Below are 101,280 nucleotides of genomic sequence, written 5' to 3' on the forward strand. Positions count from 1 at the left end.
GGCCCCTTCTGAGACCCTTTTACATCAAGCAAAGGGCTAGAAACTTTAAAATACCTAGGTAATAACCAATGGGAAAAAAAGGATGTGGGGTGGGGGGGTGGGTGCGGGTGGTGATAAAAACATAATGCTTGTCAAAAAAATGCACTGGACGAGTGGACAAAGAAACTCTAGCTGCAGCTCTGAAAATGGAAAATAATCTGATTAATGATCAAAGACCAGACTGGAATTTACTCAGCATTCATTGTACAAGTTGAAATGGCTCTGCTGAAGCAAGTAGCCTCAGATTATCTTTAAATTAGCCATCGGCGAGTCATGTTTTAAAATCTTACATGTTGGTGCTAATGCATCATTCTCATGGGTACAACCAACCTGATGGCAGAAGTGCAATATACTTATAACTATTGATGCACTAATGAACAGAAATTCAGTGAATAAAATAGCTAATGAAAAACCCAAATTGGCAATTTCTTGTACTACTGCTAAATGTGAATTTAAACATTCTTGCTTTGGTAATGATAGACTAGCAATTAATACTCCATGCATTCTTTCAGGTTTTAGCAGTTATTTGTGAAGGGAGCTTGCAGTGGAAATTGCTCTCTGCTAACATATTAGAATGATGCTTTAGTGGAGCAAAAAAAGAAAAATGGCAGTTTTAGAATATACTTAAGGTCCAAAGTGAAGAAAAAAATGCTAGGATACAACAGCAAATATGGCAGTAACTCCAAGGATTGCATGTTAACCTTCATTCTTGGAAAATGATTCCAAATTTTGCTAGTTAGCTATTTTATGATTTCACCCCCTCTTTCCCCCCCCCCCCCCCCCCGCCCCCCCCCCCACTCCCCCCAAACTTACCTAATGCTCAAATTGATCTTAAGACTGGGAAAATCTACTGCAAATACAGGAAACTTGTCACGTACACCACTCCATGGGATGAGAGCTGGCTTCCCCCAGTGCTCAGCATTGTTTTACCATTCACCATTAGGCATAAATAACTCTAACCAGCAATTAAACTAAAAAAGATTGTAGAATAAAGCATTTGGAACACGAGGGATGGGCAGTTTAAACCTCTCACACTAATATTCGTAGGCCTAAAGCCATATGTCAACAATACAACCTCCACTGTGAATACACAGCTTGTGGAACCAATATTTTACTTAATGAAATGTTCAATATTTTTAACTATGCATTTTAAAATGTTGATTTTGTTTTAATGGGACCCTTTAGAATTGAGCTATAGCTAACCTGTGAATAGTTTCAGTATGCTAAATGCTTAAAAGCAATGGTCACAAACCAAATGTCATTTTAATCAGATGAGTTTTATAACTATCTAATGTTTTAGTTAAAAAAGTAAACTGGTTACTTTGTTCAACTTTCAATATTGAATTAGCCTCCTCAAATTTACTGCTTTGTTTAGATTGTGTTTACAACCAAATAGATGAAGGTTAAAAAAAGTTGTGTTGTTACTTGACTTGAAAGATTTATATTTTCAAAAGACGACTTTGAAATCTACAAATGAATCATACCTGTACAGTTAGTTTATATTGAGAATCAACACAATTGTAGAAATTTGGCAGTGAAAAGGTGGGTTTTATGTATAAATAAAACAATTTCTCCTTACTCAAATAAAACAATTGATGAAAATGTGATGCTGCTTCCTTAATTGTTTCTTTCCCCTCACTGCAAATGACAAGTTTCACCCATTCTCCTACAGATTGTGAATCACAAAGTATATTAGCCTTGAGGCTGGTATACATCATGTGGATCCCCAGCTTTGTCCATTACATGGGACTTTGGATCTTACAATCAATTAATAGGAGTTCACCTTATACAGTTTATAGTTTGTTTACTTTTAATCACTAGTGTACTTCCTACACACAACACTGGAGTAGCTGACAATGTTGGGCTGGATCAGGCTAAGAAAAAACAAATCTGATACAAAACTTTATATTTAATAACATTTCTCATCTGGGCAAGTACATGCCTCCATTTAAAAAAAAATCTAATATAAAAATGTGTTGCACTGAAATATTAGAATTGTTACAAGGAGATTTACATCTTCAAATCAAGAGGCCTGCCTGACAGCCACTCCAATTTGATGAAAAGCTAGGTAGCTAGGTGAGCAGGTTTCACATTACAACCACCAAATTTGCTATCGAGAATGTATTGCTGTTGGAGTTAACTCTTTTATCCCACCATACCAGAGTTGTCAAAAATAACAGCAATTTTGGTCTACAAAATCCCTTGTAAAGCAGAGTTGTTTTGAAGCTATAGCTAAATATTTAAAGTTAGAGCAGCCAAGAGGAGTCTTAAATTTGTAATCCCTCCCACCTCAAGATTCATAAGAGCCCAAAAGTATGTTCCTCCTTCAAATTATCACAATCAAATCTATCAATTGTTTCCAGTTAGAGAAAGCAGTCTTCAGACATTTTAATTGGTGAATGGGCATTTGGATGGTCAGGGAAGAACATGGTGGAGGACAAGCATTTAGTTTCAAAATGCTAGACTTTTTATTAATGTATAATCATCTCAACTTGATGGATATTGTAAACATAGCTATAAAATAAAGGTTTCTAACTAGAAGAAGAAATCCAACTGGAAAGTTGATATACACACAAAAGCAGGTGATCAAGAAACTGCATCCAAATCAAAGTTCCCACATATCAAATCTTACCATTTTCAGATCAGTGATCTGTTCGCGGATTTTTGACAAGATTTTGCAAGGGCAGTTTAAAGAGTCCATCCTTTGTTACACAAGTAAAATAACAGGAGTGTTACAGAAGTTAACATGGCATTTGTAAAACCCATGACAGCAATTAACTAAGCTTAATTTACATACAGTCTGAGGGACTGACTGAATTCTGACCAGGTGCAAGGGAACCAATTTGTACAGTTGGTAAGGTTGTAATTTCTGAACCACTGCAAGTTAACTGCACGTAGCAGGAACACAGATGTCCTTCTCACCTCTACAGTAACTAATCCAAGCTAGATCCATGACATAAGCATTAATATTTTTAAATAGAGAAAAAAGTTAAAATTCAACTGGGCCATTAACATTCAAACCTGAAGAGGCTCTCATAGCTAATTCTTTATTTACAGCAACTTTGTTTTTGCAGTTGCAAAATTCAGTTGAGAGTCACAACTTTTCCTTTTCATTTCATTCACTAGTGAAAACATTACAGTAAACATACACAGATTTAATTTTCAAGAGAAAATTAGTGAATTCCACCATGAGCAGTGGAAACTGATTAAGGGGAATCTAGACAGTCCCAGAATTTAATACAGTACAATTTAAACAGAGGTAAATTAAGAAATTCACCAATTCTCTATTAGCCTGAGTTGTCTGCTGAGAAGATTCCTACACTCAGAATCAGACAAAATAGTGGCTGCAGGCAGTCAGAAAATGGTTATTGCACTGCAAAGTCTCAAAACCAGCATTTCCTATACTTCCCTGGTTTACATGTTGGGGTCAGATGGTGTCATGGGCTCCTTCTTCTGGGTGGCTGATTTAACAGCATGTTTAACCACCCATAAATGTTCAAGTACATCTTTCAAAGGTAGCCGTTGGTTGGGGTTGTGCTTCAGCAACCTAGTAATTAGATCCTTTGCACCCTCTGTTATGAAGGATGGAAATTTAAGGTCAACCTGAAAAGATACAGCACAAGGTATGTTTATTATACTGAACAAGCAATACCTAAAAGACACCACTTTTTAGTAGCATATTAAACTGCACTGTCTCACATTTTCTCCAGTGAGCACTCATTTCATCTATTTTGTCACTGAATTCTTCCTTTATCCACACCTCCCAAAATTCTTAATAGGGTGGGTGAAATTACAGACTGCAGCTTATCAGTAACTCAGCACAAATGAGCATATCACATGTGCAAACTTTATCAGCTGACTCAGAATCCAGGAAAGCCCAACACTGACCTCAGGCACCCACATGCAGCATTGGAATCTGGATACAGAGCAAATAACTTAACTAATTTTCTCCTGCCTAGGCCAGGGAAACAAGTAAATTTCTTCGCCCTAGCTATCACCTTGGCTAAGAGAAGGACTGAACCAGAAACTTCCTTGTCAAGCACAAAAAAAGCATCTTCAGTTACCACTAAGCAAGTGAAGTGAATATTGCCAAATAGGTTGAGGTGATCTGTAACACTGGAGATATAAATCTGAAGCATAATCAAAGCAACATGGTTTAACAATGCATCGATTTGTTATGAATCCCACAAATTATTAAAAACAACTTGGAATTGTTAGTTCCACCCTTTAAATCACTGACCCTTACATACATGCTAAGCTGGATACAGAAGTGCCCAGCTGAAAAAGGAATGGACCATTCAACACTTTCAGGACATTTGGCCCAGTGTAAAAGATACACAATTACCCTACAGGGTAGTTGCAGATAACTTACTTTAGAAATTCTCCTAAAGGTTTCTTGACGATCTGCTGCTTCAAATGGAGGGTGACCCACTAAAAATTCATAGCAAAGAACACCAAGACTCCAAAGGTCAACCTTTTCATCATGCATTTTTCCTTCAATCATCTCTGGTGGCAGATAGTCCAGGGTACCACACAATGTTGCTCTTCTACAAGAAATACAACATGAAATACTTCTTAGCATACATTCTATCACACATTAACCCAATGTTTCTAGCCACAGTTTTGTATGCTACAGCATTAAACCATTAAAACATGATTGCCAAAGGAGAATCCCAAAATCTTTGAGTCTATCAACTTGAGGATTTGCAGAGCATTTAGTGTTCCTCCCTAAACTCAAAGCTGGAAGACATCAAGAAGATAATCCCCCAAACGAATTTTTTCTTCCAAGATATGGCTCAGGAAACCTTTCAGAATTGGTATGGCCTGAGAATTAGATGATGTGCCCACTCTTTACGGGATTCAAGCCATCTTTAGTTCCTGTAGCATATGCTTAAGGCAAATTCAGGTTCAAAAGCACCACAGTATGACATGGAAGTCATACTGATCAGAGCTTGATGCAATGATACAAAAAGGCATGAACAAAGCAATGGCAGCAGTTGTCACGAGATCCTTTGATACGAATTGCAATGTTTACAGTGAGTAGACATCACTACAGTAACACTGATCATAGGATGTAGGAGCAGAAGTAGGCTATTCAGTCCACCAAGTCTACTCTGCCATTCAATGAGATCATGGCTGATCTGATAATCCTCAACTCCACTTTCCTGCCTTTTCCCCATAACCCTTGATTCCCTTACTGATTAAGAGTCTGTCTATCTCAGCCTTGAATATACAGAATGACCCAGCCTCTATAGTCCTCTGTGGTAAAGAATCACAGATTCTTTAGAATAAATTCCTCAGAATAAATTCCTCCTCATCTGTTTTAAATGGGCAACCCTTTACTCAGATTATGCCCACTGGTCCTAGACTCTCCCACATCCTCTCAGCATCTACCCTGTCAAGCCCCTTAAGAATCTTTTATGTTTCAATAAGGGTACTTCTCTTCTAAATGCCAATGAGTACAGGCCCAACCTACTCAGCCTCTCCTCATAAGAAAATCCCTCCATACCTAAGATCAACCTAGTGAACCTTCTGGGGACTGCCTCCATTGCCAGTATATCTTTCCTTAGATAATGGGACCAACTGTTCACAGTATTCTAGGTGTGGTCTAACTAGTGCCTTGTATAGTTTTAGCAAGACTTCCCTATTTTTATACTCCAATCCCTTTGAAATAAAGGTCAACATTCTATTTACCTTGCCTGTTACCAGCTGAACTTGTGCTAACTTTTTGTGATTCATGCATGAGGACCCACAAATCCCTCTGTGTTGGAGCTTTCTGCAGTCTTTTTCTATTTAAATAATATTCAGCTCCCCTATTCTTCCTGCCAAAGTGCATAAACTCTCATTTTCCCCACATTATATTCCATCTGCCAAGTTTTTGCCCACTGATTTAATCAGTCTAAATCCCTCTGTAGACTATTTGTATCATCTTCACCACTTGCCTTCCCACCTATTTTTGTGTCATCCACAAACTTGGCAATAGTACATTCCCTTCCCTCATCTAAGACATTAACATATATTGTAAATAATTGTGGCTTCCAGCAGTGATCCCTGTGGCACTCCACTAGTTACAGATTGCCAACTCTTGTCTTCTTTTAGCTAGCCAATCCTCTATCCATGATAATATGCTACCCCCAACACCATGGGCTCTTTTCTTAAGTAGTCTTATGTGCAGTAGCTCATCAAACACCTTTTGGAAATCCAAATATATTGCATCTACTGGATTCCCCTTTATCTATCCTCCTTTTTATCTCCTCAAAGAATTTAATAAAATTTGTCAGGCATGATTTCCCCTCATGAAGCCATGCTGACTCTGCTTGATTAGATTATGTATTTCTAAATGCTCTGCTATTACATCCTTTATAATAGACTTAACATTTTCCCAATGGCAGATATTAAGCTAACTGGCCTATGGTTACCCATTTATCGTCACCCTCCCTTTTTGAATAAGGGTGATCAGTTTTCAGTTTAACGATACAGTCCTCAGTTAAAAATCCTCAGATTAAAAGAACAAAGTAACACTGGTTCAATTTCCAAGTACTGAGGCACCACAGGCTAAGAAACATTTTAGTTTTTAGAAAGGATTACATTGAAAAATTGGAGGAAAAGGACAATCAATTGAACCCTGTAGAATCAGAGTGCATGGAACAATCAAACTGCAAAGTTACAATACATAGTAGAGAAGTTCTGTGCAGCAGGCTGTTTGAAGCTCCATATCATTCCTTTCCATAGTTTCAAACCACTGGATGTGTTAGCCAAGTCAAATCTTCTGTATTGTTTAGGTTCTGAGTAATCTAATCACTTTGAGCCAAACAAACAGTGTCATGCTTTGAATTTCCACAATGGAATGAAAGGATGAAAAGGTTTGTTTTAAATGTTTTAATGTAAAATCAGCTAGCCTTCGATGTCATTTCCGTTTTAGATTAGATAACCAATTTGTGAAGATTTGGGTTCCTTCTAGTTATGAATAAGAGTTTTGAGGGAAAAAACTTAGTCTATTTGCCCAAAGGCTGCAGGATAGGGTTTTTGAAATCAGATTCTGCTAGTTAAGCTTTGTCAAGCTTAGAGAATGAAGGAAGTCCGTTATTATTTTGTTTCACTCTAGAGGACCCACATATACAGGGAAGAATTATATGCTTGCTCTTTTGCATTACCCAGAGACAAGTTGTACTGACCAAAATAAGTACATCTGATCATAACTGTTGCTTTGAAATAAAAACAGTTTAATCAATTTGTACTTGGCATTTTTAATTGTCTACCTGCAAAGATCAAACTAGACATCCAACATCTAGTACCAATCACAAAGGTATTTTGTTATGCTACATAGATTTGGACTATGAGCACACCCCTAAATATAAACACTCAAGCCACTCAAGGGAGTGGCTACCACTGCAGTATTATGAGGCAAGATCCAAAATTTGTAACATCTTCTTTGCACAGCCAAAGGGAGCCAATATAGGATAAGTTCCCAAAATAAAAAGCAATCACTTATTGGATGCCTTGAAGATGATTATCAGAATTGCTCCACCCCTCCTCAAATAGAGAGGCAAAAGTCCAAATTCTCCTATGGTTACACCCATTTAATGGCAAATGAAGGGGATAGTATCGATTATATACATCAATACCCATTAGTAATTCTCTGCTTAAGATGTGGATTGCCCAAAGTGATCAACACACATGTGCAAGTGTCTCGTCATCAAGCACCAGCCATTATGGTGTAGGGTAAGCTCAGTGGATCAGCTGTTTTTTTCCCTGGTCAGTCATCAGCCAGTATGGTCCCCTTTGTCAACTACCTCAACTCACTCATTTGCATGTGGCTCTCCTCCATAATAATCATGGTTCTCATTTGGAAGCAGCTCTGCTACTCACTGGTCTACCTACCTGATTCTTAAGATGTCTAGTCAGTGATAAAAACATTAACGGAAATAACGTCTGCCTTAATGTTTACCACCATCTCCCTTTAGTGTCTACATTTGGCTTCTTAACTCCTGACCGACTTCTCAACGGACTTGTGTGCCACTCTATTGTTTTTGGTTCTGGACTATTTGCCCTTTAGAGTTGCTCTTCTAATCATTTGGAATGCAACCCAGAGGTCCAGAAGCATTCAAGCCTGGCAATAGGTTCAGGAAATAAGTAAATATTGTCACAAGGCTATGTCCCTTTATTTTTTGAAAATGATTTTTCAACTCACTGGAATTTTTGCAATTTGAACTGAGACAGAGCAAACTGATTAAAAATGCAAGGCCACAAGGTGAAGGTGAGAAACAAAAATCACCCTCGGGGGACTGTGAAGAGATTTTTTTTAATATGATGGAGACACATATCAAAGCTCAACAGTCTAAGGAGAAGGCATTAAAAATGCAAAGTACTGGATATTGAAAACATGGCTGCCACAGACATGCACACCCAAACCTCTTGGAAACACATGGGTGAAGTATTAAGGCAAGGTTGTCCAGCCACTAAAGAGATTGCAGGTGACACGTGTCAAGAAATTTTTCAATGGAGGAAACAGGCTGAAGGCTGCTCTCTTCTCCCTCCCACTCCCCACCCTCCCCTTTTGGACTAAGTGGCTCATCCAGTTCGAGAAGCCAACACTACCAGAAACCTAACAGCAAACAGCGATCTCGTAATCATTACCACATCAAAGAAAGCAGTTAACCCAAATCAGCCACAACATTAAAATCTATGCCTCACGGACAAAGGACACTTAACGGTATATTCGTTTACTCTTTTTATTGGACTCTTGATTCCGCTTTATTTCATCTGTGTCCAAATGATTACATAAGGGCAGAAAACTTAATGCTGTGTTATTTTTCTTCAGGTTTAATGGTTAATAAATTTGCTCTTTGACCCAAGGAAACCTTTTGGATTGGCTTATTGTCATGTAGTGGTATTGTCATTTGACTAGTAATCCAGAGACTCAGGGTAATGCTCTGGGTTCCTGGGTTCAATTTGAATTCAATAAAAAAAAATGTGGAATTAAGTCTAATGATGACCATGAAACCATTGTCAATTGTCATAAAAACCCATCTGGTTCACTAATGTCCTTTAGGGAAATAAATCTACTGTCCTTACCTGGTTTGATCCACATGTGACTCCAGACCCAGCAATGTGGTTTACTCTTAAATGCCTCCTGAACAAGGGCAATTAGGGATGGGCAATAAATGCTAGCCGAGTCAGTGACACCCACATGAACGAATAAAAAAGACACAGCTAAATAGTTTCTTTCAAAATCAAAGTTATGCATCCAAATTTGCTATGGAACCATTAGGCTGATGGGAAATATTCATTCTAGTGTCATTCAATAAAATGAAACAATTGGAATTTACATAGCTATATGCCTATGGAATTAGTACCTGGAAGCTGGAGCATGCACAGACCATCCAAAATCTGCAATCTTCAGCTCTCCATTTGCCCCAAGTAATAGATTCTCTGGCTTAATGTCTCTATGAATCACCTTCTTTGAATGACAGTATACGAGTGCATCAGCCAGCTCAGACATATACTGAAAAAAGGATAAAGTTATAAATTATTAATCAGTAGTACCTATAGAATCAAGTCTAATAACCACATTTTGATTTGATATCATTGATATTATTCCAAATATTTACTCAAATCTAAAAAAATAATTATGTATATAAATTAGAAATAGCCCCTGTGGATCTCCCTCCCTACACTCCATTTCTTTTCCTCCCCGCAACTGCCGTTACATCATTCATGTATTCCCTGCTGCTCACATTAAGAACCAACTTAACCAGCCCCATTTCCTATTCTGTATTGCCTGGCTTTTAGCTGAATATATTTCATGTGGAAGTATCATTTTTTGAAATGCCAATAAGACCACAAATGCTTCCATGTGCATTAATAGAATAAAGCACTCAGCTCCTGCAAAGCAAAGATTTTGTTGGCAAGGCCCCACTATAAACGTTATTGGCTTTTCATAACCATGCAAGTCTTAAAGTTTATGTACTACAGTTGCTGCGACTTGAATGATGTTCCATATAGTAAACTATATATTTTAACTGTATTCTACATTTGCCAGAGTAGTTTTCCCAGTAGCAGAGACTTAAAGTATATGCTGCAAGTACTCAAGTTTGGCATTATCTGTGGAGAGAGAAGCAGTTAACATTTCTCCCTCCATAGATGCTGCCTGACCTAAGTATTTACAGTATTTCTTTTTCCTCCAGATTTCTAGCATTGACAGCATTTTGCTTTTGTCTAGTTGTTTAGTAGCCATGTCCCCTATAAGAGCTAGTGTTGTTTAATTAGGTGGTTGAGCTCCATGCAAGTTCATAAACCTAGCTTTATGGGCCACGCAAAAATTGATTTGTGACCTGTGCCAAGCTAATTGATCAGAATAGGAGGGAAGGAATTAAGGATATTAGGTTTAGTGAATGAACAAAGTAATGGGAATAGTTGAAGAAAGTTAAAATTTTAGTCCCAGTTGCAATCCAGTCATGCTTGTTGAGGGGTGGGGTTGGTGGAGCCTTTGGAAGTGATGCTCCTTTAATAGCTGTTTGGGTTCACATATGCCCATGATGATTGAATGCCTAACAAAAAAAAATTAAAAATCAAACAGCATAACTGCAACTTGGGTTTGCTTTGCTTGATTAATATTGGGCACTAACTGGAGCTCTAATACAAAGTTGCACCACACGAACAAATTGTTGTCTCATACCGTAGCACTTCTCCCATCATCAAATTTCCCACATCGCTGCAGTTCTTTATAAAGTTCACCACGAGGAGCATACTCCAAGATCAAATAAACTCTAGAAGCATCATGGAAGTAGCCAAATAGTCGTAAAATATTCGGGTGCCTGCAGAAAGAAAGCGTTCACCAACATGATTGAGAATGTTTAGTCATATAGCTTCTGCATACTAAATTGTCACTTCTGGAGCAAAGACTTCACGTAATAGCTAGTTGAAGTAAGCATAGGATGGCTCATGTATGGCTCATCTTAGAAACTCTAGCCTCAGTTGGTTGCCATTTGACAACTTCAAATTTGAGACAACCCTTTAGTCCATTAAACGTTGTTTACCTGTCAAGAATCCAATAAACTTTGTTTACTTGCCAAGAATTGGAACCAGTGGGCAAGTTTGAAGGTTTCATAAGTTTTAACTAACACAGTTGCAAAATTAAAAAAGACACAAGGATGTTCGGGTTTCTAGGCATTCATCTCCATCTAACTGCCAGGTCAGAGAGACAGCTACTTATTTGCTCTCCACTACAAATGCTTAAAAAAAAGGATTTGTTCTGGCACGGCAACAACTACATATATTTAATTAATTGGAAGTCAAATGATAATGTCAGAGGAACTGGGGTATACCACGTACATAAAATGCAGTGGCATGTCAAAATGGATTGAAAGTTTGGCCTCTTGTCTGTAACTAGTGACAAAGACAACAAATCTATTGAAAACAAGGACAACCTACCAGACATGCAAGTTCTCTCCTCCATACACAGGAGAGGTCAAGTAGCAACAGCATGCATTTTTTTTAAAAAAACATTAGAAACAGAGACACTCGCTACATGCCATGTATGCTCATTTCCATTTATTAGTACTGTAGACCTAAGCCTGGCTGAAAGAATAGCAAAGAAAGCTGCAAGTTATACATGCAGCCAAGCAATTAACTTCTAGTTCAGTTGAAGGAAGAAGCACAATTCTTTTAAATGCAAGAGGGCCAATCTGAGCAGATATGACAGTATAAATGGAATTAGTTTCCAAATTTCAATGCAATTTGAATTGGTTCAAACCTTAATTATGTTATCTAAAGTAGCAACTTGCATTATATTGCACCTTTTAAATGGCCAAAAGTGCTTAGAATGTTCAAGTGAAATATTACCAAAAAAAAAAGGGTAGGGACTCAACTTTCAAAAAGGAAAAGGCTCAAACCTCTGAATTTTTCTTCCAGAATGCTATTGTGGGGCTGCTGGTCTAGCATTTGCTGAGAACACTAGGTCCAGGATGCAAATAAAAAAGCCATTAGATTGGTCTCTTTCCTTCCACCCACTCTCCACTTAATAGATTAAGGGTAAACTTCTGGCTTTCACTTTAGTCAACATGAAAATGCTCCCACCGCTAACCAATGCTGCCAAACCCTATTTCCTGTCTGTATATTGCAATAACCATTAGTTATAACTATGCTTCTGATTAGTGCCACCCGGTGGCTGGTACTATGACAAAAGCATCAGAAGTTTACAAACTGAAGCATCAGCCTGACAGAACAGAAGCTCGAGCACAGTTGGCTGTTACTTTCTCAACCAGCAGCAGGTAATACCACGTCTGCTGCATTTAGCTCTGGATATTAACTAGCTGATCGTTTAATTAAAAGTCTGGGAAGGAATGGGCAGCAGCAAAGGGCTGTCAAATCAAGATAGGCTAAACCAATGGCAGGAAGGGAGAACTACACAAGTTAGTTATAATGAAACTTCCGACTAGCAAAAATCCACAAGAATTTACTGAAATTGATCTCTTTCTGGTTAAGGGAGACAGGGCCAGGTATTTTAGCTACTAATAAAAGACAACCCACAACAACAGGTAAAATGTTGCTGGAGCAAGGAATCACTCAGCATGTGCTATCAAGGCTTTGCTCCAAATCCTCCAGTTCAAAATATTTTTGTGCCGTAACTTGCTGTTATCAGCTTGCACTTGCAACTAAGGCACCTGGGACCCACATGAACAGCAGAACCAAGCTTATTTCCTTAAACAATGACATTTAAGGATCGAGAAATGAAAGGAAAAGATTTGGTTAAGGAGCAAGTCAAAAGGAAAAGAACACAAAATTAAACAATTGACTGCTTGCAGGGATTGAAACATTAGTTCCTTTTAGAGCCAGATGGATAATTGTTCATGCAATGCTATAGTTGTTTATGCACTTAGGCTCTTAAATATCAGAACATAATTAATGTACTTGACTCTTTGCTGACAATTAAATGTCCAAATTCAGTAAGCTGAAACTGAGGCTAAGGGAAAAGATGCCATCTGTGCAAAGGGAGCAGCATGAAATGACCAGCAAGGTCTAGAGATTTGCATCTCATGGGAGCATCTCAATCTGATTGTTGTTGATTTTCACATTAATTACTGCATGTGTTAACACTTATTTTTCTAGCTAGATCTGGCCCAATCTTACAGAATGGGTCATGAAAATGTCTAAACTGTATATGGCAGGCAATTTTATTTGCAGGAAGGCATTCTATAAATATGGATCACTGCACAAAAAGCAGTGAACAGGAACCATAAGCGTAACTAGTTAGTGCACACTAATTTCTTTACAGCTTACAACACTCCCCAACCCCAAAATAGAACCATACCTGAGATGTGACTGGATTTCAACTTCTCTTCTGAGTTGGTGTTCCACCCCAGCTTTCTCAAGTTGAGATTTAAAAAGCACTTTCAATGCCAGAATAAATCTGGATTGTCGTTCCCGGGCCAAATACACATTTCCAAATTTGCCTTTTCCAAGTGGGCGGCCAATTTCAAAGTCATCCAAACACCATTGCTTTCTAAAATAAAATAAATCAAATTGGATTGTACAGCATTGAGTGATTTTATAATTTCAGAAATAATCATGTGCAAAGAAAACTTCCTAAAGGCAATAGAACCACAGAAGACCAGAGACTAAAGGATGTAATGCCTAGAACTCCCATGTCCTCAACAACCCAGAAAACATGCCGTTTTGGTCACTTGTACAAATACAACCATATTACCACATGCTTCAAGTTCTGATTGAAGTAATCAATTTTAACTTTCATCTAATTGGATCTACAAACAAAAACAATTTCTCCAGATATTAGGAGAAAGTCACGGAGAAAAACAGCTGTGCTCTGCACAAGTTGTAAATGATGTGGCTTGTAATTTCTCAAGTCATCTTTCCAGTAAGTCATTAAAAAAGGGCAAAAGGGCCACTATTCATTCATTCTCTTCCTAATATATCCTGCTAAAATTTAGCAGTCAGACTACATTCATAGCATATTTGGTTATCAAAACTACTTGCTATAATATTCAGTTTGGCAAGTGATTCCTTAGTCCAAGGTTTTAAAATAATCAGCCAGTTAGCTAGTTTAGTCTGCTCTAAATACTTTAAAGATTGGTCTACATGAATCAAAAGCATTATAAACATTTTCCAGTAATACTAACAAATTGCATAAACATTCTACAGTAGCATTCAATTAGTTTAACTTGCAGGCTGAATGCACTAGATTTGCACAGTACACCCATAACCTGCATGTGTACAGTATAGCACCTTTAACATAGTAAACATTCGTTGTTTATTGGCGCTATCAAATAAGGTTCAACACTGAGCTGCAGTAGGAATCATTAGGACAGATGGTTAAAAGCCTGACCAATAGGTAAACTTTAAGGAGCAACTTAAAAAGAGGACAGTGGTAAAGGCTCAGGGAGGGATTTCTAGAGTTTACGGCCTTGGCAGCTAAAGATGCAGTTGCTAATGGTGGATGCACAAAATACCAAAATTGGACAAGCAGTGATCTTAGAGGAACATAGGGCTAGAAGAAGTTAGGAAGACAGGGAATGGGAAAGGCTGTAGAGACTTGATTTTAAGACATAAAAATAAGGTATTGTCAGTCCAAAAGCCAGTATAAAAGTCAGCAAGCCCAGATGAGAAGGGTGAACTGGATTTGGTGAGTTTGTGGAGAGTGAAAAATGGGAACCTGGCCAGGAGAGCCAAGAAATAGCCTAGTCTGAAGATAATAAAGGCATGGGTGAAGGTTTCAGCAGTGAAGCCTGAGGCAGAGGTGAAGACAGAATGCTAGGAGGTGGAACTAGTGGCTACATGGTTAGAAGTTTCTCTTGGAGCAGTAAGCTAACAAACAGTCTGCTTCAGGCTCAATTGAACAAGGAGAGGGATACAGTCTATGGCTAAGGGTTGGAGTTTATTTGGGGGATTGAAGACAATGGCTTAGACCTTCCCAATATTTAACTGAAGGAAATTTGTCCTCAGAGGACTGGATGTTAAGCAGGAGATGACAAATCACAGGCAGTGGAGGGATCAAGAGAGGTGATGGCAAAGTAGAGCTGTGAAATATACATTGTAGTTTCAGATGATATTGCCAGGAACAGCATATAGATTAAAAAAGGGAAAGTGGTAAAGGATAAATTCTCAAGTGACTAATGATTTGTTATCTGGGCAGGAAGAGGAGCCAATGCAGATTGTAGCCAGGAAATTAAGAAGGAACCAGGAGGCAGTTCCACCCAGCTGGATGAGAGAAGAGCCAATGGGAAGGATGAGCTAATGGGAAGGATGGTGTGGTCAATCACATCAGAAGCTGTAGCCAGATCAAGGAGGATCAGGGAAAATTTCTTTCATGGGATGTGGGCATCACTGGCTAGGCCAGCATTTGTTGCCCATCCCTAAATCCCTAATTCTCCTTGAACCGAGTGGTTTGCTACACCATTTCAGAGAGTAGTTAAGAGTCAACAACATTGCTGTGGGTCTGGACCCACATAAAGGCATTAAGGGCTATGGCAAGGGAAACATTAGGGAAATTTTGGCTTGGTGGACTTAGGGTAGGGAGGGAAAATAACAGTATAGGCAGTTAAATAAATGTCCACAATCTTAGTGTTAAAATCCATGAGCCCCTTGTACTTGATGGTGAAGGTGGTGGTGGTCGAGAAGACAGGCTGTAATTTAAAAGTAATAGGTTGTCTTTGCACTCCAGGATGATCCTGAAATAATGTGCAGTTTTGGTTCAGTAGGGGACCCAATTAGTACTTTTGCAGTTCAACAGTATCTGGTGATAAATAACAAAGCTAGTTATTTACCATAAGCATTTAAGTCTGCATCTCTTGGACTTAGAGGGGATACAAGGGCTGTCCCAGGGGAATGACCAAAACTTCAAAGATGGGGGATGAGGGTGAGATTGAGCAGATTGGTAGTTGCAGAAATATCAAGGTGAACAAAGGGCCACAGACTAGGCAACTTGGAATTTAAAAGTGCCCTTTAGGTAACTTTGGGGGAAAAATAAGTGTTTCTCCTCCACTCCTGCATGTTCACAGAAGGAACAGGTTCAGTCGGGGAATGCAAGTTGATTCAAGGAAATTATCAGAGATCACCTTATTTATGATTGACACAAAAGGAGTAGAGGGCATATGAAATGGTATGGCTGAGGGGTTGGCTATGAATAGTAATGGACAGTTTGTATGGAGGGAGAAATTCAGAGGATAAGAGGATAGTGAATTCAGGAGAGAGGAAGAGTTGAAACAGAAGTTGAAACTCACTTCTTTTTCTTCTCACTTGCATTATGACAATCCATTGATGTACTCTCAGCAGGTTTTCCTATTTAATAGAATAAAATGAATCCATGAACTAGTCTACAGTACTAACCCACAGCTAGAAATTTCCATTGGGAAATGAGTACTTGCTCCGACTCCTTCCCCAGCTTTTTGGTCTTAAAATAGCACAATGGAACATTTATTTTGTAGGAACAACTTAATACTTTGTTAGAACTGTCCCACCATTTATCCTGCCCACATACTCTTCAAACACATTTCAGCAAATAATCCACCCTTCGCATGTGCCCAAGGATCCTTTATCTAGGCATCAGAGCTCAGACCCAATATTTCATGGCAAGACTCAAATTTCCAATTCTGTTCAAAACAGACATTTGGGGACAGAGCTTCCACTTTGGGTGCAGAGATGTGTACAAATTGCACCCATTTTGAGAAGTGTGTTTTTTTTTGTTGAAAAACTAGAGTAAAAGATTGCAAAAGCTTGATTCATATTGAACACAACTTGCTCGTAAAACTCCATCTTTCTTGCTGGTCGTGCCAGTTTTGGGCGAATGAGAAAATTTTCTTATCTCTTGGTGAATTGATGGATTCTACCATACAGAATGCATTTGTTGGCAGCTTTTTAATCAAAGCCAAGTTTTTAAATATTTTATATTAGTTATTTTATGTTACTTTTTATATTTTATATTAGTTACATCACTGAGAAAACATTGTCAGCAGATTCACCAATGGTGGCTGAAGTCATGTCAGCAAATGACCCATCATGGGTTACATCAAAAAAGGCTTTTGTACACCCAAGCATGGCAGGAAAGTGTTGGCTGAGCTTATAAATGTATACAGCCTGCAACATAGGAACAGCTAACTTGAAAGTGGTCATTGACATTTTGATAAAAAAGGAGCAATGAGAAATAGTCAAATTTCACTGAACACTATTTTGCTTATTCATGTTTCATGTAAAAAAAAGTTGTTTCCAGTAAAATTTGAGACTGATCTCCAATGCACCTCCCAAAAGGCAGGAAAACAGTGGCATGCGAGATTATAAGTCACTAGTACATAACATGCATTCCTCTTATATAATCAAGGTCAAATCCTAGCATCTTCCAGGTGAAAATGCAAAGACCAGTTTATGACAGTGACCAGTAATTCTGAACTAGAGAGAAACAAAACCTCAAAACATTAAGTTATCAGGCAACAATGGATCATGGCACTGCCTGAGAAGGGAATTATTTTGTACCTCGACTGATGTTTTACCATTAACCACCACTAATCAGTTTGACATTCATTCACTGTGACCATACTAGCTACTGTACTAACCCATAACAGACCATACAACTTAAAAAAGTGACCCACTCTTTGTAAAACTTTGGGATGCTGAGGTGAAACACAATATAAAAGCATATTCTTTTATAATAACACCTGACTTGAGTCAAAATTTCAAGACAATCAGACTAAAACCCTTTAGGGCATTGCTTCCCAAACTTTTTCCTGGTGTGACCCCATTTTAATGCCTCAAATTTTGTGTTACTTCAGCTGTTGAGCTGGGGTGGGGCTTGGGGGGTGGGAGGGGGGAACGAAGAGAAAGGGATGGTTTAACTACAGAACAGGGAGGGGTTGGCTCCTGAGTGACAGGGGCCACAAGTAGTTCAGTGGGAATTGTTAAGCTACACGCTTTTTTTTAAAAAAATGAACGCCTATCTTTTCACAGGGTTTTTTTTTTTGCAGGCCTCAAAGATCTGTTAGGTCACGCCCACCAATAGAGAGAAAAAAGAGGATTTAAAAGGAGGCTCACAGCTGTTAACATCCAGTCTGAGCTCCATGGCAGCTCATCTCACAAACTAGAGTTTGAGAAGACCTGCTTTAGGGAGGTTTCTGTAGTCAGCCAACCTGTTCAGTAAAACATGGCATTTGTCTTCATACCTACATTGGAGTGCGATTGCCTGGTAAAAGTACAATAAATGCCGAATTTAAAATGTTGTTCATTCTTACTAACCAATTGCAATACATTTTTGCCCAGCTCAGGTGCTGAAATGCAGATAATTTGGCAGCACAAGAACAAATTGATGGTATAAGATAGAGGGTGTTTGAGTTTTGAAATGCAACAGTATTACATGTCCCATCTGGCTTTCTGTAGTCAGGTGGCCTCTGTCACAAGGTAGTTTGCCAGCAGACATATTGAGATTGGTTCAATAAAGACCTACAATGAGAAAACACGAAGCTCTGCTATCTTTAAACATGAAAAAGAGGGCCCTTCATGCCCAGTGAAGGCTATTCATAACTTAAAACATGGAATGTTTTTCTGTGGAAAAATCTTTTATATTTTTGAATAGACACTCAAAAGTGCCCAAGATGACTGCCAAAAGGTTAGGAGACTTTTGCTTATCTCGGGCTTCTGGAAAGGTGACGGTTCAATTGCCCTGGCTGGTGGTGAGTGAGCGAGTGGATAGGTGGGGGAACTCCCTACGGAATGGACATATCCAGACAGCACCCTCAGTAGCATTCACACCTTGTTTGAATCTTACTCCAAACACTGAGTCAATGGACTCCTAGGCTCTTGTGACTCAGTTTGCAATTTAACAAAAGAAAGCTGACAAAACTAGTTATCCACGAGTTGAGCATGAAAGACCACCTCCTATTGTGAATGATGGCCTTGCACCTCCAAACCAATCTGGTTGGATAGTGCCAGTATTGGGCATGTTATCTCACGCTGGACTGGGTCACAAGTTTTATCTAAAGACTTGGAGACGAGGGCAGTCTGCAGAAGAATTCTGCAAACTGCAAAAGGCTTTGCCTCAAAAAAAGGCTGTAAATTCTTAAAAGCTTCCCAGTCTGATCCAAAACTCCTAAGTCCATTTGTAATGGAATTTGACCTCCTAAAAGTGCCTAACTTCATGACCTCTGCTGAACATTCATCTCTGAGGGAATTCTGTAACAATCCAGATATCTGACTTCAGCTATTTTGGACCCAATGGAACTATAATTCAAGAGTGGAAAAAGGCTTCACTTTACCAGGCCCCACTGACTGATATTCTACAAAAAGGCAAACGTGTGAACTGTTAACTATTATTTTGGTTTAACACTTGCAGAAGTGCACTATCTTCTCAAATTACATCTTTGAGTGTGGTGTGAATGACAGTGTTTAGACTTTTTCAGGTCAAATGTGTGAATAAGTAAACTTTATTTTTAAACCCATGAAAGGCTGCTGCTGTTTCCTTAAATTGATCACACGCAAAGGGGGTTTACAAACACACATGTACCTTTCCAAAAGTAAGGAGGGGAAAGGAGGGTGGTTTCAGTTTATCTCTCCTTCCCTGTTCATAACAGGCCATTCAGCCCATCAGGTCTGTGTTAAGTCTTAGCTAGATTAATTCCATCCCATTCTCCATCTTTGTGCCCTGCTTTCATAACATGCAAAGCAAAAAATTTTTATTCAAAAATACAATCTAAGAATTACATTCTTTATTCACCCTTACTCTAACCAAGAACTAATAAAACGTCTGTAGTGTACTCATTGCCTAACTTTAAGTTCTCAAATTTGCCAAATGCCTAAGCAGATTGAAGCTATGATTTTTCTTATGCGATATTTACTACAACATTATAGAACTACTTCTAATTGTCCAAGAGCACAGAATGTGATGAAGAAAATGTTAAACCATGCAAGGTAGTGGATCAACTAACAGTGCAAAGACTAGTTATACAAAACTACAAAGCCAGCACACAATTATTGTAGCACAATTGAATCTTACAATGTTGTTAGTATTCTGTGCAATATCAGTGTTATAAAATATACATACCATCATTCAGTGCCTCAGCAGGTTGTGCATTGATTTGACTTCTGGGTGGTTCAGAAATTTGATGAACTTCTGCTTTTTGGCAAACCTGCTTCAGCTGTGGGGGCGCTTGCACTGTCTGTTTTACTTGATTTGTTAACACCGGACGTTTGATTGGAGCTGAATTGGCAGACAGAACCCGTGTTTGAAAGGATGCACTTTGCTGGCCTGCATTACAAGCCATATGTTGTGCTGACAAGCTCCCTGTAGGTGGTCGATTCTGAGAGTTTTGTTTCGATTCTACAGAACGTTTTGGACCATCCAAGGCTGGCATCTTCAAAAAAAAAAAGTATTTTCAGACAATTTTCCCTTCACTGTACCAAATACTCTTTCCTGTCTCTGTTTGAGTGACTCCACAAGTTTATTGCTTCAATTATTTTCAATTATAATGTCAATTTAGAAATATTTCAAGTAGACATCATTCACAGATGTACTTTCACACTAATGGATGAAATACACGGGGACTTAAAATATCAGTTTTTTTGGATTTTGATGCAGATTTCGTAGTGTGCGCGCAAATGGCCATTTCTGCATCTTGGGTAAAGTAGCTCTAGGGACATGCACACCAATATTATATTGATGTGCATTTCAAAACACAAAACAAATTGTACTTGATATCCAAGTATTTTTCCCCCCACCTAGAATAAGAGAACCTTCAGCAGATGGTTCCCCAGTCTAATCTCTCAACTGAGCAATGCTTTAGACACCAAACCATATTACCACCACAGTATTCTCCTCTATTGCAGGACTGCCCACTTGGGTACATATTTAAAAATGCAAAGTTAGTGTACATCAACCTGCAGGAGCTAGTACACAGCAAAGCATTAAACAATTGATTCAAAGGACTTAGCATATTGTGAATTACATAGAATATACTGTACAGAAATTCAACCCAACCAGTCCATGCCAGTGTTTATGCTCCAGCCAAGCCACCTTCCATCTTTTCTTATCTAAATCTGTTGTAAACATCCATTCCTTTCTTCCTCACACTTGTTGAAGCTCCCTTTCAATGCATCTAAACTATTTGCTTCTCCCTTGCATTTCTCCGTTGAATTTTATTTGACTGTTCTGCAAGTTTAATGACGTTCTCCTATAATTTGTTGCAGGCCACCTCAGTATTAGCTATCCTCCCCAATTTGGTGTCATCCACAAATTTAGAAGTTATGTTTTTGATTCCAAAAGTCCAAATCATTAACGCAAATTGAGAACAGAAGTAGTCCTAGCACAGATCCTTGTGGAACACCACTTCCTGCCACTCTGCTTTTTACTTTAATTCCCCATCTGCTTTCTATCATGGAGCCAGGTTGCAATCCACTTTGTCACTTAACCCCAAACACCACATTCTCTGACCTTATTATTCTATTATGGGGCACCTTAATTGAAGGCCTTTTGAAACTACAGATAACTTAAACATCTAATTCATTCCCCTTGCTCACTCTTTCTGCTACAGCAAAAATTAAAAAAAAGCTTGGTCAAGCATGAATTTCCCATTTGAAATCGATGCTGACTATTTCTCAAATGTTCTTCCTTTCGCTTCTTTAGTAAGGGTCCCACTATTTTTCTTACTACTGATATTAAGTTGACTGGGCTATGATTCCCTGGTCATGTTGCCTCAAATATAGAAATTAGATTACTATCCACCAGTTCTCTGGCACACGTATCTAACAAATTATTAAATGTGTAACAATGCCTCTGCTATCTCTTCTCTAGATTCTTTTAAAATGTGGAGATTTAATCCAGCCAGACCAGGGATTTCATCCTGAGTTTGTTTAGTTTATTCCAGACATCCCTCCTTTATTTTAAATGCAGTTATCTCATAATTCAACGTATCTCCTAACAGCAAATGCTGAAATATTTAAATTTACATCCATCCATCAATCCCAGTTGTTAGCACTACATATCAACTTTAACAGATGGCAAAAATACCTTTCCAGCACGTCCACCTTGGCTCGCAAGCTTTTTCTCCATTTGTAATCAGAAATCCTGCAAGTAATAATTAAAAGTTGTCACACTGTACTAGAACATTCATTAGAAAACAAATTTATTTGGAGAATGGAAAGATGGAACAGTCAAATATCCACAAGTTTTTTGCAATATTCCAGAACATTCAGAGCTACCAGAATCTAAGCCACAAGATGCTAACTTCATGTTCCCCAATTATCATGTTCCCCAATTATCACAAACTCAGTCAATGCTTTATATTTTTAAAAGCCACAAGAAGATGGCTGCCCAAGGATTACCAGACTTCTCTTTTGTATTGAAAAACTTCCGTCTCAAGAGGAAACAAAAGGAACTTCCAAACTGATAGGATAATTTCAAATTGAATGGGTAATTCAGGTACAAAGACACTAACTGTCTCAAACTAAAGGTACAAAATTCATCACAGGATATACAATCAACCTAGCCACCTGCCTTCTTTGGACTTGTAACAGGTCACACGGTGAAACAGCTGTTTGTTGCCTGCTTTTACAACAGCAAAAAGCTTTTCTGCAGACAGATTCCATGGAAAGCCGTCAACCAGCTGCAAGGTTTCTAAGCAGCAAGGTAATAAACAGCAATACCTTGCTAGTGGGAGACTCTTAAAGACTTTCTTCAATCTGTTCCAGTTTCTCATGGAGCTCCAGAGCAAAAATACCTTTCTGCTCAGGGACCTACGCCACACTAGAATTGGAAACAGAATTAGGAGGTCTTCCTTCTCAGCGTGCTCTCCCTCCCTCACATTCATGAAAAGACCACCAAGCCCATAGAACTGGATTTATTGGGTGGAGATGGCACCAAATGGAAAAAGCTAGAAAGGCAAATTCTTCAAAGCTCTTCAAAGTCATATCATCTGCATTTTATTGGGAGGGGTTGGGGAGAAAAAAGATGTATATTGAAATCATCTCTTACTGGGAAGTGCCACTTTGCACAAGTGAAAAGTTGTGTTACTGGTCCATTAGTAGATACTTCACATTATGCTGACAAGACCCCCGCCACCACTACCTCCCTCCCCTGACAGCTGGTCTATACTGTGCTATCAGAGCATATTTTAGATCATCCAGATTTAGTATCTCCAAAGATCAAATACCCAGTCATTTCACATGCCAATTTCCTCAGTGTAAAAAGAGACCATGTTTGATTTATCTCACCAGCTTATAGCTGACAATCCTTCCAAGTGATCATAAACAAGAACATACCTGACCACAATTGGGTCTGTATGTCAAGAAAACTCAGGATGACATGACCTTCCTGCATCATGGCAAGTAGTTAAGCAAACAGTCTACCAGCCATTTATCTGAAGGGAAAGGCAGCAGAGGGCCGTTAAAATGCCATCTAGTGTCCTCAGCAGTCTCCAGTTTCTTGTGTGAAGGTAGATTATAATTGTGAAAGGCTACAAATGCCACAATGGGGATAAAGGTTAGCAAGTTTCTCAATATTCTGTAATTACAATTATATTGCCAATCATTGTCTTGGCTCATCTGGGCTGGTGCAAATGAATGACAAAAAACTTCAACCGGTGGGGGCATTTTTAAGGTCCAGAGAAAGCATTGCTCTAAAATGCTTCCAATCAACAGGAGTGGCTAACTTGCTTCTTGAAAGGAGATTCAAGAATACATTGCCCAGCTAATGCCAGGTCAAAAGGGGTGTTATATCAGTGGTAACAGGCCAAGTTTCATGGAATGACTGTATTGTGGTCTAAAAAAGGCTGTAGAATATCAAGGCTCTGGGAGTAATTACAATCATCAATTGAGTAATGGGCATGTAAGGGGACAACTGACTACACTGGAGAGACAGACAGACTGAGCAGCAAATTAGGTTCACATGAGAATTCGAAGCATGGGAAAAAGAATAATTCCTATGTATGACAGGCCTCAAGTTAATTAAGTGAGTAATCAAATTAAGTTGACTAAATAAAAGGAGTAACAATGGCAGGACAGGTGTTATGTTGCAGCTGTGGATTTGGGAGCTTTTAGACAGCAAGGCAATGTGGCATGACAAACACGTCTGCAGAAAGTGTAAGCAGCTAGAGGAATTCCAGAGCAGGATTATTGATCTGGAAGCCAAACTGCAGACACTGTGCAACAGAAGGGTGGGGGAGATATGCTTGGGCACTTTGTTCCAGGAGACGGTCACACCTCCTAGAATAGGGTAGTCTGTTTTAGTCAGCAGTGAGGGACAGGAAGGCGTGACCATGAGTGAGGCAGGTAATGGGACTGATCAGACAGTAGTGGATGAGCCAGAGATGTTGCAATTGTCAAACACATTGGAGGTGCGGACAAAAGCGAGGTCTACAAGGTGATGAGCAGGCTGACCATGGTACAGGAAGCAAAGGGAGAAAACAGGAATGTATTGGTAGTATGGCACAGTTTGGTGAAGAGGATTGACACTGTGCTTTGCAGCAAAGAGCAAGAGTCCAGAAGGCTATGTAGGCCTGTCCAGTGGCAGAGTTCAGGCCTTCTGCTCAGGACTGGAGAGAAACTTGCAGTGGGAGGGGAAGGATCCAATCATCATGGTCCATGTAGGTACCAACAACATAGGCAAGATGTGGAACGAGGTACTGCATAGTCAGTACAAGAAGCTAGGTGCCAAATTAAGAATCAGAACCTCAAGATAATAACTTCTGGATTGTTACCTGAGGCACATGCAAATTGGCATGAGGCAAATAAGATTAGAGAGATGAATGCATGGCTCAGACTGGCATGGAAGTAGTGGGTTCTGGTTCATAGGGCACCAGCACCAGTACTGGGGAAAACTGGGGCTGTATCATTTGGGCGGTCTACACCAGAACCATGCTGGGACGTATGTTCTTTCAAATCGCATAACTGGGGAAGAAGAGAGGGCCCTAAACTAAACAAGAGGTTGGGGGTGGGGGGGGGGAAGGTGATGTGTGAGAGATCAAGCTTGGGTAGATGTGGCAAATCAAGCAGTTGATTCAAAGCAGGAGACCATAATAGTAATATGGGAAAAGAGGGCCATAGAATAGCGGGAAGGGACAGAAATAAGACCTAAGAATACCCGAACAGTCAAGACCAGATATTACAAAGATAATAAAAAAACTAAACTAAAGGCTCTGTATCTGAAAGCACACATTCATAAAGTAAATGAATTGATAGCACACGCTGAAGTAAATAAATATGATCTGATAGCCATTATAGAGATATGGCTGCAGGATGACAAGGATTGGGTCCTGAATATTGAGGGGTATATGATATTTAAGAATAAGAAGCTAGGTAAAGGGATAGCACTATTGATGAAGGATAGTATTGATGTAATAGAGATTACCTTGATTCAGGAGATCAGAATGTAAAATCAGTTTGGGTGAGATAAGGAATAGTAGGGGAAAGAAGTCATCAGTGGAAGTGCCCCCTAACAGTAACCACAATGTAAGACAAAGTATACAAGAAGAAATATTGGGTGCTTGTGATCAGGGACAGCAATAATCATGGGGTGATTTTAATCTACATATAAACTGGAAAAATCAGACTGGCAGTAGCAGCCTAGGTGAAAAGTTCATAGAAAGCTTTCTAAAAAATTTTTTAGAGCAGCATGTTCTGGAACCAGAGAGAGAAGATTATATTAAACTTGGCATTGTGCAAGTGACAGAACTAATTAAATACCTCAAAGTGAAGTCACCCCTAGGTAGCAGCAAACACAACATGATTGAATTTTACATCCAGTTTGAAAGGGAGAAGGGTGGGTCTAAGACTAGTTTTTAAACTTAAATAAGGGCAACGATGCAGGCATGAAAGCTGAGCCAGCTGAAGCAAACTGAGATACTAGGCTAGGGGATAGATCAACAGAGAAGCAGTGGCAGACAGTTAAGGGGATATTTCAGAATACTCAGACTAAGTATATTCCTACTATAAAGAAAAATTATAAGGGGAGGACCCACCATCCGTCGTTAACTAAATGTGTTAAGGAAAGCATCAAACTTAAGGAAAAAGCATACAACTCCACAAAGATGAGTGGCAGATCAGATCATTTGCCAGGACATAAAGGACAGCAGAGAATGACTAAATTTCTTTCTCCTGAATGACCTTTAAGAGTATGAGAGGGAGCTAACTAGAAATGTAAAACTGGATAGCAAGAGTTTCTTCAGGTACTCAAACAGGAAAAGAGTAAGTAAAGTGATTGTTGGTCTCTAGGGAGTGACAGTGGGAGTTAATAGTAGATAAGGAAATGGTGGTTGAAACAAAGAAATATTTTGCTTCTGTCCTCACTATAGAGGATACAAAAAGTATTCCAATAATAAATCAGGAGGTGGAAGGGAGAGGGGAACTTAGTAAAATTAATCATGAGGGAAGCAGTACTGAGCAAACTGATGGAGCTGTGGGCCAACATGTCTCAAGGTTGACAAGTCTCTGGGACCTGATGGACTTCATCCTAGTGTCTTCAGAGATGGCTAATGAGGTAGTGGATGCATTGGTGTTAATTTTCCAAAATTCCCTAGATTCTGGAAAGGTTCCATCAAGCTGGAAAGTAGCAAATATAACCCTTCTATTCAAGAAAGGAGGGAGATGGAAAACAGGAAACTATAGGCCAGTTAGCTTGACATTTGTTCTGTTGAAAAGTCATACGGATTCGAAACGTTAACTGTATTCCTCTCCGCAGATGCTATCAGACCTGCTGAGTTTTTCCAGGTATTTTTATTTTTGTTTTGGATTTCCAGCATCCGCAGTTTTTTGCTTTTAGCTTGACATCTGTCATGGGGAATGTATTAGAGTCAGTCATTGAAGAGGATATGGCTGGGTATTTAGAAAAAAAAACAAGGTAATCAGGAAGAGTCAGTATAGTTTTGTAAAAGGGAAATCATGTTTAACCAATTTATTGGAGCTCTTCGAAGGAGCAACATGCACTGTGGATGAAGGGGAGCCTGTAGACATATTGTACTTGGACTTCCAGGAGGCATTTGATAAGGTGCCACAACAAAGGTTATTACAGAAAATAAAAGCTCATGGTGTGAGGGTGGGGTAACATATTGGCATGGATACAAGATTGGCTGGCTGACAGAAAACAGTATGCATAAATGGGTCTTTTTCTGATTGACAGGATGTGACAAGTGGAGTCCCGCAGGGGTCTGTGCTGGGACCGCAACTTTTTACAATTTATATCAATGACTTAGATGAGGGGAGTGAAAGCATGGTAGCTACATTTGCAGATGACAAAGATAGGTAGGAAGGTATATTGTGAAGAGGGCATAAGGAGGTTGCAGACAGATATAGATAGGTTGAGCGAGTGTGCAAAAATCTGGTAGATGGAATGGAATGTGGGAAAATGTGAAGTTGTTCACTTTGGCAAGAAGAATAAAATAGCAGAACATTACTTAAACAGAGAACAGCTACAGAATTCTGAGATGCAGAGTTCTATTCCATGAGCCACAAAAATGTTTGTATGCAGGTGCAGCAAGCAATTGAGAAGGCTAATGGAATGCTATCCTTTAATACAAGAGGAATTGGACATCAAAGTAAGGATGTCATGCTTCAGTTATACAGAGCATTAGTGAGGCCACATCTTGAACAGAGTGCAGTTTCAGTCTCATTTACAGAAGGATGTAAATGAATTGGAGGCAGTTCACAGGAGGTTTACTAGATTGATACCTGGAATAAGCAGGTTGTCTTACAAGGAAAATTTAGATACGACTAGGCTTGTTTACACTGGAGTTTAGAAGAACAAGGGGCGACTTGTTTGAAGTATAAAAGATCCTAAATAGTATTGACAAGGAAATGATTTTTCCTCTTATTGAACGGTGGAGTAGGCTCAAAGGTACGTATCACGTACTTCTGCTTATATTTCATATGTATGTCCTCGTGAGACACAGTAGCCTGAAAAAGCTAGGGAGCTACATGACCAAATCTCACATGGTACCTACACCATGAACAAAGAACACAGAAGCAAAATTGTCTTATGGTCCTCCATTGTATGCTATTAAAAGAACATCTCCCATGAGTTGCTGTCATTTCCAGAGGGCCAGTATATATTTTTTTTGTTTATTTTTTTTTAAAACACACAGGCGACAGGATACTGACTCTTATGCCATCATCAATTTAGGCTACCAAAAATAAGAACATTTTATTTTTTAAAAAATTAAAACCCAAACATACCTGCAATCTTCACCTGATATCTACTAAACTACAAGAACTGTGGCAAATAAATTGGTAAACCAGAGGCTATTGCAGAACATCCCAGAGAAGGAGATTGGCGCTATACTGAGAGACCAGAAAGAACCCTTTCCGTCGTTAGACCATGAAACGGAAAAGACAGCCCATGGAGAAGAGGTTCTGTACAGCTACTCTGGAGTGGACATAATACCATCCCCACCTGAGCAAAAAAAAACAGAGAGTGACACCAGCTGCAGCCCTGGGCAGAGAGGCCAGTCTCTGGGTGAGACGCGTCCCCAGGGCTCCACCGATACCCCCATCCCAAACTCCTCGGAGTCCTCAGATATCAAACAAAGCCGGATCCTTTCCCCGCTAAACCCCAGGTCTACTTAATCCTCACCTGAGAAGACCGTTGCCGTTGCCGGACACACTCTCTCTCTCTCTCTCTCTCTAACGAGCCACTCTAACCCCGCTGCCGTTTAAATTCAAATCCACCGCACTTTAAACCATTTAACAAATCCCACACTTTAATTGGACGGCGACTCCGCTCTGCTCGTACGCCATTGGCTGTTTTACAACGGACAGACGCACGCAGACCGATTCCGTCATCGCGTATTATAGCCAATACGCGTCTCATGACGTGTTCCATCCCAGAGATTTGGAGGAAGAGGAAGCCGGAAGTTGTAATACAACTACCGCACAAGCAGAATAGCCTATCCTGTCTGGCGCTGTTTTGGAAAGATATATCTACTTAGTTTTATTATTTGTTTTTTTTCTCTCACCTTTCAAATAATTATTTTACCTGTTTCGCTTTTAAAAGCTATTATGAATTCTGCTTCAACAATTGTTTTTGAACTCATACGTTTACAACACCGAAGGAGGCCGCCAATCGTGTCTGCGCCAGTCAAGAAAGATCTGATTACGCTAATCCCATTTTCAAGTGCTTAGCCCATAGCCCTGGAGGCTATGGCAATGCAAGTGAATATCTAAATATTTAAATGTTACAAGAGTTTCTGACTCACCCTTTCAGGCAGAGTTCCAGACTCCCACCACCCACTAGGTGAAGAAATTTCTCCTCAACTTCCTTCTTAGCCTTCTACCTCCTACCTTAAATCTATGTCCCCTGGTTATTGACCCCTCTACTAATGGAAAAAGTGCCTACTTATCCACCCTATATATGTCCCTCGTAATCTTATAAATCTCTATCAGGTCCCCTCTCAACCTTCGCTGCTCTAAGGAAAACACCCCAGCCTATCCAATCTTTCTTCATAGATCAGATACTCCATCCAAGGCAGCAACCTGGTAAATCTCCTCTGCACCCTCTCCAGTGCATTCACATCCTTCCTGTAATGTGAGCTGAGCTGCACGCAGTACTCCAGCTGTGGCCTAACCAGAGCTTTATAGAATTCCAGCTCTTCTATTCTATGCCTTGGCTAATAAAGGCAAGTATCCCATATGCCTTCTTAACCACCTTATCTACCTGCCCTACCACCTTCAGGGATCTGTGGACATTCACACCAATGTCCCTCTGCATCTTCAGTACTTTCCAGGGTTCTACCATTCATAGTGTAATCCCTTGCATTGTTAGACCTCCCCAAGTGCATTACCTCATCCCTTCCTGGATTGAATGCAATGGCATTCATTTGCCACTGCTCTGCCCACCTGACCAGTCCATTGATATCCTCCTGCAGTTTACGGCTATCCTCCTCACTATTTACCATCATACCAATTTTTGTGTCATCCGCGAACTTCTTGATCATACCCTCTGCATTTAAGTCCAAATCATTTACGTACACCACAAACAGCAAGGGCCCCAGCACTGAGCCTTGCGGAACTCCACTGGAAACAGTCTTCCAGTCACAGAAACATCCCTCTACCATCACCCTCTGCTTCCTGCCTTTCAGCCAATTTTGGATACAACATGCCACTTTGCCTTGGATCCCATGGGCTTTTACTTTATTGACCAGTGTGCCATGAGGGACCTTATCTATCAAAAGCCTTGCTAGAGTCCATGCAGACCACATCAAATGCATTACCCTCTTCAACACTACCTCTTCAAAAGATTTGATCACATTTGTCAGACATGACCTTCCCTTAACAAATCCATGCTGAAGAAAGGCCATATGGACCCGAAACTTTAACACTGTTTCTCTCCCCACAGATGTCGCTAGACCTGCTGAATTTTTCCAGCATTTTCTGTTTGTGCTCCATGTTAATTTATGTGTCTCTCCAAGTGCAGATATATTCTGTCCCTCAGAATTCTTTCTAGTAATTTCCCCAACACCCCATGTTCTGGTATAACATGAAAACAGATTATCTCAATCTCCCTTTCTCCCAAATGTACACCCCCCAATTACTGATCAGTTGAAACCAGCTTTTTCTAATGTTCAGTTAGGTTTATATGAAATTTTGATTTAAAATCTGAAAGGAAGAACCAGAAAGGTACAGTTTTAAACTGGTCCTGTTGAGAAACAAACACTTTTACTTAGTACTGATGCAAGGTAATTTAACTGTCTGTCTCTACAGATGCTACCCAACTTGCTGAGCATTTACAGCATTTTCTCTGCTAAATGTTATCTGGGTTCTTAATTCAGTACCATAACCACAGCATAGAATTTCTTCAGTTCTCTGCCCAAAGGCAAGCCCAACCCACAGTGCCATGATCTCCATGGGTAGGGCAAGGAGGCAGGGCCTGAATCCACACCAGCCAGAACAGGGATCAAACCAAACTCTAATCTTTGGTCCAGGCATTTTAATTCAGAGCTATGGATAGTGATGGCAGAAGCTCCAATTTTCTTTCCAGGATTTCTCCTGTTCTTATTACCTGTATATTGGAAGGACTTTCATATTGACATTCAATCTGTTTGGCTGCATTCCTTGGCAATATGTCCTGGAGTGGGACTTGTACCTTCTGGCTCAGAGATAGGGACACTACCACTGCGCCACAAGAGCTCACAATATCTTAGAACCTGAATTTAAATAACTGATAACAGCTTTAACTTTTTTTTGTTCATCTCTTGGGATGATAGCCTCATCTATTCAACTATTTTTTTCCCATTTATAAATGTTATCAGGTACAGGTCCCCAGTGTGAAGTAAGGAGACCTGATTATTAGTTTTGTGCATGATGTGTCAAATATAGTAATATTCTGCTGGTAAAATTACATATAACCTTGTTTTCTTATCTTTGAGTTTATAAAAGATCTTACATGCTTCCTCAAGGAATAGTAAAATTTTAATTTGAAAAGTATTTATTATTTTGTATATTACCACTATATGTTTAGTTAAATAGGCTGAAGCACATATCCAATTCTTTGCACTTGTATGCTTATTGTTTGCCAAACTTATGTCTTTCTTTGCCAGGCAGCCCATGTCACATAGGGTTGGATATGTTGCTGAGTATGGGTTGATGCAATGCCTGGCACATGAATATAGAAACAGGTTTTGTAGGTGTTGTATCTGAGATTGGGGGTACAGGATTGGCATGTGATGTGCAGCTTTTGCATGAACATCAGCATTAGAAAATGCACTTTTCCTGTGGCTGTAACAATGGGGTTGGTTTACCCACCCATCATCTACTGTAACTTCCACCGAAGGGTTACAAAACTCCAAAGAAATGGTGTTAACATTGCTTACACTGTTTTTCTGGGTTTTTCCATGGCTCTTCTATCAAAGTTATAGTGGGTAGGCAAAGAACTTCCTAAAAACCTCAGATGAAAGCAAAAAACTGCAGATGCTGGAAATCTGAAATAAAAACAGAAAATGCTGGAAAAAGTCAGCAGGTCTGGCAGCATCTGTGGAGAGCGAAACAGAGTTAACATTTCAAGTCTGTTGACATTGTTTTCCTACTATTTTCTATCATATAGTGTTCTCTTTGGTGACAGGATGGGAAGTACGTCTTCTTGATCCAATTCCGGTGCTTCATCTAGATTCTCTGAAGAGTCATATGGACTTGAAATGTTAACTCTGCTTCTCTCTCCACAGATGCTGCCAGACGTGTTGAGTTTTTCCAGCATTTTTTGTTTTTACTCCTGAAAACCTCTCTGTCTATGTCCTTTTTTTAAGGTAATCTAAAATGTCACAAATTTGACCCTAAAAAGCAACATTCATGGTGGGTCCCAGGGCATTAAAGTTATCCTCTGCCTCCATGACTCTCTGAACACCAGCAATTAATTTGAGGTGCATGTGTTCACTACCATCAAACACATTTGATGATGTAGGTGACTTCAACATAGAACGCAAAAAGTTTCTGTGTTTTGTTCTTGTCTATTGATACTGCATAAATTTGTCTTACAAAGTGGCATCATTACAGAGCCCACAGAGACTGAGGGCCACAGGTGTAGCAAGGCAATGAAATAACCCAGCAGAATCTACCCTCTGCTGCTAGCTAGAAAATCATGTGCAACTGTCACACATGAGACCATCCTACCTGAAAATGTGTCCCCTGTTTTAACAGTTCTGTCCTCATCATGACCACACTGTCTACACATGTCAGTGTCTCTTTTTTTAGCATAGCTCACAGATTTACCATTCATTTAACATGATAAAACCAGCTTCCAAACTTTACTGAGCTCATTTTCTGAATAAACAGAAACTTGAGTGTAACCATATTTTAAATTCTTGAAACATTGTGTTTCTACTATTTTCTGCTATATAGTGTTCTCTTCGGTGACAGGAAGGGAAGTATGTCTTCTTGATCCGATTCCAGTGCTTCATCTAGGTGCTTCCTCAGTGGCAAAGATCTGTGAGATGATTCAGTGCTGTGCGTTAGTGGGAGTTTCCTGAGATTGAGTTGACCTTTGCGTCGCAGCAGTTGAAAGCACTAAAAGAGATTTGCTACAGGCTACAGCACACATAAGACTGCCACGTACTGGCCATTGCCATACTGATTATGTATGGGGATTGATTCTCACTCCCCTAATTTGGCTTTAATCCAGATCTATTGGAGACCTACAGCCCAGAGGAGGATAGCTTTAAGCTGCTGCAACAGCATAGCTTTCCCACAATCCTTCAGCATGTTTCCTGGTGCAGACAGAAACTCCACTAGCGGCCTGCCAAAAAATTGAATTGGGCTGGGATGTGTCCCAGGTCCAGTAGTGCAATTGTCAGATGGGTAGATTTCTGCATGGTCACACTTATAGTAGCATAGCTACTGAAAAAAAAATCTCAAGTCAGGTGCTTTTAGCAGTAATTTCAGCACTTTTGACTGCCCAAAGGGCTCCTGAATGGAGAAAGAAAATCACTGTAAATGCCCCTGGAACTACCATGCACATCATGATGGTTTGCAGTATTGTGAAGCCTTCCAAGATTGCACGTCACATGTCACTACTACATTCCTTCACCTGAGATGCCACCTCCAGCACACTGGCATGACCCCAATGTTCACATCAAGGCTTGATGCTCAGTAAGCACCCTGGTATTAAAACCAGAATTCTACAGCTGCAGTAAAATTAACAGTTCCCATGCCCCCAACAGTAAATTCTTGCTCCTTCTTCTTTGTCATCAACAGTTGCTCCTGCTCACTCATGCTTCAAGTGCACTCCCCTCTACATCATAGACTGAAGTCCTTGGGCCTAAGTATCTGAGCTACTGCTTACAGTAGAAGTAGTGGTACAGGGCTCCATGGTACACAGTCTGATAATTAATGAAGGTATACGAATAGTCGTTTGGTAATACAGAACTTGAGTATTGCTGAAAAAAGAGACATATTAAAGCTTTTTGTCTTGCACTCATCAGGACTCTTTGCAAGAATACCAACAATTTATACCGTACGTAAAGAGAGTGCTGATCGGTTGGTAAGTGGAACAGTATAAATTGTTGTTTACCTCTTTTACTGGTAATCTTGCGAAGTGTCCTGATGAGTGGAAGATGAAAAGCTTCAACATGGCTCTTCAGCAATTAATGAAGGGTATAGTTTGGTGAGAAGGAAGACAAACAGAAACTGCTCATGAACCTGGAGCTAATTCACTGTCACTGTCAGAACACACCATCCGTTCAAGACTTTTCAAAATGCAGCACCATTCTCCCAACACTATCTAATTAGATGGTGTCCCATAAATATGTTACACACAGTACCTGCAATCTACCTCCTACCTGGAGGCATCTTCCAGGTGTCAGTTTGGCTGAATGGCACTCTTGCCTGAGTCAAAAGGTTGTGAATTCAAGTCCTAATCCAGGATTTGAGCACAAAAATCTGGGCTGGCACTGCAGTACAGTAGTGAGGGAGTGCTGCTTTGTCAGTGGTACTGTGCATTGGATGAGAACTTAAAGTGAGGCATTATCTGCTTTCTGTGATGGATGTGGAAGATCTTCTAAATGGAATTCTCCCATGTGCCTTGGCCAATATCAACCAACATCACCAAAAACAGATCACTATCTTATTGCTGTTTGTGGGATCTTGCTGTGTGAAAACTGGCCCCCGTATTTCGAACCTCACAGTATTGAATACACTTCAGGAGTACCACATTCCTAAAGCTCTTTGGGAACATACTGAGGCCATGAAAGATTCTATATAAATGCAAGTCTTCTCTCTCACCTTTATTCAATGAGCTTTAAAAAAACAGAGCTAAAATTAGTACCTGCTTAGACGAGTAATTAAAAATAACAAAGGCCCAACAACAGGGAGATATCAGTATTGTGAAAACTTAGTACAGATCAGTATGTAATAATGTTGGATCTAGGTTATTTTCATGCAATACCTATTCTAAGTTCACAACTAAAAGGTTAAAAAATATATTTTCAATTTCGGAATGATTGCAGATTCGATTTCTGATTCGTTTCCGCAACACTTGGTTTATTTTGCCTGGCAACTGTGCTTTTTTAAGCCATTTATCACCTCCCTTTACCAAGATGGGATCGGAGGCTCCAGCTAGATGTCCCTCTCACCCTTGCCGCCACAGACTCGCCTTTAGTAAGCTGGCCGTCCTGTGACTTCAGCGGATCAGGTGACTGCCGCTCATTCCAGCCCTGGTGGTGTCTGGGGTCAGAAACCCGAGTGAGAAACGAAACTGGTGGAGTGGGTGTTGAACGGAGAGGTGGAGGGGGGATCTTTATATATATAGAGAGAGAGAGCGCGACTGTGCAGCAGACTGAGCAGGAGAGTCCTTTAAACTAACATCGCTGGGGCAGGACAGACTGCAATCGAAGCAATTGTTTTGCCTGAAGTGACATTTTGTTTTTTTTAAATGGACCCGGTTCGCTTCATTGTTGCCGCCATCGTTCAGCAGTATCACGGTGTGAGCCTGAAGTGAAGGGGGAAGCAGGAAGAAATCAAAGGTAAAATCCTGCTGCACAATGAACAAGCGAGGCTGAGGGTGATAGCCTGTGTTATTTTGGTTGTTGTAAGCTGGAGTGCCGAGAGGAGGGGGACGACTGGTGATTGCAAACGTTAGCAACAGTGTAGCGAAGGAGGGCAATGGACACATTCCCCTTCCATCAGCAGTGACAAGCCACACTGTGTCATCCCTGAATTATTCAGCAGTTCAGTTCAACTCGCCCAAGGAAGTGGAGTCTTCAAAGACGATCCGGAAGTGTAATTGTGTTTATTGAGAAGTCATTGTAACGACAAGCATACAAGTAGCTGGGCAGATGTCCCTTGCCTCCTCCCTTCCTCTTGCTCCCCGCCCCCTGGCAACTTCCCATGTTGTGTTATCATTTTAACGTATGCGAGCCTTTGTACAGCAAAGGTAGCTATTCGTCCATCTCTCGGTTTGTTGGGTGCATTCCACCGATAACCCGTCTCCTTTGGAACTGATGTCAGAAGTGGGTGGAGATTGGTGATTCTATTTCCATTCCCAAGCGCCGATCTATTCTCTTCCGTATCTTCTGTTTTAACCTACTTCTCTAAAATGTTGACCGATTGTCTAAGTAACAACAAAATGCTGTAACTTGACCCAGCGTCCACAGATTACGGAGGTATTTGTGTACAGCTAGAGGGTGAATTCCTCTTGTGGTTAATTTTAGCAAACAAAGTGGGGACAAACTGAAATTTCCTAATTTTTGTATTCATAAGCAGTTTTCCCTTTTTTAAAAGAAAGTGTCCCCCCCACCCCCTTTAATGTTCCAGTCCATTTTTTTTTGCCTATGGCTAATTTAAAATTGAACCGCACCGACCAAGGGGAAACATATGGGATTGGTAAAGAAAACATTTTATTACGAGACATGGCGCTTAACCTTTACTGTGAGGCACGGGAAAATAAGTTTACTGATCAATTCCTGTTTGTTATTGAAAGTTGACTGACATTTAAAGCAACTCTTTGCCAACATGCATGGCGCAAATAAATTTCAACGGCTGGGAATTGTCAGTATTAGTGAACTTGTTTTAATGTTGAATTAACGTTGGAAATAGAGAATAGCTAAAAGTTTGTTTGTTGTTTTACTGTTGCTGCAAATGGGTGGAGGCTGATCTTAAAGCTGTAATGTTGCATGACTGCATTTTTTCTTATGCTTCAGGCGGACGTACAGCAGTTAAATTTGTTGGGATTTGGTGAGGAATGCTGCTGTGCATATTTGATCTATCTGTCGAAACACTTTTGTCAGTATTGTTTCATGTCTGTACCCAAAGGGAAGTGAAAAAGGTGTCACTGCATCTTTGGATCCTGCAGACATTGCAAATTATTTAATAAATTATTTAGTAAGTTTCGTTTTCCTCCCTCTGCCTCAAATTGACATCTCATTGTCTTGTTGACCACTTTGCAGTCTAAACCACAAATAGACGGCTCCATCGTGTGGTGACCTAAGCCGAAGGTAGCTGTTGCGACATGTTTTGTATTTTTCTTCTAATTTTTTCGCTGCTTTCTATGGGGAAATAGCTGAGATTTATACTGTTACCTCGCTGAATCCTCAGGTGAAGGTTGAATCGTAACCATGTTTTATCAAACTGTTTCAAAACAAAAGCGTTAAGTGGTGTGACTGCCGGCCTAGGAGGACTGCATCTCTAACGTATACAAAAGTTTTATCTTTGTTTGACAGTGCAGTGTTACAAAGGATTTTAGCACATGGGAATGGTAGGAGATAGTTTTGAGCTTCGCCATTCTGAAGTTCGCAGCAATGTCTGTGTTATGTGTTGGACAGTAGAGCTATTCCCCTATAGTTCTTATGCATTTCCTGGTGCTGGTCAACAGCAGTTTTGCAAGCTGGGTACCTACACTGCCCTCTATGCTGGAGGTGATGGATGGCCTCCCTTCTCCAACAGTTTGGAAAGGAGAGCAAGGTGGAGAGTGATGGGAGGGACGGGTGATAGAGAGTGAATGGAAGTTTCAAACTAACAGCAAAGCTCTTAATTGAAAAGCTTGGAAACAGGGAATTAAAATTGAAAATGATAGATCATTTTAAATCTGCTGAGTGCACTATGGAAGAGTGTCATTTATTACAATCTTATGTAGAGCCTCAGCATTCAGATCCTAAAGAAGTGTAAACAAAATCTTGTTGCAGGTGGGTCTGCTCACTAATTGTGATACCTAGTCATGGAGACCAGGAAGATTTTAAGTTTGATAACTAATTTGTGTTCAGTTATTTGTTGCCACCCGGGATGACATTATAGGTGTGGATGCTGAAAATAGGAAATAAAAATGCTGGAAATGCTTAGCATATGAGGTAACATTTATGGAGAGAGAAGCAGAATAAACAGAGATCAAATATCACATAAAATTATCTAGATATTTAGAAGTTAAATGTGGTTATAGGAGTCCTGGGTTACAGAGACACCAACATGTGTTCCTGTGTTTGTGAATGATGAGAATGGGATCTGGTTTGGTAGTGATGATCCTTCTCAGTTAAGTAGCCTTCCAACATTTTTGTTAAAGCTTGCATGTGAAAATTGGCTGTAAGGCTGGGGAATTAGACAACTGCCAGCACCTATGGGACAGTATTCCAAGAAGAATTGGTATCTTCAAGAGAAAAGAGTAGGATTGGGACAAAGAAATTATAATTGCACTATGTGTGTATAGCATCATCATAAAGCACAGGAATAAAATTGATGCACAACAAATTTAACTTACCTTCCCTCTCCCCAGCCCTCCCACTGCCCCCCTTTTAAAGCAAACTTAACTCCTTACTGTGTGGCTGGTTAAATAAACTGTATCAAGATATATCCTAGTGATGGTACAACCTTGCAATGTCTTTCAGCTGTCCATATTATTCTCTGTGGCATTGAAATTGTACTGTAGTTATGGGCTGGATTTTCACAAAGTTGGGGAGACTCTGGCCCCATTTCCAGTGCCCCCAGTTTCCACCAGCATGGTATAAGGGTGCAGGCTGGAGCAGGTTGCAATCTAGCACCCTGCCCTCCTGACCTGGCCAGCTCCATAGCAGGGATAGGCATCTCCTAGTCCCCCTAACTTTTATGGAACTGGGCCACTTTGTCAAAGAGTTATGGTTCATGGCCCCTCAGTGGTCATGAACCATAGTCTGGATGAGGGAATCTTTTGAAAGGTGAGTTAAAAAAGGTCTTACCCATGCACCACCCCCCCCCCCCCCCCCCAATCCCAAGCTATGACCCTCCATCCACCCCCATGGTCCATCATACTCTCCATGTCAAGCTATGGCATTTTCATGCCCATTCTCCCAGTATACAGAATCAGTGATCCCTACAGCATCAATAGGATGTGTGGGAAATCTTTACACAAGCAGTCATTCATTCATTCATAATTTTCTACTTTCCTGGAAAAAGCTTTTTACTACAGCCCTATAAAAGTGCAAATCATCCAGACTTTTAAAGTCTCAATAGCGGAAACTACAAGCACTTGATGCCTTTTTATCTTGTGTAAATAAACATTGTGCAATTGACAGAATAGATCACAGAGAAAGAATTATTAATCAAGCAATGTTTTCCTTTGGCACAGCTGTTTCAACAGAGTAATGGATGTTTGGGCTCTCAGCCAGGCTCTGGTCTGGATGATTGATACTTTTATAGGGCTGTAGTAAAGGAAGTAGAAAGTTATAATTGAAGGGTTATTGGTTCTATATACAGGGTGAATGGGCATGGAAGTGCCTTTGCTTGGCATGGAGGGCATGAAGATCCATGGGGGGGGGGAAACTGGGTGGATGGAGAGGCATAGCTTGGCATGGAGGGTATAAGGGTCCATGGGGTTGTGAGTAGAGGGGCATAGATTGGCAAGGACGTTATGAAGGGCCATGGCAGTGGATAGACAGGGATAGGTTGGCATGGGGGGCATGAAGGGCCATGGGTGGGATGGGAGCTTGAAATGGCATGAATTGGCATGGATGGACATTGGGAATGTGGGAGGGTGAGGAGTGGTGAAGGCTAGAGGGCTGTTTTTTGATTTTGGTATTGTTTGTAACAGAGTAACACGACACAGGTTTGGAGTTTTATGTTCAATATTACTGTAGTGATGAGTAGTAGTAGCTGTTGGAGAAACAGTGTGTAGGTGCTGTTTACACAGTAATCAAGAAACAGTTCCTCACATGTATTTATTGACATAGAGTAGTCATGACCACACCAGAAAATGAAATCATTGTTTTGTTTTGAATGTTTTGCGTGTGGAGATTAAGATCCAAAATGTCCTTGAAAAATCCATCCCATATTCCCTTGCATCACAAACTGGAGATTAATTTAAAAAAATCTTGTTTCTTTAATAATTTTACTTCTCACATGAATTGTAATGGTATCACAAGCAAACGATGTGTTAATCACCATTGATTATTATTGCATTTGATTGCAAGGATCCAGGGCTGAGGAAGCTTTCACTTGTGGTCCTTGAGAAACCTTACCCAGTTCCTGTTCCTTGACATCAATTGTCCTCAGAATGTATGTGACTGAAGCAGGTTAGTAGTCCAATGCTGAACGAGCTGATTTCAACCTGGATAATAGCTGGGGCTGAATTATGTTCACCCCATGATCATGAGGCAAAAGAAGGAGGAAAAAAGTCAGTCAGGGCTTCTGCTCTTACTACTAATTGGTGACTCTTGCTAGAAAGCCTGTGTCCAGACATCAAGACAACATTGTGCTTGGTGATGATGCCTTATGTAGCCAAATAACATGCTGATACTTGCCATTTTGGAATCCCAAGGAAGAATGGGCATTTGATTGAGGGTACCAGTGTTTGTGGAACCTACCTGCTCAGGTGGGAGTTCTGAGTAAACTAACAAATAAAATGTAGTTCATCGAAGGCCTACAAACATTTGGCAGTTCCTAAGATGAGGAGCTAAAATTTACATGAGTAGATTACTTCATAATCTTTTAATGACCATCTTGAATATAAGGATAACCTTGGGCATTATATTCTTCCCAAACTAATTTTTGTGGCACCATATAAATGACACTGGTGACAGAATGCTGGATCACAGCATTCCTTCAATTTAAACACTGGGACAAGTGAAAGTCACACCTTTAGCTGAAACTTGCTGTCCTTCTATTGGTTAGTACCTTTACATTCTTCAATGGTGAGGAATGTACACGTCATGTATCTTTATTTCTCTTGCAGCTTTTTTCCCATGTTACATAGGGTCATCAAAATGCTAGTTGATCACTCCTTCATATCAACCATCACTTTCGGATTTTGTGAGTGGATTTAGAGCTGGATGCCCTTGCGGCTGCTAACCCTGCGCACTTATCCAGGCTGGGGACAGCACCATTACACACTGTCTTGTCTGCACCAGTGGCTGAGTTATATATGCCTGCGTACATATGTCTATTATATTCTGAACAGTACGGTATGACCCACATGGACTGGTATTTCTGACATGGTTATTGCAGGCTGTCAGAATAGTGTGGATTTGGTTCGAGGAAATTCTGTGAGCTGGTATTGTTATTTTCCTGAATTTATTATTGACCAGTTGTGATTATATTCCAGGAAGTGCTTCCATTAATTTGAATGTGAATTGATCAGCAGTGTAATGAGATAGCTATTCTTGCGGATTGTTGATATAAGTAAAGCAATCCTCCATTGAGACTGATTTGTTGGATGTTTGCTGACTACAGGATGATCAGAAACAGGACTACTTTAATCCTCTGATGATCAGAAACAAGGATTCTTCAATCTTTTGATTTATTAGGTAATACTTACAGTGAATCGATTAAGCAAACGTGCTCAGTTTTATAACAACACAGAATTCATTTCTGAAAAAAAACCTTAACAAATGCTGCCAAGGATCTGAAAAGGTGCTGTGAATCAACAGCTAAAGCACTCATGAATATTAGGTTTCAGTTGTCTCCTTCAATCTAATAATGTACAACTATAACTGAAATATCACAGGTATTTTTTGGCAGGTTATTGATTTTAATATTTAAAGAAAACGATCACCTCACCCCCCAACCCAACCCACCCCATTGTCCATTGTTCAGTTTTTTGACTGAATAGCTAAGCCACACAGACTAGGAAGGTCTGGGATTCAATTCCTAGTTACCCAATCTCAGCTGGACTGGCAGTAAGTTGTCCTGAGGAGGGTGGGTGCAATAATTGTCCCCAAGACCCTTAGATTAGGAAGAGAACATTGGTGAGGATTCCAGTTGCTGATTGTTGGCCACTGGAAGTCTACATGCATGTAGATTGGGGGAAGTCAAAATTGGACATGGTTATGATGGTCTCTTAGACAAAAAGGTTCTTACAACTCATGGTCTGGTTTTACAAATAACTATTGTCTGTTGACCTAGGTACCCCCAACGTGAGGACAGCCCTCAACACAGGGAACAGAGAAAATTAGTCAGGAGGACTACAATTATATTGCTTCACCCTCTTTGAAACTATGTCTTTACATCAGGTCATGGTGGAAGACACCACCTCTTGCTGCAGTAGTAATGTATTATGTAATGGCTTGATGTCTTCACAGAGCAAACTGTTTCAAATGGATCCTGACCATTGGCAAAGGGATAACCACAGGTGGAGGGGCCGAGAAATTGAGGCGGACAACCCAAACAGAAGAGCAGCTACAGCAGAACAATCAAGACAAAACCCTAGAAGAGGAGATGGTGAGAAAGATTATTAAAGATTGCAGATCTTTCTTGCAATCTACGAAGGATGTATTTTTCACCTTCTATTTTCCAGTGTTATTTCTTTCCCCTCACTGTTTTACTGAACTATTCAACACTTCCTAAGTTAGGAAGATTAGTGAGTGACTTGCTACCAAGCTCTGACTAGAGTGATTTTCAGTTAGCTGCTTGAAGATGCTTGTGTATGGTATACAGTAACTTGCTCTCTAATTCTTCTGTCCCTGTGGTGAAACAGAAGACCACTTTTATACGCTTCTGACTACAACAGAGATTGGGAACTTACTATGTCAGAAGTTATGGGTTAAGTTTGGAGCCTGGTCCCACATGGCACAGCTCAATGTTAGTTTGCACAGTTATATTTGAGTGCTTCAGAAGGTCTGAGTTTCAGCTAAACGTTATTGTGGAGTTACTTTAGTGGAGGCAGAAATTAATTTCCAGCAAATCGAAAGTGAAGTGTTATTGTGTTCCTAAAGGAAGTAAGGGTGGTGAGTCAGTTGTTGATTGTTCTCTCCCTCCCTGTGAGGAAACATTTATATTTATACCTCTGACAGGGTCTACCCTGGCAGTTTTAATCAATTTCCTTGCTATGTACATTTTACTCCCTTCTTTTCATTACTATTTCTTGCTTGTCTTAAATTCTCTATTCTTTAACTGTCACCTTTTTCTCTTATTTCCCTAACTTCATTGCTGCAATCTTGGGACTGAGGGATCTGTTTCAGAATAACCTATTACAGTACGTGGACAAAGATTGAACTTGAATTTATAAAACTAACCATTAACACGTCATACTTGAATGTAGCTATCGCCACCTTATGATTTACTAATAGCAAGCCCTGTGGAAGGTAAAGATGGTATACATAAAATATGCTTTAATTAGGATATGCCAGAAGGCTTAGGAATACATTTGTTGGTAATGTAAAGGATCTGTTGGGAGGTAAGAAGCTGCAGTTGGTTTATATACAGCATAATTTTGTGAACTTTAACATCCTGGATGATCTGGACCTACGATTTGTGATACCCTTACTGGAATTCTATTTCACATTTGGCTTGTCTCATTTGTTCCCCATTTTCTCCCCTTTTCCTCCTGAACATCACTGCAGGAGTTCCTCAGGGTAGTGAACTAAGCCCAAACATCTTCAGCTCCTTCTTTAATGACCTTTCTTTCATCATAAGTTCAGAAGTGGGGATCTTCGCTGATGATAGCACAATGTTCAGCACCATTCCCGACGACTCAGATATTGTAGCAGTCCATGTCTATATACCACAAGACCTGGATAACGTTCAAGCTTGGGCTGATAAGTGGGCAAGTAATATTCACACCATACAGCTGCCAGACAGTGAACATCTCCAACAAGAGAGAATCTAACCATCTTCCCTTGATATTCAATGGCATTACCATCGCTGAATCCCCCACTATCAACATCCTGGGATTACCATTGACCAGAAACTGAACTGGAATAGTCATAAAAATACTGTGGCTACAAGACCAGGTCAGAGGCTAGGAATCCTGTGATGAGTAACTCACCTCCCCAAAGCCTGTCCACCATGTACAAGGCTCAAGTCAGCAGTTTGATATGCAATACTGTCCACTTGCCTGGATGACTGCAGCTCCAACAACACTCAAGAATCTTGACACACCAGGACAAAACAGTTGGCTTGATTGGTACCCCATCCGCCACCTTAAACATTCACTCCCTTCCCCACAGGCGCACTGTGGCAACTGTGTACCATCTACAGGATGCACTGCAGCTACTCACCAAGGTTCTTTTGAAAGCACCTTCCAAACCCACAACCCATATCACCTCAAAGGATAAGGGCAGCAGATGCATGGGAACACCACCACCTAGAAGTTCCTCTCCAAGCCACACACCATCCTGATTTGGAAATATATCATCGTTCCTTCACTGCCACTTGTTCAAAATCCTGGAACTCTCTTCCTAACAGCACCATGGGTGTACCTACACCACATGGACTGCAGCGGTTCAAGAAGGCAGCTCACCACCACCTTCTCAAGGACAATTAGGGATGGGCAAGATGGGCAATAGAGGTTGGCCTAGCCAGTAATGTCCATACCCTGTGAAAAAAATAAATTTTAAAAATTGTCTACTTTAAGTAACAGTTGGCTCAGTGATAGCACCCTCAGCATTAAGCCAGAAGGTTGTGAGTTCAAGTCCCATGCCAGTACTTGAGTCTGCAATTTCGGCTTTTGTCTATAATGAGAGAGTGATATTTTATTAGTGGTCCTGTTCTTTGGATGAGATGTTTAACAGATGCCCTGTCTACCTGCTCAGGTGGCCATTAAACATCATATAGCATTATTTAAGAAAGAGCAAAGGAGTTCTCCTGGCGACCTGGCCAAAATTCATTCCTCAAATAGCAACATCAAAACAATATCACTTGGCATTTTTCCCATTGCTGTTTGTGGGACCATCCTGTGCACAGATTGGCTGCTGTGTTTACAAAGTACACTTCTAAAGGACTTTATTGCCCATGAAGCACTTTTAGATATCCTGAGGGTGTGAGAGATGCTATGTAAATGCAAGTTCTTTCTTCTTATTTCTTCACAATTTCTGTTTACTTTCTTTCTGTCATCCATGGCACAGCCACCTTTATTTCTGTACTGCAATATAGGTATTAGACATGTACCTCATTAAATATAAAAACTCTGAACAAGTTTTAGCACATAGGTCATATGATTTCTGCATTACAATTATTCTGTGAATTTAAAGAGCTGTTTTTGTTTGTTTAGTCGGTCTGCAGTTCAAATGTGAGAAAGTTAATATTTGCAGAACAATTCAAAACAGTAAGTTAGTAGTAAAACCATTAATAGCTGAATGACTATTAGCTAATCGTCAGTCCTTCTAAGTAACTTGTGTATTGCATGCTGGAAACATTATTTGCTGGATCTCTTAAATTTAAAGCTTGTTAGTTCTATGAAACAAACAATTGCACAGAGAGTCTGGGGAGAAGGTCTTTAATGTTGTTATTCAGTTTGCAATGAAAACAAGCGTAAGAGCATCTAAGAAAGCTGTTGTCAACAGACACGACCCAGAGAATTTGACTGTAAAATGTATAATTCACCCTTTTTTTTTAATATCTTTAGCTTCTTTGGAACGTCTTGAACCACGAGGACGGCGATATAATGGAAGCCAGAGAAATGCTGCTGGACCAGCAGGCCAGAGAGGTGCACCACAACCTAGGCGAGCACTTTCGACACCCAGACAAGGGGAGATGCAAGCGACTAGAGAGATTGGAGGAAGGAACCAAGAGTGGAACTTTAATCTCAATCCCAGACATGTAGAAGGGAGACAAAATCCTGTAAGAGCTATTCGAAATCCAGCTGGAAGAGCTCCTGCTGTTCAGGGCAATCGCCAAGGCCCCCAACAGGGCAGAAGGGATCAGCAAAATGAACGTAGAAATGAAACATGGAGAAGGAATGACTTTCGTGAAGGTGGTCGAGGCAGGCAGGTTGAAATGCAAGGAAATCCTCTCTTCCAAAGAAGGAGGCCTCAGGAAGTAACTAAAGAGGAACATGCAAAGGACAAAGAACAGTTTGTGAGAAAGTTAGGCTACAAAACAATGGAGGGCCTTTTGGACAAAGAGCCATCTGAAATTGTTATAACTTTAGCCTGTGGCTCTGGCCTAAAGGAATTATTAAACCAACAACTAAACCCAAATTTTATCCAGTTAATTTGTAAAGTCTTATGTAAGGCCTGTAGGTCCAAGACTGACCGTCAGAGCATTCAGCATCTCCTGGGCATTGTAAAGGATTCTCTCTTTCTGAAGGTTCAATTGCCTCGATATGTGGTTCAGATGAGTACAGATCCAGTGCCTGCGCGTAGGCAGCAATACCCTGAATATATTGAAAGCATTCTATTCTTGCTTCAGGAATTGGTAAGTATTTTTCCAGCCAGTTCAGTTCAAGAGATGTCCATGATGGTTTTGGTCTTGGATCCTACGGTGAATACTCTCCGAGCTGCTGGGGTTTCAATTGGCGAACAGATTGAAAATAGCTTGGAGAAAATAAAAAATATAATTCATCACTTACAAGGGAGAAAACGGGATGGAACACTCAGAACAGATACACATATGTTGATAGACAATCAAGAAACTGGTCCTGAGGACAACTATAGAACAATGACTATATATCCCACCTACAATGAGATGCACTTAGAAGAGAAGCCATTTCTGCGACCAAATCTCATTACTGAAAAGTATGCAAATACTGAAGTGTACCTTGATACCCATTTCCGTCTTCTGAGAGAAGATTTTGTGAGACCTTTGAGAGAAGGAATCTTAGAGTTGCTTCAGAATTATGATGACAAAGGTCTGAGGAGGAGAAGATTCGATGACATTCGAGTATATTTCAACACACGCATTATAGTTCCACTCTGCACTTCCACTGGTGTAGGCTATAAAGTCCAGTTTGACACAAGGCCATTGAAGTTTGTCCGGTGGCAAAATTCGAAGCGTCTGCTATATGGTTCTCTTGTGTGTATGTCAAAGGATAACTTTGAAACCTTACTGTTTGCAACTGTGTCAAATCGGGATCCTGCAGAGCTCAAAGAGGGCATTGTTCATCTGTCTTTTAATGTGCGAAGTCGACGCCTATTGGCTGAGGTGGAACCTTCAGATTGTTTCCTGATGGTTGAAACAACAGCATATTTTGAAGCCTACCGCCATGTTCTAGAAGGGTTACAGGAGATCCAAGGAGAAGATGTTCCTTTTCAAAAGTATATTGTAGAATGTGACACCGAAATCCAGGTTCCAAGATACTTGAGTTTCAATGATAGCTATGACCTTGAAGCTCTAATGAATGGAAAATCCGAGCTCCCTGAGGACAGTGCTGGACAAATCTTTGAATGTTTGCAAAGGACTTCCAAAGTCAACATTCTTGATCCTGCATCATGGCCTTCCAAGGAAGAGCTGAACCTAGATGAGTCACAGATGAAAGCTCTGCAGATGGCATTGACTAAAGAATTGGCCATCATACAAGGACCTCCCGGAACAGGTACAATTGAAGAGTAACATCTACATTGTTAGTTTATCTGCTGTGCTGAATGGATTAAATAATTAAAACCTATTTTCATAATTTCTTAGTTCCTCGCCAATTTTCTCCCTTCCTATCCTAAAGATATGGAATCACAATGGAATATGAAAAAATGCACCAAGCAGGTTCTAGCACCTCATCTGAATGTCATTGGGCTACAAAGCAATGGTGGGGTATCAGGAACAAATACTAATCCTTCCTCTGCCCAATACCCACACAACTTCCTATCACCCCAATACTAACATACAGCTAACTGTTCCTAGCAAGTGGGAACATTGGCAGACTATTTTCCCACACCTAAGCCCAGTGGTGCCAAAACCAATTGTACCACCTTTCTTTGGCTGAGATCAGTGTATTCTAGGGATCGAACCTGGGATATTCACTGTTTATGTAGCTCAATTTTACATTAGGTGCTGCATTTTCCAGCCAAGCTTCCGGGAAACTTTAATATCCGAGATTTGTACAAATTGAGAAATGATCTGGAAAAGTTGCCTCAACGATTTCCCTTCCTCTTCAAAAATTAATTGGAAAATGTATGAAAAAGTCAAGAATCTAATTCAAGAATAAAACCTACAATCAGACTGCTAATAAACACAAACACAAAGACTGAACAAGGTAGGGCTCTTTTCTCCCACAGGATACTGAGAGATGAATTATATTATAGAATTCCTTAAAATTATGAAGAGCTTTAATAAAGTAGATGTAGGGAAGATGTTTCCAGTTGTGGGACATTCAAAAATTAGGAGCCATAAATATAAGGAAGTAAATATAAAATCCAATAAGGAATTCAGGAGAAACTTATTTACCCTGAGAGCAGTTAGACTTTGGAACTCTCTATCACATGGAGTGATGGAGGTGAATTTGGTGGACACTTGTAGGAGAAGTTTGAGAGGGAGAAAGGAAAGGGATATGTTGACAGGAAGAGATCAAGTTAAGTGGTGGAGGTTCACGTACAGAATAAACCTGTTGAGCGAAATGATCTGTTTCTGTGCTATAAAATTCTTTAAATGTAAGATATAGCCATTTTATAACTTATTTTCATCTAATCTTATATTTTAACTTTGTTTCATTTCTTTTTCAATTACTTGTCCAAATCTAATACTACCCCTGGTGGCAGAGGTAGCAGAAGAATAATTGAAATTCAGCTGGAAGAGGCCAGGACTGGATCCACTGGTACAGTCCAGCACTGATCCCAGCGAAGTATGTGGGATCAATGGCAGGGTGCCTTATTTTCCTGTGTCCAATGGGCACCTGCATCTCATATTAGACTGGAAATTCTGAAACTAGCTACCGTTGGTAGGAATTGGCTAGACAATACCCTGCATGGGGCGGTAAAGTTTAAGAGTGACTGATGCTTAGTGAGGGATGGGGATTATGGGGGGGTAGTTGGTTAGTGTTCGTGTTGGTGGGACAATTTCAACTTACCTGCCTGGTGGAAAGGGTGTGGGGGCAGTTAAAAAGAAGCGGCTCCACTATTGAATCTGATCCTGTTCCACAGGGTTGTGACGCATTTGGCACCTGCTTAAATCTGGCTGGATCCTCCTACATGTATATAGATGGGGGTCAATAGACCCTGGTGTCCTTTTGACAGCTGTTTGAGCGGAATGCTTACCAGCTCATTGAAAACTGCTCCAAAGACTGAATTGCAACAATAGCTAAATAATAAACTTTCTCCTGTGGGGCCAGAAGGAGCAGGAGTGCTTGTCCATGTCACACAAGCAAAGTATTGGCCTCTCCTGCTCTGGGTATCTCTTTCCCACCTTCCTGACTCAGAGATGCTTTTGAAACCTGTTACTTACCTTATTGCTGATGGGTGGCCTCAGACCACACAATTTTAACCAACTGAATGCCAATCAGCTGCTTCTTTCTGCTTACTTCAGGCTGGGAGCTGATTGGATTGATATAAATGAGGCCCAGGAGTTAAAATATCTTATGCCTCAAACTGATACTGTATTGTGGAGCTGATGCTTGTCTTGCATCTGCCTGTCTGAAAACCCCCCCAGTTAAAATATTTTCCCTCACTGCTATTGCAAAACCTCAGTTGATAATTTGCATTGAATTAGATCTACTTTGATGCACAATATGAAAATAATACATGGCATCCCATTTATTTTAAATGGTATGGTGGCTCAAGTCACACCGGCAGAGCAATGAGGTCCAGAGAGCATTGTTTAGGGATGTTCAGATTGGAAAGAGGTGCCTTATATTATATTAATGTGATTAATTCCGCAGTACCTCTTACACATGACATTACATTTGTGTTGTGCTCGGATTGCCCGAAGTTCTCTGGCATACAGTTAATAAACGTCCAAATTCAGCACTAAAATGGGGAATAAATCACAAGAATGATCCTTTTTTTGTGATTGGACTGAGTAAAAGAATCCGGCATGCCAGATAACATCGATGAAACCTCGGGTTCCTTTACAAAAAATGTCCATACTTATGTTAAATCTCCTGATGAATACTTATGTATGTTTTTTTTCAAAAATGTATCTATTTCTTCTGAAAAACCTTGTGGTAGGTAAATGTTACACTGATGATGTAGTCAGTAATAATCTTTTAAAGGTTTTCTTCAAACTTGGCTAAGCAATGCCAATTTATAATTTACAGGGAAAACCTATGTCGGGTTAAAAATTGTGCAAGCACTCTTAAAAAATGAGTCAGTTTGGCAACGACGTTTAAGGAAGTTTCCAATTCTGGTGGTGTGCTACACAAACCACGCACTGGACCAGTTTCTTGAAGGTAAGGTTCTGCCATCAGTCTGCTTGAATTTATTTTTTTGTAGAAATTATTAAGCACCCAAGTGTTGTACTAAGTTGTCAGTTTGATGACTATAAAGAGAGTTACATAACTAGGGAGCATTAACAACATTTTGATTAAATATCCAAGCTAATTTTCTGTGATTAGACAGAGAAAAAGAATCCAGCATGCCAGATAACATCAATGAAGCCTAGGGTTCCTTTACAAAAAATTTCCATACCAACATGTCTCATGATGAAAATGCAACTCACATGCAGCTTTCAACCCACACTTCACTTGTGACTCTAAGGTGAGTGCAACATTCAAAACGTGCCTGCAGCAGCGCTGATCCTGGCCATCAGTGATACCAGTGTTAGCCCACACTGCTGGGCTTATATTAAGTGTTAGAGAGGGGTTGTGCTGTTGCTTGAAGATGCTAATGTTGTCCTTATAGCAGTTTCTGTTTTATGGCACAAATCTATTGAATACATTTTAGATAGTAAAAATAGCAATGGACAGTGTGCCATCATCTTCCACTTATATCTGAATCAAAGAGGAGTGTGCTCCATTCATCATTTATTGGTTAATAAGTGCCGAATGCACACACATTGCAATCAGCATTGTATCAATTACAAGTTTGAGACACAAGGTAGAAATTTTGTGACTCAACTGCGAGTGTGGATCAATGCAAGTGATGAGTGTGGGTTGGAGGATCAGGTTGTCGTGCTCTAACCCTGTCTTCATATCGCGTCTCACAAGACCCTGCACTAGGACGCAGAACCTTACAAATTCAGCTTCATTGTTCGTGTGACATTAAATCTGTTAATGACATGGTACTGGTGAAACGGACCCTTTGCACTGTAGTATTATGAGCATACTTCTATGAAATAAATGCCAACACTGCAAAAATAATTCATTGGGTGGAATTTCTGGTCATGCCAGCAGCAGGTTTTGTGGTAGATGGAGGTGGAAAATTTGGAGTGAGGCCAAAAGTCAGATTCCTGTTGGTGGAAAAATGATTTGGAGTTTTCCTTTTGCCACTTTCATGACGGGTTGGTTTTCCCACTTATCCATGTCAGAGACGCCATTTGTATGCACCAGCATGTCATGAATACTCATTAAAAATGCAACTCGCCGGAATCACGTTTTCCCCCTCCCAATTCCGTGGCACGCCAGCGGGAAATTAGACAGGTCTAAATCACAACCAGCTATTCAGGGTGTGCAGCTGTCAACCCACACTTCGCTTGTGTCTTTAAGGTGAGTGCAACATTCAAAACCTGCCTGAAACAGTGCTGATCTGGTGCCAGTGTTGGCCCACACTGCTGGAGGGGCTGCTCACCATGGCTGCCTCGGGTGTTGAGCTGGGCTGCTCACCGTGGCTGCCACGCTACTCTGGCTGCACAGCATTGTGTGCTGCAAGTCTCAGGCAAGGCTGCACTCTAAAACAGAGACCAGCAGGGTGGAACTGAGAGAAACATGAGGGTGAAAGGAGTTTGGTGGGGTTGGGGGGAGGAGATGGCAGAGACATGAGGGCGAAAGAGGTTTTGTAGGGTTTGTTTGGGGGGTGCTGGGAGGAATGAAGGAAGAAACGTGAGGGGAGTTTGGTAGGTTTGGGGACGCATGATGCCAGAGACATGAGGATGAAGGGGGTTTGGGAGGGTTGTGGGGGGGAGATGGCAGAGAAATGAGGGTGCAAGGGGTTTGGTAGGGTTGAAGAGGAGATAGCAGAGTTGGGAGGGTTGGATGGGGGGAAGTGATGGCAAGCAGAGGGAAGATTTGGGGTGGGGAAGCGGGAGCCCGGCATGGAACAGCAGAACGCAGACATATAAGGGGGTGGATGGGATTCAATTTGCATGAAGCAAAGGGGATGCATGTAGACTCTAGAGTACAAAATTGTGGGGGTGGCTGGGTTAGTGTGGCACAAGAGGGAAGACTCCTGGAGTGGCGGGGGAAGGGAAACAGTCTTGAAGTCATTCACTGAAGAGCGGGAGAGCTGAGTGAAAGATAGTTATAGTCCCTGGACTGATGCCAAGGGGTCGGGTGAGAGATTATGGGCAGTCCTGTGGCTTTGTGGACCTCATAGTCAGGGAGAGAGATTAAAAGCAGTCCTGAGGCTCTGTGGGGCATGCTGCAGGGCTATGCATGGTACGCACATCCTGTTCCCCCCCATAGGGAGGGACAAGGCTGTGCTCAGTGGGGATCAGGCACAGCTTGGTGTACAGGATGTGGTCATAGTCTCACACTCGGTAGTGATGGGGATGTCTGACTCTGTACTGGACTGCAGATGAGATGGTCATGGTCAGGGGAGGCACATGCAGCCTGTAAATGGGGAAAATTTAATAAAGGGGGGGGGGTACTCAAAATTCTCCTCGGGGTGGGGTTGGGGAAGCCTCTGTATGTCACAGTGCGCACAGACTCGAGATGGGGAGGGTTGAAGTCCACATGGGGCATGGGGCCATCAACAGCGATGGGTTCGAGGGGGAGGGCAGGAATGTCCATCACAATGACAATGGGCTCCAGGGTTATTTGGGGAGGCTGGAGAATCTCTGGAGGGAGTTCTACCTGCACGTCGTGAGGTTTGAGGAAGGTAAGGGGTTGGGGGGGGACCTGAAATCTGACATGGGGAGGGTCAAAGCTGCTCTCAAAGTAGAAATGCAGTACCACCATCTTGAGACCCCACAGTTTAAAATTGAAACTAGAAAATAGTTTGCACAGGATGGGGCTGAGGCAGTGTGGGAGGAGCCTATGGCTAGACTCAGGGGCCCTAACAGGGCTTATCACTGCTTAGAGTAACAACGTGGAAATAGAGCTCAGGAAGAGTTTATTGAGTAGCTGCAACTGAAGCCATTGGAATGCTTTAACGTGAGACTGCAGGAGTCATTGTTCACAATGAAGTTGATCAATTCAAGCATTAACAGAGAGGAATCTGAGAAAAGAAGATGCAGCCAACCATGAAGGAAGCACAGCTGCTGGATATCTGCAAGATGATCAATGAAAGCCTCCAAATAACTCTTTCGAGTACAAAGCCGTTTCCATCTGTTTCAGATGAAGTTACATTGTTTCATAGTTTGCCATTGTGAGATTTGAACTCTTGATCTTAGGGTTACAAACCCAGTACCATAACCACTTGGCTATTTAAGCCAAGCATGAAAGCCTCCAAGGTGCTTTCTCCATTTAGCATGGCTAATGGGCCAAAGGGCATCCACTCATTCCAAAAGTGCAGGTTAGGCATAATCAGTGTACCAGAACAGACATAGGTGTGCATTGGGTAAAGTTGAACATATTCTGGATGCACTCAGGCCTCTTCCAGCTTCCTTGGGGTTAAGATGTAAAATAGCTGGGATGGCATATTGGCCACCTAGATCTGTGAGGTGATCTGGAGATGAGCAAGAGACAATGCTGTGCGCATCTTTGCTTGTCAAGAGATGTGGTGGCTCATATCTGCCACCTTCTGCGGGAGGAGTTAACACTGCATGGACTGGGAGAACATCTCCTGCCAGTGCCCCTGAAGGTCACCGCTGCACTCAGTTTATTTGCCAGTGGGTCATTCCAAGGATCCACAGGGGCCGTATGTGGCATCTCTTGGTCCTCAACACATAAATGTATCAAGGAGGTGATGGGTGCCCTCTACAGTAAGGCTCATCATTATGTAAGGTTCACACTGGATGAAACTGGCCTGACTACTAGATTCCTGGCTTCACGGCAATCTGTGTCTTCCCTAGAGTACAGGGTGCAATGGGTTGCACACATGTCGTTTTAAGAGGTCCACTCCATGGCAGCAGCCGCTGATGTTCATTAACAGGAAAGGGTTCCATTCCCTGAACATTCAGCTGGTATGTGACCATCAGAAGCACATCATGCACATTTCTGCCAGGTACTCTGTGAACTCCCAAGACTCCACAACATCCTGAGTTACTTCCAGGTGCCTCAGATATTTGAAGGTCTGCAGCGATTACAGGGCTGGCTGCTTGGGGCTAAGGTGTACCCACTGAAAGATGAGTCATGACACCTGTGCATCTCTTCAAAGTGCCTCAGAGGAGAGATACAACGCGGCACAAAGTTTAACAAGATCCAACATCGAGCAGACCATTGGCATCTTGAAGATGCGATTCCAATGCTTGGACTGCTCAGGGGACGCTCTGCTGTACTCTCTACAGAGGGTATCCCACATAATCGTCGTGTGTTGCACCCTGCACAACCAGGCACTTCAAAGGGGAGATCACTTGCCAGAGTGAGACATAGAAGAGGCTGGACACTCCTTGGATGATGAAGAACTGGAAGGGCAGGAACCTGAAGAGGGCCTTGATGGGGGAGCTTCCACGTGAGGATGTGATCAAAGCCACAAGATGTGGGAGACGTGCCTGTGACACACTCATAGCCACAAGTTTCCAAGAGGAGTAAAGTGCAGGAAAACTCATTTCTCCTGTCCCTTAGTGATGTGCCAGTGATCTGAAAGGCTGTTACAACCACTCACATCGAGAGCAAGGTCAGCATTGGGCCTTAAACCTCCAACCCTCAGGTTTTACCAAGCCCTAATTTTTGGAAAGGTCAGCAGCCAAAGCTGTAGGTAGCTGCTCTGGGAAGTGAAAGACAGCACAGCAGCACAAATCCTGCATTAATTGGACTTGATGCAGATGTGGCCTCCCGAATGAGATACTTTGTGCTGCCACAGAGATAAGCACATGGCTGGAGAGACCATCATGGCTACAGGTCTTGTGCTTTGGCACAAACAATGAAGACAGCTATTTGATGATGAGACAACATGAGTGGTAACCTTGCAATGCAGTTGAGCATGCATAGTACCATGGTGTATTTTAATGAATATCACTTCCTAACGCCACTTGCAGTCACTTTCACTTTCATCTCCCTGGCATTAAGGAGTGAGTAACTAATAGTCAGCTAGACATCACATGAATGTAAGGATCACAAAGGGAGTCGATCACTGAGTGGGAGTTTGGCTCATAATAAGAGGCCACATTGATGCATATGCATGATGCATTCAAACGACGAGACCATTGTCATGAGCAGCAAATGTATTTACAAAGGTGCTTGATATATACAGTGAGTGAACACCCGTGACCCAAAAGTGATATCAAGGTTTCTTAATTTCTCTAACCCTACTGCCACGTCTTGATGGATCCTCGACATCCGCAGCAGAGGTGAAGGCAGCCTACTGACTGCTATGCCCTATTATCTTTGATGAATTTGGTGGGTGTCCTCTGGAGGGCCCTGGCATGCTTTATATCTCCTGCTGTGGGGCAGATGTACCCTCCTTGGCCTGTGCAGCTGGAGGTGATGGAGTCATAGGCAGAGGGCATTGGGATCAGCTGAACACTCGTGGAGTCACCTGAGTGGATGGTCCTAGGGTGTCCAGCTGATGACCCTTCTTCCTGTGGGTGCCCAAGGGCACCTGCCTGACTTCCTTGAGGAGAAGGGACACCCGTAGAGGGGTTGAAGTGCCCAGCCCCCCTCGCACCACACCATTGATGGATCCCACCTATGTCTATAACGATGGAGTGCAGGTCTGAGTGAAAATGCAGTAAATCTGTTGGACTAAGGTCTCCAAGGCAGCTGCCATCCTCAAAGAACTCTCATATCAGACAGAGCCTGGGTGGACTCCTCCATCCTTTGCTCTTGTCTGTTGACTGCCTCTCGCAACTCTGCTTCATGTTTCGCCATCTGCCTTGGCATCTCCAGCATGTTAACGATGGCCGTTTCCAGAGTTTCATCATCTGACTCGGACTCAGTGGGTGCCTGTTCTTCAGCAGTCCTCCGAGTGCCGGGAACCTGGGCTGTCGCTGTCTCCAACTGCTGTGGAGATGTGTCAGTGAGGTGTTCTCCAGAATGTGACCATAAGCCTAATCCAGAACTATGATACACTGAGGTGTTTGTCTCTGTGCTGCTGGAGAGTGCAGGTGAATGTTGTTATGGGTCTTCTTCAGATGGCTCCTCATCATCCTCCTCTGAGGTGGCATGGGGGCTGGGACTTATGTTGCCTGTGCTGCTCTGTCTGGATCTGTTGCTGTTTGTAAGAGAGAGAAGATAGATTTAGTTAATGAACAAGCTGAATACAACATTGCATGTCACTCACTGAGAATGTCAGGATGTGATCATCTCATGGAGGGCTCATCCATACTGGCTTGCTGGGAGAGGCCAATCTCTCTTTCACCACAGGAACAATCTCTGTTCACCCCTGCCAACTCAGTGGCATCCTCCTTGATTGTGGAGAGTTCTTGAATGTTGGCCGTACCTCCTCCAGTCTAGGATCTCTCCTTTTTGTTGCGGGCAAGCTTGGCCTGCATGAAGACAAATGGATGGGATTTGATGAGAAGGGATGGAGCATGCCCGCTGTGTGTGCTGAGCCCCACCCCAGCACCCACACCCCCACCACCTCCCCCCACCCCTCTATTAAGGGCTGAAGGTGCTGTTTTTGCAGGATGATAGACAAGATGCTGGTGAATAGGCTTTCAATGCCTATATCTCCCCTACTAATATTGTGGGAGACCCCTGAGCTGTGTGATGCTTTGAGCGCAGAATGCCATGTTGAAAGTGTGAGGTTGACTTACCCTGGTGATCAGGATTAGATAGATCATTTATCCTCTTCCTGCACTGGATGGCATTTCTGTGTAGAGCTGACCTCCTTAACAGCCGCCTCCCAGGCCCACAAGGTGAGGTTGGTGGACCTCCTGGATCCATTCCTGGAAAAAGAACCTCCCAGTGCTGGTGGGCACCTCAAATTAAAGCTTCCAGGGAGCCATGGCACACTCTTCTTGTTCCTTGGAGTCATCCCTGGAACTTCCAGCCACATAGCTGGGCTGCAGAGAGTGATGTGTGTATTTGGGTGGTGTTTAAATATGATGCCAGGAACTTCGATCCCATGAGATGTCGATGGGCTAACAAATCAGTGCCCCTCCATCACGTGATTCAACAAGCAGCTCGCCAATGTATAATTAATGAGGTTTCAAGCAGAAGATCGGGCCACTCATCCTGTTTCAAGCAGAAACTCGCTGCTAATCCTGCACGCCACCATACCTAGTGTCTGAGGTGGAAAATTTGCCTGTAGTCTATAATGAGCATTGAGACATCTTGAAGACATGTAAACCTTTTTAATAAATTCAAGTTCTTTCTTTGACCATTCACCCAGAGAAACTTTTCTTGCCTAATGTTATGTCCTCCCTAAAGGTAATAACTTATTCTTAAGGTTCCATGGGTACAAGCATCATCCAGTAACTAGTTCAGTGGCCAATTATTTTCTCCGCCTAGACTGTGTGTGCTGTCAGCCTATTTCCCCTTTTGAGGGGGTAAGTCTCTGGAACGCACTCCCAACTCTATGTCAGCGGTACTAACTTATCAAATATTTTCCACACCTTGCTATAATAATTTATGCCTACATAGAGATTCTTGGATTCCTGACTCTTTCTGTCAAGAATGTATATAATTTAGGATAATTTATAATGGGGTGTCCTTATTTACAAATCCTTTTAAATTATAAGCATATTATTTGAGTTTCTGATAAGATTCTAGTATTTAGAAAATCAAGGGAATTATTTATGGGAAGAATTTTCCCCCATAGGTGGAGGGAAGTGCAGTAGTGGGCACGTGCAGCTGCTCCTCCGATCAGTGTCCCCAGTTGGGGAGGGAGCCGCCATTTTATGTGGACGGGCCAATTAAGGCCCGCCTGGCGTGACGTCTGCCAGGAACACGATGTGCTCCCTGTACGGGGGGGTGGGAGGGGGATTCCTTCAGCCGGGAGTGTGCTGTTTCATGCCTGCACACGAAAGAGCGCATTCATCTCCTTGAGGCTAAGTGCTGCCTCAGTGAGATCGGCGCCAAATGTAAAAATGGTCAAGGTACTAAAATAAAATTTCCCTGACATGTCCCCTCATGTGACACTGTCACATGAGTTGGGACATGTCCATCACTTTTAATCAAACTTTTATTAAATTTTTGAAAACCCTCATGAAACCTCATCCCGCCCATGGATTTTCTGAAGTCTGCCAGGGCTCCCAGCCTGCCCGCCAACCTTAAGGTTGGATGGGCAGGTCCATTAATTACTTGAATTAGTTTTTAAATGGCCTCAATAGGCTGTTGACAGGTTGGCAGGTGCACAGCTGATTCGGCTGTGCCCTTGCTGACCTGAAAATTGAAATGACACGGGGTGACGTCGGGAGCTCCACCCGATGTCATCCTGCATCATTTTACGTGTTGGGGAGCGGGCCCCAATATCCTGACCTATGTAAATATAACTTTCCCAGTAAAAATACTCTGCAAATTACTTAGTTTCATAGGGTTGCCAACTCTGTCTTGTATTCCTGGACTTTTGATGACGTGGAATTTGCCACTGTTTGCAAATGTTATTGCATTTATCTTAGTTGTGCATCAAAATACACCTAGCCCTTAACAAAGTATTTGACTTTTTGTTCTATAGTGCAATGAATAACAATGTATGAATCAAATACACAAAATAATAGATGAAGAATATGTAATGTATAAATGAAACCTATTCTATGATGTTTCTACAGTCTCGACTGAAATGGGAAACAATAAATAAATACCATTGCTTCAACATAATCATTGATATAAGTAACATAACTAAAATGTTGCCACAATTTTATGACTTTTTACAATATACAGCAAGTTATAAAATAATAAAACCACAATGAAGCCTTTTTTAATTCACTGATCTCCTTCATCCCCACTACTGAAGCCCAGCTCGAGGGGGATGAGGCTGAGCCCTCAGGGGGAAGCACCAAAGCTTCACAACCCTCAGAACAAAACAAATTATCCAACAGAACATGACACAGGCTGACAGGGACTCTCCCTCAGTCAGTTGTATATCTCTCTGTCTCTCTCTCTCTCTCCCCTTCACCCACCCCCCCACCCATTATATGCTCTCTCTCTCTCTCTCTCTCTCTCTTTTCCTCTCTCTCTCTCTCTCTTTCTCTCTCTCTCTCTCTCTCTCTCTCTCTCTCTCTCTCTCTCCCTCCCCCCCCCCCCCTTTTACAGGCCCATATGAGGCAGGAACATGGCGGGGTAGGGTGAGCTGGTAAAATCTTGGGGCACCCTGGTGGATTGGCTCCCCACCAGCCAGCATGAGAGAATTTTACTGATGGCGGGGAGGGCTTTGGACAGGCTTCCCACCACAAGGAGGTGGGAATCCAATTTCAATATGCAAAGGCGCTATTAAGGGCCATTTTATCAGTCCGGATGGGGAAGCTGCCAGCTGACTGCTGTCATCCTGTCAGCAGCAGCTTGGGAAAAAAGAGATTTCAAATCAAAGAGGGGGCTACAGGCAGGGAATGCAGTGGCCCCAGCGATTTACTCAGAGGGGTTTCTGCTCCATCACTTCAAATGTTATGAAAATATAAGTGGTATTGGTGTTGGGACCCCAGCTCATTTATTAAAATTCTGTCCTATGTTTTTATCTCTCTCTCTTCTGTCCCTCTCTGTCCCCCACCCCACTCTTGTTTTGCTTCATGGACTTGCAGAGTTTCCAGGCAATTTTTGTTGACCTCGATGCCATCATCCTCACTAACCAGCAATGAAATAGTGACTCTGAATAAGCAGTCGGAGGGGAGGAGCAGGGTCGGGGCAGGGTGGGGGTGGGGGCGGGGGTGGGGGAGATGGTAGAGTGCAATAGAGCATAGACAATGTAGTTTGCAAGCGACCACAGCAGGGTACTGCACAGGCATAAACCTGGACCACTTCTTCTGAGTCAATAGCAATAGCACTCGGGAGACAAATCTCCCATTCTGGTACACTCCTGTCCAAAGCAGGAGCCTTGGGAACTCCCATTTCATCTTTATTCTACTGTGATACTCTTCACTTTTGCATGCATCACCTTTTCTGCAGTGGGACTTGGTGGTTGCCAGTAATTATCCAGTTTTGTGACTCATATTTCGAGATGTTCCATGATTTTCCCTCAGCATATAGATTGAGGCGTAACAAAAACAACTTGCATTGATCTAGCATCTTTAACAAAGTGAAATGACCCATGACGCTCCACAGGGAGTGTTACCAAACAAAATTTGACATCAAACTACACAAGGAGGCATTAGGACTGAGGTAGGCTTAAAGGAGGAGAGAGGTAGAGAAGCAGAAAGGTTTAAGGAGGGCTGACCAGAGCTTAGGGTCCAAACAACTGAAGGCACAGATGCCAATACCGCACTGAAAAAAATCAGAGATTCACAAGAGGCAAGATTGGCTCCCCCCACCCCCAGCATGAGAGAATTTTACTGATGGCGGGAAGGGCTTTGGACAGGTTCCCACCACAAGGAGATGGGAATCCAATTTCAATATGTAAAAGGGCCATTTTACCAGTCCGGGTGGGGAAGCTGCCAGCTGAATGCTGTCATCCTGTCAGTGGCAGCTTGGGAAGAAAGAGATTGTAAATCAAAGAGGGGGCTACAGGCAGGGAATGCAGTGACCCCAGCGATTTACTCAGAGGGGTTTCTGCTCCATCACTTCAAATGTTATGAAAATATAAGTGGTACTGGGCCTTGCGATTGCTGCAGGGCCCCTGCACACCTCAGTAGTGGCCACCACTCCTGGTAGTGCTGCTGAGCTGCCGGCCCTCTGATTGATCCAGCAGCTCTCGGGGATGGGTGGCCATCCTGCATAGGACATCAACCCTGGTGGCAGCTTATTAATGAGCTGCTGCTGGTAAAATATAGGAGGGATGTCCCGCTGGCCAGCTGTGCGTATTGCTGTCATGCATTTCCAGCTGCTGTCAGGACCCCAGCTCATTTATTAAAATGAGTGCAGACATCTTGGAGGGTTCGGACTGGAGAAGGTTAAAGAGATAGGGAGGAGGGAGGGCATGGAGGGATTTGAAAACAAGGATGAGGATTTTAAAATTGAGGCATTGCCAGACCAGGAGCCAATATTGAGCAAACAGGTGTGGATGAATGGGACAGTGCAAGTTAGGATAAGGGTGGCAGAGTTTGTGATGAGTTCAAGTTTATAGAGGGTATAAGAAGGGAAACTGGACAGGAATGTTGAAATTGTCAAGTCTAGTTGGTAACAAAGGCATGTATGGGAACTTTGAATGAGCTGATGTAAGTAAAGATTTGGGCAATGTTACACCAGTGGAAGTAGGTGGTCTTGATGATGACACAATTATGCAGCCAGAATTTCATTTTGTGGCCAAGTATGACACAAAGTTCCAAAAAGTCTGCACAGCCTCAGACAGTGACCAAAGAGAGGGATAGAATCAGTGGATAGGTAATGCAATGTTTGGCAAGGCCTTCCGGCATTTAATTTTTAAAAATTCTGTTCATCCAGAATTGGATGTGTACCAAGGAGCATGACAAATCAGAGATAGTGGAGAGGTGTGAGAAGTGGTGGTGAGATAGGGCCGGGTATCGTCAGCATGTATGTGGAACCTGATACCGTTTTCAGTTGATGTCGCGAAGAGGCAGCATGTGGAGAAGAAATAGAAGGGGTCAGAATTAGGTCTTTGGGGAACTCCAGAGGAAGGGAAGCCAATGCAGGTGATTCTCAGGTTGTGACTGGATTAAAAAAGGGATGTAACTAGTTGAAAAAGTCTCACCCAGCTAGATGATGGAGGAGAGGCATTAGAGGCAGATGAAAGGCTCCAGACAAGTGGAGAAATATAGGCAGGGTAGTCTACCATAGTCATAGCCACACAGGCTGTCATTTCTGACAAAAGCCATTTCAGTGCTGTTTATATTGATGTGATACTTTTAAGTTGAAGTGAGGTTACAAAAGTTTTTAAAATCCACCTTGTAGCCAGAGAAGAGCAGAATTGTGGATTGAAGCCGAACCAGTTAGGCTGATTTGTACAACATTACCTGTCTTGATATCAGACAGCAGGAATCTAACAAGATTGTGTTGAGATGACATGTTTCATTCTGAAAGCAGGAAGGAATTGTTCCTGGAAACCTTTACTCGGGGGCAGTGACTGATTTTATTTGGCAGCTCTACTGACCAACTGCTGCAAGGACAAGTCAACCCTCAACTTTCTGTCATCAACTGATAAGAAAAAATGGATAAGTGCACTAGTAAGAACAGTATGGTGTATTTAATATTCTTTCTGTTTTAGGAGGGATTGAAATTAAGCTAAAGAAGTGTGAGATTTCCTTTCAGGGGTTGTGTCTTCAGTTGCTGACTGTAAAATAAAGCAACTTAACGATTTATATCTGGCCTCATCTGAGTAAGGCGTTAATCAGTCCACCTTCCTGAAGGTTGTAGAAGTGTAACTAAGCTTTATGATTTACAGTTTGTGTGACAAGGGGGTCTCATTTTTATATCCCTAGCTCAGGCTGCCATTTAACCTGATATAATACAGTTTCGATAAACTCCAGATTGTGAAGAACCTGCTCTACCCCAAAAATTTGACATTTTTGCATTTAATGCACTCAAAAATGATCATTTGACATCAAATGTTCTCATTTGGAATGAGTTTCATCAAAGATCAGTAGTGTTTTGCCATCTTTGACATCAAATGCGATCAAATGGCAAAAGACACTCAAAGGCATTGAATGTGCTCAAAGTTATCCAATGCACTCAAAAATATCAAATGCGCTCTGTATTGAAAATGCAAGGAAATTAATTACTTCAATAATATCTGAATTTATTCCGTTTTTTTCATTTAGACCCAAAAAAATCTTTCCACCATACAGTACATGCTTAAGAGCACCAGATCCCCATTCGTTCTTAATTCAATTTAATTTAGGGTCGATACTTTCCACCCACCCACTCGCTAAGTCTCAGAGTCTAAACTCTCTTCACACCCCCACCCAGTTTCAGGGTCTAAACCCTCTTTTCCTCCTGCCCCCAGTCTCACACTATAAACTTTCCCTCCATCTCCCCCGCACATCCCCACTCCTCCCAGCCCCCCAGATTCAGGGTCTAAACTCTTCCCAACCAAGTCTCAGCATCTAAACTCTCCCCCACCCCCGCCTAGTGTAAGGATTGGAACTCTTCCCCTCTCCTATTCCTGGGGTCTAATATCTTTGCCCCCACCCCCAAACCCCACCAACATATCAGGGTCTAAACTCTCTCTCTCCCCCTCCAGTCTCAGGGTCTAAATTCTCCCCCCACCCCCAATCTCGGTCTAAATTCTCCCTCCCCCAAAAGTCTCAGGGTCCAAACTCTTTCTCCCCACCATTCTTGCAGTCTCAGTGTCTAAGCTCTCTCTCCCCACTCTCTCCCTCCAGTCTCCAAACTCTCTCCCCCCCTCTCTCTGTCTCCAGACCTCAAACTCTCTCTCTCTCACCCCTCCCAGTTTCCAAACTCTTTCCCCCCCACCCCTCACCCCCCCTCTCACCTCACTCCAGTCTCCAAACTCTCTCTTCCCTAAATGGCTAAATGATTGCTTTTGAGCACAGTTGATATCAAATGAGTGCAAATGATCGCTGTTGAACACACATGACTTGCAAAAGTGTGCTTTTTTGCTGAACCCAAGTGAATATCTGGATTAGATCTAAGATTCGTAATATCTGCCCTTATTACTTTTGAAAATAGTGACCGGAAAACAAAACACAGTATGATAACAAACTTAAATTTACTGAAGTGATAACACAGAGTGAAGAAATATAGGGAAGAATTTTTGGGTCGGCAAGCAGGGGCAGGGCCTGCTCGCCAACGCATAAAATGATGCACGTGGTGCCGGGCGTGCGTTCCGAAGTCACCGCACGTCATTTAGATTGTCAGTTTGGCGGGCGTGCAGCTGACTCAGCTGCACGTCCGCCAAACTGTCAAAAGCCTATTAAGGCCATTAAGAAAGTAATTAAAGTTGTTAAGAATGTTGCCCGTCCAACCTTAAGGTTGGCAGGTAGGTGAAGAGCCCAGACGGCCTTTGCATTTTTTCATAAAACCTCATTCACGGGCGGGATGAGGTTTCATGAAGGGTTTATTAATTATAATAATTTTTGAAAAATTAATGGACATGTCCCAGCTCATATGACAGTTTCACATGAGGGGACGTGTCCTTAAATTTTTTTTTTTGTTACCTTTCTGCAATGTTTCATAACTGAATATAATCTCTCTGAGGCCTGTTTGTGCCTCAGAGAATTTCTGAGCTCTTTCGTGAAAGATGCAACACTTCCAGGCGTGCGTCATACCAATTAAAGCCCACCCACGTAAGATGTCGCCGAGGCCCCGATTGGGGGCGCCGATCGGGTTCACGTCTACCCCCGCCTGCCCCCGCACAATCTCCTTGGCGAGGGGAAATAAGCTTGGATTTTGCTCCATTATCCAGCACACAAAGCAATGGGATATCGGAAGCAAAATTTGGTAATGTGGTTTGCTGCCTCATTTCTACTTCAACATTAATTTCCCTCCCTTCATCTTTTAAGGCCTCGGCACAGGTGAAGACCTAAAAATTGCCAGTTCCTTCTTAATCCTGGGGACTTTAAAAGATCCCATTCTTCAGGTAATACACTGGCAGTTCCATGGTATCACTGCCAGAATTTCCTGGTGGGCTATGGTAGGCACTTGCCCCTTGCTAGCAGAGATCCGACTGGAAGCCTGCCCTGCATGATGAAGGAGTCCCAACCCCAAAAAGTGCATCAGGGTGGTGGATGGAAGTCTCACTCTGACTCTCTTCTGAGAGGAAGGGGAGAGTCCAGGTCATGTAACTTCATTACAAAGTTAACATGTGTGTGTCTTTTTCTTGTTCAGGAATCTATGGATTTTTGCACACCGGCCTGGTCAGGGTGGGTGGAAGGAGTAACAGTGAACTACTGAAAAGATTCACCCTGAAGGAACTGAGAAACAGCAGAGATTTCAGAAGAAAACTTCCCCAACACTTGCGAGGCGCCTATTTTGAAGTAAGATTGGAATATGTTGCTGAAATCCCATGATCTGGAATTATTATTAGCAAAACTCACTGAATCATTATAATTTGTAATCAATGTAGGTGACCAATCAGATGAGGGAATCAGAGCAGAAGATTCGTGCAGCAGCACAGCACTTGGAGTGCACAACACAAGGGGTTCTTCATGAGCAGTATTTAGAGAAATACATCTCTGCAATGCATTGGAATAGCTTGCAGAATGGACTGGTATGGCAACACAAGATATCTCTAACCCCCATTACCCCACCATCATTTTCTCCCTTCTCATACCTCTTTTGAATGCATTGATGAAGTATGGTTCCAAATGCCAGCAGTTCTTTTGTGTCTTGAACAATTGTATATTCTTCAGATGAGCTTAGGACTTTAATATTAGCAGGTTGTTTAATCAGAGCTATCACAGTTAAACCAGATACACTTCTCATTTGATGTCTAAGTATCCTTCTTCTAGCAGAGATCACTGGTTGGCACCGGGAGCAGACATACTGAGTTATGGTTCCCTCTGTATCTTACGGACTGGATACCTTATTTTTGTCATTATTTCAGATGTGCACTGGGGAGCCTGTGTGCTAATTGATGGACTTTACTGTTGCAGTTAAAAGTTGAAGTGTGATTGATTGTACTTTACCTGCTGTTATGAGCAGGTTGTGTCAACACAATTGAAACCTGACACAACTAATTGTTTTAAATATTTGTTTGAGGGTTTATGATGCATGCTCTGTCAGTTTTGGTGATAAGGCCTGAAGTTGGTGTTGGAGAACATCTAACCATTTTACTGAATATTTTAATGCTCGTGTAGGCATTTGATGGTTTTGGCTTACTTGGAGGAAGGCACTCATTAATCTTGGAGTGGCTCGGTCTTGGTTTCATGAGTGTGACGGCAATTCCTGGAGCAGATCCTCAGAACATGGAAAATGCAGGTAAGGCTCCCAATATCATATTCAGAATTTCTTTTTCATTATTCAATGGATTGTTACTAAACCCCAAATAATATTGCCCTCCATTACTTCCATTGCCAGTTTTCTCTTTAATAGTACTACTAACCACTTAACATAATTCCCTTAATTTGGAAAGGCAGAAAAATCTGGATTGCAAGCTTACTGTCATCTTTGCCACCATTAATTGGCTGTCAGAATGCGTCATTCATTGGGGGTGAATTATTCTGTGTACATTCTTGCTGCTACCCCATAATTGGATGTTCTTTCCAATGAGATTTTCAAGAAAATCTCAAACCCTTATAATGAAAACCTCAAATTTCCATCTCAGTGTCAAAATCTAGATTGGTTAATGATAAGGGTGGAGCATCCAATTACCCTATAGTGTTATGGCTAAAATCCCCACAGAATTTGATCTTCCTGTCATTGCAGCACCCAAAGAGGTAGCTTTCCTTGATGGGAAGTCTAAGTCTATCTCTGATCAGAAAGACTGCAATTCTTCCTGCCAATGGCCAAACTGACTGCTCAGCTCACTCTGACAATGCGGTGGTCTGCTTTCCCAGTAATAGTGCTGAACCTTATAGAGATATCAGGGGTCCTCTTTGCCTAATTTTGACAGATTTGTTTTATGTTCATTCTTGACATCAAGATTTGGGCTCATTACATGTGTTTGTGAATAATATATTATCTTAGATTAAGAAATGGTTAATGGACGGAAAACAGAGATTAGGAATAAATGGCTCATTTTTTGAGTTGGCAGGCTAGTGGGATGCTGCAAAGATCAGCTGTTTACAACCTATATCAATGACTTACCTGAGGGGATCAAGTGTAATGTATTCAAGGTTGCTGATGATACAAAACTAGGTGGCAAAATAAGCTGTGAGGAGGACACAAAGTGGCCGCAAAAGGACAATTTGACTGAGCAAGAATGCGACAAATTTGAGTGGAATGTAAAATTATCCACTTTGGCAGAAAGAATAGAAGATAAAATATATTTTTAAAAAGTGACTGACTAATAAATGTTGGTGTGAAGAGAGATTTAGATGTTCTTGTACATGAATTATGTTCATAGCCTTGGTGTTACATTTGATCCCGAGATAAGCTTCCGACCATATATCCTCGCCACCACTAAGATTGACTATTTCCACCTTCAAAACATTGCCCGACTCTGACCTTGCCTCAACATATTTGCTGCTGAGAACTTTAACTGTGCCTTTGTTTACCTCTAGACTGGACTATTCTACACTCTTGGCCACCTTCCTCATTATTCTCTGCAAACTTGAGATCATTCAAAATTCTGCTGCCTGTATCCTAATGCACACGAAGCATCGCTCACTCATCATGCCTGTACTAGCTGACCTACATTGGCTCCTGGTCAAGCATTTATTTCAAAATTCTCTATTTTAAAATTCTCATTGTGGTTTTCAAATCCCTCCCTGGCCTTGTCCCTCCCTATCTTTGTGATCTCCTTCAACCTTACAGTCTGCCAAGATTTCTGTGCTCCAGCAATTCTGGTCTCTTGAGCATTTCCGATTTTTAATCACTCCAACATTGGCAGCCGTGCCTTCAGTTGCCTAGGCCCTAAGCTCTAGAATTTCCTCCCTAAACCTTTCCGCCTCTCTTTCCTTCTTCAAAGCGTTCCTTAAAACAAACTTTTGATCACCTGCACAAAAATCTCATTATTGAATCATAGAATGTCTATGTTGTCTTTATGCAAGAGCAACTCAATCTAGTCCAATTCCCCCACCTTTTCCCTGTAGCCCTGCAAATTTTTCTCTTCAAGTAATTATCTAATTCCTTTCGAAAGTCACAATTGAATCTGCCTCCAGCACACGCCCAGGCAGTGCACTCCAGATCCTAACGACTGGCTGACTGAAAAAATAATTTTCCTCAAGCTGCCTTAGGCTCGTTAAACATTCATCTTATATCAGCGTCCTCTGGAGCTTGACCCCTCTGCCAATGGGATCAGTCTCTATCTACTCTGTCTGGACCCTTCATGATTTTGAATAGCTCTATCAAATCTCCCCTCAACCTTCCTTTCTCCAAGGCCAACAGCCTCAACTTCTCCACTCTATCCACAAAACTGAAGTTCACCACCCCTGGAACCATTCTCTTAAATTTTTTCTGGACCATCTCTAGTGCTTTCACATCCTTGATACGACTCGGCATCAAATGTAAAGTGCCTCGGGATATTTTATTACATTCAAGGTGCTATATAAGTGCAAGTTGTTCATTTTTGTCATTTAATCACAGAAAGTTAATATCCAGGTACATTAAATAATCTGGAAAGTAAATGGTATGTCAGCGTTTATTGCAAGGAGGATGGAGTTTAAAGTAGGGAAGTCTTGCTGCAATTAGAGGGCATTAATGAGGCCCCACCTGGAGCGCTCAGCTTTGGCCTCCCTACCAAAGGAAAGATGTATTTGCCTTCAAGGGGCTGCAATAAAGATTGTCTTATGAGAACCGATTGAGTAGAATGGGTCTATATTCTATGCAGTTTAGAAGAATGAGAAGTGTTCTCATTGAATCGTATAAATTTCTTAGATGGCGTCACAGGGTAGATGTTGAAAGACTCTTTCCCCTGGCTGGAGAGATTGGAAACCAGGGCCATGCTTTCAGGATAAGGGATTGGTCAATTCAAACTAAGATGATGAAAATTTCCTTCACTCGGAGGATTATGAATCTGTGGAATTTCTATCCCAGAGAGCTATGGCTGCTCAGTCATTGAGTACATTCAGGGTGGAGATTGATAGATTTTTTAACACTAAGAGAATCAAGGGATATGGAGATCGGGCAGAAAAGTGGATTCGAGATAGAAGATCAACTATAATCTTATTGAATGGCAGAGCATGCTCAAGGGACCATATGGCCTTCTCCTGTTCCTATTTCTCATGTTCTAAGCCTTTTTACCTTGTTTTTGTAAAGATGACCAACAGGAGGAAATTGAGGATGAAGATGTAGAAGAGGAGTTGATTCAAATCTCTGAGGAAGCAGAGCTCATCCAGCGAGAGAGAATGATTGATGATGATGAGCCTAAAATGAGGACCAAGAAGAAACAAGATGCCGATCTCAATGAACTGGCAAACACATTGTTAGCAATGAACCTTAACAAGCAAGGACCTCAGGGAGCACAGGAGGAAGGTGGCTGGCAGGTAAATCTAGAGGTTCTGAAACTTTAAAGAACCACTGTCACCATTAATTAGACTCTTTTCAACAAAGCTATCAAAAAAATTGGGCTGGATTTAATTGAGGCCCTTAAATGGACAATTAATTCCCACTTAACAAACTCATTCTGCCGCTGCCTGCATTTAAGTCGTTCCAAGTGCCCAACCTCTGAGTTGGTGGCTGGCAGTGGGCGGTGGGGCCGTCCCTTTTTAACTGGACACCTGGGGCCATGAGAGAGCCCCCCCCCCCCCAAAGTGTAACTCCTCTACATGGCTCCCTCCCCATGGACTCTCAAATCTTCACCCCCAAGCTCTTTACCAGCCCCCAAACACCTAAGATGTTGCGATCCATTGCAGCTCCCCTCTTCATTGCCCGAGTGCAGTACTGGCAGTGGCCACAGCTTCCACTGGCGCTACCAGTACATTGAGAGCCTCGGGCCTCTGGCTGGCAGCTCTCTGAGGTGGGACTTCCTGTCCCTGAGGGGTGTAAATCCCACTTCCCATCTATTAACTGCTGGGCTGTGAAATGTCTGCGGGACAGCTGTTCTTTCCTGGGAGGACTCCTCCCCAAATTTTCGGCTGGGGGATCGGGGACCAAAGCGTCCCATATAATTCAGCCCATGGAATTTTGAGCCATGATATCGTCAACAATCACTGTTGACACAATAGTTCAAATTCTCCTGAGTACCCCATGGCAGTGGGGGACCTTACCCACCATCAGTGCAAGTTGGAAAATAATTCCACATTGCGAATGAAAACTTGTGGGCAGTTAGCTTGTGATTTTATAGGGAGGGCTGGATGAGATCCACTGTCACCAGCCCATACTTTGAAAAGAGCCTATTGCAGAAGCATTGGATCACAATACATTTATTTTAAAAATTGATGAAGTATCTCCTCTGCATATTTCAAAATATCTTTCTCATGTGATCATTCAGTCCCATGTTTAGCACAATGTTGCTGTTTTTAAACAGGTGCAACGCAGCGAAAGGAAGAAAATGAAACAGAAAGCACAAGCAGAACTGCGGAAGAGCGGTGCTATGACTGCAGCAGAGGAGAGAGGAACTTTCAACATCTGGATGCTTTCTCTTAAAGATAGATGGCGCCTGTACAGGTCATAGCCACACATTCCTCTTCAGTCTTCCACATTATTTTCTCTTCCACATGCCCTCCTTTTTGTCGTTGAACGCCAGTGTTCTTGAGACCATGATTTTTCTATGATGTCTCTGCCACTTCTCTGAGCATTACCATCCAGACAGGTGCCTCCACTGCAACCCATTGGGGTCCTGTATGCTTTAGTTTACTTTTTAAACACTTTTTTTGTTTGATTTTCCAGCTAGAGAACTGCTTAAATCAGTTCAGCGAAGCCACGCAATTTGACTAATGAGTGGTCTTAAGATTCAAATTTGGAATTCATGATATTGAAGGAAAATCTAATCCATTATATATGTCACAGAAAATCTACATGATGTTCTTGACCTTTGCTCATTAGTGAAATTGTTGTCACCACTTCGAGTGCCACAAGTTAATTTGATAGGAATTGATAAGTTTTAAATATGTGGTTTTTTAGAAAGACATTTTTTCTTCCTTTAAATTTAGAGGACCTTGTATGTATTGAGATGCAACATGCGTTCATGTGTAATTGCTCAGATGCTGAAGAGGTACCTGATTTTAGAACCTGCCACCAGTGTGTTGAAACATAGGGGCCCATTTTCCTAACTCCATGTGCCCAGGGAACACCCATCCCAGAGTGCAAAGGTCACGCTAAAGGAGATGGACCTTTTCTTGTCCTGGTCTGGTAGACACTGAGATCCCAGACACGGGAGCGGCCCAAGATGTGGGTTTGAGCAGAGAAGCACCCTCAAATTGGATAAGTGCTAATTTCTGTAAAATATCTGGACAAATCTTGGCTCTAGTGGCCAGTAATAGAATCACACTAGAACTATACGTGAATTTCCTTTCATTTCATCCATTTCCAGCACATCTGTAGCGGGGGCGGTGTGGGGTGGGGTGGAGGGTGTATTTGTTCAAGCAAATCCCCAGCCTATATTAATAGTTCAGAGCATGAAGTCCTGGCAATCTTGGGCTTGCAATATTTAGGAACATTTTCCCATAATGTTTTCTATATTTCTAGACCTGTGATCATTCCAATATTTATATGCGATGATAATTCCTTTGAAAATTCCAGGTTGTGGTTGTCCATGTATCAAACAGATGTAAGGCGACGGATAATTCAGCATGAGCAGCTCTACCAAGCGGCAGCTGATAGGTTGGCAGAGTTGAGGCTGCAAGAAGACCTCTGGGTTCTGAAGGAAGCTAAAGTTGTTGGGATGACAACCACAGGTTTGATTTTGTTTTAAAATCTACTATCTGTGCTGATACATTGCAGATTATGTGACATCAGCATCAAAATGGTTAGGAATTGGCTTTACCAAACAGCATGCGGAGCGGGATGAGGGTGCGAAGAAGAGATTTCTTCTGTGACTTGCATGTAACAGAAATGTAAACTCTTTCTTTATAAAGGGATTTATGATTTAGGTACATATTTTGCACAAAACAACTTTCCTAGTGCACTTGACAAGGAGCCAAGGGCCATGTTCTGTTCCAAGATTCCACCTAAAATGATAGAGAATGAGACACAATCTAGCAGTGAGACCTACTCCTCCTCTCCCATTGCCCAACTTGGATTTCACTGTGCTCTCCCAAGCAGGCATCACTGCTGGCTGCATCTTCCCCATTGTAATCCTGGCGGATTTTCCTTGTGTCTGTCTCAGTTACTATTTTTCTCTGGGACCACCATGTAGAAGGTGGTGGTAGTGTCTGTAATGGTCATTAGGCCCCCCCAGTGGATGAAGAGGGCCTTGTAGTGGCTTTCTCTCCCTTCAATGTAGGCCCCACTTACTTTTTATAGACTTAAACCTCTCCTGAGACCTACAAGGCCATGGATTCCCAGGTTTTCGGGTCACTTCTGCTTCCTTAAATGCCCGTCTATCTCTTCTGGATTTTGTGAACAGACATTGGCGGGCCTCCTCTTGATGGCAGCAACTCTGTCAGGAACCCACCATGACTATCAAATGACCTCCCAACAGAGAGAAATGAGTCAGCGTTGAGGTCGGAGTGGGTGGAATTTTCCCTGGAAGAGGAGAATCCTGTCTGACATGTTGGAACCATTCCACACAATGTTTGCTGATAAACAGTCTGAGCATTTAGCAAACTTTTTAACCCCCTCTTATTGTTAGCATAGCTCTATATTTGGCACTTGATATTTGATGGAATAAACTATCGCTTGAATATATCTTCACTTTGGATTTTACAGCACAAGTTGAGTAATGGATGGCAAAACCAAGATCATTATTGCACCTTATTGACAGCCCAAAGGTACAAATTGCACAGTAGATGCTGCTGGAAGTCAATAGTATCCGCTTTTAAGTTGGGGTGGTTGTTGCAGCTCAAATTCCCCAAAGCTATCTCGAATTTGCTGTCCATTGCAAGGCTTAAGTACATTTTCCCTAGTCATTGAAATGAAATATGAGCCGGAAGCACAAAAGCCTTGAAATAAAAACAGAAAGTATGCTGGAAGTATTCGGTAGATCTGGCAGCATCTGTGGAGAGAGACACTAGAGTTAGTGGGTTGGATTTTCCATTTCGGTTCGGGAACCCAACATCGGGATCAACGTCGCACTATGTTGGGAATAGTTACTCAATACAATTTTTGCGAGTTACTGTTAATAGGGGGCCCTCCGGCAGTGAAAAAGCTGCAATCTGTCATTGCAGGTAAGAGAGAGAGGGGACATCTCAAGATGGAGGTGTCCCTTCAGCTGCTAGACTGCCTTTGTGGAGGGGGAGCTGCAGCTGCAATTGTGGCCATTTTTCATATCACAATTGTGTTGGGTGAGAGGGGAGGGAGGTGGGGAGGTAGTGATTTAAAAGCATCCACAATGCTCACCACCCGCCGCCCCCCCCAACCTACCCCCCACCAACCAGGTCTGCCACTGGGAGGCTGCCTGCTTATTCTGGCCCACCTGCTGACTGGTAATCTCACACTCACGGTCAGGTAGTAATTCCGAACTTGACCCAACCTCCATGAAAATGACCAGGAATCTGAACTGTGCTGGGGAACTGTCATGCCAACCCCTGGCGAGAAATACCAGCCCACCCACCACCATTCCTCCTATCACCTCACTACGAAAATCCTGTCCAATGCTTCTGGTTGATGATCTTCTGTCAGAACTGGATTCCTGACGAAAGATCGCAGAGCTGAAACATTAACTCTTGTTTCTGTCTCCACAGATGCTGTCAGACTTGTTGAGTATTTCTATCATTTTCTGTTTTTATTTCAACCTTTCAGCAACTGCAGTATCTTGGCTTTTGTATAAAAATCATGAGTTATGTGGCTTCATGACTGAAAGTATTGATCTGAATTATCGATTCAAATAGGTGCAGCTAAATACCGGAAGGTACTTCAGGAGCTGAAACCCCGCATTGTGGTGGTAGAAGAAGCAGCTGAGGTTCTGGAAGCTCATTTAATAACAACGCTCAGCAGTGCTTGCCAACACCTTATTCTGATTGGGGACCATCAGCAGGTTAGTATAAGCCGCTCCTTCCTTTCTACCGTTTAAGTGGCTGTTCATTTGATCTAGTCAGGTGATGTCCTCACTGCTTTCTTTGATCATCTTGCTTACTTTTTCAAACCAGTTTGTGGGATTGTGGGATGCATGCAGCAAGACCTGGACAATTTCCAGGTTTGGGCTAGCAAGTGGCAAGTAACATTCATGCCACAGAAGTGTCAGGCAATGAGCATCCCCAACAAAAGAGAATCTAACCACCTCCCCTTGACATTCAATGGCATTACCATTGCTGAATCCCTCATTATCAACATCCTGTGGGTTACCATTGACCAGAAATTGAACTGGACTAGCCATATAAATAATGTGACTACAAGAGCGGGTCACATACAAGAGTAACTCACCCTCTGACTCCCCAAAGCCTGTCCACCATCTACAAGACACAAGTCAAGAGTGTGACAGAATACTCTCCACTTGCCTGGATGAGTGCAGCTCCCACAACATTCAAGAAGCTTGACACCATCCAGGACAAAGCAACCCGCTTGATTGGCACCCCTTTCACAAACATTAACTTCCTCCACCACCGATGAGATGCACTGCAGTAATACACCAAAGCTCCTTAGGCAGCACATTCCGAATACACGACTACTACCACCTAGAGGGACAGGGGCTACAGATACATGGGTACACCACAACCTGGAAGTTCCCCTCCAAGCTACCTACCATCCTGAATTGGATATATATTGCCATTCTTTCACTGTTGCTGGGTCAAAATCCTGGAACTCCCTCCCTAACAGCACTGTGGGTGTACCTACACCACAATGAATGCAGCTGGTTCAAGACAGCAGCTCACCACTACCTTCTCAAGGGCAATTAGGGACGGGCAACAAATGCTGGCTTAGTCAGCATAAATGAATAAAAAAAAACAAATCTAAAGTCACCCTCTGCACCACAGTATAATTTGAGTTGCACTTGTATGGGGCAGACCTATACCTACAGACCTTGCAGCTATCGAATAGGTCAAAAACTGGTCACATTTATCTAAAGAGCGTAGATTAATCCAAATATATTGTGGCTAGAATTTGAACTCATCACATGGTTTGAAAGTTCATCTTTCTATTGTTGGAATTGGATGTCTAACTAAGCTTGTTCCATTTTTGAGGAAACCTATTCACTATTAAAAGCCTCACTTGGTAAACAGCGATAATAGTTCAATTTACATGATTAAATTTACTTGAGCCTTGCATTGTTTAAGGAACATGAACTGGAATAACCACCACAATGCAAAGGCTGGCACTGTAGACTTGCAGCAGGATATGTTGTACAGTTTGTGCATATGATCCCCCTCCTCCTTCAGGTACCCCATGCCCAAAGAGGACATTGGCAACCAATGCATGCAGTGTAATGCAGTGAAACTACCTTGCTCTTACCAGCTGCCATCAAGTGTATTGGAAGGCCAATTTAGCCAAGTTATGAACACACCTTCCACGGCCATCAAGTTCTGAAGTGGGACTTGAACCCAGAGCTTCTGGCCCAGAGGTAGAGACACTACCACTGTGCCACAAGACCTCCCATGCATATGATAGCCTCCTGTATTTAGCTTCACCTGCAATGGGGAATTCACATCGATACTTTCGGTCATGGAACCACAGTACTCAATTTTTGTGTTTTTTCATTTCATCTCATAAATGACCAGTACAAAAATGACCTTCTTTCTGCATTCCAGTTCTTGAGGTGTGCGGTCATATCCAAAGAACAGTAATGGCAAATTCAGCCAAGTGAACATAACTAAGACATTTTTATTATTTTTGAACTTGTGATATTGCGTTAAAATGTCATCGTATATTTGCTCTAATTGTCCCCACAGTGAGCTTTTTTCTCATCAGCCTCGAAATACAAATTAAAAACAAATGTGTTGTGAAGCTCATGGATTCTAACGATAAACCAAATCACACCTAGGGGTCCTGCAGTTAAATGGGTGAGGGCCAACGGGAACATTTTTGACGTCAATCATTTTTTCCTCACCTCAAAATTTTAAACATCTTCTGTTTCTCAAATGTTGCTTAAATATTAGCAATATGTATTTTTTAATTATGTAATAGGATATTCTGCTGAAATCTATAAACATTAAACAAAAACATAAAATTGCTGCAGTCCACAGTCTGTCGAGTAATTCAGTAACTCTAAGGGCCCACCTATACTGGTAATGAAGATTCACCTAACAACTACTAAACCTCAACAGCAGTATTATTTTCCCAAAACTATGCAGGACCAGGCTCAACATCCAGAAGAATATGAGCTGATTTCAATATATTAGGGTTTAACAAAGGACTTCCCTAAAGTCTGTATTATACTACCTCTTGAGGTTATAGCTCCCTCTTCAAATGTGCCAAGTTGCAAACTGTGTAGTTTTGTTGGTGACTACCCAATGCCAACTATGAAATGTCAGCTTAACATGCTTCTTGTGCCTTTGAAAATACATATCAATTATTCTTTAAATACTTCCAGTAGCTTTGATACTTGTGTCTATCTGATTATTGATAATGAGCCAATTATGTGAATGTTCTTGTGCTTTCCATGCCTTTTGCATCCAGTCATTAACACGTAATGCTTCCCTGACAGCTGCGGCCCAGTGCTACAGTGTATGACCTGGCCAGAAACTTCTATCTGGAAGTGTCTTTGTTTGAACGTCTTGTAAAAGTGAATGTTCCATATATTCGACTAGATTATCAGGTGAGAATGGGTGAAATGAATCAGAAGTATTTTGACAGCCTAGTTTCAATGTTGCTGGAACACAGCTATTATTTAAGTTAAAATGGCTAAAAGGGTGACTTTTCTGTTACATTAAAATAAAAGGTCACCATTAGGTTTTTAGGGAGCGTAAAATTACACAACCTCTGTTGCTATTTTCTCAGGAACTGCTTACTTATAATGTGGCTGGTACAGCCACGCAAATAATAAATTGCTTCCATACTGAAGCAGAAAAATCTCTCCTGCTGTTGCGTTAATCCTAAGTAAATATTAACGTGAAGGAATTTGTGATGAGCAAAATCTCCCCAGGCTCAAATTCTTTCCTTCTGTCAACACGTGTAGAAAGCAGTACGAGAGATAGCTGAAGCGCAGCTTCTTGTTGAATGGTCATTAAAGTTGCCTTGTTCAGAAATTCCCAGTCATTAAATTCTCACAATTTCCACATCAATAACGCACATTTCAGCCTAATGCTACAGCAATATGGTCAGCTGACAAAGTTCAAGAACAGAACTGAGGAACACCACCAGCACTGAGGGTGCGATATGTGCTAGTGACCCTGTAGACTCAGCATATACTGAGGCACGAGTAGACCTGCTGTTGGTTGCTGCTCCAATTTAGCAAAATAAAATCAATGGCTTAGATGGATATTGTTGTGATAGTGTGCTTGCTGACATGTAAAGTATACAACTATTAGATAGTTATGTCACAGGAAGTGATGCGATGTCACGTGCTGCAGCAGCCATCTTAGTTAGTCTGCACAGTGAGCAGCACATGTAGCAGCGGTAAAAAGAAGCCTCCGATAAAGATCTGTATTCAAACTCTATGCCTCTGATCTGTCTGAGGATGATCATAAGATTCCAGCCAAGCTATGGGCAACATTGAAAGACCAGTCTAAGATTAAAATAAATTTTAGGGTACACCACTGGATTTCATGCAGTGCAGACGGAAAGCTAGCAAATGCCTAGATGACTTAATGTTTTCCCAGAAGTGGCCAAACTGTGAATCGAGGTGTTATTGGTTGGTGGGTTGAAAGGAATTCTGGAAAGTTACACCATGAGGACTACTGTGACCCAAAGGAGGGAGGGTTCTTAGAAGTGTGCCTTACTGAAAGCTGTTGTCAGATAGAATTCCTGACCCACCCTACGTGAATGAAGAACAGCATATTGTGGAACTGTGTAACTACATGTTGCCATATTTGTGTCTGCTTAGGCCTGAGTAATGCATATCTTTGTTGCATCGACTATTTAAAGTGAAATTTACCTTTTTTATTTGATGTATCATTTGCCTGTTAATTCAAGTGTAATTTGTGTTGGTTCTGATTTGTGTTAAAGGAAAAGCTGAAAAATGTGGAATCTTGTAGGTAGTCTCTTCATTTGGGGATCAGTCAGTAAATTTGGTTACTTTGGTTTACAATTTCTCCAAGGCGATCGTAACATCTCTAGCTTCCACTGTTCCCACCCATACCAGCCCTGTAGCCAATCTCTCTGCCCTTCTAACTCCCCTCCTAACCCCAGCTCACCTAACCCACAAGGCCCACTTCTTGCTCCTTTAATGCCTTTCCTTTTGATTCCCTAACTACCCATCTTCCCCTCCTGACCATTATAATAGTCACATTTTTAAGTTACAATCTGGCCCAGGACACAAGGGGGATGCTGGCACACAAGGAGAGATAGGGCACAAGCCAAGTCTCACAAATGCAAGATATTCAGAATGTTTAAGGGAATAACAGACTCCATTAAATCTAAGAATATATCCATGACAGGTTTCAATTCATAACCTTCCCCCATGATTTTAATATCTATGGAAATCCGAACTTGGTTGCATGGGGGAGTTTAACAATCAGGAGAAAGTGTCAATTTTTCCATTAATTTTGTGTTTCAGCATCGCATGAGGCCTGAAATTGCTGCGCTTTTAAGTCCTCACATCTATGAACAGTTGGAGAATCACCCATCTGTACTGAATTATGAAAACATCAAGGTTTGAACTGCATTTTTACAATTGTGAATAGACCTTTTTTGAGGGGAATGAATGGAGTGCAAAATGAATAGCATTTACTGCAGTTTTATTCTAACCATTGCAGTAATTTAGTGATGTCACTGAAACATCTATGATTATGTAAGCTTTTGTTAACAACAATATTTGCATTTATATAGCTGTTCCTTCACTGCCACTGGATCAAAATCTTCAAACACCCTACCAGCACTATGGGTGAACCTATATCACATGGACTGCAGCAGTTCAAGAAGGCGGCTCGCCATCACATTCTCATGGGCAATTAGGGATGGGCAATAAATGCTGGCTTAACCAGTGAACAGTGAACATCCCATGAACGATTTTAAAGAAGTGTCTTTGACATAATAAACTGACCTAAGGTATTTCACAGGAGTGTTACAAAGCAAATTTGACAATGCACCACATAAGGCAATATTAGGGCAGGTGACCAAAAGCTTGGTCAAAAAGGTAGATTTTACGGAACATCTTAAAAGAGGAAAGAGAGGTGGAGAGGTTTAGGGAGGCAATTCCAGAGCTTGGGGCCTAGGCAACTGAAGGCATGACCATCAGTGGTGAAGCAATTAAAATTGAGGATGCTGAAGGGGGCAGGATTAAAGGAGCAATATTGTGGGGTTGGAGGAGATTACAGAGCTAGGGAGGGTTGAGGCCATGGAGGGATTCAAAAATATGGATGAGAATTTTTAAAATAGAGTTGTTGCTTAACCAGGAGCCAAAATAGGTCAACCAACACAAGCGAGAAATGAATGGGACTTGGTAAAAGTTACCTCATAAGCAAGAGAGTTTTGGATGACATCAACGTTATGAAGGGAAGCATGTGGAAAACTGGCCAGGAATGTGTTGAGATAGATGTAATAAAGGAGGCAAGTGTGAAGGCTTCCCACATTTGTCACTAGAATACCAAAAAATAGCTAAAAAATCTCCCAACCTCATAAGATATATAAGCCTGTATTTAATCCTGCGTACTCATTCTAAAGAGGCAGCTTGAATAACGTAGGATATAGGTGGCCCAGAAGGAAAAATCTCAGATTGAGATTGATCTGGATACCATTTCAATCGCATTGAACTGGAACAAGTCAGCACTGCTTGACAGCATCATCATACTACAGAAGTCAAGTATTTAATGTTACTATTACTTCTTTGTGATGTAGTATATAGAATTGTATTGTCAGTACAGTTTAATTTTACATTTGAAATGTAGTGGCCTGAACCATTTTGAAATGAAAGGGTTCAAGCCTCTTGCAAAATGAATGGCAGGCATCCATGTTAGGTTAGTTTAAAATGCGGTCTTCTCAAAGAAGGTTTCCATATTCTCTCAGTAAAATAGATATTTCCAGTCTGTCTCTCTGTTTATCTGTACCGATTTATCATGTGTTTTGCACAACACAATTTTAGTTAGTTGTGGAATTTGTTGCATTGACATTTTAAAAACATATTTTTAACTCTCTCTCTTCCTTCCCATAATTTCTCCATAGGGAGTTTCTTCAAACCTGTTCTTTGTAGAACACAGTTACCCCGAAGAGGAAATCCAGGATGGGAAGAGTCATCAGAACCTGCATGAAGCCGCCTTTGTTGTAGCATTGTGTTACTACCTGATCTGTCAGGATTACTCACCTTCTCAGATCACCATCCTCACCACCTACACAGGACAGCTCTTCACTTTGCGTAAAATGATGCCGTCCAAGAAGTTTGCTGGTGTGAAGGTGCACGTGGTTGACAAATACCAGGGAGAGGAAAACGATATTATTCTGCTTTCACTTGTAAGAAGCAATAAGAAAGGCAATGTCGGATTCTTGCAAATAGCAAACAGGGTCTGTGTGGCTCTCTCTCGAGCCAAGAAGGGTCTTTACTGCATAGGAAACATGAGTATTCTAGCGAATGTTCCTCTTTGGAGCAAGATCATGCATACCTTGCATGAAAATGCCAATATTGGTCCCTCATTGTTATTGACCTGTCAGAATCACCCTAAAACTATGACCCTTGTGTCTAAAGCAGAAGATTTCAGTAAAGTGCCCGAGGGAGGCTGTAGCTTGCCATGTGAGTACAGGCTGGACTGTGGCCACGTTTGTACTAGAGCATGTCATCCATACGATATGGAGCATAAGGAATTTAATTGTTTGAAACCGTGTCAGAAAGTACTTTGTGAGGATGGACATAGGTGTGCAAAGTCCTGCTATGAGAAATGTGGCAAATGCCAAGTCAAGGTAGATAAAGTGATTCCTCAGTGTGGACACTTGCAAAAAGTTCCTTGTTCTAAGAACCCAGAAAATTTTGTCTGTAAGGAACCATGTTCAAAAATCCTGCACTGTGGCCATAAATGTGCTGCAACTTGTGGGGAAGATTGTGCAACGTGCACCATAAATGTATCAATAACCTTGAAATGTGATCATGTCCAGGAAGTAGACTGTTACATAAAAGAGGCTGCAAAGATTGGAAGATGTGTTCCTTGCAAAGAAAAATGCAGAATGCAGCTGGACTGCAGCCACAGCTGTCCTGGATCTTGCCATCGTTGCTACGAAGGTCGCTTTCATGAGAGTTGCCAACAGCCTTGCAGGCGGTTGCTAATCTGTTCACATGAGTGCTTGGAACCCTGCACAAACCAGTGCCCTCCATGCCAGCGGCGCTGTGAAAACTTATGCAAGCACAGTAAATGTGCCAGGAAATGTGGGGAGCTGTGCACTCCTTGTGTGGAGCCTTGTGAATGGATTTGTCGGCACTATAAGTGCCATAAGCTCTGCTCAGAGCCATGCGACAGGCCTCCTTGTAATGAGCCTTGCAGGAAACTCCTGAAATGTCAACACCCTTGTGTTGGCCTCTGTGGCGAGCCTTGCCCGAAAATGTGTCGTGTGTGCCACTATGCTGAACTCACTGATATCTTCTTTGGGAATGAAGATGAGCCCAATGCCAGATTTGTTCAACTAGAAGACTGCTGCCATATTTTTGAGGTGACTGGTTTTGACCAGTACATGAATCAGGAGCAAGAAGGCAGTGACACAGTTATAAGGCTGAAAGATTGCCCGAAGTGCCGAATGCCCATCAGGAAGAATTTTCGCTATGGGACAATAATAAAAAACAGTCTCTGTGAAATTGAAAAAGTAAAGAAGGTTGTCCAAGGAGATGCAGAGAAAAATAACCAACTTAGGAAACAGTTAGAGTCTGAACTGAAGAAGCGCTCCATTATAGCTGAACAGCTTCCAAATCAGGATAAAAACTTGTCTGCTGCGTTACAGTTGTGTCCCCTGTCACTACAGGGTCTGACAGTTATTGAAAATAAAATTGCATTTCTCTCCAGACTTGCTGAACTTAAACGTCAAGAGGCAAGATTAAATTCGCACATGAAAGGGAAGTTCAATACTAAGTTGCTTGAGTGTCTGAAGTGGATAGATAAATCTCGAGGGAGGTTCACAGGACAGGAGCTTATTGATCTGCAAAGTGAAATTCAGAGGCTAACATTTCTTTTTGACCTTTATGTCCGGTGCAGCATGGCATCAGGCAGAAAGCTAGATTCTTCAACGGAACACGATATTGCGTGTGTGCAGAGAATCCTTGAGTGCACAAAAAAGTTCACTGAAGACAACGAAAAGTTTGTTAAAGGGAAAATGGAAAAATTGAAGTTGGTTCTACCTGAAACTGGTCTTGCTATATCTGAAACAGAGAGAGTGATGATAGTTAAGGCAATGGGCCTTCGTCAAGGTCACTGGTTTAAGTGCCCAAATGGACATGTCTACGTTATCACAGAATGCGGAGGTGCAATGGAAAAAGCAAAATGTCCAGATTGTAATGCAGCAATTGGTGGTACAAACCATGCTTTAGAAAGTAGCAACCAAGTGGCTTCAGAAATGGATGGAGCTCAATTTTCTGCTTGGTCAGATGTTGCAAACAATATGTTGAATTTTGAAGGACTTTGAAGATTTTTATAAGGTTAGTGGGCCGATATGCTCATTGACTCCTATGCATTGAATTATTGGTGAGGAGAAATCTTGTACTGTTTACATTAACATTTTGGTAGCTTTAGCTGAACACTGAAGATCATGTTGTAATGTCTGGACATCAGGCTTAATTTCTGAAGGGCTGCATCCTTCATTTTATCCTAAGCTCATGCAAGAAGAAATGAGGATAGTTGAATTGTAGCATGGCACCTTTTGGTTTAAATTCATATATAATGCATCTTAAAACAATTTTATAGAGTAATGGATGATCATTCATGTATTAAAAATGTTTTTAACCCTAATTCAGGCTCGCATGTGCTGCATTTGCGAACCCCAAACCAAACTAGAGAATGGGCAGACCTCCATTATTAGTTGTGCATCCATACAATTCTTCAACAACTTTCACTTGCCTATAAAATGGGCCTTCTGTTTTCCTTTGCAAGGTAATCCTTTGTAGGTTACTGCAAAAGGGCCAGAAGCATCTTCTGAGTTGAGTTGAGAAAAACCTTGTTTGTATTTTTGATTTTACTCCTTACCACCCCTTATCACAAGTGAATGCTGTCATCTCTCTAAAGGTCTTCCCATTGGTGGTAAAACTGCAGCTATCAATTAAAGCCATGGACACTCTGCAGCCATTCCAATATTCTCCCACCATACCTTCAGGCAGTCAGCAAGAACTGCTGGGCACATTGAGGTCCTTCCTCCCAAACATAGCCTTCACCCTAAGCAGGCTTGGGCTAGGGTAGGGAGAGGAAGTAGGAGACCCCCTTGTCAAGATTAGCTTGTCCCTGCCTCTCAGTAGGGCCCACTGCAATGGTTGAGTTAAATCTGATCAGACAAGGAGGAGATGAAGTGGAGCCAGCAGGAAGTAGGCTGGCGGAGGAAGGCTGTGGTCATGGCCAGGGCTCTCAAAGCCAAAAGGCCAAATATTTTTGCCCTAATTTTTAAAGTAGCTTTCTTAAGGCAAGCTTCATCCAGATCTTCTGGCCTCTCCAATAGATGGATATTCCAACTAAAACATTGTTTAGCATGAGCACTAGGCTGCATATCAGGGAATGTCTCCTAGCATCAGCAAGTCTGCCATGTTTAACAGCAGAGGCTCCTGGCAGGTAAAGGTGTGATGCCCAGGACTGCAAATTGTCAAGGCCTAGCTTTTTTCAACAAGAAGTGCCTCTGGCAATGGACCTTCTTTATGAATTTACTAATGTAGCATTTAAAAAAAGATATTGGATAGAGCTGGAGTATCTAAACCTTGTGGCATTATGGGATATTTAGGTGCATTTTCTCACAGGCTACGTAGAGACCCCAAATTTCCATAGGCCTTTCGGACACACTCTCGGTTTAAATTTACTGGGGCTGTGACCGGAGGCCCGGGACACAGCTCAGGATGCTAATACATCAGTTCCAGCCTTCACTTTGAGCTTCCGTGGACCTTTTTTGGGGCAGAACATCCAACTGTCCCAAACAGGGCCTCGCATCAAAATGCTATGAGCAGGAGGAGGAAATTTTATGGTGTGGCATTTCCTCTACTCTGGTCCTGGTCACCAGGTAGCTGGTAATGCTAGGAGGAAGTAGACACACCGGCCTCACCTGGAGTATATGTCTGTCTCACCTGGACCTGAAAAATAAGGACTGGCGTTACAGGATCTTGATTGGTACATTGTATGGACCCATTATTAATATTTCCTGTGGCCTTACAAGATATTGATAAGCAATGCTGCTTGCTCCCACACACTGCATGCCGATTGTATGCCCATTGTGGTACAGGTATTTGCCAGTACCATGTAAATCAAGAAACCTTATTCTGACCCAAGGCCTCATTCGCTGAGATTCCCAAGAGAAATAACCCATTATTTTCAGGCAAATAAAGTTTAAATGAATAGTCCTACTAAATTGAAAATATCTTGAGCAGCAAATATTTATGGGGTCTTGAAGTTATTACTTAAGATCTGTCTATCCTATAAGGCAGTTATACTAAGAACAGTTGTATCCAAATCTTCAGATACATAGAATGCATACAGGGCAGCCAGTGAATAAGAACAATGAGCACAAATAGAACTAAGATGCTTGAACTGCCGTGGACTAGATGCCCATCACGGTTTGGATTCACCCAGAGAATTGAGTTCCCTGTAAAAGAGTGGCTGTCGTTTTCGGACTGAGTAATCCACTTGGACAGCAGCTGGGTTGTAATGATAAATGGTGCAGATTAGATACCAGAAAGGCAAAAGTATAGGAAAACAATTGTCTTCTGTCAATGATCTTGTTTCTAGAAACAAAGGGGGATTTGGTTCCCTGCATCTATTATATTGTGGTGGTGTAAATGATTTACAATTCTTTTGTGGTTTTAATAGAAACAGTTATTGAAATTTGGCAGTTTTAGTTTTGCCACAGATGATTTTGTTAGAAATCCAAAATCTGTATGTTCTGGTGCATTAATCCATGAATTACAGAGCCCTGTCTGTCATATACATTCAGTGCATTTTAATAGATTATATGTTCTTAAAAATATATAAATGAGAAAATGTAACCAATTAACAATGAAAATGTATTTAATAAAACTCTCTAAATAAACTAACAAAATGCTGAATGAGTGTTGATTTTGTTACGTACCGTATATACTCGTGTAAAAGTAAATTTTTGAGCCCCATTCTTTAGGCAAAAAGTTGGGTCGACATTTACATGGGTAATGTTTTCAAGGAGCTTGCTCTCAACTAAAACACATCCGTCAGGCACACCTAACATAGGATTAAAAGAATTCACAAGGTAATGGGGAAAGTGGTGCCCTTACCAGCTGTTCATTATTTCTCTCTGTTAGTATCTTGCCAATGTTAATGTTAAGAGAAACAGATAATGAGTATTAGTTGTCTAGGACAACTGAGACCTCCAGTCATTGTTGGGTGGGTTGGCAGAAGGCTTGGTGTCCCCCGCCGATTCTCCTCTCATCCTCGCAAGGGAGCTCCAAAACTTTTTGCAGAGTACTCTGTGTCGCCGAGACAGAGTCCAGTTGTCCCTGGACCTGTGGCAATTCTTCGCCCTGATATTCTGGTCTGTCCGTGCGACAAGAAAGGCCCCCGGACTGGACCGGAATACCAAATGGCGGTTCCAGTCATTTTTCACTGGATTCCTGAAGTCGAGGAAAATTTTAAAAATTCTCCTTCTGCCCTTATACTGGTTGCTGGTGGTGCTGGGCACATACTTCTGACAATGAAGATAACTATAGCCAGCCTTAACATTAATGGCAGCAGGGAAGCACAGCGCAGATTTCAGATTTTCTCAATGTGTGCTTTCTGCAGGGAAACCCACACTGTTCCAAGATACAAAGCTACATGACTCCTGGAGTGGTGGTGGAGTGTCCACATGAGTCACCAGGCCTCAGATTTTGGTTTTGCCCCATATTTTCAGCCAGAGATCTTAGGGGTCAAGGACCCTGTGTCAGGCCGATTGCTGCACTTCACCATCTGTGTGGAGGTTGGGGGGTGGCGGGGGCAGGTGTGACAATCTACTTTGTGAATCTGTACTCACCCCAGACCAGGCTGCAGCAAACAAACTTCTTTGATGAAGTGTCCACTCTTCTTAGCTCCAACAATGAGGGTGAATGCATTTTTGTCAGGGTTGGAGGGGTGGGAATTTCAACTGCACCTCTGAACAGCAGGGCTATGGTGGTGCCCTGCGCTGCTCAGCATCAATGGAGAAATTGAGGCACCTGATCAGGTTTTTCGACTTGGTGGACATCTGATGGAATTTCCGTCCTGACTCCAACGTCTTCACTTTTGCGAGGCCTGGAGTCAGAGCATCCAGAATCAACTGCCTTTATATTTCTAAAGTGTTCGTGTCCTGCATTCCAGCGGCCTCTGTGCAACAGATGCCACATGCGGACCACCATCTGGTGTGGGCAGAACACATTCTGTTCTGCACTCAGCTGGAGTCCACATACTGGTATTTTAACAACCCGCTGCTGGGGGACGAGTGGTTCCTGGACACATTCCATCGTTTCTGGGCTGGCTGGGGAAAGAAGCAGAGAAGAAAGACTTCCACTCCTTGAGGCTATGGTGGGATATGGGCAAGACTCACACCTGTGTCTTCTGTCAGGAGTACACGAAGGGATTGACATCGAGGTGAAAATCCAAGATAGAGGAGTCAGAGAAGGACATGCTCAACCTGGAGTCACATCCCGGACAGCCTGATGAGGACCCAGCCCTGCATTCGGTGTATGAAGGAAAGAAGGGGTGCACTGAGGGACCTGCAACTTGTTGGGTCCCAGGGCACGTACATGAGGTCGCAGATCCAGTTCATTAAGAACCTGGACCTCGACTCCCCCTTCTATTTGCTGGAAGAAAAGGCGGCGGAGGGTGGTCCATTAGTAGATCCTTGTGCTGCTAGCCAATGACAGATCCCTTATCTCTGATCCGGAGAGAATGAGAGCTCAAACTACAGCCTACCTTTCTGCTTTGTTCTCTCCGGATCTGTCTGGTGAGGATGCTCACAGAGTTTTGTGGGGGGACCTGCCACAATTTGGCATGGGGATGGAGCCGGGAAGCTTGATGCTCCGCTTAACTTGGAGGAGCTGACCGGCACCCTCAACAGCCTCTCCAGTGGCAAGCCCCTGGCGCTGGGTGGGCTGACCGTGGAGTTCTTCAGGGCATTCTTGGATGTCCTGGAGAATAACTATGTGTGGATCATGGAGGAGAGCATTGTGACCAGGAGGATGCCCCTCTCGGGCCGTCGTTCCCGGCTTTCTAAGAGGGGGGATCTCCGCCTTCTTAAGAACTGGCACCCGGTCTCCCTCCTAAGTAAGGGGTATAATATCTTGGCCAGGGCGATGATTTCGTGCCTTGGCCCCAAGCTGGACCACATGATCCACCGTGACCAGTCCTACCACGGGCTGTCACCTTCTCTCAAACATACGAACAAGGAGCAGGAATAGCCCCTCGAGCCTGCTCCGTAGCATTACATTCAAAAGCAAAGTTAGGAGAAGATGCCGAATGAGTTTTAGAAGTTTTAACTTTTCTATGGTGTTTGGCTGCAACACAATAATTCAGCAAAGTTGACTAATCTGTCATTCTTATGCCAACATTTCAAGATCAGCAACACTTACTTGTGACATAGATTGTTCAAATGAACTTGAACGCTTAATTCTAATCTTATCTTCAACGGGCCAAACAGGAGAAGAGTCCGCCCAGCCAGTCAACTGAGTGTTACTGGAAAGGGCAGGTTCTGTCCTGCTGTACTGACTCATTTCTTCTTTAAAGGCACCAAGAGACTGCTCTTCACCAAAAGCTGTCCATGATGCAGTTTCAGCTGAATCCCCAAAAGCATTCCACTCAGTGTCTTATCTATCAGTTGAAAAGTCCACATCACTCTTGAATCCTATAAACCCAGACCCATTTTCAGTTTCCTGAATGGATCCAAATTCTCCAAAATCCTCATCGTCATCATTCTTTGTAACTGTGGTGGCAGCTCCCTGCTCACCAAACTCCCCCCATGTCATCTTCATGCTCTTTACGCTCTTTCTCCACCCCCTTCTCTGCTGAAGATTGAGAAAAATTAGCAAACATTTTTCGAGAGTCAGCACTCAGGCTACCAAAATCACCAAACTCGCCTTTGACACCAGCTTCCTGAAATTTTGCGAACTATTCTGTTATCAGCTTTGAAGCTGTTTTGCTGTCAGAGTTTACACAATACACAGCAACTGTTCCAAAATCATCAACCGTAGCATCAGAATTCAACACCAAGCTATAAGTAAAAATATCACCATCTTGTGAACAGTTGCTTCTTGAAATTCCAAAATGATTAGACTAATTTTCCTCTGTCTGTTTCATATCAGTTTCCGGTAGTTCATCACTGACTACATGGTCTTGTTCAATCGTAGACGTACAACGCCGTCTGTAAAATCACCATATCCTTCCTCATCACAATATACATTTACAAATCTAGTTCTGGTATATCTTGTTTTTTTACTATCTAATCGATCTGTATCTAATTGGATCTCTCTAATCTCTGTGACACTGGTTTCTTTTACTATGTCTAAAGATTCATGAACTGACTCCTGAGCATTTTGATCCCCAGGTTCAATGTGTTCCATTGATTCTGATGAGTTTCAATTACTATTAGCAATGCTGGTGTCAGCTGAAGGAGTTGTTGCAAGGAGTTGCATTCGGTGTGCTCCATATCTGCACTTGTACCATTCCCACTTTTACAACTTGAAGCAGCTTTCCGTTTATCATAATCCACTGTAAAGTTCAAACTGACCCAAACATCTGGCTGTTCCCCTAAAGCTGAATGATTGCCAGCATCATGCTCTCCTTTTAGTGGTGCTTTGCTGATAGTAGACAGAGACCCACTTATATTTTCTTCTATTAAGCTGACAGGCTCTTTAACATTTGAAAATGCAGAAAACTCAGCAAAGTCCTCAATTGGTCTAGACTCTGACCAATTTTTAGAAATGTGAGCATTTGTAGTTTTTTGATCACTTGTGTTGTCCATGTTTTCTATTCGTTGAAGTGTGTTGATTGTTTTGTTGGGCATCCATTTGTCAGAATTTCTGGATTGCTCTTTTTACCATTGCAGCACTCTTCTAGTTCTGAAACTATTGCACAAGCATCCTTGACCAGGCTATCAAGTCTAGCAGTTACATCTGTTTGTTTTAAGGGTTCCATTATTTGTTCTGTTGCTTGTATAATCAAAATCATTTCTTGAAGATTTCAATCGAATTACATCCTTATCAGTACTTATAGATACATCATTTGGCATTGGCGTTCCTTCTGCAGATCTCAAGGAGCCCAAAAGTCTTTGCTGTCAATGGCACTTGCTGAATGATAGTCAACAAACACATCTGAATAACTGGAGTATTCATGGCGAAGCACAAAATGGTTCTGGGGCACCAAGATCCCACGGTAGTATTCCAAATCAAAGTCAGTATAACTAAGGGTTGAATTACCAACTCCTGAAAAACGACCAAATTCACCAAACTCCTCATCATCAATTTCAGTCCCATAGTCTAGTGGTGCTGGTGATGCAGAATACATTCGAATAATGTATGCTTCTAAGATGTTTTTCCTCAATCAGTTTGTTACACCAGGTTACCGGTGCCGCTTTCTCCCGACTTCCATTGCGTCTCTGTCTACGGCTGCTCTTCCCACACAGCCCCACCTCACTGCTCACGCATTGCCCTGCCCACTGTTGACATCAGTGCCCAGCCCATTTGATATGATGCCATAATACCATTTATTGGCTTTAGTTTCATTTATTGATTTTTTTTTTGTTTTACTTAAGAGTATAAATACAGGATAGCTGGGACACTGGGTGTAATGGGAGGAGAGCTGTTTGACTGAACAACTCAATAAGCTCTCTCAATAAAGAAAAGCTCTGTGCCCTGGTTTTGGTTTCCCTAATCGGCTTGGATCCTATTAACATTTCTGTTTCTGTGTTTTTATTAAGAAGCCTCCCTCAAACCTTCACACCCTGGGAGAGGAAGCAGCAGTATCACCTGGGCCTGCTGTTTCAATGCTGCTCGGGAGTCAGGGAAAGGGAAGGGCCGTGGCATTGGAAAATGTCACGCTGAGGGCTTCCAGCCCTTGACTTATACCTTGGTGCAGGGGAATTGCACTATCGGAATTCCCAAGGATTCAATTGGCAATTCCTGAGCCTCCCCTTCTCTCCCCAGAAAGGCTGAGGGCAATGATTGAGGAATCAAGCCACGATGGTTCATTTATTTCAAGTTTGCTCTGGAAGTTCATCTCTATATCCTGTTTCCTGCTTATTACTTTTCTACAATTTGTTAGTTTCTTCACCTAAAAATCAAAATCAATTTACATTCTTCTTTCCTTAACTGATAAGTACGAACTGGAGGAATAATGGCATGCGTAACTGTTTTAATGAATAATGAACCAGGGTTTTTGATGTGATTGTAAAGATTATACTTTGGTTCTGAATTTTTTGGGCTTTGATCCCTGAAAAAGAAGGGTCAACTTTACACGAGGTAAATGAAAAACAATGGTTTTTTAGGCTAAAAATCATGGGGTTGAGGTGTGCATGAGATTGACTTTTACACGCGTATATATGTTATTTTAGCCAAATACTGAGTGTGGTACAAATGAGAGAACAATGACACCACTGCAGTCAGCTTCATCATATGGTTTGACCCTCCCCACTCCCGTCTTCATGTCTAAATGGCAGATTCCTTTTCCACTGGGTTTCCATTTAGTTCCAGTTTGCTGTGAGATGTTAACAGAGTTGAGATTCAATGTTGTTACCGCCTTTTCTTGCATATATCAGTGCAAAGACAAGGCTGAAGCTTTTGCAACCATCCTCCGCCAGATGTGCCAAGCGGATGATCCATCTTGGCCTCCTCCTGATTCCCCAGCAGCACAGATGTCAGTTTTCAACTAATTTGATTCAGACCACATGATATCAAGAAACAGCTGAAGGCACTGGATTCTGCAAAGTCAATGAGCTCTGATAACATTCCAGCAATGGTACTGAAGACTTGTGCTTCAGAGCTAACCATGTCAGATGCCAAGCTGTTCCAGTACAACTAAAACACTGGCATCTACCCACAATGTGGAAAATTACCCAGGTATGTCCTGTCCACAATACGCAAGACAAATCCAACCCATCCAATTCCTGCCCCATCACTGCTTTCAATCATCAGCAAAGTGATGAAAGGCATCAGCAACAGTGCTATCAATGGCAATTACATAGCAATAACCTGCTCACTAATGTTCAGTTTGAAGTCCGCCAGGGCCACTCAGCTCCTGACCTCATTACAGCCTTGGCTGTAAAGAGCTGAACTCAAGAGGTGAGGTGAGAGTGACCGCCCTTGACATCAAGGCAGCATTTTACCAAGTGTGGCATCAAGGAACCACAGCACAATTGAAATTAATGGAAATGAGGGGGAAAACTCCACACTGGTTGGAGTCATACTGGCACAAAGGAAAATAGTTCTGGTCATTGGATGTCAATCATCTCAGTTCCAGGATTTTGCTGCTTCATTAATGATATACTTTCCTACCATCATAAGGTCAAAAGTGGGGATGTTTGTTGATGACTGTACAGTGTCCAATACCATTTATAGCTCAGATAACAAAGCTGTCCTTACCCATGTGCAGCAAGACATGGACAACATTCAGTTTGGGCTGATAATTGAAAAGTAACATTCACGCCACACAAGTGTCAAGCAATGACCATCTCCAATAAGAGAGTATGACCACCTCCCCCCTTGATATTCTGTGATTATTACCATGCCTAAATCCCCCCACCATCAACATCCTGGAGGTCACAATTGACCAGAAATTTAACTGGACCAGTGTATAAATACTGTGGCTACAAGAACACATCAGAGGCTGGGAATTCTATAGTGAACAATTCACCTTCTTCTTTCCCAAAACCTGTCCACCATCTACAAGGCCGAACTCTTGGAATACTCCCCACTTAGCTGAATGAATGCAGCTCTAACAACACTATAGAATCTCAACACTCTCCAAAAAAAGCAGCCTGCTTGTTTGGCAGCCCATCTACCACCTTGGCTGCATTATGTACTATCTACATGATGGGCTGTAGCAAATTGCCAAGGCTTCTTCCAAGCACCTCCCAAACCTGTGACCTCTGCCACCCAGAATGACAAGGGCAGCAGGTCCAGGGGAACACCACATCTTGAAAATTCCCCTCCAAGTCACACACCATCCTAACTTGGAAATATATTGTCATTGGGTCATAACCCTAGAATTTCCTGTTTAATAGCATTGCAGATGTACATATACCACATGGACCGCAGCAGTTCAAGAAGGCGGCTCACCATCACCTCATCAAGGACAATTAGGAATGGGTAACAAATGCTGGGCTTGCCAGCAACACACGTGACTCAAGAATAGTATTTAAAAAATGTTCAGCACTGGGCAGCCCCCATATGTATTGAGGCAATTCCCAGTGTTATCACTTCCCACAATGCCACACCTACCTCTGTGCTGTCAAGCTGGCTGCCTGACCTTAAGTCATGGATGAGCCAGAATTTTCTCCAATTTAACATCTGGAAACTGAAGCAATTGCTTTCAGATCCCACCCAAAACTGTACTCCTTTATCATTGATTTCATTCCTCTCCCTGTCTCCTTGATCAGAGCTGCACAACTGTGGGTAACCTTGGAATTGATCCTGAGCCAAGGATCAAACCCTTATATCCTAGTCATTATCCCAGAGTGCTTACCTGCATCTTGCATAGTCTGACTTCACCTACCCTTGCTGCCAAAACACTTACAGTTTTGTGACATTTGGCCTCAATGATAGGCTTTCAACTTGTTGTCAAAACTAGCATGGTGGGTAAGACATCCATTATAGAAACTGCCCCATTTTTAATCTATTGGACTCCATGTAACAGGTAGCCAATCCATAATGCCACCCAGGCAACAATTTGAAAATCAACCCTCATTTCTCTGACTTTCTCCTCACAGGCCTCCTTATCTCTACCTTTCATGAACTGGAACTTGTCCAAAATGGGTTTAGTTTGACTCTTCATGGGGAAAACTGTATACTTACCCCCGGCATGGCTGTGTTGTCAGAAGGTTGTAGATAGGGAGTACCACAGATGGTTTCCTATTGCTCTGTCACATAGATCTCCAGGAATTGGAATTTTTTTTCTGCAAAAATTGAGCTTCAGACTTGGGTAGAGCCTTCAGTCTTTCCATAGGTTAGAATAAATCACCACTGCAATTTTTCACAGTTTCAAAAGCTATTCCCTTCCCAAGCTGAAAAGGAATTTTTCCCCTACATTTTGTTTCTCAGAATTGGGCAAGAGTACTGATCAGCCCCAGTTTGTGAAACAAATACCAACAGAAACAGACCCCTTATTATGAGTTTCATGTGACAAAGGCAAAGAAAGATAAAATAGAATGGACACTGCAAATCAAATTACATGCCCTGCCATGAAAAATGTTTTTGCCATATGGCAACAATCACCATCCAACCACATGATCTATAGGTAGTCATTTAGGAGGCTATAAAAAAGAAGAAAAAACAAATGAGCCCAATATAAACAAGCAGAGATGGTGAATTGAAATTTAGCATTCAGTTTTCATTTCATACAGCTGCTCTGAGTAAATCAAAAGTTACACTGCAAAATCAATAGAATTGAAAAATGAGAGATGTATAATGCATGGTGGGTCCCATATCACCTGGTTTACACAATTACACTATTTGTTCTGAATACTGGTAAGAGTGATGTTCCTCTGGGGTGTGCAGTCAGAGCCAAGTCCATGGGGAGAATTTTCAGCTCGGTGAGCGAGGGCAGGCCCACTCGCCGAGGCGTAAAATGATGCGAGGTGACTTTGGGCATGACGACACTGCGTGTCATTTAGGTTTTCAGTTCAGGGGCACACAGCCGACTCAGCTGCGCGCCCGCCAAACTGTCAAAGGCCGGTTAAGGCCATTAATTAACTAATTAAGGTTATTGAGAAAGCTGCCCATCCAACCTTAAGGTTGGTGGGCAGGTGAAGAGCCCAGGTGGCCTTCACATTTTTCATAGAACCTCATCCATGGGCGGGATGAGGTTTCATGAAGGGTTTATAAATTAAATAAATTTTTTCATTAAAGGTCATTGACATGTCCCAGTTGATGTGACACTATCACATAGGGGGACATGTCTTAATTTTTTTTTTCTTTATTAAAATTTTTAAACCTTAAAACTTATCTATCTGAGGGACCTCCGCGCCTCAGGGAGATTTCTGCGCTTTTTCGTGCACATGCGCAAAAGAGTGCACTCCCGACTCCGGGAACCCCGATCCCCCCACCCCTCCCTGCCCGCACAGGGAGCGCTCAGCACTTCCGGGCACGCGTCACACTTGGCAGGCCTTAATTGGCCCGCCCACATAAAATGCCGGCATGGACCCAATCGGGGGCATCGATTGGGTCCGCGCCCGCCTCCGCACAACCTCCTTGATGAGGGGGGACGTTCTCTCCCATAGTACCATGGCTGACTCAGCTATATGGGGCAGGGTGGTTGAGTGACATGAAGCAGAGAGTGGTGATGAACTGTTGTTATTAGGACTGTGGGTAGATACCAAGTGGAGTTTCACATGGGTTAGTGTTAAGACCATTTCTTTTCTCGATCTATATACTTGACCTAGACTTTGGTGTACAGGACACAATTTCAAAATTTGTGCATGACATTAAACTTGGAAGTGTTGTGAACTTGAGGAGGATAGTTTTTTTTATTCTTTCCCAGGATGTGTGAATTGCTGGCTATTATTACATTTATTGCCCATCCCTAATTGCCATTGAGAGGGTCGTGGTGAGCTGCCTTGAACTGCTGCAGTCCATGTGGTGTAGGTACACCCACAGTGCTGTTAGAATAAACCTTAAGAGGACTTAGATAGGCTGGTGGAATGGATGGACAAATGGCAGGTGACATTTAATGGAGGGAAGTGTGAAATGGTTATTTTGGTTGGAACAATGAGCACAGACAATATAAAATAAAGGATATGACTCTAAAATTAGTGCAGGAGCAGAGGGATCTCATGGTATATGTGAACAAATCATTGAATCTTGTAGGGCAGGTTGAGATAGTGGTTAATAAAGCATACTGGATCCTGGGATTTATAAATAGAGGCATAGCATATAAGAGCAAGGAAGTTAAGCTGACCCTGTATAAAACACTGGTTCAGCTTTAGCTGGAGAATTGTGTCCAATTCTGAGGACTACACTTTAGGAAGGATTTGAAGGCAGTAGAGAGGATGCAGAAAAGAATCACAATAATGGTTTGAGGGATGAGGAAATTTAGCTATGTGGATAAATTGGAGAAGCTAGGGTTATTCTCTTGGAGAAGAGAAGATTAAAAGGAAATGAGATAGAGGTTTTCAAAATTATGAGGGGTCTGGACAGAACAGAGAGAGAGAAGTTGTTCTTATTGGCAGAAGGGTCAAAAACCGGAGGACAACAATTTAAGGAATAAGTGATATGAGGGGAAACTTTTTTTATGCAGCGTGTGGTTAGGAACTGGAATGCTTTGCCAGAGAGTATTGCGGAGGAAGATTCAATCGAGGCTCTCAAAAGAGAAGTGGATAATTATGTAAAGTGAAAAAAACATTCAGGGCTATAAGGAATATGCATTTGGTGGTTGTATCATGCTGGAGGTGGTGAAAATGTTGGCAGATGATCAGTTGAATGCTGAAACTAGTGAGGTGGAAGTTGAAGACATGGTGAAGCCTATTCTTGTTCCGGGGGGTGGGGGATGGGGGTGGGGGGAATGCGTAGGGGTGGTGGAGCCAAGAGGTGAAAGTAGAAATGGGAGAAATGAAATATTCATGGCTGAGGGCTCTGTCAACTGCATTGGGTACAAATCCTTGGTGGCATAATTTGCAAACATGGGGCCAGATTCCATCCATACACTGATATGACATAGCTCTGCATCTTTCTACCCTTCCGCTACCTCTATGCTGTCTGAGATGCTTGTGTGACATCCATTTGAATGAGCCACAATTAACATTGCTTAACATTAGGAAGACTGAAGCCATTGTCTTCACAAACTTCATACACTTGGATACTTGGGATACCTGGTCACAGTCTAAGAGTGAACTAGGCTGTACTCAACCTAAGAGACCTACCAAGATGTGCTTCTAAATCTGTATTCTCTCCATTACAAAAACTGGTTACTTTCTTCTTTAAGACTCATCATAAAACACACCACTTTGATCAAGGTTCTGGTCGCCACTGCAAATGGATACTGGATACTGCAAAGGCTATGGACCCTGACAACATTCTGCAGTACTACCTGTACTGAAGGCTTGTGCTCCAGAACTAGCCATGCTCCAAGCCAAGATGTCCAATACAGCTACAACACTGGCATCTACTGGACAATGTCGAATATTTCCCAGGAATATCTTGTCTTATAAAAAGTAGGACAAATCCAAACTGGCCAATTACCGCCCCTCCAGTCTACTCTCGATTATCAGCAAAGGAATGGAAAGTTTAATCTACGGAGCTATTAAGCAGTGCTTACACAGCAATAACCTGCTCTCTGAGGCACAGTTTGGGATCCACCAGGGCGACTCAGCTCCTGCCCTTATTACAGCCTTGGTACAAACATGGACAAAGGAACTGAACTTAAATGGTGAGGTGAGAATGGCTGCCCTTGACATCAAGGCAACATTTGACTGAGTGTGGCATCAATGGTAGTAGTTTTTGGAGGTCAATCACCTCAGCACAGGGATATTGCTGCAGGAGTTCCTCAGGCTAGTGTTCTAGGCCTAACCATCTTCAGCTACTTCATCAATAGCCTTCTCTCATCATAAAGTCAGTAGGTTCACTGATGAATGCACAGTGTTCGGTAGTATTCACAATTCCTCATTTACTGAAGCAGTCTGTATCCATACGCAGCAAGACCTGGACAACATTCAGGCTTGGATAGATAAGTGACAAGCAACATTGGTGCCGCACAGGTGGCAGGCAATGACCCTTTCCAACAAGAGAGCATCTAGCCACTTCCCCTTGATGTTCAACAACATTATCATTACGGAATTCCCCACTATCAATATCTTGTGTGTAAAAATTGACCAGAAACTGAATTGAACTAGCCATATAAATACAGTGGCTACAAGAGCAGGTCAGAGGCTGGGAATTCCATGGTGAGTAACTCACCTCCTGACTCCAAAAAGCCTGACCACAAGTCAGGAGTGTGATGGAATACACTTGCCTGGATGAGTGCAGCTCCCACAACACTCAAGAAGCTTGACATCATCCAGGACAAAGCAGCCCGCTTGATTGGCACCCCATCCACCACCATAACCATATCCTCTACCACCAATGTACAGTGACAGCAGTATGTACCATATACAAGATGCAATGCAGCAACTCACCAAGCCTCCTTTGACATGACCTTCCAATCCTGTAATCTCTACCACCTAGAAGAACAAGGGTAGCAGATGGGACTACACAGTATCCTGACTTGGCCATTTATTCACAGTTGTTGGATCAAAATCCTGGAACTCCCTCCTTAATTGCACTGTGGATGTGCCTATACCACACAGTCTGCAATCGTTCAAGAAGGCAGCTCACCAAAATCTTCTCAAGGACAATTAGAGATGGGTAACAAATACTGGCCTTGCCAGCAATATCCACATCCCAACAAAGGATAAAAATAACTGAATATCTCCTTTGCTTGACATTCCTTTTGTTCTTTACATCTCAGTAAAGAACATGGGGAAACTTTCCCATTTAAAGACAACATATAAATACAATTTTTGTCTGCTGCTAGCTGCATTACTACAAAATGAAAGTGCCTTGAAAATGAAAACTCACCATAGCCAAATGTCATTGAGATTCAGGAGCTACCTGCAGAAACTTTGTATTGTCCAAAACAGCATTAATTCAGTTTGAAACAAAATTTGTCAATAAAATTGAGTGATATGTTAACAGTATAGGGATCTGAAAGAAATAATGCTGTATTCAGTTGTACATCACAGGATAACTGGATGAAGAAATTCATTCAGCCCATCTTAATCCATTCACCCAGAGTAACCCTACAGTACCCACTTCCCTACAATAGTCACAGTTGTGACAGCAGCAATATTCTCACATTCCAGAACCTTAACATCGACTTCTGACCTATGAAGCCTTATGGCATAAAGTCAAACATGGGCGAGGGAACCTCCTGCTGATTGCCACGTACTGCACCATCCACCACCCATCCCCTCAGCTGATGAATCAGTGCTCCTCCATGTTGAACGCCACTTGGAGGAAGCACTGAGGGTGACAAGGGTGCAAAATGTACTCTGGGTGGGATCTTTAATGTCCATCACCAAGAGTGGCTCGGTAGCACCATTATTGACTGAGCTGGCCGAGTCCCAAAGGACGTAACTGCTATACTGGATCTGCGGCAGCTGGTGAGGAAACCAACAAGAGGGAGAAACATATCTGATCTCATCTTCACCAATCTGCCTGCCGCAGATGCATCTGTCCATGAAAGTACCGGTAGGAGTGACCACCATACGTCCTTATGAAGACAAAGTCCCGTCTTCACATTGAGAATTCCATCCACCATGTTGTGTGACACTAACGCTGTGCTAAATGGGATAGATTTCAAACAGCTCTAGCAACTCAAGATTAGGCAATGATGAGGTGCAGTGGGCCATCAACAACAGCAGTATTGTACATAACCACAATCTGTAACATCATGGCCCGGCATATCCCCCGGTCTACCATTACCATTAAGCCAGGCGATCAACCCTGGTTCAAAGAAGAGAGCAAGAGGGCATTCCAGCAGCAGCACCAGGCATACCTAAAAATGAGGTGTCAATGTGGTGAAGCTGCAACACAGGACTACTTGTATGCCAAACAGCATATGCAACAAGCGATAGACAGAGCTAAATGATCCCACAACCAAAGGATCAGATCTAAGCACTGCAGTCCTGCCACATTCAGTTGTGAATGGTGGTGGACAATTAAAGAACTCACAGGAGGAGGAGGCTCCACAAATTCCCATCCTCAATGATGAGGGAGACCAGCACATCAGTGCAAAAGATAAGTCTGAAGCACTTGCAAAAAGCTTCAGCCATAAATGCCCAGTGGATGATCCATCTTGGCCTCCTGCGAGGTTCCCAGTGTCAAAGATGCCAGTCTTCAGCCAATTCAATTCAATCCATGTGATATCAAGAAATGGCTGAAGGCACTGGATAATGCAAAGGCTATGGGCCTCGGCAATATTCTGGCAAGATTACTGAAGACGTGCTCCAGAACTTGCCGCAACCCTAGCCAAGCTGTTCCAGTACAGCTACAACCGAGCAAAGTGGAAAATTGCCCAGGTATGTCCTGTACACAAAACGCAGGACAAATCCAATTACTGCTTCGTCAGTCTACTCTCGATCATCAGTACAGTGATGGAGCAATTCATCAACAATGCTATCAAGCAGCACTTGCTTAGCCATAACCTGTTGGGTTCTGCCAGGGCCACTCAGCCCCTGACATCATTACAGCCTTCGTTCACACATGGGCAAAAGAGCTGAGCTACCGAGGTGAGTTGAGGGTGACTGCCCTTGACATTAATGCAGCATTTGAGCGATTGTGGATTAAGGATTCCTTGCAAAACTGGTATCAATGGAAATCAAGGGGAAAACTTTCCGCTGGTCGGGGTCATATCTAGCACAAAGGAAGTTGGTTGTGGTTGTTGGAGCCCAATCATCTCAGTTGCAGGATATCACTGCAGGAGGTCCTCAGGGTAGTGTCCTCGATCCAGACATCTTCAGCTGCTTCATCAACGACTTTCATTCAATCATAAGGTCAGAAGTGGGGATGTTCGCTGATGATTGCATAATGTTCAGCATCATTTGTGACTCCTCAGATACTGAAGTAGTCTATGTCCAAATGCTGAAAGACCTGGACAATACCCAGGCTTGGGTTGTCAAGGGGCAAGTAACATTCGCGCCACTCAAGTGCCAGGAATGACCATCTCCAACAAGAGAGAATCTAACTATCTCCCCTTGACATTCAATGGCATTACCAACATCGAATCCTCCATTATCAACATCCTGGGGGTTACCATTGACCAGAAATTGAATTGGACTAGCCATAATAAATACTGTGGCTACAAGAGCAGGTCAGAGGCTAGGAATCCTGTGGTGAGTAACTCACTTCCTGACTTCCTAAAGCCTGACAATCATCTACAAAGCACAAGTCAGGAGTGTGATGGAATACTCTCCACTTGCCTGGATGAATGCAGCTCAACAACACTCAAGAATTTTACAACCATCCAGGACAAAGCAACCCACTTGATTGGCATTCCATCCACAAACATTCACTCCCTCCACCACCGACGCACAGAGGCAACAGTACGTACCATCTACAATTATGAAGGGGTCCTTCCTCCAAGTCACACATCTGATTTGGAAATATATCGCCATTCCTTCATTGTCACTGTGTCAAAATCCTGGAACTTCTTCCCTAATAGCACTGTGGGTGTACCTACACCAGGTAGACTGCAGCGGTTCAAGAAGGCAGCTCACCACCACTTTCTCAAGGGCAGTTAGGGATGGGCAATAGATGTTGGCCTAGCCAGTGATACCCACATCGCATGAATAAATTAACAAAAAATTTATCTGATTCCCATAGATGAGGAAATGTTCAGGGTAAAAAGTGATTGGCACTAGAACTGCACAACTAGCCAAAGGAAAAATAAAAACAGAAAATACTGGAAATGCTCAGCATGTCAGACAGAATCTATAGAGTTAATGGCCGGAATTTTCTGGCCCTGTTGGCATCGGGCATCATGGCAGGCATGGGGGGGAGACAATATGAGGAGATGGCCAAAAATCAGTTTCACGCCCTCTGGACCCATCAATGGCAGGCCATGTTTCCAGCCCTGGCATGTTGGGAAGGTCATTTTAATACATTGGTACTTAATTATAAGCCCTGGTTGCCGGAATCATCCCCCCAAGCTTGATCATTCAAGCACATTACGTTTACGTGTTTCACAACTGTAAATAAGCCCTGGGCCTCTGGAGAGCTGCACTTCACTTATGACTTCAAGGTTTGTTTGCCTTCCTTGCATCGGCAAACACTTGTAGTCATCAGCGCCAGGCTTCATAGACAGCACCACATCACTTTTAGGGGGGCTCACGGGCAGGTGTCTACCTACAAACCAGCCTAAGACGGAGGTGGCTTTTTAGTGATTGCAGGGCTAGGGCTTGCTTGGGGAAGAGGGAGAAGTGGCCTCTGGCAAGAGAAGAGGCTGCAGGGCGAGGGGTGTACTGGGGAAGGAGGGTATCCCAGGGTGTGAGTGTGGGGGCACATGTTGATCTGTGCAAGTAGCCTTAAGATGGTGGGGTTTAGGAAGCAGTCTCCAGAGGAGATGGGACCAGATGGAGATATGAGGGTGTGTGTGAGAGAGTGAGTGGTGAGGTCCCTTGATCTGCCAGTGAATGTGTGACGGCCTTGTGAGTGTGAGTTTAGAGTGATAAGATCTGATAAGATGCCTTATCCTGGCAGCACGGATGAGATCATTTATCCGTTACCTGCACTGAGTGGTTGACCTCTTGTGTGCAGCATAGGCACAGAAACACCTCTGCCCCTGCCTCCCAAGCCAAAGTGGTGAGGCTGATGTATTCACTGGAGCAGTCCTGGTTTGCAAGCATTGAGAAATGTGCGAACATGGCACTCTGCATGAGGATGTGATGAGGTAATGGCACGGTGGGCTATTCAAGGC

At 42.2% G+C, this 101,280-nt stretch overlaps 2 protein-coding genes across 8 annotated transcripts; one reads left to right on the forward strand and one right to left on the reverse strand.

Moving 5' to 3' along the window:
- Positions 1-2,483: 2,483 nt before the first annotated feature.
- Positions 2,484-28,684, reverse strand: LOC121286704 (aurora kinase C-like). The gene is made up of 9 exons (XM_041203704.1): positions 28,595-28,684; positions 22,043-22,099; positions 20,081-20,390; positions 16,278-16,335; positions 13,352-13,543; positions 10,718-10,856; positions 9,396-9,544; positions 4,412-4,586; positions 2,484-3,642 (listed from the first exon to the last, which is right to left on the reverse strand). The coding sequence occupies exons 2-9, from the start codon at positions 22,082-22,084 to the stop codon at positions 3,454-3,456; spliced, it is 1,254 nt and encodes a 417-aa protein (XP_041059638.1). The 5' UTR covers positions 22,085-22,099; positions 28,595-28,684; the 3' UTR covers positions 2,484-3,453.
- A 244-nt stretch (positions 28,685-28,928) lies between these two features.
- On the forward strand, positions 28,929-84,686 carry znfx1 (zinc finger, NFX1-type containing 1). Of its 7 annotated transcripts, none has more exons than XM_041203990.1 (15): positions 28,929-29,172; positions 41,134-41,207; positions 41,982-42,120; positions 45,245-47,152; positions 49,802-49,933; positions 64,577-64,725; positions 64,815-64,958; positions 65,548-65,668; positions 68,609-68,835; positions 69,819-69,958; positions 71,033-71,187; positions 73,282-73,427; positions 76,032-76,142; positions 78,042-78,137; positions 79,646-84,686. In XM_041203990.1, exons 3-15 carry the CDS (start codon positions 41,997-41,999, stop codon positions 82,076-82,078), a joined length of 5,886 nt encoding a protein of 1,961 aa, XP_041059924.1. In that variant the 5' UTR covers positions 28,929-29,172; positions 41,134-41,207; positions 41,982-41,996; the 3' UTR covers positions 82,079-84,686. The 7 variants fall into 7 exon arrangements, with proteins under 7 accessions (XP_041059924.1, XP_041059921.1, XP_041059923.1 ...); XM_041203989.1 differs by lacking the exon at positions 28,929-29,172 and adding an exon at positions 35,070-35,468; XM_041203992.1 differs by lacking the exon at positions 28,929-29,172 and adding an exon at positions 35,820-35,954.
- The last annotated feature ends 16,594 nt before the right edge of the window (positions 84,687-101,280 follow it).

This window comes from Carcharodon carcharias, chromosome 14 (assembly GCF_017639515.1).
Source record: "Carcharodon carcharias isolate sCarCar2 chromosome 14, sCarCar2.pri, whole genome shotgun sequence".
Taxonomy (NCBI): Eukaryota; Metazoa; Chordata; class Chondrichthyes; order Lamniformes; family Lamnidae; genus Carcharodon; species Carcharodon carcharias.

Bases quoted from the DNA above. Each gene is read 5' to 3' on its own strand.
- LOC121286704 (XM_041203704.1), bottom strand. From the start codon at position 22,084: ATGGAGAAAAAGCTTGCGAGCCAAGGTGGACGTGCTGGAAAG. The intron at 20,391-22,042 runs GTATTTTTGCCA...TTTTTTTTGAAG, and splicing joins AAGGTGGACGTGCTGGAAAG to ATGCCAGCCTTGGATGGTCC. The intron at 3,643-4,411 runs GTAAGTTATCTG...GTATCTTTTCAG, and splicing joins CCTTTAGGAGAATTTCTAAA to GTTGACCTTAAATTTCCATC.
- znfx1 (XM_041203987.1), top strand. The intron at 65,669-68,608 runs GTAAGGCTCCCA...GTTTTTGTAAAG, and splicing joins TCAGAACATGGAAAATGCAG to ATGACCAACAGGAGGAAATT. The intron at 78,138-79,645 runs GTTTGAACTGCA...ATTTCTCCATAG, and splicing joins TGAATTATGAAAACATCAAG to GGAGTTTCTTCAAACCTGTT.